The 112,252-nt window shown below is 34.1% G+C and overlaps 7 protein-coding genes and 2 long non-coding RNA genes across 21 annotated transcripts in view; 7 read left to right on the forward strand and 2 right to left on the reverse strand.

Annotated features, from left to right (window-relative positions):
- Positions 1–1,359: 1,359 nt before the first annotated feature.
- LOC113705565 (uncharacterized) lies at positions 1,360–3,964 on the reverse strand. The gene is made up of 4 exons (XR_003451906.2): positions 3,733–3,964; positions 3,402–3,428; positions 3,164–3,200; positions 1,360–2,401 (listed from the first exon to the last, which is right to left on the reverse strand). It is a non-coding gene; the product is annotated as an uncharacterized lncRNA (long non-coding RNA).
- Positions 3,965–17,221: 13,257 nt separating this feature from the next.
- On the forward strand, positions 17,222–18,085 carry LOC140013349 (uncharacterized). The gene has a single exon (XM_072062609.1). It carries the CDS (start codon positions 17,222–17,224, stop codon positions 18,083–18,085), a length of 864 nt encoding a protein of 287 aa, XP_071918710.1.
- A 3,619-nt stretch (positions 18,086–21,704) lies between these two features.
- Positions 21,705–22,807, forward strand: LOC113705729 (uncharacterized mitochondrial protein AtMg00310-like). Its single transcript, XM_027227646.1, has 2 exons — positions 21,705–22,193; positions 22,703–22,807. The coding sequence occupies exons 1-2, from the start codon at positions 21,705–21,707 to the stop codon at positions 22,805–22,807; spliced, it is 594 nt and encodes a 197-aa protein (XP_027083447.1).
- A 3,163-nt stretch (positions 22,808–25,970) lies between these two features.
- LOC113705663 (uncharacterized) lies at positions 25,971–34,687 on the forward strand. 8 transcript variants are annotated; one of them, XR_011820594.1, is made up of 10 exons: positions 25,971–26,341; positions 26,622–26,742; positions 26,866–29,463; positions 30,083–30,181; positions 30,275–30,322; positions 31,317–31,364; positions 32,971–33,092; positions 33,756–33,933; positions 34,039–34,120; positions 34,230–34,687. It is a non-coding gene; the product is annotated as an uncharacterized lncRNA (long non-coding RNA). The 8 variants fall into 8 exon arrangements; XR_011820591.1 differs by having other exon boundaries at positions 34,235–34,687; XR_011820593.1 differs by having other exon boundaries at positions 33,756–33,857.
- Positions 34,688–36,247: 1,560 nt separating this feature from the next.
- Positions 36,248–38,727, forward strand: LOC140003804 (probable LRR receptor-like serine/threonine-protein kinase At2g16250). Its single transcript, XM_027227582.2, has 4 exons — positions 36,248–36,999; positions 37,202–37,312; positions 38,000–38,022; positions 38,125–38,727. Exons 1-4 carry the CDS (start codon positions 36,401–36,403, stop codon positions 38,493–38,495), a joined length of 1,104 nt encoding a protein of 367 aa, XP_027083383.2. The 5' UTR covers positions 36,248–36,400; the 3' UTR covers positions 38,496–38,727.
- A 2,054-nt stretch (positions 38,728–40,781) lies between these two features.
- On the forward strand, positions 40,782–52,950 carry LOC113706624 (replication protein A 70 kDa DNA-binding subunit B-like). 2 transcript variants are annotated; one of them, XM_027228551.2, is made up of 12 exons: positions 40,782–41,474; positions 41,618–41,689; positions 41,788–41,855; positions 43,606–43,694; positions 49,405–49,560; positions 50,617–50,890; positions 50,985–51,072; positions 51,158–51,282; positions 51,374–51,585; positions 51,690–51,847; positions 51,935–52,055; positions 52,150–52,950. In XM_027228551.2, exons 5-9 carry the CDS (start codon positions 49,411–49,413, stop codon positions 51,580–51,582), a joined length of 846 nt encoding a protein of 281 aa, XP_027084352.1. In that variant the 5' UTR covers positions 40,782–41,474; positions 41,618–41,689; positions 41,788–41,855; positions 43,606–43,694; positions 49,405–49,410; the 3' UTR covers positions 51,583–51,585; positions 51,690–51,847; positions 51,935–52,055; positions 52,150–52,950. The 2 variants fall into 2 exon arrangements, 1 of the variants encoding a protein (XP_027084352.1); XR_011820542.1 differs by lacking the exons at positions 40,782–41,474; positions 50,617–50,890 and having other exon boundaries at positions 41,515–41,689.
- A 32,773-nt stretch (positions 52,951–85,723) lies between these two features.
- On the forward strand, positions 85,724–91,428 carry LOC113707297 (probable LRR receptor-like serine/threonine-protein kinase At2g16250). Of its 4 annotated transcripts, XR_011820540.1 has the most exons (6): positions 85,724–86,407; positions 86,519–86,647; positions 87,407–87,429; positions 88,040–88,303; positions 90,498–90,535; positions 90,857–91,063. XR_011820540.1 is itself a non-coding variant. In XM_027229563.2 (5 exons), the coding sequence occupies exons 1-4, from the start codon at positions 85,821–85,823 to the stop codon at positions 90,503–90,505; spliced, it is 747 nt and encodes a 248-aa protein (XP_027085364.1). In that variant the 5' UTR covers positions 85,725–85,820; the 3' UTR covers positions 90,506–90,535; positions 90,857–91,063. The 4 variants fall into 4 exon arrangements, 2 of the variants coding, with proteins under 2 accessions (XP_027085364.1, XP_027085363.1); XR_003452191.2 differs by lacking the exon at positions 90,498–90,535; XM_027229563.2 differs by lacking the exon at positions 88,040–88,303 and having other exon boundaries at positions 85,725–86,407.
- A 13,248-nt stretch (positions 91,429–104,676) lies between these two features.
- Positions 104,677–108,134, forward strand: LOC113705581 (uncharacterized). Of its 2 annotated transcripts, none has more exons than XM_027227486.2 (4): positions 104,677–105,603; positions 106,853–106,908; positions 107,007–107,199; positions 107,713–108,134. In XM_027227486.2, the coding sequence occupies exons 1-4, from the start codon at positions 104,884–104,886 to the stop codon at positions 108,064–108,066; spliced, it is 1,323 nt and encodes a 440-aa protein (XP_027083287.1). In that variant the 5' UTR covers positions 104,677–104,883; the 3' UTR covers positions 108,067–108,134. The 2 variants fall into 2 exon arrangements, with proteins under 2 accessions (XP_027083287.1, XP_027083288.1); XM_027227487.2 differs by having other exon boundaries at positions 107,007–107,204; positions 107,713–108,033.
- A 2,531-nt stretch (positions 108,135–110,665) lies between these two features.
- LOC113707359 (acyl-CoA-binding domain-containing protein 1) overlaps positions 110,666–112,252 on the reverse strand; it is a 2,730-nt gene continuing 1,143 nt past the window's right edge. Inside the window, exons 2-4 of the mRNA XM_027229647.2 lie at positions 111,308–111,425; positions 111,128–111,190; positions 110,666–111,012 (exon numbers count right to left, since the gene is read on the reverse strand). Coding sequence (XP_027085448.1) covers positions 110,942–111,012; positions 111,128–111,190; positions 111,308–111,425 — 252 coding nt within the window. The 3' untranslated portion in view covers positions 110,666–110,941. The remainder of the gene's footprint in view (positions 111,013–111,127; positions 111,191–111,307; positions 111,426–112,252) is intronic.

The raw sequence follows: 112,252 nt of genomic DNA on the forward strand, positions 1-112,252 counted from the left end.
GTGTGTTGAATAGGTGCATAACGGATCAAATGCAAGTGCACGATTGTACCAAATGAAATGGTATAGAAAACATTTGGGCACCAGTTAACTTTTACAAAATCAAATTTTCTCCATCACGGGAAGAGCTTAAAAATAAAATCAAACTTTGCAAGTTCACATACTATGAAAAGTTTTGGCAATGTTCTTGTTCTAAGGCTAGTCGAATTTAGAGGTGGCAAATCAACCCATTTAACTAGATTTACCCATACCTGCCTATGAATAGATGGATATGGGTATCTTAAATTTTTATATATGAGTATAAATGGGTTACCCAATAATACCCATTTAATAAATGGGTATTATTGGGTAACCCATCAAACCCAATTAACCCATTTAAAATTCTCTTCCCCCCAAGTCTCTTCTTTTCCCTTACCTTTTTTTTTTCAAATTTTTCATTTTGTCATGATGTTAACATTATTATTATTATTATTATTATTTGTTGGTTTTATCTTATTATTTTATTTTTTCTTAGTTTGTTAACTTGCTCATTTTTTAGCATTACCAATTTATGATAAATTTTAGCCTATTTTCTTATCTTTATAAAATGAAATTTTAAATTTATATATGAAAAAAATGTTAGGGGTTCAAAATTTTTGGATTAAGTTTTTATATTAATTTTTATAGTACTTAATTCAAATTTTTATATTCGTATTATTCAATTATTAAATAATAGGTAATTTTGTGACATAGAGTATAAATGAAAAAAATTGGTAATTAAGTTTATTGAACATTATAAGTAAATATTTAAAACTAATCATGGGTACAAAGAGTGGTATAAATTGATAACTTAGTTTGCAAAAATGAATTTAAATGAGTTTGCAAAAAGTTAAAATAAATGAGTTATAAATGGATAATTGGGTTACCCAATTCATTTTTTGACTTACCCATTTATACCCATCTAATTAAATGGGTTAAATGAGTTGACTCACTTATACGCATTACCTATTTTACCCAACCCAAACCCGCCCAAATCACCCATTTTGACACCTCTAGTCGAATTGCTGCTCAGATGACCAAAATTTGCTATGTTCCAGGGTAGAAGTGATTGAATTAATTGAGTGCCAAGATATTATAAGGCTCAGCTATTCGTTCTGTCCATCAATTCTTGAAATGGTAGTTTCATATTATACAGTCTGTGAGTTTTGTGTACATTATAGAAAACTAGGAGAGGATCACCGCGCTATGCGCGGTGTTTAATTGTAGAGTCTGCTCGATGATGCCCAGTAGTGTATAATGAAAGATAAATAACAAAATAAATAACAGAAAAGTCACATTGAAATTGGCTCTATGAATGTAAATTTCAATCTTGTCCAAAGGAAATAAGACATAGAACTAAAGTTATATTGATCCAAAAGTACATTAGTAATGTAAATTTCAATCATGTTTGAAGGAAACAAGATATACAATAAAAGTTACATTGATCCAAAAGTACTCTATTACCTATACTTTGAACAGCTAACTATACTCTTGTTTCGTAGTGCTTTTTGGACACCTCAAATTCTCAAATAACTTCTTCTGCCAGAAGATTTTCGCCACAAAATACTCCAATATCAACATGCAATCAACAATACTCCAATGAAACTAAGAGACTAAACTTCGCCTGTAATCCTTAGTTCTGATCAAGTCAGATACAAGAAGAAAAAGAACTTCCAGAGAACATTGTGCAAGTTTCTAGTCTGGGGAATTGAAAAGTTAAAACATATATGAAATAAATGTAGAAAGCAATTACGGAGAACCAGAAAAAAAAAATCCCAGGGGAAAAAGGAACAGTTAAAATTCATTAAAAAAAAAAAAACAGCTGACAAAACCAGAAAAAAGGGAAAGGGAAAAGAATTTAGATTTTCATCAAAGCAAAATTATTATCAGAATCTGCTGATGGCAGTCGAGCATTATCCTACATCCCATGATAATCCCATCAAATGAGAACTTATTAAAACAAACCACTATGATTGCATACTCTATCCAAACAAATTGCCATTTAGGCATTTTATTTGTCTCCAACAATTTCAGCCACATGGTTAATAATCTTCTATGCCATGTATGCCTTGAATATCAAGAAATTGACTGGCAAAGCGTGAGACAACGAATTCAGAAAATGTGAAAGAAAAGAAAAAAATGAACTACATGAAGAAGATTTTTCACATTTAGCTATTTATGAATGTGCTTGAAAGAAAGGAAAAATCTGCTTTCACTGTGTATGTTGACAAAATTATATATCTTAGATTAAACAATCAAATCTAAACATGTTACCTCTTGCTGTTCGATTCGAACCCATTTTGAGTGGCGTAAATAAATCTTAAAGCTTCTAGCAGAATTACCATCACCAATGCTTCAAGCTTCATCACGGTCCACTTCAATTAACCTAAAAAAGAATAATATTAAATAGGTTAGTCGAGCAAAAACACAACTTGAAAACAAAAACAAAACCATTTCTTATACAGATGCAGAAATATAAAAGGTTATTTAAGGTTTTTAAGCAAAATGACAATTCACTTCCCCAATTCTAAAATGTGCTCAGAATCTAGTAGCTGAGACGTCTTATTCTTGGGCAAGCGTCTTTTTACCTAGAAAAACTAAAACCATTTAAATTAAGGACCATTATGTAACGTTCATGTTCGAAACACTTGTTCTATTTTTTCGTTATGAAAGAAACAGAAATGATACATGGATATAGCTTTAAGAATAATTAAACATAAACATTTTTTATTGCATAAGACATTTTGCTCTTGTTTAAAAAAAAAAATTCTTCCATCCCACCTCCCAAATTAACATTCTTCGCTCTCTCCTACCTTCCTTGAAGAAAAACTCAATTAACTGAATGCTTATCAGTGAATTACCACAATAAACATAACACATCAGCACTACTACCACTCATTATATCCACCTACTATCAATATCACCAATTTATTAAAAATTTCTCTAGACTGAGCACTGAAAATAATGCAATTAATCGAATAATTAACCAGAACCTCAGCTACTCTATCTACCAAATTTAAACATTTCAACGGGTGAAAAATAATAACTTCTATCAATAGAGATAGACAGAAAACTGCAAGCATTCTAAATATAAGGACTGTAACCTAATGGAGTATAGCATTTTGAAACCAAAAGGATAAGAAGATACCTTAGAAGAAACAACACAACCAATATAATAGAATCTCCTGCAAAGCAAGTTCATGCATCAAACATCCAAAAAAAAAAATAAAAAATCAAAGAACCGTTAGAAGCAACCCAAAATAAGGATCCATAGTAACTGCGAATAAGAGGCCGGGGAAAATATCATCAACTTAACATAAAAACTTAAAAGGACTCGGAAAGAAATATAGACATTAACATTTGAAAAAGAACCAAAGAATCCATACCTTTACATTTCGTTGAAACTCTCAACTCTGGAATCCAAGGCAGAATAATCCAAAAAAATGAGCAAAATTAAATCAAATAGATAAAAACACCAAGGGTGTAACACTCGAAAAGGAAAACTAACAAAGAACGGTATAAGAAAAATATAGTCAATATTTTAGGCACAAAGTTTTGTACAATTGTAAAATCCGAATGTTTGGTTATTGGTTTTGCGGGAAAAGAGATATACAAAGGACAAATTATTGCTGATGATGACAAGAAAATAAGGAGCTGAACAAGGGGAAAAAAAAACCCACAATAATAAACTGAAAAATAAACATTTGAAAAAAATACCATGATAGCATCTACGGAAGTGCATAATTGAGCTTTCTCTTCATCATTTTACTTTATTCACCTCTTCTTCTTGGTTCTAACGAGAAGAGTTTTGAGAGAATTATCGGTGGAGAATGGAAGAGGAGCAGTTCTGACCAGAGAAGAAAAAAGAAAGGAAGTGGTCATAGCCTCATAGGACTCCTCGAGCCACTCGATTGATAAGAGTAGATAGGTGAGCTGTCGATTTCTAATGGAAGCAGCAGGACAACAGATGGCATAAGCAGCAGCAACTCTCGTATTACTTTCCAAATAGTCCCCGAGTAATGAGGTTGGGGGCCAAAAAAAACCAAAAGAAACAAAGCAAAGCCAACCAAAGCCACGTGGGACCAGAATTTAGCTGCAGACTTCCAAGCAAAACAAAGAAAAAAAGAAACAATCGGCTGGGCGACCAATTCACGCGAGCGAATTCACACGAAGCAGACGACCATCAATCCGCCAATGGAAGCCCGCCACATCAGCAATCAGAACCCAATTGAAAACCTCCCCATTCCTGCATAGACTAGGGCTCCGTTTGGATTAGCTGTTTTTTGGGTTGTTTTTCAAAAACACCACTGTAGCATTTCGAATTTGAAAAACAAGTCCGTTTGGATTAGTTGTTTTTGGGGTTGTTTTTCAAAAACTATATGAAAAACTTTTACTGTAGATTTTTTTGGATTATTTTTAGAGGTATTTTTGAAACATATTTTTGAGTATTTTTAGAATATTATAATTTTTATATTTTTATATAAATATACATTTATGCATTTATAATACATTTATAGACATTTATAAATAAATATATTTATATATTCATATAAAAATATATAAATGTATTATATTCTATATAATACATAATATATATATATTTATAAATGTATAAGTGTATATTATTAATTATTATAAATGTATAAATTATAAATGAATATTATAAATATATTATAAATTATAAGTGTATATTATTATAAATGTATAAATTAATATATTATAAATATATATTAATATTATGTAGAAATGTATTTATATAATTAATATAAATGTATATATGTATTAATATTATGTATAAATGTAAAATTAATATTATGTATATTAATATAAATGTATAAATGTATTATATTATATATAATACATAATATAAATGTATATTTAAATGTATAAGTGTATATTATTAAAAATGTATAAATTATAAATGAATATTATATAAATGTATACATTAATATATTATAAATATGTTTTAATATTATGTTGAAATGTATTAATATAATTAATATAAATGTATACATGTATTAATATTATGTATAAATGTAAAATTAATATTATGTATATTAATATAAATGTATAAATGTATTATAAATGTGTTATATTATATATAATATATAATATAAATGTATATTATAAATATACATAAATATTTATATATTATGTATAAATGTACATTTATATAAATGTATAATATATTATATATTATATTATATATAACATATAATATTTATGTAAATATATTATAAATATATAAAAATATATTTTAAATAAAATAAAATATTTATGATATGTATGTATAAATATATAATATTAGAAATGTATAATATATATAATATACATTAATATTAATATAATTTATATATAATATACATAATTGAAATATACATATTAATATATATTATAAAACAAAATTGCATAAATATATTTATAAATTTATATATAAATAAATGTATTTATATAAATATATAATATTTATTTCAATTGACATAATATATATAATATTATACATAATTGAAATAAATATATTTATATTAATATAATATATATATAATATACATAATTGAATATACATATTAAAATACATAATTGAAATATACATATTAAAATATATAATTAAAATATATTAAAATATAATTGAAATATACGTATTAAAATACATAATTAAAATATACAAATTGAAATATACTTATTAAAATATACAAGTTAAATATGCATAATTGAAATATATTTGGAGTTGTTTTTGATATATTGTTTGGATATGGTGTTTTTGAAGTTGTTTTTGAAATACACATTTACTGTAGCATTTGGAATGTGAAAAACAGTTTTTCAAAAACAGGCTCAAAAACACCAATCCAAATGGACCCGTTGTTTACTTCGTGTTGGGGGAAAAAGCTTTGAAGGTTTGTACTTTGGCATTACAGGAGTTGTACCTTTGCAAGAGTTGGGAAATTATCAGTAACATATTGTACTTTAATTGCTCTCAGGCCTCTTTAACATTTTGAACCATCTATTGTTAGACTAATATCTATAACACAAAAGGGTTATCTATTTTTTTTTTTTTTTTCCAGTAAGGAAAGAGTGAGATTTAAGGGAGGGGTAAGATTTAAGAAGTGGGGAAGGAATAGGGGTTATCTATAGGGCTAGCAAAAATGCCCAAAATCCAACAACCCGCTCAACCTATCTATTAATTTCAAATGACGGATTGGGTCAGTTGGGTTATGGGTTTTGTTGGATTGGGTTAGAATAACCTAACTTATTTATTGGGCGGGTTGGGTTTTTTATTTAGACACTCAATACCCAACTTATTCAAAAATAATTCAAAACAATAAGTACAAGATTTAATACACATATACCCAACCACTTGCATTTTAACATGTGTTAACAATTCATTGATCAATTTGTATTCAAAATTCTCATATATATATATATATATATATATATGTTTTCAATCAATTTTTTTAAATTTTTATTTAAAAGAAAAAAGAAACTTGAAATAAAAATTCATACTTATTTTACTTTTACAACAGTAATTAAACTTGCTCAATATCTATAATAACTAGTTTTGTACCCGTTCATTGAACGGGAATCTTAAAAAATAATAAACTATTTAGTCAATTTTATAAAAATGCTGATATGAAATACAAACTTAATGTATATTTTATTATAACCTTTCTTAAGTATATTACTATGTGCGCATCATAACATAAAGTATTCTTATCATATAAATGTGAAAATCTAATTCAGTGAATAATAATTCAAAAATGGAAAAAATAACATTCGACAATACCATAACATTCAAAAACTTGAAAGAAATAAAAAGTGCAGTAAATAGTATTAAATAATATTCTATTCTTCAGAAACTTTTTTTCATTTTTCTTCTGTTTGTCTTCTGTTTGAACATTCTCCTCCATTTATCCGTGCAAATCAATATTTATTGATTTTCCATTATCACTACATGATAGCAAAGCAAGACAACTTAGTATAAAAACATAAATGATTTATCACATTCAAAGTTGTGTAAGACAATACATAAAGATTATAGATTAAGAAAGTAAAATAGTATATTAAATCTACCTCCTCATACTAAAATAAAATATTGTACATTTAATTAGCCAGACTATTTATGGTATTTGATGTATTAAAATAGGTAATACTTTTATATTAAATTGTATTTGTAAACTTAGTTGATTATATATTATGCCCACGAAAATCTTGTTGCGTTGACCCTTGAACACCAGCATACATAAATTTCGCAAAAGGAACCAAAATAAATTTTCCCATTTCAGTTCATGATCACTGAAGAGCCGTAGGTCAAATGCTTATAATATGAATATTTTACAACAATGGAAGACATAGAAAACATAGTTCAATTTCTGAAGAAATATCTTCGTCAATTGATTATTAAAAATTTAAGAACAACATGGGACATAATCAACAATAGCATTTACTTCAATAAAATTGAACAATTCAAGATGAAACTATTCCAGATTGTAATTACAAATTTTATTTACAATTCTGGACAACAAAACCCATGATCATTCACAATTCAAGATAAAAATTTAGTAGACATTTTGTCTTTGCAAAAGGAACGAAAATAAATTTGCTCCTCTCAGTTCATGATCACTCAAGAGGCATAAGCTAAATACTTATAATATGAATGTTTAACAGTAGTGAAAAATATAGAATAGATAGTTCAACTAAAGTAACTAACAGACTTACATGTGGTTGGGAAAAAAAGGCTGAAGAAAATAACAAATTCAACTCTTGGAGTATGCGTTGAGCAAGGATCCCACAGCACCAGCTACAAGCCTAGTACCTTGGACAAACGAAACAAAGGCAAATTAACAAATATCTAACATGCATCGTATAGCATATGAATGTTGTCAAATTCGGTGGAAGCATCTAACATGTTTCTATATGAAAACTTACGATGAAAATATTATTACTAATAGAAAACAAAATTCAAGATAGAAAATAAATAGAAAATAAAAGCAAAACATACAAAATTCAAGATATATTACTAAATTCTTACAATTGAAGATGAATATGTCGTTTTAAAAAAGAAAAATATGTATCAAAAGAAAATTTACCCGATAATCAAGAAGAGTGGAAGCCCAAAATCGATGCTTTAATGTGCCAATCGCTTGCACTGGAAATACCTAACCATATAAAGAAGCTATATGTAGGCATAAGAATTGGTAAGCATATAAAGAGATATTGATAAGAATATTAAAAGTAGTTTTATCTTAATTTAAGTTGCTAAAAGTACGTAACTTTGGGAAGGAACTAAGAATTGATAAGGATATAAAAAGATATTGATAAGAATATTAAAAATAGTTTTATCTTAATTTAAATTGCTTAAAGTACATAACTTTGGGTAGGAAATAAGTATTGATAAGGATATAAAGAGATATTAATAAGAATATAAAAAGATGTTAATAAAAAATAATTTTACTAAAAGCGTGCATGCTAAAGAAATTATACGGGTCATACCTTGTTGTTATACCTAGAAGTTCACAAACCAAAAGAGGAGCATGCGGCCGCAAATATATGATTATGATAGAATGATAATTGGCCGTGAATATAGAATAGAATGCTAAAGACGGTTTTATAAGTCATACATGGATGATAAGGACGGTTTTATATTTGAAATTTAATTTAGATAGATATTGATAATTGATTTCGTGCTTGTAAAAAGAGAGAGATAAGCTCCATATGGAGCACAGGTTTTTTTTTTTTTTTTTTTTGAAAAAATGTGGAAATCATGGAATAAATGAACAAAGGCAAAAGAAGAGATAGATGGAAAAGCGTAGGTTATTTTATAGAACGTGTTGAAACCACTTGCCCTGTTGTTAAGCCACATAGGAAAGAGAAAGCATAAAGCGATAAGAATGAGAATACGACTTTATTATATATATATGATTTATTATGCCTTTTAAGAGTATACTGTTTTCCTCCCTTTTTTTCTTTTTCTTTTTTTTTTTTGTCGTTGTTCTCCGATTGTTACTTGCTTCTGTTTATCAATATTTTGTGTACTTAAAATAGAGTTTTAAATTTGTTCTGATTGCATTCTTTTGCTTTTTTCTAACTTGTTTTATTTCATTTTTAATAATTCCTAATAAATTTCATGCAATTCAATAAAGTTTAAGATAAACTCCCTCTTTGCATATTTGCTAGATGTTCGGCAAAGAATGAATTTAATAGTGAGACTTTTTTATTTGAAAATTAAAATGCTCAGGAATAGAAAGAAATAATGGAATGATTATAATAGATAAAATTTGTAGGCTTTTGTAGGTTCATTGATCAAGATTTGCTAGAATAACATATTATAAGTTTCCAGAAATTGAAGATACATATCAAACCGATACCACTTAGGATAACCATTGATAAACGAAGGAGTTGTGTTGTACATGTATGAAATTATGAAGCTTCTATTTACTTTTTCCATAATTGCTTAACTTCAAATGTAGTAATATGCTGATTATTCCACCGTCGTCCACAAAGGTGTCCCTTTTTTGCCTCTTACGTTAACAGCCAGCAGCTACCCCTCACCTTTACCAAATTCGGCAAATATCTACCATTTTTTATGGAAATTTTATTGAATTGCTCAACATCCTAATTGGTATTCATGTACATAGAATATTACAACTTACAATAAAGTATATATGAATAGTAAAAATGTTAAATAAGTTGTGGTAAAAATAAGTTTCAATCAATTAGTAGTATTAATAAGTATAAAGTAAACAAATTTTTTAGCTAATCTATTTAAGTGTACAATTTATTATCTAAAATTCACAATACAAGCAATATAAAATATTATTCTATTTATGATGTGTTTCCAAGGAGATTAAGAAGTGAGTGTGTGAAAATATATATATTTATGTGAAAATGTGTTTATGTACGAGAAAAAAATATTTTTGTATGTACAAATATATAAGAGAGAGTCTATATATCACAATGTATTAATTAATATGTTGGATCATATTTGGATCATGGGTTTGAGATGACCCAATATAACCGAACCAAAAGTCAATCCAATCTAAAGTTGGGTGGATTGGATATAACCCCTTTAAGTGAAAATCCAATATCAACTCGCCCAATCCGTCCAATTGCTAGGTATAGTTATCTATTATGTGAATGGGTTAAAATACTCATCTATTTATGTTCTTGTACTTTCATGTAATTAGAAAAGTCATGTGGTGTGCTAATGTTAAAATGCATTTGGGATTAGTCCAAATGTTCATATATTAATGTCAAAATAATTTTGATTTGTTTTAATTATAGAAAATTGATAAATTGACTCTTATAGTAGCCATTTTGTAACCAAGTAATGAAAAATTGATTGAGTGAAACTGGAATTTGGAATTAACACATGAATTGTTTATAAGAAAATTCTTAAGTTCAAAACTGGTATATGGTAAAAAATACCCATTCTTACTCTTTATAATATTTATCCAAATTTCCCCCATACTCATTATTAGAATTATGTTTGAAAGACAGTAAAATATTATTAGCTGTTCTTGGAATTGTAGCATTACTAGATAGAAGTCAAAAGATGACTATAAAAGATATCTCTATACGTTATTAAGCAAATGCCAAATTGACGTTTCCAATGAATTCTTGTTCATAACGTTATGTAGTAATTTTCAGCTGGGTCTCAATTCTAGACCCAATATACTTGAAGTGGCCATAACATTAAACCGGAAAGGGTTGAAAATGTAGTTTTATTGGGTTAATTGCAATGTGCATTTTGAACTGCCACTGATTTGCATTTCGTGTAACATATTGTTAATTTGACCACATCAATACTGTATGCTACAATATGTTGCGACGCATTATTCAACTCAATTGAAGACCAATAACATTTTACTTTTGTTAAAAAGATTTTAGTAGGATTAATATTATATGCACCGTCAATGTAAAGATTTTTTACACTAATAGGAATAAATATATGATACATGAACAAAAAGTGAATTTAAAATTTGAATGATAATGATATGACATTCATCTAAATCTGCTTGCATAAAAAAAATTTACACTAATCGTGTATAAAAATTAATCCCATTTTAGTAACCATGATTTGCATCTATTTATCATAATACTCGTGCTTACTTCGGACCAATAAAGTATCTTCAAGAACAAAAGCTAAAACATGCCTCTCCTGTGTGAGAGTTCACATTTTCTCTCTCTTGGGAAGTGTGCAAATCTCCCTCATTGGGAGGTTTCCGAAATACTGTGTCTGAAACAAGGAAACTCACCAAACCTCAATCTCACCTGGAAGACAACAAAGGACATTACATTAACTTTAAAGCTTTCCGACAGCTTTAAGAGGAGGCATTAAAGATAGAGACAAGATCTTACCCTCAGTTTTGGATTGGTGGAGCCAAAAAACAAAGTACAGGGAATGGAGCACCACTCTCACCTGCTCGTGAACCCCAGACAGGTAACTTTAAAGCTTTTTAAGACAGATCTAGCCAGGTCATGCATGTAATTTTGAGAGGAACTTTTACTATGGCCCTTTGGGTTCTCTTGTTATTCGTTTAGTCCTACTACTTTCAACAAAAAGGAAAAACTGCATTTTGGTGAAGGAAAAAAGGGATCTCCTGGACATCAGGAAGCACTCTATTTTCATATCTTTCAAAATGCAGGAAAAAAGGAAAATATAAAAAAGGTAAAGAAATTTTGTTTTCTCTTTTACTTTCCAGAGGTTTCAAAGCTTGATGCAGTAGTAGGTTAGTCAACTTCTGTTAGCCGTGCCTTTGAGCTGCTTCTTCTTAGTGGTAGTTTTCTTACCTCGAGTGTGAGAGATTTGAGTAGCTCACCCCTGTTCGGTAGAGCTAACCCTTGGCCATCACTTGGTGGTGCGTTGGTCAGTGATATTCTTTCTCTCGTACCATAACCGAAGCCCTATGGCTGAGGAAATAGCGGAGATCCTGCAAAAGTTTGTGCTATCAACAAAAGAGTTGGGAGGAGCATAAATTGATCTGGGAGATGTAGGACCAAGTGTTAAGGAATGTGAAGAAAGTCTGGTGGGGAAGATAAGTGGAGAAAAAATCATAAATTTTGTGGGAGTAAAAAACTTTGTCACTCTAGCATGGGGATACCCTAAAGGCTTGAGGGTGGTGGAGGTGGGAGTCAATACTTTCCAGTTCTTCATTCCCAGTGCAAAGGATCGAGATAGGATCTCAAATGGAGGGCCATGGATAATTGATAGTCAACTGCTAGTGGTCAGGCCATGGTTTGCAGGTTTTTAAGAGGAGAAGGCTGACTTCAACATCGCCCCATTATGGATACAAATCTGGAACCTCCCAGTGCATTGGCTTTCGAAGGAGGTGGGGAGGAAGATAGCCTCAGTATTTCAGGAAACAAAGGAGGTCATTAAACCTCAAGGGGAAGGTAAGAAGGGAAGGCATATCAAGGTGTTGGTAATGGCAGATATATCACAACCTCTAATGAGAGGTACCACGATCAAATTGGATGGAAATGTGAAATGGGTAAGCTTTAGGTATGAACGATGCCCAGATTTCTGCTACGCCTGTGGCAAAATAAGGCATGGGGAAAGGAATTGTACAGCCAGCATGCAAGTGGAGAGAGGCAATCTGGATAATCAATTTGGGCCATGGCTTAAAGCTGGTGGGGGAAAGTTGTCACCTCAGAAAGAAAGGGGAGGTAGACAACCAGTAAACATATCTCCCAACAAACAGCGATGGGGTTTTAAAGATGGGAATTTGGTTCCAATGCCAGGAGGAGGAACACTGATGGAAAAAAAGCAACCTGTTACCAATGACTAAGAGGAAAAGGAGAATGGAACTAATAAGACCAGTAACATGGAGGAAACCATCTGATAGGTAGCGAAAAAGAAAAAGAAAAGGTCACAGGAATGGAGGAGAATATAAGCGTTAGGAAAGGGAGAGATGAACAAGCAAAAGAAGCTGGTGAAGGGTCGACTCATATAGGACATCTGAATATTTTGTTGGAGAGACCTGTGGAACAACCATTGAATGACTTGGAAACTGAGAATATGCAGGTAGAGGAACAAGTGCATGTTCTGGAGAAGGCAAGTAATCAGAAAAATATTAGAAGGACTAGGAAACAGTTAAAGACTCCTGTTGTGAGGAAAAAGCCTTTGAAAGACACACAAAACCTCCTGACGATCGAAGAAAACACAAGGAAGAGGAAATTTCAGTTAGTAGATGAAGATATGGTGGATGTTGATGTGGTTGAGGTAGTTGGAAAGAAGGGGAAGTTGGAGATAGGTCAAGAAAGCTGTGTAAACCATGGAAAGAGGGAGGTGACCAGCCCATCATGGTCACCAATGGATAAATAAAAATCATGGTGTGGAATTGTCAAGGTGCTGGGAGCCCCTTGACAATTCCCCAGTTGAGGGAGGCTTGCAACCTCCTCTCGCCAAATATGGTTTTTTGTGCGAAACCAAAAACAGAAAACATTTCATGGAAAAGCTACAAAAATAGTTGAGGTTTGAGGAAAGTGTGGTAGTGGAACCTATGAACAAATCAGGAGGGATGACAGTAATGTGGACCAATGAGGTGAAGGTGTTAGATGTTTTAACTACTGTTTTTACTATGGAAGTTCACATTATGGACACTGAGACTAATGTGGACTGGTGGTTCATAGGAATTTATGCTAGTACTGATGATCAGATTAGGAGGAATCAATGGAAGGTAATCGAGAGAAGGAAAGTGCTATGGAAACAAAGGTGGCTAATTTCAGGAGACTTCAATGATATCACTTCCAATGAGGAGAAGTGAGGGGCAGAAGAAGGGAGGAATGCTCTTTCAAGGACTTTTGGCATTTCATTAATCAAAATGGACTCATAGATTTGGGATTTGAAGGTAACCCCTGGACATTGAGTAATCATTGGACTCGAGAAGGGGAAATTAAACAAAGGCTTGATCGAGCTCTAGGGAGCAGTGATTGGAGCCAACAGTTTGATAGAGCTAGTGTTAAGCATATTGAAAATTTTTGATCAGATCATAGCATGCTCCTACTGGACTCCAGCCCTCTAAGAGAAAAAAGAAAAAAAAGGTTCTTATTCGACAGGAGATGGTTGAAAAAAGAGGGGCTGGAACATGTGATTAAGAAGGCTTGGGAAGAGGATCAAACAGGCTCAAGACTGTATAGAGTACATAGGAAAATTGCGACTTGCAGAATAGCAATCCTCAAGTGGAGAAACAATTTTCAAGGAAATGCTAGGAAGAACATTGAAAAGGTGAAGAAGCAATTGGAGGAACTCAAAAACAGTGACTGCCAAGACAAAATGGGGAGAAACAAAATGCTGAAAATGCAATTGAATGAGGCTTATGAAGAAGAAGAGACATTCTAGAACCAAAAATCTAGAGTTCAGTGGCTCAAGGAGGGGGATAGGAACACTCATTTTTTCCACTCAAGTGTGAAAGGGCGAAGGAAGAGAAATAGGGCAAAAAACAAAAAAGCCCCCTGTGGTAAGCCTAATACACAGAAAAGCCCCCTATGGTTTCAAAATATACAACGTGACACCTCGTGTTTTGAACTAAATTGTAACACTGACGAAAATCGGTAAAATTAACGGGAACTGATGAAAGGACCAAAATGCCCTTGTATAATACCCAAAATGCAATTGAGCGGACTCATTTCTTCCCTTCAAACCCTACGAAGAGAGAGAGAGAGAGAGAGGAAGTAAAGCCCAACCAAACGGAATCAAGTAAGAAGATAGAAGGAGACGAAAATTTATTCCAGAAAATCGAAGGCAAATGGGTATGCATGTTATACTTCGTTCATGTTATAATTAATTAAAATCAGTTCATGCATGTTATAATTAGTTTACAATTTAGGATTACCCATCTCAGATTTTGAGGGCTGATGATGTTATTTACACCCAAATATGCAATATTTGGGTGTTTACCTTAGAAAATTCCTGATTTTGTGAGTTTTGAGACTGGTATTTTGGATTTTAAATGAAGATTTTTGCTGTTTTGGGACTACGACTTTGGTTTTGAAGTCGAGATTTTTTTTTAAAATTTTGGGTGTTGCAATTAGGAGTCATGCAAATAATTTCTGAAACGTCCATTTCTGATGGGAGATTTTTGCTGATTTGGGACTGCAAGTTTGGATTTAAAGTTGAGATTTTTTGTTGATATTTGGGTGTTGACTAGGTGACGCTAATAATTTCTGAAATTTCTATTTGTGATGGGAAATTTTTGCTGATTAGGGGTGTTGAGTAGGATCTGTTTGTGTGTGTTTGTGTATGTTTGTGTGTTTGAGTACAACTCAGTCACTTGTTATTACAACAAGATATTTAACAAAGAATTATAAGTAAATTTTCTATAATTGTTACTGTCTTCTCTGGTTTAGTGGTCCAGAATGCTATTAAAATTGGTTTTCTGTTTGTGCTTTTATGTTTATTTGATTTTCTGTATATCAATGATGGAGACATAGTAGTTGGGAGACTAAAGCATATTTATTATATTCCTTGAAACATTCAACAGAAGAAGACAAGTCAGAGGAGATAGTAGATATACATATGTATTTTGATGAAAAATTTAGAGAATATCCTGCCCTCCACTACATAGGAACCCGTATGGCTATCTTTAAAAATAGACTTGAGAACCACATCTGCATAGTTAGCCTTTGCAGAATGTTTAAAAAAGTGGATGAGGATGCAACTAGAGTGACTTTCTGGTTTTGTGCTCTAGGAGTAGACTTAGATGGTGGTCTACATCCAATTAGGGACCATGATGATGTTAAATTGATGAATAAAGCACATTGGGGTTTGGCAACAAGGATAATATATGCCTGTAGTGGGGATGATCCTTTTGAAAAGCCACTAGAACATGGTAGGGACAATGTGTTGGAGCCAAATTCGACAATGGATGCATCAACAACAAATAAAAATGCAGATGAGGTACATAACACCAAAATAGACAGCAGAGATGGTGGGGTACAAAAAAAAGAAGATGGGGTTAGTAATTGCAATCCAAATAAGCCAAATAACACTAATGATGATGATGATGATGAGCCTGAATGGTTGAAGGAGGGGTTGGAAAAAAAAGAGGATGAGGACATTTTCGCAAGTAAAAAAAGATGTGAACAGAAGTAGTAAACCAGGGGGTGGGTCCATACTACATTCCACTCACTTTAAGCCTTATCACGTGTTCTCTTTCCCTGAGAAGGTGGCTATCAAGAGCCTTGCCAAAAGTGAAACTAGTAAGGAAAAAAAGTTCAGTAAAAATAAGAAGCAGTCTGCAGGGTCAGATAGCATTAGAGAAATTTCACCTCATATCTCATTTCAGATTTCATCTCAAGCTGCATCTCAAGCTACTGACCAACACCCATCTCAGATCCCATCACAAGCTGAAGCAGGGAACAGTAAAAAGGCTGAGGAAAGATCAACAGAAGAAGGAGCACCACATACACCAGAAGAGGATTGGCAAGAACCAGTAATTTCTGATGAAGAGTTGCTGGACAAGTGCAGATCTGATGATGAAGGCCATGAAGAATGTCATGACTTTAACCCTGAAGTGGAGTTTCTCAAACCATATTTTGAGTTGAAGGTTGGGCAAAAGTTTTCCAATTTCAGAGTTTTTAGATATGTATTGGTCGAATGGTTGGTAAGAGAGGGATATGAGGTTGATTGGGTAAAAATTTACTCGAAAAAAATTATTGCGACGTGTGCAAAGGGTTGTTCTTGGAGGATTCGTGCAACACCAGTCCAAGGTGAAACTACTTTTCAAATTAAATCATTGAAGGGCCAGCATGTTTGTGCTAGAGATTACAACAACAAGCATGCAACAGCCAAGTATTTGAACGTGAAGTACCAAGACAAGATAAGAGGTGACCCGCAGTGTGCCGTGAATAGATTTCAGAATGATATTAGAAGAGATCTAATGATTAACGTGTCCGTTGCCAAGATACGCAGAGCAAAGAGAAAGGCAAAATATGAGATGCTTGGCACGGATATAGAGCAATATCACTACCTTTGGAGTTATGCAGCTACAATTAGAGAGACAAATCCTGGTAGCACTGTCAATATTAAGCTTGATACAGCAGAAGAAGGTTCATAAGGGACATTTCAAAGACTGTATTACTGTCTTTATGCTTGCAAACAGGGGTTCCTCGATGGCTGTCGACCAATAATTGGTCTTGATGGGTATTTTTTGAAATCTGCATTTGGTGGTCAGTTGTTGTCAGCAATTAGTAGAGATGGCATGACAATATGGTTCCAATAGCTGTAGCAGTGGTAGAGGTAGAGAGGTATGACTCATGGAAGTGGTTTCTGGAACTACTAATGGCTGATCTGGGACTTGGTATGGAAAACATACCCTGGACATTCATCTCAGATCAACAAAAAGGACTGGTCCATGCAGTGAATGAGTTATTTCCAAATTCTGAACACAGGTTTTGCTTGAGGCATATGTACCAAAATTTCAAACAGAAGTTCAAAGGAAAAGAGTTGAAGGACTTGTTCTGGGCAGCAGCAAGTGCTGGGAATGAAGTGGACTGGAAATTATCAATGAATTCCCTTGAAAAAGCTTCAAAGGATGCAGCTGAATGGCTACAAAAAGTGCCAAGTGTTTTATGGAGCAGGTCACATTTTAGACAAAGTAGCAAATGTGATATTTTTGTGAACAATCTTTGTGAGTCATTTAATAACTATATCTTAGAAGCTAGAGAGCTTCCTGTCATCGGGATGATTGAGTGGATTCGAAGAAGGCTCATGCAAAGGATTCAAGTGAAGAGGACTGGTATGCAGAAATTTCAAGGAAAAATATGTCCTAACATTGCAGAGAAGATTGATAGGAATCTGAAATTCAGTAAGCTGTGTATTCCCACATGGGATGACAAGAACAAATATGAAATTGATTGTGGGCCCAGAAAATCTGTTGTGGTGGATCTGAAGGAAAAGACTTGCACATGTGGCTATTTCCAGCTTACAGGTTATCCTTGTGCTCATGCATGTGCTGCAATAGGAGCACGTAGATTGCCTTTGCTTGATTATGTGCATGCCTGCTACAGTAGAGAAAATTACTTGAAAACACATGAGCACACTATCACACCTGTCCCAAGTAATAAGTACTAGGTGAGATGTGAAAAACAACCCCCAAAACCTTCTGCAGTTCGAAGAATGCCTGGCAGACCCAAAAAGATCGAGCAAAAGGCAGCTGACGAGCCTAAAAAGGGTCAAGTCTCAACCAGAAAGGGTCTTGTGGTAACTTGCAAGAGATGTTTTCAGCCAAGACACAATTCAAGGACCTGCAAGAATGCCATTCATCCCAACTCTAAATTCTACAAGGTAACACAGCTTACAGATTTCATAGGCTAAGACTAATTGCTGTCCCAAATCATTTTAATTGAACATTAAAATGAACTTGTTTTTTTATAGGCACCTGACACTAATGTAGCTGAATCAAGTTCAGAACTTCATTCATCAGCTCCTTCACCAATGGTACCCCCGCAACCAGTCCCAAATCAAGAACAAGCTGCACCTGTTCAAAAAAAAAAGCTGCAGGCTCGGGAAGCAGTATACGCAGCCAACAATTGCGAGTGTAGCAAAAAAGGTGCCTGCTAGACAATCATGTTCTCAGGTTGGATTTCATGTAATGCAAAAGTGATTTAATGAAGCATTTTTCCATCAAACATTCATATTTTCTACTTCAATTGCAGCCTGTGAGTGGAACAACTTCACCAACAAAAGGACCCCTTCGTCCTACTGTTGCTGATGTTCTATACAACCTAAGATCCAAGAAAGTAAGAATATGTTGAAGTTGATTTTTGAAGTGGACTGTATGTTTGTTGATTGCATTTTTGTGTAGTTTTAAGGAATTAGTGGTTGCCGTTAGAGTTGGTGGCAAACAACTGGAATGTATGTTTCTGATGTATTTTGTCTACTCTGTTTGGAATTGTTATCAATTATTGCAAACTGGAAACTTTGATGTATTTTGATTGGATGCTGTTGGCTTCAGCAATTTGGAGGATTCTTGTCAGGTGTTCTTGTCAGGTGTTGGACACTTTAATGTACTTATTGACTGTTTTAATGGAGTATTATGATTATGGGCTGCAATGGTATTTCTCAATTGCAGAAGAAGCTATTTCTGGGCAATTTTTATGGGCTGGAATATTTCATGTACTGTTTGTCTAGACAGTTTTTGTTTGGTGGGATGTATTTTGTCTACTCTATTTGAAATTGTTATCAAAACTGGAATGTATAGTGGGATATATTTCTGGAATGTAGTGTGGGATGTTTTGTGGGATATATTTCTGGAATAGTTTATGGATTGAAAATTTTAATGTACTTTGGTGTACTTATTACTCAAAACTGGAATGCAGAAGACGTTATTGTGTGTGCTTATTGCTCAAAACTATTTTTAATGCACAAATATGATTACAAGTGTATATAATAGTTAGATGTTTGTTTCATTGTTTTAGGTAGGACATCTTTCAGAAAAATAGAAGAATAAAGTGCACATTTCCATGAGCAAAACAAACTACCTGATTTTCTTCATTTCCATTCATAAGCTTCTTCATTGTCTTATTTTACAGACATTTTCATCAACAGAAGCAAAAGTGAAAAAATAGATACCATTAGACAATAACTAACTAGTACTTTCAAGTTCTTCACTTCATCATTCAAGTTCAAGCACGACAAATGTTCTTCAACCATTGGCCTCTCAAAAAAGTTTCCTCTGCCGGTTTCATCTCTGTAGATGGGATTACACCATGAGAAAAATCTGCATTCATCCCTTTCACAAACAAAGTACAGCATCCCTTTGGATGGCTTTTCGGACTCAACAATCTTCACCTTTGCCTTTCTTCGACAGTCGCACAGCTTATATTGGTACCGTAGATTCCTAGCTCCACTATCCCCTCGAGAGCTTGAGGAAGACATGAGCAAATTTTTTAGCCAGTCATTTCCCTTCATCAGTAGATAAATCCCAATTTAGTTACCAACATTCTTACTTTAAACCCTAATAACAACAATTTGTTAGCCAAAACCCAAAATCAAATGCTTTTACCTTAGCCAAGATTGTGTAGTAGTTCCTCGCAAGTTGACTTCGTATCTAGAGGATGGCTTTACCTTTCAAACCTCCTGTGTGGTAATTTGATTTCTCCCAAAGGCTAGTTCAATTTCTCTCCATCAAGTAGAAATCGATTCTATACACAAGTATCGCTGGGAGGGAGTTTTATTGGGGGTTAAGGGGTACAATAGGAATATTTACTAAAAATTAAGTATAAAGAATTTGTTTTTAACTTACAGTACATCAGTTCCGTTAATTTTACCGATTTCCGTCAATGTTACAACTTAGTTCAAAGCACGAGGTGTTGCGTTGTATATTTTGAAATCATAGGGGGTTTTTCTGTGTATTAGACTTACCACAGGAGGTTTTTTTATTTTTAACCCAGAGAAATAAGATAAATAGAATACAAAGAGGGTATAAGTCCTGGACAAACACTGAAGAAGAGATAGGAGAAGAAGTGGTGAAGCATTATACAGATCTCTTCTGTAGTAAGGGGGCCAATAATACAGACATGGTTCTAGAGGGAATATCACTGACCATCACTGACCAAATGAACATAGGACTTATCGCACTTGTGAGGGAGAAAGAAATTAAAGAAGCTTTATTTTCCATGAACCCAACAAAATCTCTTGGCCCGGATAGTATGACACCAATCTTCTTTCAAAAATTTTGGCACATCCTCAAAACAGACATCATTCAGGCCATCCAAAGTTTCTTCCACTCTGGACATATGCTAAAAGCAGTCAACCATACCATCATATCCCTGATACTAAAGGTAGAAAATCCCATTGAGATCAAGCAGTTCAGGCCTATAAGTCTTTGCAATGTTTTTTATAAAATCATTTCCAAAATTCTTGCAAATAGATTGAAAAAAATTTTTAATAATTGCATCAGTAAAAACCAAGCAGCCTTTGTGCCTGGAAGACAAATTTTGGACAATGTTATTATCTCTCATGAGTACTTGCACTACATTAAAAATAAAAGACAAGGATCTCAAGGCTTCATGGCTTTAAAGTTAGACATGTCAAAGGCTTACGATAGGGTGGAGTAGGGCTATTTGAAGGCAATGATCACCAAAATGGGATTCAGCGAGATATGGATCAACTGGATTATGGAATGCATCACCACGGCTACATTCTCTTTCAACATAAATGAGGAGTCAAAAGGATATATAACATCTTCAAGGGGAATTAGACAAGGTGATCCTCTATCACCTTATCTTTTCTTGTTAGTATCAGAAGGTTTTTCCAATTTGCTGACTCAAGCTGAGAGCAACCATAAGCTGGTAGGATTGAAGATAAGTAGATATGGACCATCAATCAACCACTTTTTCTTTGTAGATGACTCTCTGATTTTTTGCAAAGCTGAAAAGGTTTAAGCTGATGAGGTGATGAAGATTTTGGAGACGTATGAACAAGGCTCAGGACAAATGATGAACATGAAAAAGTCATTAGTCTTCTTTAGTAAGAATGTGGACCGGAAGGAACAAAAGGAGATCTGCAGTAGCCTAGGAAATATACAGGTAGTACATCAAGGAAAGTATTTGGGGTTGCCAATCGTCATACCAGAACTAAGGACCAGATCTTTGGTTTTGTCAGAGACAAGTGTCAGAAAACAGTCTCTAATTGGTGCAACAAGAAGCTCTTCCAAGCAGGCAAAGAGGTTTTACTAAAAGCTATAACTATGGCAATGCCAACCTATGCAATGTCATGTTTCAAGCTTCCAGTGAAACTCTGCAAAGATATACACACTCTAATGGCAAGATTTTGGTGGGGAGAGGATAATGGAAAAAGGAAAGTGCATTGGTGTTCATGGAAAAGGATGGCAACTGGAAAGCACAATGGTGGCTTAGGATTTAATGACCTACAAGGCTTTAATAAAGCTTTGTTGGGGAAACAAATCTGGAGGCCCCTCACGTGCCCAAACCTGCTGATGAGCAAGGTGATCAAAGCCAAGTATTATCAGAAGGAGTCACCTTTAAGTTGTGAAGCAAAAGGCAATTCCTCCTGGATATGGAAAAGCATGATGGGAGCAAGAGAGGAGGTAAGGAGAGGAACAAGGAAGAGAATAGGTAATGGCAAAGGTACCAGAATTTGGGAGGATGCCTGGATCCAGGAGGGTAAAGAAGGCAAAGTTGAGTCCCCAAAACCCCCAGATTGCAAGATTAGCAAAGTGAGTGAACTGATTTCCAACTTTCAATAGAACTCACCACTAATTTTCAGGACCTTTAATGCAAGAGATGCGGTACAAATACTCAAAATCCCTATAAGCCTAACTGGTAGACCTGGCTGCTATTTCTGGTGCCATAGTGAGAATGGTCAATACACAGTTAGCTCAGCATATGAAGTGATAACAAAAGAGAACAAACAGCCGGGACTAAACAAAAGAGTTAAGGGAGAGACAAGTTGGGAAGGAGGAAGTAGGAAGGTTTGGAAACAGCTATGGAGAATGAAGATAAAGCACAAACAAAAGCTGTTTGTTTGGAGAAGCGTGAACCAAGCCTTGCCATGTAGGGAAGCAATACATAAACGAACAGGTAAAGGTGATATAATCTGCAAGCTATGTGGGGAAAATAGTGAAACAGTGGAACACATTTTCTTTCATTGCAAACAAGCACAAATGATTTGGCTGATGGCACCCCTCTAGTGGGATGGACTGAAGGAGTACACTGCTGACTTCAGGAGATGGTGGAGTATGTTAATGGAAGCTCAGACGCGAAAGGATGGATGGGAACACATAGCCTTAATAACGGAAATACTTTGGCAGATTTGGAAAGCCAGGAATGAAGCTGAATCGAAGAGAAGGATAGGCATTCAATGGAAGTCATCAGGAAAGCAATCAAGGATTGGGAGGAGTATCACCAATTACAGCAGACCGAACACCAGATGAGCATCTCAGAAACAGAAACAACACAAAATGAGGAAGAAAGGGTGGGGGAGGATGAAAATTTGTTGAACATTAGTGTTGAGGTAAGACAACATGTAGAAGGACAAAACATGGGAATTGGAGCTACAGCAGAAAACACCTTCGGCCAGAAATCCGAAGCTTGGATACTGAACGAGAGAAGCACTGGATCAGTAGTACTGGACAATCTTTTGGCCATTAAACTGGCGCTTTGCAAGCTAAAGAGAAAGGGTGGCAGTATATCAAGATCCAAACGCCATGTACTCAGGTCCTAAATATGATAAGGTATCAATCTTCTAGCAACATACGGCTGGCTACTCACCTGGAGGATATAAAAGATCTTTGCTCAATTTTAGGAAATGCTCATTTGATAGATTGCCTGTTAAAATGAATAGACTCAATGCAAAACTGAGTAGATTAGCTATGCATATACTTTGATGAGGAACTTAAAGCTCCTTAGTGGCCTTGTCCACTTTTGTAAAGTCAAATATTGATCCCTTGCTTACACAATGTAGTGTTACTTTCTTATTATAAGAAATAAAATTTCTACCATTTCTGAAAAAAAAGAACAAAAGCTAAAAATATTTGATTCAAGGTTCATTGCTTTTCAACTCACCTAAGCAATTTGCTACAATTTTGGTAGCGTAACATACTTAATTAAAAAAACTAGTTTAAAATGAAAATCACCAATTATTGATAGTTTAAGGTTATATATTGCAATTATCATCTAGTTAATTTTTTTTATCATAATTGCCTTTTTCATTTCTGCTTACTTCCATCGTCTCCTATTTTTTGCACGATATTCATGGAATCTGTAATTGAATAGTTTGACAAATTTTCATTTTAATGATGTGTAGTCTAGCCTTTTTTTCCCCTTTTCTATCAAATAAGAGTAATACTCATAATTCTTCCTGATTCATCATTTCAGATTTAAGAGATCATTATACATCTATATGATTATAAAAAAAATTAATACGAGTTGACTAATAAATCTTCAAATTTTTTATGCATTAAATTATAGATTATCTACTGGAAACTCTTATGTAAGTTTTTCTGCATATTTTTCTTAATTAAAAATTGATGACAGCAATCTCGAATGTGGTCTTTTTAATAAGACGTGTGGTTGGTCAGCTTATTTGATGCTCATAGCAGTTTTTTTTTCAAAAAATTTATATTATTCATTCAATCTAGTTTACTTGTACAGTAATGCAGTTGACTAATTTTTGTTGTAAGGTTAGTTTATTAGTAAGACTTTTTCCGAAATTGAAATGCAGAACTTGGGCCGTGATTTTCTTAAAGATTAAGATCAATCAATCTTTCCACCAAACAAAATTTAGTAGATTAATCAAATCAAGATGTCCAGAATTTACGACAACTGGGAAAGGCTGGTCGGTGCTACACTCCTCAGGGAGGAGCTCCGGCTCATTGCTCAAAGAACTCCCAGCGATCTTTCTTTAGCATCATCACTACCATCACCATCACCATCATCGCTGGCAAGGAGTTCATTTACATACGATCAAATTCTTCAAGCGACCGATAACTTCAGCGGCTCCAACTTGATCATGTATGCCCGCACAGGGCTTCTGTTTAGGGGTGCTTTAGAAGCTGGAATTCGGGTAGTAGTGAAGAAAGTTGACTTGTTCTTGATCAATAGAACTTCCTTAATGCGAGAACTGGAATTTTACAACAAAAAGTTTCTCATCCTAGATTTGTCCCTCTTTTGGGGCATTGCTTGGAGAATGAAAATCACAAGTTTCTTGTTTACAAATATATGCCTCATATGGACTTGCACAGCTTTTGGTCCAGGAATGTTGTTCCATTTTACCGCGGTAAGAATTTAGATTGGTTAAAGTGGGAAACGAGATTGAAGATAGCAAGAGGAATTGCAGAGGGTCTGTGCTATTTAACATATGTATAAAAGGGGGAATGCCATGCCTCAAGAGTGTGTATTATTGGTGATGTGGCGAAATGTGATTGGTTGGAGGGTGTTCGTCCAAAATTTTTTAATTCCATGGTTTTGTTTATCATCACGTGTTCTGCAGGTGACCTTTTTTTAAAGGGATAATTTCAGAAACCTCCCCTGAGGTTTCTGACATTTACACTTACCTCCCCTGTGGTTTGAACAATTACACTGACCTCCCCTGAGGTTACTAATCATTTACAAATTCAGTCCAAATGATTAAAATATTATTTTAGAGAGTGAAATTAGAATTTTGTACCTGATTTGTCCTTTGTGCCACATGTCCAATGAATGGCAAAGTATTACAAATTAATTAACAATTAATAAACTTTAACGAGCGTAATTTATAGGCAAATACGTATTGCCTATTTAAAGTATCAGTTCTTTTATGACTTTCATCCATTACATAAGTAAAATATTAGTTCTTTATGAGTATTTTATTCTGAATCATTTAATTTATGTTAAATACATAAATATTTGTAACTGAAATTGAAAAAATGTTATATTAATATTTCTACGGAAGAAAAACTGGTAGCTTTTGTATTTAACAAAAATTAAATATTTGAGAGTAAATACAAATCTGTATTTGAGAATAAATATTTGTGATAAAGTAAATGTTTGAAAATAAAATTCATGTAAAGAGCTGGTACTTTAAATAGGCAATACGTTTTTGCCTATAAACTACGCTCGTTAAAGTTTATTAATTATTAATTAATTTGTAATACTTTGTCATTCATTGGACATGTGGCACAAAGGACAAATCATGTACAAAATTCTAATTTCACTCTCTAAAATAATATTTTAATCATTTAGACTGAATTTGTAAAGGATTAGTAATCTCAGGGAAGGTCAGTGTAATTGTTCAAACCACAAGGGAGGTAAGTGTAAATATCAGAAACCTCAGGGGAGGTTTATGAAATTATCCCTTTTTTAAATCACAGATTCAATTGATTTGATTGGACAAATTAGGTTACTTTTTTTTTTTGTCGGCAACGGTAAATGTCCTATAATTTAATCTAGTCTAATCTAGGAGGAAGGGTTGTGGCAAATTTAAGGGAGGTAGAGGTAGAATTCTGACCTCCAGTATCACCAAAAAGGATGATGACCACCGGATCAAATGTCCAGCTGCGCGGCAAATTAGGTCACTTGCTCCCGACTTTTTCAGTGAGACGTTGCGTGTTTCCGACTTTTTCAGTGACAATCACAGTGGGAATGGGCTCGAGATACTTGTGACAGACGTCAAAAATTTTTCTCCTCTTTCTCCAACAATTTCTTCCAGACTTCTACGCTTCCATCTCCCCGAGTCCTTCTACCTCTCCTTCCCTGCCAGTCTCATCATCTCATTCTCGGGTAAATTGGGTTACCCACGATCATAAAAGGAAAAAAATGAAGATTGCTTCTCCTTTTAAACTCCATGTACTCCTCTTCTCAGAAATTCTCAGCATCATCATCATCGGTGAGTTTTTTTTTTTTAAATTACCTGATTGTACTTCTCAAAACCCCATCTACTTATATAAACCCTCCTATTCTCTCCGGCCTTTTCTCCTTCATTTCTCTCATCAAAGCTGATATTACCATCTCTCTCCCTATCTCTCTGCCATTTCAAAATTTTTGTGCTTTTTTTTTAATATGTTTCCCAAATTATAACGTTCAAATTGGGCCCTATTTTACTTTTTTCCAAGATTTTTAGAGTTTTCTTTGAACAAGTTCTTGTTTTCCACAAATTATTTGTGTAGCATTTGTTTCCAGAAGAGGAGATGGGGATTGGGTGTGTGTTTCTGTGTGTGAAAATGGCGGAGAAAGAAAGATGCAAATTCAGGGCTTTTGGATTTGTACATATGCCAATTGAAGATTCAGGTAAACTAAAGCTATTCGTTTCACTAATTTTTTGTTTTCCTTATTGAAATTCAATTCATTCTTTCTAATAAATATTTCATCAGAAATACTTGATACATGGTTGTTCTTGTATGTTTTATACAGATTTTTGGGGTTTTTACTGTATTCAGATGGGGGATCGGCTGTGCGTTTGGGCCTTTCAAAAGTACAGCAAAAGGAAGGCGTAAATTAATGTTCTTTCACTTGTTAAAATGTTAGTTGAACATTCAGGTGAATGATATCTACTGATATCTTTAATTCTTTTATTTTTCTTTTCTAAATGGTGTTTGAATTTTATCAATTTATTTTCTCAGTATTGCTAATCTTTTCTGACTAAATGATCTTTTTTCTTGCTTTTTTCCAGAGCTGAAACGGGTAACTTTTTTATTTGTTTTGTTACAGATTTATGGACTTCAGAATTTTGGGAGATGGGAATTTAGTTTATTGGCATAGAATTGTTTTAGAGTAAATTTGAATTTATGAAAATTTGGGTTTAAGATTGCTATATTACAGAAAGTGATTCAGGGTTAAATCTCGATTATGGTGTTCCAGGATCTGTAACTTTGCTTGGCAGATTAGGTTTTTCGGCATAAATCTTGATTAGGTTTCCTAGGATATGTAACTTTACTTGGTGGATCATGGTTTTAGGATTTTTATGATTTTCAGTAGCTTCAAACCCGAGATTTTTAATGTGCCTCTGATCACTTGATTTGTTTGATAATTTCGAAAACAGATCATATAGAAGGGGAAGTTATGTGCAAAATCTTTTGTTTTTAATTTTTTAATTTTTATGGTTTGTCAGTTTTGGTCATGTACTATTACATTGGAGGAGTTAGTTTTAGATTTTGACACTTTTTAGTAGCTACTGTTGTAGTGATATCTCACTTTTGCATGATTTATTAGTAAAATGAATACTTTAAGTTGCTTGCTGTTTGTGCTCATAGTTTGAGAGTGACTAGACATTAAGCTATGCTATTTAATGACTTTAGTAGATTGTGAATTTGTGATGCTTGTGCTTTTTACATTGGCGCAATAGATCAAGTGATGAATTTCAGGCTGCTTTTCTTTTGTGGTCATCATTGGAGAGTGATTTTATCTTTCAAACTTCTGCTATTTAATCATCTGGGAAGACTTGTAACTTTGCAGGGGTACTGTCTTTTTACTTGATTGTGATCTTTTAACCATGTTGATTATTGATCAATCACTGTCAAGAATGTTTTAGATTGCTCGCTTGTTGTGGTCATAGATTGGAAGCGTTTTTGCCTTGCATCAACGTTTTTCTTGCATCATGTCCTTTTCTATTGCTATATGGCTGTTTTCTTTTCATAGTCCTTATTTAAGTCTGATGGTTCCTGGCTATTCATTCATATTGTTCCAGAGTCCTAGATGGTAGTTGTGGTTGGTAAAAAGCGCAAATCTGTTCCATTTGTAATTTGACAAATTGGAATTTAGTTTTCCGGATAAGTTGACTTATACTCTCATGTTAGTTTAATTGTGCCACATAATAATGTCCGGAGCAGTATTTCATTTCTCTATATACATGAGTCATTGTTGGATTTAGTATCCTGATTTTAGTTAATAGATGAATGCTGAGTAGCTTTGCTGCATACTCATGAATTATTGCTGGATGTATACGCTTCAAGGAAGATGGATTCTTCCTTGTCTAACTTCTATTACATCCATCTACTTTTTTAAGTTAAACTCTGTTTTTATTAAATGTCTAATTATACGCCTTTTTTGTATTTGTTTATAGTTTTGTGAAGACTTGTGCTTTTAATTTTCGCTAACTAATGCCTATCAGTGTACATAGTTAAGGGTGTTGACTATCGTGCTTTCTAGGGCCCATTAATTGGCTGGTTTGTTTGTCTCAAGTGATTAGCAATCTAGCATCCGAGGACTAACTGATTGTGATTTTCAAAATGTATACACTGTTGCAGTTCTGTCGATTCTTTCAAATTGCTTGCATTCGTTTAGGTCTCAATTTGAGAGTGCTTCTTGCTTTGAGTTTTTTTTCATGGGGATACTTGTTTTTTTTGTCATCTTGTTTATGTCTCATGGGCTATAGTCATTTTGTTTTCACAATTCTAGAATTAACAGTGGTTCTAAAAATGCAGAGCTGTTTGTTTTTCATGTGAAAAGCTCTGGTTGGGTTTTATTGGTGCTTAAATTGGGATGCTTTTAGATACAACTCTTCTATCAGTAGTTTTTCAAATTTGTACTTGTGCCAATGTCTTAGGACAGTTTTGGTCTGTCATGTAGAAGAAGAAGTTATTATTGAAAAGTTTACTGACTTTAGGTACTAAGTATAGAACAGAATAGACAGATGGACGAACACACTCCAGCCAATAACGATTGGCCACATCAGCAACACAATCATCCCTTTTGAGCCATGGCATTTGTCCTTTTACATATATGTTAAAGAAATTGAAGAGAGAAAAAGCTTCTGAAATTGAAGAGAGAAAAAGTGCAGTTTTCTTTGTGAGGATGAGGAAGAAGACGAGAAGAAAGAGAAAGTAAAGGGTTAGAGAGAGGGAGTCGGATGGTTAATGAAAGGAGTGGAGAAAAGGGAACCCGCTACCATCACTGAAAAGTTGGGAGCAGGCAACCTTCTCCCATCAATCACATCTGCATTTGTTTGTTTGAAAAAGAAGGTGGAAGGTTGTATGTTTCTCTAATGCTTCTCAAAGATGACTCCGGATCAGAGTGAGTGTTTTCCATGATTTTCCCCATCTTTGAGACTCTTAATTCTTTTTCTCACCTGCCTTTGCATTTTTTATTTGTTTAATTCATGTTCCCAATTTCCTTTTTATCTGTTTTTTTTTGTCTCGTGTTTTTTTCTGTCTGAAACATATTTGTTTTTGTACGTCTTTCTGAAACTTTTTTTTAGGGGAAAAGAAGTAGTAAAAAGACTTGTTTGTGTGTTAGGGGGTTAAAAAGTAAATAAACTTTTGAAGTAAAATAAAAATCATAGGTAATTTGTTAAATTGATTGGTGTAGAACGCGACAAAATAAACTTCTGAAATTGATTGGTGCACTTTCTTTCTGTCGAGGTCGAGAATCTTTTTTCTTCGTTGTTTCTTTTTCCAATGCGATATCTACGATGAGTGGTCAACTGACGAACTAATTTTTTATCTTTGATTTCTCAATTTATTCCAATTCCAATTTGCTGAGAGCCTAATCATAGCATTATTCTGGATAAGTTCTATGTGAAGAATTGTTTAAATTCACAGCTTGTTTCTTTTCGATTTTTGTCAATCTGATGCCTTTAAATGATTTTTCCCCTCGATTCTGTTGTCTAATGTATAATTTTTTGATATTGCAGGTCCAAAATTTGGAAATTTTCTTCTGTCCTTTCCAAGAACTACTCCAGAATATAGCAGCACGACTCAATACCGTATCCAGCCTACTTTGTGTAAAATTAGTGAGTAGTTTGATTGTACCTTCTTCTGTTCATGTGTATTTTATTGCAGTTTGTACTCTAAATGTTATACCCCTTTTCCTTTGCTCTTTGCAGAAGAGGTTACATCGGACTTTATAACTTGTTGCTTTTCCGTTATTACAGGTTTTTTGCTTTCCTTTTTACCATAATTTCAATTGTTATTCCTTAAATTGTTCATTTGTGGTGACTAAAGTTAGAGTTTCAGTGAGGAGAGTGCTACTTGTTTTCCTGAAATTATGGAATTTGAAAAAAATTTAATATTTTTACGTACTGTATTTATAGTATATGGTCATCGAGACAAATCGTATTTACTCATTAGGGGTATTGGTATCTTATTGATTTTCAATATGAGTGAATATAGTGTAGTTTGATGATTTCTTGACAATGAATACTGAATTTTTTTCAGCTCCTGTTCAGTTGTTTGAGCTCCTATTTTGTTCCCTTTATGTTTCAGTTAGTTCTGAAATGATCAACCCTCTTGATTCTTGATCTAGCTTTCACTTGTTAAGCTATTGTGTGATCCATTTTTCTTTCAACCTTTTTGATCATTCTTCCCATATGATGGCTTTTAAAGCACTTACGAGTGAAGCAGTTTTTCTGACAGAAAAGAAAACGGATATGACTAAGTTGTGCATGTTAGCAATTCTACCCCGCATTGTCATGTAGTTATTTGATCAAATGTATACAAGGGATCCACATGTTATTAACCTTCATAACTGATATGTAAAAGTTAGTACTAGAAATTTGGAATTTATACTCCTTTATTTCCTTACTAAACAATTAGTAATAGTAAGTTTTCTTGCATGTATCATATAACTTGTGCTTGGTGGGTTTTCTTGCTGAGTTGTATTGCTGTGACTGTTTAATTCTAAATATGTTATCAAGTTAGACAAAAAACGTAGAATGGAACTTAATTGGCCAATAGAGTGAGATGAATCTTAACATGGGAAAGAACATGCATATAAGGTATGTTGATGATTGCAAATTGATAGAGCAACTTTGTATCTTCAACTAGATGTCACCAAAGGTACCTTTAATTTGGTAATATAACACTGTATTTTCCTAGCATTTGTCTGGTTTGTAAGACTTATTTTGGCTTTCTTGGTTCTCATTGTAGGATCCAAGTAACTAACTCTACATCAATTCTTTGGAAGTTGATGCTAAGGTATAATATGTTTATTACCTTTCATTTACCAATCACCAAATCGCTTGAGACATTGGACCTTTCCAATCAGTCAATGTAAATATGGCAGGTCTTGTGGTCTTTGGAGTTATTCGCTTTATCTTATTTTAATTGGCTTTATTCCATATTGGTGTAAAACCTTTCTGGTAGTGAAAATATATTGAAATTATAAGGTTGCTTGCACAAAAGACAAAAAGTTTTGGGAATGAATATTGATTTATTTCAAGGAAGGCAGCTTGTCAAAATTTTATGCCTCTATTCATCTTCAAAGAAATGGTTGGCCTTGCTTTAGCTGAAAAAGAGATTGTCCGTTATAATTTTGTTGCAAGATCACAATCTAAAATATTCTTCAAAAAAGGTGTTTTTATAGTGATGTTGGATTGCATAAGCCCTTGCAAAAAATGGAAAAGTTAAGAAGGTTATTTTGAAGATGATGTTACTATTATTTGGGACATTTGAGAGGACTGGTCATCCTTTGAGAGAAATTTTATTGCTATGTTCTGGTCTTTAGCAACATTTTTCTCTCTGTACTATGAAAACACTACCATCTCATTCACTTATATTTTCATGGAAGATTTATGTCGTTCTTGACCTTTTGAGGACAGAAAAGGATGAAAGATGTTTAATCATGTCTTTCTATATAAGAAAGGTATATTCTTCTAATTACCATGTTTCTTTTTATTTTTATTTTATGGTGATGTATTTTTTCAAATGAAATCCACTTTTCTCCCCTATTGTGTACTTGACTCGGCAAAAAAAAAAAAAAAAGATATCAAATTCTGATTTAATTTGCACTATATGCCAGGCAAAGCTTCTTTGCTTGCTATCCTTACAGTCAGATACAATATTGCATGTCACAGAAGAGCTATTTCTATTCCCAAGGAGGTTGCTATGTCTGCTGTGCATTTTATTTTTCATTTTTCTACTATGAACAGAAACAAGTTATATGTTTCAAACTGATTTTGGCTTTTCATACTTGATTTATGTTTTCCAAAAGTTGGTAGTAATTATCATATTCATGTTATATACAACACAATTATGGGTATAATTATAATTAACTTTCAACTAATTATCTTATGAATGCTTAGATACACTTATTCATACAGCACCCCAACGGAAAAGGAAAAAAAAGGCTTTGTGCAAGATATTTTTATTTCACTGTCTCATAGGTCTTGTTTATCAATTTTTTAAAAAGTGCCCCCTCTAAGGTCATCTTAAAAACTGTCTCAATGGTTCTTATTCTTGGAACCTTGAACCCTGATTTTAAAAGGGTTGTTGATGATGATTGATCATATATATAACTAGATGATTTTTTTTTATTTTAACAAACTTTCATGATGACAAAGCAAAACGAAAAACATAGGCGTTCTATTTATCCCTAGCCATCAATGTTCATGTATGAACCATATTGTAGTTTTAATTGAAACTATAAGTTCTATGCTAAATGCAATAGCTATGGCTAAAGAACTCTATTTTAACCATAATAGTTCAGCGTTGGAGAAGCTTCTGGTTTACATCTATTACTTATTTCTTGTATAATATTTTTAAGTGGTGAATGATTAGTAAAGTTTTCTTGTTAATTGTGCAGGCATGTGTAGACTTCGTGGCAAAAGTAGTTGGAGTAACTTCGGGACCAAAAGGAAGAATTTTGGTGTTGCAGATTAAATTGCATCCCAAGATTGTTAAAGATACTGAAAGTGTTTTAAACAGGTAACAAGTCTTACATGGTATATCAGTGTATTTGATATGTACAAGCAATATTAGTGCTGAAATTGCTAGCAAGTTTGTTGTTTTTTTACTAAGAAACAATCATAGCGTTTGCATCAGTTCAAGCAATCTACTTATTTCACTTTGAGGTGACCTTATGGTAGATTCCACAACATGATGTCTTAAAAATTTTCTTCTTCTTATATTTGGCTATGTCAGTTATTCTCATACTTTTAATGGAAGAAGGTGCTATTTGCTTCTTGTTTTCTCTTCTAAATCTTTTAGATTTATTTACTATGATTAAGTGTACTACATTTGGAAAGCCATCAAATAATGATTAAGAGAAGGGGGAATAATGGATAAAAAATGCTCCAGGTATTAGAAATAATTTTGATAAATAATTTGGAGCTTTTTAATGAAGATTTGAGCCTAAAGTCCAACATCTGTATCTGTACTTTCTGTCATTCTGCATTAGAGTGTATTTTTTTGGCATACTAATGCAACAAAATGCATATTTTCGTATGTGGTGTAGTTTATTGGGGCTTAAGAGAGCTTGCAAATTTACAATCTATCATCTCAAAGAAAAGCAAAATGTTTATAGGAATATTATCTTATTCTTAGTTTAGTTATTATTTGCACTTCATGTAATTTACTTGCGCAGAACAGATTGATTGGAGGATGCTTTGGAGTATGTGGGAGTTAAATTAGCGAGGCAGGACGGTGCAAATGTTGCTGAATTTGTTCTCATCTTCGCTCCAATTTATTTTTGTCCGATCTCTAATTTGACCTATTTTTTTATTGTTGTCTACATTGCTCTCTTTAATTAAAGTTATCAAGGTTAAAGGTGACTTTGCTGCCGCTATCAATTGCTTTTGAAATTGCCATTATTGTGTCAAAGCAATTTAAAATGTTCCATTTTCACTTTTCATTGTGTGTGTTTTTTTTTCAGGATGAAACATATTCAGCTCTCATATGGGATTTGATAAAACTACCAAAATGCTTGTTTCAGAACTCAAATTGGCATCAGGGAGGTAATTTGCCATCTTTGTACCATTGCAAGAAGAAAAATCATTTTAAGTTTTAAATTTCTGATGATTGTAGGTTTGCCGGTCATGATTTTGCAAATATTGCTATTGTTAGCGCAGGAAATGATTATGCAGTAGGAAACAGGACTTCCGACTCTTTTCAAAAGTAGGAAGAGAATTAATAAGAAGTGAGACATGGAGCTATGGTAAAAATAGCCTGCACATTGTAGAGGGGATGGAATTTGATCGCGGATATTTTTCTCCTTGACATGATTGGAGTTTTGGATCTCATATTTCTATCTGTTGGTGTATGGTATTTAAGAGGGGAAACTTCTGTATTCGCAATTGCTTTTGGTTGCCTAAAACATCGCATGGATATTTTGAAACGATACTAGGAAGTCTCCAATCGTGATAGTTGCATACAACATTGAGGAGGAAGATCAGGCTCCGTCATTAATAGGTAGTTGCTATTAGAGGCCTTGCCTTCACTGAGTGCTACTATCTCTTGATAGGAAATAATGAGACAAGAATGCTTGAATATGGAATTTATCACATTCTTTCATTCCGAAGGCATTTTTTTATTGCAATTTCAATTAGTTAAATCTACCAAAGGACAGATATTGGGGGGGGGGGGGGAAGATAGATTACAACCTTGAATTCACATTCTAGCACCAATTCTTCTTGGATTTTGAATTGTATTTCCAGTTTAAGAATTTGTCTTGTTTAATCGTAGTTATCTAATTCCAAGATGTTGTACATTATATCACTTATAAAAATTTTCCTAATATATAAACAATCAAGACAAATGTAATAAGTTATAACAATTGTTATTGATATTGAAGTAGGCATGTACCTGCTACTTGCTTTAATATCATATTATTTAGCTTTCTCTAAGTATTTTCCTCCTTTTATTTTGTACTAGAATAATCTCATTCGATGGGCCATGCCAATCTCGTATAACCTCACCGCGCGCTGCGCGGTGCTTACCCTCCTAGTTACACCACAACTGTGATCCACCACTTGTTCATAGGTAGCCCACTGGCAGAGGGTCTCCGGTGGCCAGCCCGTGGAAAGGATAAAAATGCCCGACGAACCAAACAGACTGGTCAACCAAAGAGCGTTCAACCGAAATGATTGTTTGAAGAACCTTCTGAGTCATAATTGCACTTGTCTGGTGGTCCCTTGCTCCAGGACACCAAGTTTGACTGACAAATTAATAACTGGATCTTGGTCCAGTGGTTGGTTAGGAAGAGTCCCTAAATCTCTTCTATGCATTAGATCGGGAGATTTTTTTTTTTTTTTTTTGTCAAAAAGATCGGGAGATTCAAATCTCACCCAATGCATCACACAAGATGCATAATACTTCTTGTTCTTATATAATGAAGTAGTGCACTTATTTGGTCTTATAGTTCATTCCGCAGGCTTTCCTTTCCTTCATAGAATAGGCGTAAAAGTAAGTTAGATAGTTATCATTATCGACAAAGAGAGAGAGAGAGAGAGAGAGAGAGAAATTAACACTTGATATTTTATACTTGTGCAGCAAATTACTCCCTTTTCTTTTATCATCAAGATTCACATACTGATTTTTCCCTTTCTTCTTCATGTTAACTTTATCTTTTTTTGTTGTTCATTTTAGCTTCCAAATTCCTTTGCATAATTGATACTCATAGTCAAGTTACCAAAGATAAAACCCTAAAAGTCAGTATTAATAGTCAAGTTACCAAAGATAAAAACCTAAAAGTCAATATTAATTTTAATGAATATCCTATGTTTTTAATAAAATGTTGCTAATATATTGACGTTTACAATTTTTTGACTTTAGATTATAGTCAATTACTCTCAAACTTTGTCCTATGGATTTGAAATACTCGTGTGTTTTTATTAATGATAGATTCACTCCTAGGGTTTCCTAGTGAGAGATTTTTCTCTTTTAAAATCTGCTATTAAAAGTTTCTTCTCTTCTATATTATTCTGGTGAGAGTTTTATTCTATCCTAAATTTTTTCTTATGATAGCATTTTCAGTTCTTATCTTTTTGTGAAATTTGAGATTTTATAAATTTAGAATCTAATTTCTTAAATTTAAAATTTCTTCATTATTGTCAATCTAAATTTCTCTTTGAACTTGAACAAGTTTTAATCAGGGTCAACTTGTAGAAAAGGAGTGGAGCACATCACGAGTAACTTTTAGACAGACTGAAGTTTTACCAACCTATCAAAACGCAAAAACCACCGCTAGATTAATCAATCTTTCCACCAAACAGGATCTATTAGATTAATCATTCAAGATGTCCAGAATTTACGACAACTGGGAAAGGCTGGTCGGAGCTACACTCCTCAGGGAGGAGCTCCGGCTCATTGCTCAAAGAACTCCAAGCGATCTTTCTTTAGCATCATCAATACCATCACCACCTCCATCACCATCACCATCGCCATCATCTCTAGCCAGGAGTTCATTTACATACGATCAAATTCTCCAAGCCACCAATAACTTCAGCAGGTTCAACTTGATCATGTGTGCCCGCACAGGGGATCTGTTTAGGGGTGCTTTAGAAGCTGGAATTCGGGTAGTGGTGAAGAAAGTTGACTTGTACTTTGTCGATAGAACTTTCTTCATGCAAGAACTGGAATTTTACAACAAAGTTTCTCATCCTAGATTTGTCCCTCTTTTGGGGCATTGCTTGGAGAATGAAAATCACAAGTTTCTTGTTTACAAATATATGCGTCATATGGACTTGCGCAGCTTTTGGTTCAGGAATGTTGTTCCATTTTACGGCGGTAAGAATTTAGATTGGTTGAAGTGGGAAACGAGATTGAAGATAGCAAGAGGAATTGCAGAGGGTCTGTGCTATTTACACCATAAATGTGATCCACCACTTGTTCATAGGTAGCCCATATTCGAATTTGTTAGATTTATTTTTGTTCATTCATCTATTTATTTATTTATTGCATGTATAATATTAAAAAAAAATCTCTTACGACTTGTGTAGGAAGGTTAATCTTACATATGATTTTTTTTTTTATTTTGGAAGGTTTGAATAAATTCTTTTGGTTTTTTTTTTTTTTTTTTTTTTTTTTTGGGGGGGAAGAAACATCGATGCTAGTAGCATACTTCTTGATGATGATTTTGAAGTGCGGCTGGGGAGACTCCATGAGGTCTGTACTCAAGCGAAAGAGACGAATGGGAGTAGGTTTTCCAGGTACGTGTTTGATCAAGTATGCATTTTGGCTAATTTTTGTGTGCTTTCCTTTTAGGATTTTTTTAAAAAGATTCTTCATAGACATTGATTAATATATTTTTCCACGCATGTTCCATTTTCAAGAAAGTACTAAGGAAATAATTTTTTAAAAATGATGTATGTTTTTTTCGATCTTTATTTCAAGGGTCATATTTTTGGAAATGCAAGATTAATTAGGAACAATAAGCAAATACAAGGAAGAGTAGATAAAATTAAATAGGAAAAGTATATAAATGAAGGAAGGGTAATAATTGTTAATATATGTATACATGGCAAATTATGTGAGTTTTAGATGTGCTAACGGATACCAAATGGAAAAATGGTGAAATCTTGTTTAAAGTAAAAAATTCGAAATTATTCAAAGCTACCCATTTGCTGCCTTTCGAATTTCTAATTTCTTGTTTAAGGCAAATTCTTAAGTGCAGAAAAGAACTTCCTTTTTTGGCATTGCCATAAACTAATGAGATATGAGGATTCATTGTCCAAAAGGGCAAAAAATCAACATGAACGGTGAATTTTTATTTATGTTACGAGTGCTAAACTGCTGATTGATTTTCAGCAGCATCCAAATCAGTACTATAGTATGTCTCCTGTACTAATACTGTAGCTTAGCTAAGTTTTGTGACATTCTCTCTTCATTTTGAACAGGGGTTTTGAGAGAAGTATTTCTGGTACGCGGAATCTACATGTAGCTTATATTTTGAGCTGTCCTTTAATGTATAACTGTAAAACTTTCAAAATATGTTTGTCTAAAGCATGAATTGAATGGCCAGGTACATTTGATGCAACGTGTGCCTATGATGTTTACTGCTTTGGAATGGTCTTGCTTGAGCTGGTCACAGGCAGGATGAAATTTAGCCTTGCCAATTATCGTATGACAAAGGATAGCATGGCAAACACCTTGTCCAATGTTAGTTCGCAGGATAAGAAACTTATTCTAAACATCGTAGATGGGTCTTTAACCATAGATGAGGTTCTTTTGAAGGAAATCTGGGCTGTAGCTTTTGTTGCCAAGGCATGCCTGGATCCCAAGCCTTCTAAGCGGCCACAAATGTCAAATGTACTCGAGGCTTTACACAATCCTTCAACTGTTACAAATGGCTCGTGGAAAGGAAAAAGAATCGGATTGATCCAGTTTAATTAGTAGGGATATTGATCTGGTGATTATGAGATCGTTGGTCAGCATTAATCTCGATTCCAGAATTGAAACCTCGTTTCATTTTCTGGGCATGCATGAAAATACTTGTTCTTTCAATGGATAATTGTAAGATCTCGTACTTTTTGTTTCATGTCTTCCATTCTAGAGGGCCTACACACCCTTGGCCACACGAATTAATATGGCTGGTTTCCTATTATATAATCAGCCAATTTTGATAGGGATTGTGCAAAGTTTGGTTGCTACTTTGATTGTTTGCATGTTTGGTATGATAGGAGTAAAAAGAACTTGTAGATCATTTATAACAAAGCCATTCATAAAGTACACTTTGATACAGCAATGGAGGGGGTTGCAAAAAATTAACATTTATGCCTTGAATCATATGTACTAAGCTGGTAACTGTGTTGGATCAACCTTCCATTGCCATGTTGAATTCCATCTGGTATCTTTGGGCTGTAGGCTGTAGAGCCAGATTTGGGCTGTTGGATTAACTAGCGGCCTTTTGAACTGTTGGCCATCATCAACAACTTAACTATATATATATATAGGGATTATGCACTCTTTAAAATCTTATCAACAATAGTATGAGTATCTATATATAATGATTAGAAAATAATTTGTTCATCTAGCATGCACTTTATTTTGGAGTTGAATGTATCGAATACTCCCAAAATTATGCATTAAGTTTTCTAATTAAATATATTGAATAATTACAAAATATTTGAAATAATAGGAATTAAAGGTAAAGATATTATTTGTGTAAGTGACTTTTAAAGAGGCAAACACATTAAAAAAAAGATGCACAAAATATACAGTTTGATTTTGAAAAGAATTTTCTAAAATATTTAATCTATACTATATACAAAGGAAGAGATGGTTTATGGTGCAAGCAAATCTGGTCACTTTATACATTCTTTCTAAAGTTCCCTTTATAAATCTACCCACAATCTCATTTATGAATTTGTAATGGGTATGCGTTGCAGCAAAATGTAGGTTAGTTTTATTTTCTTGAAATTTAAATTCTATATACATATTCTAGATAGAATAGACATTGTAGCTGCAAGCTTTGGGGCAGAACGGACAGGATGTAGCAAAACATGGAGTTGGCCAAAACTTGGCACAATATAAACTATTTCTCCGTTTGGATTAGCTGTTTTTGGGGTGTTTTTGAAATATTTTATTATAACAGTGTATATGAAAAAATTTTACTGTAAATATTTTTTGTGATATTTTTTGGAGGGGTTTTTGGAATATATTTTGGGGTACCTTTTAAAATTAAAATATTTCTAAAATGCTTTTTAAAAATTAATACTACCACCCACAACCACCACGGCCACCACCCCCACCTACCACCTCCACCACCGCCTCCCTCCTCTTTTCTCCTCTCCTTACTCTTCCTCCTCCTTCTCCTCCTTCTTCCTCCTCCCCTTCCCTTCCTACCCCATCCCCCAACTCTCCCCTCCCCCTCTCGATCTAGCTGTGACCAGATTGCGGGAGGAAAGGGAAGCAAGGGAAAGGGAGGAGAAAGAGGGAAGGGGAAGAGAGGAGGAGGGAGATGGAGGAGAGGGAGGATGAAGGGGGAGGGGGAGGAGGAAGGGAGGGGGTGGGTGGAAAATATTGTAGAATTTATTTTTAAATTTTTTTGTATATTTGTGAGTTATTTTTGATATATTGTATGGATGAAATATTTTTTGAATTATTTTTATTTGTATATTACTGTAGTATTGTATTTAAAAAATTAATTTTTGAAAAATAGACCAATCCAAACGAAGCTTAATTTTTGAAAATTGGATCTACCCAAGTGTAAGCCAAATCTTGAAGATAATTGAACCCGTGTGCTATCATCCGGTTTGTGACACATTTGGGCTTTTTACTCACACTTCTAGTTGTCATGGGCTTGAATCAGAATATTTTTCTCCCTTGAGACCGTAATCTCTCCCTAGTAACCCCCTAAGAAAAAAAGAAATTTACATTCTATTGTATCTTACATATATAGAAAAAGCTAAGACTTCTTCTCCCACATTGATCCACCTGGCGGCATTAGAGGATGGAGAAAATTTTTCTTCCTTTTATGTCCTGGGAATGTTTACTACTTCTGCTAATAGTATATCACTGTTGAGGGCATTTTGGCCTTTTTACATGAAATTACTATCTTGCCCAAAGAAAAATAACTAGCCACAAAACAGTAACAAACTATTGAGGGTTATGTCTGACTTTTTGCGCATATTCTTTTGCTTTACTTCTGAGTCTTTCATGTCTCTTCCGCGCATATTCTTTTGCTTTTACTTCTCAGTCTTTCATGTCTCTTGCCCTCTTTCCTTAGACCAAAGAAACCGGTAGTTGGCATTAGCTCTGTTCTCCACTTATTCTTTGTCTCCATTATGAAAGACAAGAAGCCAAAAAGTCAAACAACTTTAGCACCGATGGCAGGGAAGGAATTCATGTTCATTTGCACTTCATTTTACAACTTTAGCCCATCATCTTTGTTTTCTTCTTCGTTTCTTTCTCTCTGTTTCCCGTTTCTTTATTTCTCCTTTTTTTTCTTGCTGGTTCAACGAAGAAAAGTACAACTTCAATTCTTCCATCAATAGCCAATTGTTTAGAAGTGTTTTTGACTTTTTCCCTAGCATTCTTGCCCTCTCTTTCCCGTTTTTTCCGTTTCGTTTTCTTTTTGCTTCAGAAGAAGCATATTTGCAGATTTCATTTTCTTTTCATGTTGAGCTCTACCTTTTCTCCTTCGTCCCTCCCTCTCTGTTTCCATTCCTTTGTTTCTCTTTTGTTTTCTTCCTGGATCAGACAAACAAAAGTACCAACTTATCTGCTCCAACACCTGGTCAATAATTTGACCATCTTTTCCCCCAAAATATGGCCGCTCATCCATATCCCAATCGAGCTATTGTTCCAGAAAGAGTCAATTGTGGCTGCTCATCCATATCCCAACTATGCGATTATTCCACAAAGAGTCAGGTATGAGCTATGATTTCCACCTATTACTAGAGATATAGGGTTTGTCCTTTTGCCTTCCTTTTCATTTGCCAGTTCACAAATTATCGAAAATGAGAAGAAAAATCTCTAACAACTCATCAATTTTGTGTCTTTATATACATTAGGAACACAAACACTGCTCACAAAAAAAATCAACGCTTCTTCCTCCTTTTGCTCTGTAACATCTCCGAGTAAAGGTAACTACTCATATTCTGTGCCTAATATTTTTCCCCACCAGTCTTGAAGAGATTGGATAATCTATATACTTTCTATTTTTGTTGCCAAATTTCTTCAGGGGTTTAATTGCACTTTGAAAGAATTGGTGCAGAAGAGCTTCTGATTTAGCGTTCACAGATTTCAGCTGTAAGTTCGTTTGCTTTCAGTTATTACTTGTCGACTGAATTTTTTTTCCCTTACTTTTTTTGTTATCACTTTTAAGTTCCCTTGCGAGTATCAAGTCCATAGATTGTAAGTTCTCCTATTTTTTTCCTCCAATTCAACGAATATGGTATTTTTGAGTGGTGGATAGGATGGGATAGAAGGTTGTGTAGGTGAAATAGATTTTGGTTGTTGATAGAGCAAAGGAATGGTCTGATACTTGGTAATTACTTGTATCCATGTTTTTGGGGTCTAAAGTCGTGGATTTGCAAGTTGGACACGGCAGTGACTGAGACGGATAAACTATAGCTGTTTTTAAAGAAAAAGTTACTAATAAATTACAAATTTTTATTACAAAAAGGATTCCAACAACAAAAAGGATTCTTGGTGGTCAAAAACAAACGGAAACACCTATACTATACGGGGACAAAAATTGGATTAGATTCATTGTATCAGGTTTATTACAAAAATTAATAGTTAGTGTGTCTATCATTCCTCTAATTAGCTTTTATTTTTCTTACATGATCAGTTAATAAGTGCAAAAATTTTTGGTTTGTGCAAAAAGCTTCATGGAATATATTCTGGTAGTATATGAAATGAGAAGGAACCCTGCTGGCAATCAGTCACTCTCACCTGTACAAAAGAAGATTCGGACTATCAACCCCAAATTTAAGTAATTTATTTAGGGGATTAAAAAATTCAGTACAGTTGTCTTATTTGTCCATATTTTATAGTACAAGAGGCAAAAAAGTAGATCCGACTCTAAATATCATCGATTACTCACTGTTGACCACATTAAGTGTCACAGTCAAAAACAAAATATATATGAGAGTGTTGAATGAGAGTGTTGGTATCTATTATACTGTAGATCACGGCATATATATATATATATATATATATATATATATATATATATATATGTAGGAGAAAGAAAGAGTTATTTTGTTTGTGTTAAATAGAATACGTGTAATAATAGGCGCAGCAATTGGTACAAGACATTTTTCGATAACGCCGACGACTCGGTTCCGCATGTAATTATATATATATATATATCCCAAATGAGTCGACTGCATGAATAATCAACGACCGACAAAACCACAAATGGAGACCCAAATCCACAAGACTCCTTACCCTGGAGTAAAAAAATTCCAACCTGCAACAGAAAATTAATTCAAGATGTACAGAGTATTGATCTAGAAGATTGACATGAGTCACGAGTGCCCCAAAAAAGTGGGGATTGGATGGATGGATGGACCGACCGAGAAGAAGAAGAAGGATGATGATAACTAAAAACACACTAATAAAACATTGCAAGTAGGCAAAGAAATCGGTAGGTGTACTCATGGACGCTCTTTAAAGTTGATTTTTCCAACTTAAAAAAGAGGCATAAACCAAAAAGGGGATTTTTTTTTGTTTCTTTTCTTTTGGGGGAAGGCCATTGTGTGTACAACAGATTGAGTTCATCTCTTGTGCTTGTTGTTGTTCAGCTTCTAATATAATATTGGAAATCCTCAGATACAAGCTTGAGGGTAGGTGTAGGTGGGTGGTATTTCTTAATATTTCAGCTACTTTTCTCCTTAACAGATTCACATTCATTTAAAGTGTGCCTAATTATATTTTCGCCTCTTTCTAATTTTTTCTCATCTGAGTATAGTTTAAACATATTGGATAATTTGTATAGTTTTACATTGATGCCTTTCTTGTACAATTTATTTTGGTTGCCAACCTTTTTCAGGGGTTTAGTTACGATTTAAAAGAGTCGGTGCTAAAGAAGCTTTGGTTTGGGGTTGGCAGATTCATATTAAGGAATTGCTTCAATTCAAGGTTATTCCTTCTATTCCTTCACTACATCTTACAATTTTCGTGCTTAAGTTTTGTTCTGCTTGACTACACCCTGGAGAATATCATAACTGAATCTCTATGCTGATATGATTTTTCTTTCTCAGATTTTGCCTCTTACTATTTAATCACTCTAATTCGTTGAATATGACGGTCTCAAACAATTAATCTCATGTTTGTATCTCTTGGTCAGCTGCTTGTATCTAACAGTTTGGATTTCATATGTATAGAAGTTAGCTTTACTCTCTTCATTAGCTATCATTAGTGACATTTCATTACTCCTACTTTCATTAAAATGAAAAGAAAAAGGAATGTAAATAAACCCTTTAGTTTAGTAGATGAGTGGTTCGATGAATGTTACAATGCTGAGGTTTCATTAAAAAGGAACGCAAATAGCTCTCATACAATAGAACAATCTGAAGAGCTATCAACAAACCTCCCATTTTCTCAGGCTCATCCTGCTAATCCAATCCATATGCATTCTGATACTACATATGTCAATATTCAGACCTCAGGAAATAATGCTCATCTAATTCGTCCCACCTTCCACTTTATGACAGACCCAAATAGTAACATCATTAGGAAGGATCATGAGAATTATACTAATGAAGTTGTCCCTGTTTCTAAACATTTATCCTCTTCCAATGTCGCATCTATGCATGGATTAGATAGTTCTCATTTAAGGACCTTAAATCAATCAAATCATAACCGGCTCCTATTAACCTCTAATATTGACGAGGTTTATGCTCACTCTCACAGTTCGCCTTCCATCAATTTTACATGTATCCCTGAAATCCATACTTCTCATATCAAGAGCTGCCCTCAACCTAATGATATTGATCTTAGATCAAGCTCAAATAGAACATCTTCTTATCAAGACAGCTTTAATGAGAACTATAATCTCACAGTCACTCGACTTCGTGGTATAAGTGGAACAGCAAATGTTTCCACTTCTCAACCAACTTCCTCAGTACTACCTCTCTCTGCTATTCTTTCTCATCCTTCTGCATATGATCTTGAAGAAAAACGCTTCGAGAAAAAGAATTATAGAAGACAAGCATACATAAAGTGGAAATCTAAGAAATTACGTAGACATGGTTGCACTAAAATCCAACATGTACCACCTCTGAGATTGGAAAGGATTGAGAATTGCACAGCTGCTACCAACTCTGCATTACAATCCGATGTACAATCACTAACCCAAAAAATGATAAGACGCATTACAGGTAAGACGCATCCGAGTGGAAGAGATTTGCTAAGGTTCATACCTGATTACCCTGATAGGTTACCATTGGAGCCGCAGTGTCAGCATTGCGGAGCAAAGAAATTCTATTCTGAGACAATGAATTTCTGTTGTTCCAGCGGTGAAGTAGTTCTCTCTCAAAATAAACTCCCTAATGTTCTAAAAGAGCTCTTAACTTCAACTTCAGAAGAAGCAAAAACCTTTAGAACTATGATTAGAACTTATAACAACCACTTTGGTGTCACCTCTTTTGGTGTTAAATATGACAAGAAACTTTGTAGAAGAAATAAAGGAATCTATACATTTAGAATTCAAGGGCAAATTTATCATTTTTTAAACAACTTAAACTCAGCCAATGATCATGGCGAAAACCTTCAATTATATTTTCATGATCCTGAAATTGAGTTAGCCAATCGAATAGCATCTTGCCCCAGGTTATCAGAAACTTTAGTTAAGAAACTCATGTCCGTGTTGGAAAACAATCCATACGCTAAATTTTTTCGAACTTTAAGTGGAGTGCCTAATCTTGATCATTATCACATTGTCCTAAAGAGCATTCCTGGTCTAGACCAGAGAGTCTATAATAAACCTACAAGCTCACAAGTAGCAGCTTTGTGGATTGAAGGTGAAGACAATAGTCAAACAGGAAAGCGAGACATTAGAGTGCACACTCATAGTGGGACCTCAAAAAATATTCAATATTATTATGGATGTTATGATCCACTTCAATACCCACTAATGTTTCCTTTTGGTGATCTAGGATGGCACCAAGGCATTCCGAAAAAGGGAATAAAGGCACAAACTAAGAGATTGAGAAAAAAAAAACTTACAACCGAATCTATTTGCCCCATCAATGTCTCTAATGTAGATGAATTACTTGAGAATGAAGAGGCTGGTAAGTAAATACAAGTTTATTAATCAGCACTCTTTAATGTAAAATTTCACAAAAATATCAACTAATAAAAAATTTTCTTCTCATTTTACACAGTAATGAGTAGCTTTCAAGAAGATCCAGATTTCGTTTCCGTGCGAGAGTATTATGCTTATAAGCTCCAAATAAGGGATAACGATGAATCATTCATCCTCCACTTTGCAAGACTACTACAACAATACGTAGTAGATCAATATGTCAAATTAGAAAGCCAAAGACTTGACTTCTTTAGAAATCAACAAGAGGAAATACGAAAGGAATTTTTACAAGGAATCATTGATGCTGTGACTACAGGTGAAACAGAAGCATCAAAAGTTGGTCAGCGAATCATATTACCACCCTCCTTCATTGGAGGACCAAGGAATATGAGACGCAAATATATGGATGCAATGACTTTGGTCCAAAAATTTGGAAAGCCAGATATCTTTCTGACTATGACATGTAATCCTAATTGGCCAGAAATAAAAGAATATTTAATTCATGGAGAAGAAGCACAAAATAGACCAGATTTGCTTGCTAGAGTATTCCACTCAAAACTTGAAGTCTTAAAAGACGAATTACTGAAAAAATGTGTTTTTGGTGAGGTGGCTGCCTATACTTATGTAATTGAATACCAAAAACGAGGAATGCCACATGCTCATTTCTTATTAATATTAAAGTCCAAATATAAATTATATAACGCAGAAGAATACGATAGAATTGTGTGTGCAGAAATTCCACGTAAAAAAATTTATCCTCATCTATATGAGATGGTAGTCAAACACATGCTCCATGGCCCTTGTGGTCCTGCTAATCCATCTAATGCTTGCATGACCAAGAATGGCGTCTGTCGAAATAATTATCCAAAAGATTTTTGTGAAGAGACCATTCAAACAGTAGACGCATATCCTCAATATAGAAGAACAAATAATGGTGTCCAAGTAACAATTAGAGGTGCTGTTTTAGACAATAGATGGGTTGTTCCATATAACTCATATCTATTAGCCAAATTTGATTGTCATTTGAATGTTGAAATATGTTCAACAATCAAAGCAGTCAAATATATATACAAATATATATGTAAAGGTCACGATAAAACAAGCTTTTGTCTTTCAGCATCTACTTTTGACAATGTCGTAGATGAAATCGAACAATATGTATCAGCAAGATGGATTTCTCCACCTGAAGCTGTATGGAGAATTTTCAGATTTTGCACAAGTGAAATCAAACCTGCAATTATCCATTTACAGTTACATCTTGAGAACTATCAACCGGTAATCTTCAAGAAGCGAGCTAACCTTCAAAGTGTCGCAAAAAATCCTCATTTCAAGAAAACAATGTTAACAGAATTTTTTCATATGAATAAGACAAATGAAGATGCACAAAGATTAAATTGTACATACTCAGAGTTTCCAGACCACTTTGTTTGGAAACCAAGCCAAAGATATTGGAAACTCAGAGAAAGAGGAGACTCTGTTGGACGAATAATGACCGCACATCCAACAGAAGGTGAGAGATACTACCTTAGACTCCTCCTTTCAAAAGTTCGATGTCCCACTTCATTCAAGGACTTGCGAACTTACAATGGCGTTACAGTAGATACATTTAGGGAAGCAGCATTAATTCGAAATTTATTGCAAGATGATAATAGTCAAGAAATCTGTTTACAAGAAGCCTCACATTTTAAGATGCCTTATGAAATGAGAAGGCTTTTCGCTACACTCTTAGTTTACTCTTGCCCAAATAATCCAAAACAACTATGGGAAAAATTCAAAGTGTCCATGTTGGAGGATCTTGTCCGATGCTCAACATTAACATTTAAAGAAATTGAACATAAAGCTCTACAACAAATAGACGGTTTTCTACAAACAATGGGCAAGAGCATACGTTCTTACAACTTAGTCCCACCTGATTTGTCATATAACAACGTAGAAGACCTGACTAGAGAATTACGAGCAGAAAAAAGCATTCTTGTTACAGCTCATGATTTGAATGGAATCGACATGCTTAATGAAAAACAAAAACAAGCATTCAAAGTTATTACTGAGAGAATTTATTCAGGAAAAAGCGGCGCTTTCTTTATAGATGGTCCTGGAGGAACAGGGAAAACATTTCTCTATAGGACTTTATTGGCAGATGTGAGGAGCAAAGGCTTTCTTGCACTCGCAACTGCCACTTCAGGAATTGCAGCTTCTATTTTACCGGGTGGTAGGACTGCACATTCTCGATTTAAGATCCCAATTGATATTTCTGAGGGTACAACATGTAGAATTAGCAAACAAACTTCTCTGGCAACAATGATTAGACAAGCAAAGTTAATAATTTGGGATGAAGCACCAATGTCCAAAAAAACAGCAATTGAAGCATTGGATGATTTGTTAAAAGACCTCATGGATTCAACTCAAATTTTTGGGGGAAAAATTGTTGTCCTCGGAGGAGATTTTAGACAAACACTTCCAGTAGTTCGAAAGGGAGCAAAAAGTCAAATGATAAATGCCTGTCTAATCAATTCTCCAATATGGGACAAACTTGAGAAACTAAACTTAAGTGAAAATATGAGAGCAAGATTAGACCCCACATTTACAGAGTTCCTATTAAAGATTGGAGATGGGACAATTCACACAGAAGCTAATGATTTAGTGAAAATTCCACCTTCTATCTTAGTTCCTTATACTAATGAATCTGATGCACTGCAAAAACTGATCCAAATGGTCTATCCTGAAATCACCAATGGATCACAAATCTCATCTCCTTTCTTAAACAAGGCAATACTAACAACAAAAAATCCATTTGTTGATGAGATAAATAATGCTCTCATAGATAGATACCCCGGAGAACCAGTTGAATACTTGAGTTATGATGAGACATTAAATGAAAATCATCAGGCCGAATATATCGACTTGCTGAATACATTGACTCCCAGTGGTTTACCGCCACACAGATTAGTTTTGAAACCAAATGCACCAATAATTCTCTTAAGAAATCTCGATCCAACTGAGGGATTATGCAATGGCACAAGGCTTACAATCAAACTCCTCAGTAAAAACATCATTCATGCTACCATATCATTTGGTGAATTCTCTGGAAAAGATGTATTTATTCATAGAATTCCAATGCAACCACCAGCCGACGACCAATATCCAGTCCCATACAAAAGGATCCAATTTCCAGTTCGCTTGTGCTTTGCAATGACTATCAACAAAGCACAAGGACAGACCTTAGACTTTGTGGGTATATATTTGAAAGAACCTGTGTTTTCCCATGGTCAATTATACGTTGCTCTCTCAAGAGCAAAAACAGCCTCAGCAGTTAGAATACTAATAAAACCAGCCTATTTTTCCCCTCATCAGATGGACAAAACAAAAAATATAGTGTATAAAGAAGTATTTCAGCATACAGAACCACTACAAACAAGTACATTCATGACTCATCTCTCTTACTATTTTTATAGTGTTTTCCTATATATGCAACCCTTTACCAGTTATAATTACTATTTCTCATTCGAAATAATAGAATTCTTACTATACTTCATTCTAATGCAGGTCAAAATGCCTAGACATATCTCAACTGTGCTGGACATTGACAAAGAATCAGACAAATGGACAGTTCTTATTCAAGTAGTTGAGAGGAATCACATTCAGTACACTCGGAAAGCACCACCTAGAAGGATCCAACGATTCATGCTCACTGATGCCCAAGTACTTTACTAACTACTATGTACATTCATCACCTAATATAAATAACTATAGATTAATTCCATTCTTACAATGACTTATTCAATGTTTTTTCTCCTAGCCTATCCAAGACAAAAATGACTGCATAGCTATATTTACACTTTACTACAAAATAATATTTGATTTCTAATTTACTCATACCCTATCCTTTAGAAATTCTTGCACTTTAAAATTTTATGTATTCTATATATTTGAAGATCTGCTTGCATAGGATTACTTAGCAAAAATAGCCTAAATATGATATTTCCAAATTTCAGTTTAGTTGCAAGTTCACTTTTATCTGGACTATTAATTTACACAACACATTCTGGATGTATACATAAATATACAATCAGTACTAACCACTAACAACCACCTATATTAACAAGACTTAATAAATTTATATTTCTAACTTTTAAAAATTTGTATATCTTCAAACTGATCCAAATCAATGTTTAACACCTTCTGAAAATTCAGTCTCAATAGTAGTAAAACAAAAACAAAACATAAACAACAGCTTTCCTTTTTCTCTTCTAACCTGAGATTCATGAAAACAGAAAAATTTAGCATTCAAAGTTCAATATACAATGCTATGCTAATAAATCAGACTTTCCTATAACACTCTCACTATGTAGCAGAAAATTCATACAAATTGCTTCCTCTTGCTGTCTTTTTTAATTCACCAGAATATTGAACACATTTAAATAACTTTAACCACTTTGAATCATCTTCTTGCTGCTCATAATAATTACAAATTCATTTACTTTTATCTCATACATGATCATCAATCATAATCACCAATAAAACATGAACAACAGTTTCTTCCTATTCCCCTCAATTTACAATCCATAAACGTAAGCTTCCACTATACATAGAGGGTCAAAAAAATGTTAATTGTTTATGATTTACTTTAAAAAAATCACAAGTCGTACTTGATTGCTCCTTCCTGATTGCATACTCATTCATCCAGATATCCATATACAAGATACACAATAATGTTACCTTATAGTATACTAACTCAACTACAAACATTACAAACAGGGAACAAAAGTCTCTGCAGCAGCCTATGAAAATTGCATCCGACTGTTCAGAAATCTGTTAGTTCCATACCAGCGATACTACATCTCTGGTGCAACTATTATCAATGCTGTTCCTACATACAAAGTTAGCGAATATCCGTACTCTTGGGTCATTCATTACTCAACTTTGATTGAGCGCTACCTCGAACCAATTCCTCCAATGCTTCCATGTCCTTTCACCTTTGACAACTTTTCTGATGCACATAAACATGCAGAATCTGATATTACTCTGATAAGTAAGTGTTATATAAAAAACATATCTCTGCAGAATTTTATCCAATTTTACATTCTTAGATACTTTCAAATCTGACTAACTACTTCAAACTATAGGTGTCAAAGCATTGGTCATATATGCCTTCCCTCAAAAAGAAACAACTCCAGATTCAGTCACAAGGGATTTTCTCATTATAAATGAAGAGTAAGAAATCTCACTTCCCTCTATTATTTGACACATACATTATTATTTAACATCATCCTTTTTATTGAGTCTTTATTGTTTAAAGGAAAAAATTGATGCTTCTCACTTTATGGAATGAGTTCCAAGAGTATGAAGGCAATATCCTTGCAAACACCATTGCAACTGCTCCTATGATCTTTGCTATGAGAGTGAAAGTCTCTACTTTCAACAGTGAGTCCCTTACTCTAAAATTTCTGTATACATTCATTACATATCACTCATATTTCTCACACATAAAAATCTTAATTCTCTGCTTAAACAGGTTTGTCATTAACAACAATAGGACTATCATGCATTCTCATCAATCCACCAGTCCATGACGAATTGCCACTTCGTGAATGGTATAGCATCCATAAAGATGAAGTTAAGATTTTATTGGAAGCAAAAGCATATAAAGATCCAGAATTTCTGCTTCCACCACCAAACCAAGAGCACATCAAGACCATTCATGATGCATTAATCTCATTCTGAACAGTAAGAATGCCTAACTTTTTCCCTAACCAATCAGTTTTATCATTTTACACTTCAACTTCGAAGAAAATGAAATAGTAATACACTAGAGTTCAATTCATTTGCAGCAAAAAACAGCATGGATAGGCGGTACAGTGCAATTATCATTTGGCCAAACTCGCTTTTGGTACACTGCATGCTCAAATTGTTTGAAAACTGTTGAAGCAGATACAGATTGGATCATAAAATGTTCATCATGCAGACAAGAAGCTGAAGTGGAACTAAGGTATTGTTTCTCATCTAGCCTGTTTAAAATTAACTCTTTTATACTATACATTGTACAATAAACTAAAACTCGGACATTGCACATAAGGTGTCGCATTGGAATAACAGTGACCGATCCAACTGCAAGCATTCAATGCTTAATATCTGGAAAAGAAGCTGAAAGACTGATACAATTGACTGCTGCGCAGCTTAAGGATGCAGAGGCACATGTACATCAGCACATCTAACTTTCAAGTTTTTGTTCAACATTTATATACAGAAATACTAATATATAAACACTCACATTGATGCTTATCATTTCAGGGAATAACAATGAACCAAGAACTCTCTGCCATCATGAAAAAGGACAGGTTGATCTGTTTTATCAAAACATATGAGACAACTTTTCAAGGACAACTTCAAAGAAGAAATGCAATCATCAAAGCCTACCCAACAGCTGAAGTCCCCAACATATCATTGGCTCTATTAGATTCACCACCAACTCTCCAAGCTTCAGAAACTGGAACAACATCAAACACCAAGCAAAAACAAGTCATAGAACAACAAACGTTCACACCAACAGCCAAGTTGCTCCTTCAAGAAATAGCCGAATCCACTGCTACTAAAAAAAGCTTCATCACTAAATCAACAACTGCTGCAACAACTAGCCACAAACTGCTTGAAGACACTGCTACCTCAGCTTCACCAAATACCACCCCAATCGACGAAACTGCTGCCAGCCCAACAAAGAAACCAAAACAGGAAGGAAAAGGGAATTGAACACTCCCCAACCCTTACTAAAACCTTTTGATATTGCTAGAGAAGAACTTAGCAGGTCTATCATGCCTAAATTGTAGTTTTAGAATCCATTGCTCCAATATTTTTTGATAGAGCAATGCATTCTAATACTTAGAATTAATACCTCCTCCCTCACCTGCTAACAACTCCTATTACCAGAACCATAAACCTGTAAAGCCTAGGTTCATGACTTTGTCAAGCTGAAAATGCAGTATTAGAATCCATTGCTCCAATATCTTTTGATAGAGTAGTGCATTCTAATACTCATATGTCATATAAGCTTCTCTAGCAATCAATAATATGTGCAGTACTTCTATACGTTCCAAATGAGTGGTTTACTTTTCATATAAGTTAAAAATTTACATATGTTTCTCCATATATCTACTTTATTGCACTCATTTAATTACAAGTTGAAAGTGTTGGTGCAGAAAAGCCTTTTATTTGGGGTTCACAGATTTGCACTAAGGAATTGCTTCAATTTCAGGTCACTTTCTCCTCTTCCTTGACTACACGCTATAATGTTTGTGCTTAAGTTTTGTTATATTTCATCTATTATTCATAATTTTTTCAGTTGTAGGTTCGTTTGATCTCACTTATTAATTGAACGTATGCTTTATACGATTATGGTGAGGTTGGCTAATCAATAGATTTATATGTACTAGAAGCAAACGAGTATGATCAAGGAAGATCACCTACTTGCTGCAATCAAAGTTGCTGCTTCTATCAGGGGACACAACCTATCAGTAAGCTTTTCTTCACATAATTGGCCTTAAGGTCAACGAAAAGACTGCAGCATCATAGCATTATCTCATCTTACTTCACTTTACCTTAACTTTGTTGGTAAATCCAGGGATCAGGAATTTGATAAAATGAAATTCAATGAGTGAAAATTGAGATGTCCCTTTTTGTGCTATATAAATTCTTATGTTCTAAATTATTGAATTTCACATATACTGATTATCTATGGTTTACATTTCTAGCTGCATGGTTTTGTAAAGAAAGGGAAATTGCAGGATGCCCTCACTAGCATCGGCCTTCTAATCATTCCTGTTGGAATTCATAGGAAACTAGCAATGACTAAATATGACCTTTTTAATATCAATCCTCACATTGTTAGGACTCTATGAACGAATTTCAAAGTGCTGTGCGAAAGCTATTATTCGCATGGTGCCATTTGGGGCTGCAATGAACGTCACATCTTGCCATCAAACATTTGGGCTGCAAGGAATTTCAAAGTGTTTGTAAAGTTACGCACTATTGTTCTACGATTCAGTTAATTTTGTTTTGGCGTTGTCTAGATATCTTTATTATCAATATTTGGTAATTCAAAGTCCAACATGCTTGAATTAGCCAAAGATTTGAATTTTTTTTGGTCATAATTCTTCTTCAAGCTGTACAAATTATTGTAAAACTGTGGAATTGTATGTGATCGAGCTGTACAAATTATTGTAAAAATCTGGAATCATACGTGAGTGTGTATCTTTCTGCATGAAAGAAACATTGTGTGCTGTGAGTTAATTAACTTGAGTTTATTGTCTTCTTCATTCATGTTTATTTTTCATATTGCATATGCGCTCATTTCTCCGAGTTACGCATTTGCATAGACACTACATAAAACTTGCCAAGAATTTACATGTCATTCTTTAAAGAAATGAGAATACCAGCAAATTTTTCAATATTTTTGACACTATATATTGGGCATTGGCTGTGCCTTGCACAGCCAGAAAATCTCTAGTATACAAAAAAATAACGCTGGCACTAAAGATAGCCTTAAAAATAGTGACACGTTAATAACAATAATAAACAAAGGCAACAAATTTTAAAAAACAAAAGAAACCTTTCTAAGGTTAATTTGCAGTTTGCCTCTTTGGACTTTCCAATGATTTGCACTTGACACCCTCAACTTTAATATGGGATACTTTACACCCTAAGTTCATTAGTATACCCTATTTAGGGGTATTCAAACTTGGTACAAAATGTAAAACCAACAAAACTATTCCAGATCGAATATTGCCTTTTGATAAAGTAGAAAATTGATGTATATCCAATCCCTAATAATTTCTAACACAATTTGCAAATAGATTCTAAAATTAAATTTCTAATTTTTAATTACCAACTGCACTTCTAAATTATTTGCAATAATATTATAGTAATATACTATTACTTTTACTACAATATACTAAATGAATACATAGTGTTAACCTACTAATGTGTTATACAAATATGAATATGACACTGTGGTGTGTGTTGGGTCTGTTAGGATGATTTTTGGTAGTAATTAGCATTAGCTATTGAAACTTCGGAATTTCCCAAAGGTTCCAAGGAAATGAACCTATCTTTGGCTGGTTTCGCCCAGTAGTCTCTAGAAGCTAAATCTTTTTATAAGTTATGGAGAATGGCAATAGACGGTGGAAGTGATTATGGGCTTGTTCTCAGTTGATTATTTTATTGATTACGGATTCTAATTTTGAATGATCAATTCGTAATGTCCTCATTTATTTTTATATTCAGATTATAAATTTTTTTAGTAATTAAAAAGAGGTAAAATTTATAATCAATTAAAGAGTAGTTTTTACTAATTATAATTATTCTTTATAATCACTTTTTATAATCAGATTTTGCAAAATCTAAAACAAGCGAGAACAAGGCTGTTGTGCTATTGATCTCATGTGTAAGTAACTAAGAAAACAATGAGCAATAGCAAAATATCATTTGTTTCCTAAAAATATTTGCTTCACTTTACCTAATAAAACTTGACCCTAAAGGCCCCTCACCATTGAAAAATATGCATACTAAAACTAGTCCCTATATTTTAGTCAAAACAAATGTAATTCCTAAAGTATTCAAAATTAGCCAAACTGGTCCTTTGTTTTTGGTGTCAATTAGTTCAGATGGCAAATTATTGCCTAGCATCTGGTCTCAACATTTTACGTATTTGGTTCCTGTTTTTTCAATTGGTGTTGTTCTTGCATGAGTAATAGGATTTTTTTTTTTCTACAAGAGAACATGCATGAATGTCCCTTCAGAAATTATGCACCAAGCATCAGACCTAATTCCAAAAAAACTTCCCAAACCAGCTCTAGTTGGGCAAATATTTTTTAAAACATCTCTGTTTTAAGATATTGGTCGAAAAATGTTGTACTAACAAAATATAGCACTTTAAACATCTCTATTATAATCATGCACCTCTGTTTACATAAACCGTCACAAGTATTACACCCCACAAATAACTGAATAGCCAACTTAAAAACAGCAAATAGAAACAATCCACAACTTCTTATCTTTTTTTTTTTAATGGGGACAAAATTCTGAATGGAGACTGAAATGAAAGAATCTTGCTCATAATTCCAATCGCTTGCTATATTGCACAGAAAAACTGAAGCCTTAAACGCCACTTTATATTGAGTTTCATATTCTTCCTAATCCTAAGCTCTAATTTCCTCCCAAATCAAAAACAACATAAACCCATGAAGCATTGACCCATAAATCTTGACTTTCACTTAGAGGGCCAAGACATAGAGGTAAATAAACACCTCTCCAAACTATCTTCCACCATATTGACACAAAATTCTGAAAAAGAAAAGAAGAGAGAGATTTGAAACCCAAAACACGAAGACAAGAAATCTTTGCAAAAATGTAATAGTGGAGACTGGACAGATAGTTTATAATGGTTTGAAAGTACTATTCTGACTTGCACTGGAAGCCAATTGTCTAGTAAGGAGTTCAGCCAATCTAACCGCGAATTGTATTACTTCACAAAATGGCATGGGATCTTTTTTTTTTTTGTTTTTGTGCCCCGCCAGAGAGGTTTATAAAAGACCAATTTGATGATGTGTTTTCAACATCCCTCAAAGCTCAAACCATATCAAATTCTCCTCATCAACTCTTCTTTAACCCATCACCTTCCCCTTATCCTTATTTCATTTGAAACACTTCTATTTCCAATTATCTCTTCTTTTTCTCCCTGAAAAGTCAAGAAGAAAGATTCATGAAGAAGATTTATCGAGAATATTTGCTGCTGCAAGAACTTGGTAGCCCATCTTCATGATGATGGTTGTTGAACCCAACCAACATGGAACTCTCATTCCCGACGTAGTCAAGGTACTGCTGTCCCAAGGTTTGCTAATAAATTGACATGTATATCTTTCTTTCATGGAGACTAGCATGATAATTGCAATGATCTGGAAGATGAGGTATATCAGTACAAGAAAATGGGTCATTAGTGACAATATTCCTTAGTGATGATTTCAAAGTTGTCACATAATGGGGTTCATTAACCACAACATCGCAAGTTGTCACAAACTCGTCACAGAAGCCAACTCCAAGGACAATGTTGTCACAAACAAATTCCGGTTAGGAAACATGGAGAGTGCTAGAACAATTTTAAAAAAAAAAAACAAATTTCCATTCCTTTTCTTTGAGAACTTTACCTTATTGTCAATGTATTTGTGTACATTTTGTATTGTAATTGAAAAGTAAAACTAAAGAATGTTATTAATTAACTTCAAATCAATGTAAATAGAAGTTTCTAATTGGACCAATTGGTAAATTAGAAAAATCCTAAACTCCTTAATTAGCTAACTAAAGTAATTTACTAATTTACTATATGAATTTGGTGGACTTCAATTAAATAAATTCTTTTGAGGAATAATTATTTTTCCTTATGTAATAGATCTATTGCTATTAGAATGTTAAAAAAAAAGTTGATTCTACTATCAAGTACTTGTTGCATATATTATGAATATCTTGTCCACTTATTATGAAACTATAATTAGTTGAATCATAAAAGTTGATTAAGTAAATTAATACTTCTAGTTGAGATTCATGGAAAATTAGTATTAAATTCCTATAGATTCATGGTAATGCATGTTATCCATGTAAATTAGTACTAATACTACAACTTCATGCAAGATTAACAATTAAGATATAGGGATCATCATCCGTATATATATATAAATTAACTGAAGCATATATTATCATTAGGCATGGAATAGTAGATTTTTTTTCTTTTATCCAAATTAATCAAATATGAAAGAGTTAACTGAAGCATCTATTATCATTAGGCATGGAATAGTAGATTTTTTTTCTTTTATCCAAATTAATCAAATATGAAAGAGTTAACTGAAGCATCTATTATCATTAGGCGTGGAATAGTAGATTTTTTTCTTTTATCCAAAATTAATCAAATATGAAAGAGATATAAGATGTAATACTCCAAATTTACAATTCTACAAAACTGATAGAGTGTCAACACTTGTCTAACTATTAGAAGCTAATACAAATTTTGCCATCCGTTATGAAATATTTTACACAAATATTGAAAATAATAGTAATTACTAATATTTAATGGATTACACTTCAAATCAATATTAAAGGTTTTTTTGGTAGGATTAAATATTAAAGTAATACCTTGAGATAAATGTTTAAAGGACAAGCAAAAGTGGTGCCACTCGATCAGGATTTTTTCTTTTTCTTTTTGCATAAAATAAAAAATAAAACTAAAACATCAGCTCCTTAACTCTATGACCTCGTTTAACAAATGAGTTTGTTGGGTATTTGTCTAAAATTTTACTATAACTCACTGTAGATTTTTGAATTGTGTAAAAAATTTCTCTTTAACAAAAAAAAAAAAAAGAAAAGCAAATTATCCGGTTGGCCATTAAACTTTTGCAATCGTCGAGTTTTGGTCACTCAACTATTAAAAGTTTAGTTTTGACCACTAAAATGTATAAAGTTAAGACGCGAGGCCATTCTATTAGATTTAGCCTTTAAGTTCGCCGATCTGTCTGTCCACGCGATTTCCAAGACAAAAGGCAGGGTTAATTTAGGAAGTTCAACATGCATCTTCTTCTTCTTATTGTATAAACCTAAAGAAGGCAGAGTACCCGAGAAACTACAAGAGAGAAGGAAATGGAAGAAGCCCAACTTGGATTAGAGGAAGTAGGACCAAGGTCAACGCCACCAAGAGCCGTGCCAACAAGATCCATGCCGCCTGCCTCATGCCACATCCGCCTACTTGTGTTTGTGGGATGAAGACAGTAATGATAGCTTCATGGACTGCACAAAATCTGGGAAGAAGATTTGCCAAATGCGCATTGGGAGAGCCTATTCATCACTTTTTAATTGATTATTGTGAGATCCAGTAAAAGAGGCCTGCTTTTGGCTGGAATCTCTGCAGTATATATGAATTTTAAGAAGTAGATGCTTATAATTAATAGTTGAAGGGCTAGATAAAAATTAATAATCTTCTATTCAAAAATGATTAGATTGTCCTAAAATTGAATGAATCGACAAAATGGATTGGATGAAATTGATGGTTTGTTCAGAAGTCGATTGAATTATCTACCCATTGGTAGTTTCAAAAAATCATTGCAATGCATTAGTCTATGAGCCTCCTAAAATCAAGATTCGGCCTCAATATATTTATCGTCTCAACAATGAGGAATCATTTGTGATTTTTTTTCAAATTATTGTCCTTTACGCAAGGGAATTTTACCAGCTATGTTAAAAATGGCCAAAAGATGATTGTTAGATGCTCATATACCAAAGATCGTTCTATGAAAATGATCAGATCCTACCTTACCTCGTGCACTACCACTTCGGACAGTACAGGAAATATAAACGTGCAAGTCTCATTGGATTAAGTATCCGAGACATGAGGTGGTTTATTCCTAATACGGCATCCCCTAAATGGCATTCCCTTTCTAGGGTTTATGCATGATGTCATTTTATCAAAGCGCGTAAATATGCAGTACACCAATGAAGCATGACCTAAAGGAACCTCTTTTTGTATGTCGGGGTGAACCCAAAATGAAATGTGTTCATGCTGCAAATGCGAAACATTGAATTTAAACGTGTCACATTAAATAGGGTAGGCTCCTAGAGAGTACCATGCCAGGACTCTTATTTTCTAGGGCTTATGAATGCAATGAAGACAAAAATCAAGAAAAGTTAGTTTAATCAGATAAATACAAATAACACATTGTAGCAAAGCAGTACAAAAAGATAAAGCAATTAACAATCTTCTATCAAGTCTACATTGCTTACTTTGTTCACACTACTCGTACAACTTCAGCCTGTTGGAGAAAATTCTGGCAAAATCTTACACTCTGGTTTGTGGCAGGGGGTTCCTCGAGAGTCAAGAGGTACAATTACGGATACTACATTTTGATGTGATGGCATCTATATATTTGCAAGCCTTGAAGATGGAAGTATATCTGTTTTGACTAGTGTAGAGCTGGAGCCATGGTGCCAGATCAATCCTACAGCATATCTCCCTTCTAATCCAAGGTACATATCAGCTACATTTACTCTAAATAGATGATAGTAACTCCAGTCTCGCTTGTGCTTTATGTACAACAGCAGCACAAGGCTTCACCCACTTGCTATTGATGCTCATCCATCAAAATCCAATCAGTTTGCAGTAGGACTAACTGATGGAGGAGTTTGCATCGTCGAGCCACCGTACGTACCCGTGTTGTGGATGTGGCATGATGCTTTTAAACAATGATCCGGGGTAGCATTCAATTTCATGAGCTTTCTGTTTGTGGTTTTAGACACCTTAGGTTCTATAAATTCCTGACATTGAGGTGTACATTCTAGTTCTCCTAGCTCTAGGATATTAGACAGATGGTTCCTTGGTTCAAGTTTTGATTCTATAGTCTCAGTACATATTCTATACAACTATACAAAAGTCAAAAGTTTTTAAATTATGAATAGGCTCATCCGGGAAGTACTATATTGAGCTTCCTAAATTGACCCTTATCTTTTGTCTTGAAAATCGCATGGACAGACAGATCAACGAATTTAACGGTTAAATTTAATAAAATGGCCTCGCGTCTTAACTTTATACATTTTAGTGAACAAAATCAGACTTTTAATCATTTGCTCAAAAAAGAACCTTTCCTTTTTTCCATTTCTTTCTCTTTCTCTTTCTTTTTCCTTTTCTTTCTTCTCCTCTTCTTCTCCCCCACCTCACTGTTATTCTTCCCCTGCGCCGGCGACCAACACTGTCAGCCTTCTCTTCTCTCTCTCTCTCTCTCTCTCTCCCCCTCCCCTTCTCCTCCTCCCTCATTCTATTTCTTTCCTTTCCCCCTCTCTCCCTTCTTCTCCGTCACCTCCTTCCCTTCTTCTCCCCTCCCCTTTCCCCCTTTCTTCATTCTCCCCGCCATCTCCTGACAAATAAGTACTTAGTGATCTATATCACCAAATAGCATATTTAAAAGCACTTAACCACTTAATAAATATTTTTATTAAAAATTCTATTGGAGAAGTACTTTTTCAATAAACTACCGTAATCCCAAATGAAAATATAAGTTGTATATATAGGTTCTGTTTGGATTAGCTATTTTTGGAGATTTTTGTTGAAATATTTTACTGCAACAATGTAGGTGAAACATTTTTATTGTAGATGCTTTTAATGATGCTTTTGAAAATATATTTTGAAATATTTTTAAAATTTAAAATTTTAGTGAAATATGTTTAAAATTTTATAAAATCTTACAACCACTCACTACTACCCACAGCCATTCTCTCATCCCGCTCCTTCTTCCTCCTCTTCTTCCCCTCCCCTTTCTCCTCTCTTTTTTCCTCCCTCTTTTTCATCCTCCTCCGTTCTATTCCTTCCTATCCTTTCCCACCACCTCCTTCATCTCCCCCTTCTCCGCAACCAGATCAAATTTGGTCACCATAGCTGGCGACCAGAAAGAGGCAGCGAGGCAATAGGAGAGGGGTAGGAATAAAAGAGGAGGGGAGAAGAGGAAAAGAAAGGATGCAGAAAGAGAGAAGAAATGGGAAGGGAAGAGGGAGGAGAGAGGGGGAAGGGGCGAAGGGTGGCAGTGTGTTTTTGATGGTTGGTGGTGGTACTGAGTGATGGGTGAAGAAGAAAGAGGTTTTTTTTTGTATATTTTAAATGTATTGTGTTTTTGAGTTGTTTTTAGGATTTATTACTATAAACTTGATAGACAAAAATAGTTTTTTAAAAAACTCCTCAAACCAAATGGAGCAATGATATTTTAAAAATTACAGCATTTGTGATAACACTGGGATTCATATGTAAACTACTGTAAATTCACTAAATTGAGTGTGAGCAATGCTCTACATTACTTCCACAACTTTTTTTAGGTAATTTAATGTACAGGTATAATTAATTTTTTTAAACAATTATTTCTCACCCTCAATTTTTGGACACCTAGTCATATTGAGAATAGCTGAGAAATCTCACATTCAGCAAATCCTTCTTGGTTCAAGCAACGATTCTAGTGTTTAAATGTGTTTTTGCAAGCCAGACTAGAGTGATTAACTTGACTCTAATCTAGCTTCTATGGAGGTTGTTTAACAAGTTGAAGGACATTTAGTTTTGGGAAAAAAATTTTGTTTTAATTATAAATATTTGACATAAATTTGGGGCCTCACAACTTGCCACAGTTATGAATATTTTTGGTGATTTTTGACTAAAATTGAATGTAGACATTATTTTTTGGTAGCATTAGACTTGTAATTTAGTAACTATAATTTTATGTTTTAGCGACTATTTATTGATGAATGAATTATGTACTAAATTTGGTGACTAATGTAATCATTCCTCATAATTGTTATTGAATATTTTAATTTAGGGGCATTGTGTATTGTATCATTGTCTTAGAATGTCTGTAATACTAGTCAAATAGTGCCAAATTTTAAAAGAATTTGTCCCATCAAAATTTTCTTCTTTTTAATGATTTTAATGACTAGAACATGGGCTTCCATTTTTACCCCTCTATCTACTAGCAAAATTTTCCATTATTGATGGCTTAGCTTTTAAAGGACTAGATTGGCTAGGCATATATAATTGAAGAACTAAATTGGTCATAATAAAAGTGTCGCGCCCCATTTTTTAATAAGAAAAAAATAAAAGACGAGTTTAGAAAAATGGCTTTTGATTCAATTTTTGATTTAAAAGAAAATGAAAAAACATGGGTCTAAATGGGACTTGAAAATGCGACGATTTGACCCAAAATATAGTTTAAAAAGGGTTTTTTGAATGAAAAATGGGGTCGCCACTTAGTATAGAATTAAGGTGTACCAAGTCACCTAAAAATGAATTTTTAAAGGAAAAAAGTAGAAAACCCTTTTTAAACGACTCCAAGTCTACGAAAATCAGAGAAAAAGATTCGGGAGTCACATTTGAAGAAAGGGAAGGCAAGGATAAGAATCCAAGGCACCCTTTCAACCTAGCCAAGGCTAGTTGCACGATTTAGTCAAAGATTTTTTTATTTTTTAATCTAAAGATTTTTCATATTTGGATGTACTATATGAATGCAAACCCTAGACCTAAGAGGGTATCGAGGAATCGAAATTTCTTTTCAAAGCTTAATTGATGCCAATCACATTAATTATGATGCTCAATGTAGACTCTTTGGAGAGGTCATGAATAATGCAGAAAAATGAGGCTCTAAGAAAAGAAAAGGAGAATAAAAGTAATTAGACAAATATACGTGGCCCAAAAGGAATGTATCATGTCGGGTACGGAGAATTAATGTTCGTGACTCAATTTTCCCTTTAATAGAGGGAATACGAGCGTGCTAAGGCTAGAAAGCCAAATTCGTCCATATCCCATATCCAAGGGATTTCCCCTAATCTAATCAAACAGATGACCCTAATGACTAGAATGAAATGCAAAATCCTAAAATTGTATTTCAATTGTGGGAAAGGGGGTGAAGGTTCATGTAAAAATGTAAAACTAAAAAGGAAAAATGAATGAAGATGTAATGAAGGCATACAAGTATGTGCTAGCGCGGGAGACGGCCCTATTGGGTCTAGCATTGGACTAGCCCTTTACTAATGTTCTCCCACAAGCATTGGACTTGTAAGGGCTCGAGAGGAAATCCATGACTAGCATTGGATTAGCCACGGTAACGTGCATTCCATCCACATAATCATATATAATAATAAAAGCAAATAAACATGCAAAAGCACATAGTTTCACCTAGCACGTAGCACATAATCATGCTCATCTAGATGCAAAAACCTAGGGAAAGCAATTAAATACATAGGCAGGCAAACACGCAAGCAAAATGATGCAAGCAAACAAATAAGCCCTAACTATTACATTGGGAAACCCTACTACAATCTAAAAGGGGAAATAAATAAATAAATGATTAAAGAAATACCTAACTATTACAATTGTGGCATTTAATTGCTTTCTCCAAATAATTACAAATTAAATTAAAATAAATATATAAAATTAAAGCCAATTAAGAAAAATAAATAAATGAATGAAATGAATAATAAATAAAAATATTCAAGAGACATGCAATTAAACACGTAAAGTCACATAAGGCACGTAGGGTCAAATAAAATAAGAAATGAGAGATAGGGTGTACCTCCTTTGAGTTAGGTCCCTAATGAAGTGAAATCACTTATTTACCCTCCAAAATAAAAGAAAGGGTCAAAGCATCGCTTTAATTGACAAATAATTATGGAATTGAAAATAAACATGAAATTGAATCAATTAATTCATGTAAACAACCTACATTGAAGAAATTAAAACAAGTAGGACTTGATTGCAAAAATTAACAAATTTTTGGGGTCAAAATTAAAGAAAAATACAGTTTAGGGATCCATTTGCAATTAGACTTGGGACCCAATTGAAAGAAGTTAAAAGTTTTTAGGGCCATAGTGAAATAAAGAGAAAATTGAGGGATCAAACTACAATTTTAGAAAGTTTTTCATGCATGCCACGAGGCTTTCTTTGTTCTTATTTCTGCAAATGAAGCTATCCTTTTGCAATTTTTATCCGCAAGCTCTCAGCAGCTCTCAAACACACTTAAATTCAATATGAACTAAAACAACGAGACAACCATCTAATCCTCTCACTTTGCAGCATAAAACGTTAGATGTAAACACTAAAAGTCGGACAAAAGGGTATGCAAATCTGGACAACTCATGATTTTTCTGCTACTTTGAGATTTCAGTAATCACATATGGCAAATTTTAATACAATAACCTCAAACCAGAAACAATTCCAAGTTCTACATAAGCTTATCATCCAAAAACTTAGTAAACATGCAAGAGAAAAACAATAGGGATGAACAAAACACACACAACAGCAAGAGATGCAGTAGACTACAAACATCAGCGACAAGACTACAAACATCGGCAGCTCCATGCTCCAACATGCGATTGAATGGAAATATACATTAAAGACCCAAGGAGAAAAACTTGCAGCAAATATGCACACCACCTACCAAACCGAACACTACAGAACTCACAAACTTCAAACAAGCCTAAACTTTATCAAACAAAGGGAAGAAACAGGATCTGTCCATGCTGCTGCAATTTTCATTCCGACCAAAACGCATTGACGTGGAACAACTCAAACCAAACCGAACACAAATACAATGACCTCAAGACCATGTGGTTAACATCAACCCAAATGCCATTGTCTACCCCACAGAAATCAAATAGGGAGCTGGTCATGAAATCAGCAAAAGAAAATGAACTTGGAGCATCGAAGGTTTCAATCGTTAGCAAAACAATGTATACCTATATTGCTGCAACAAGCTAGGAAACTCCCCTTCCAAGATTTGACTAAAACTTTCGTTTTATTAACTCAAAGAAAAGGAAAATTTATTTGCAGCCAAAGGAAAGTGAAGGTATGAAACAACACTATTGAACGACCATAACAACAGCAAGTGAACAAAGATGAAAAAAAAAAAGAAACAGCGAGTTCTTCATGTACTCGGAGAAATGAAAACCGACATAATGAAATATTCATCAACCCAATGATAAACCTCAATGCAAATCCATGCAATCTAGGGGAACAAGAAAGACAGACAGGGGGACATGCAAATAATCGAAAAGAAATGGGGACAACCATCTAATGCCAATGTAAACCAGCAAACTTTTGCCGCATGGATTTTGGGCATGACTTATAGTCATTCAAAGAGGATCTCAACATTCAATGGGTTAGTCAAAGAAAGATGTTGAACGAAAGGAACCCATAAAGCAACAGGGACAGGCAAAGCAAAACAGTGGGTAAAAACTGGTGAATGATTTGCTATCTATTCGTACTCAGATTCTTAGGCCAATCTGGCAACTTGGAGAAGTGATACTTTTCTAGTTCAAAACATTACTCAGTGAATCAGCAAACAGGGTAAACATTTTTGCAGCTTTTAATTGTCTTCAAGAAAGGTAGTTCCACGGCAAACTATATCAGCAATTTTTTTTTGCACACCACATACATACTAAACCATTATCTGATACAAAAAACAGCAAGAACCGAATCCAAAAATCCTTGTTTCTTTTCCTCTCTCCAACTAACAAACACAAGCTAGCCAAAATCCACCTCACACGTATACAGAAAGATGCACGAAATCTCATTTTTTTATTCAAGACTTTGTTTAGGCATTTTATCAAACACTAAATGGGCATGGAAATTTCAGCAATTCCCTACTCAAATGAGGTCTCGGTTGGCCCAAAATTGCTCATTCAACAAGAGATTTCGGTCCAATTCAGCATATAAGACACATACAATCCAAAATTGTGAGCAATCAACATAATTGCACGGCAGACATGCTTTGAGATTTTCCAAGGTTTATATTACAATGGAACTGAAATTCAAAGAGGGAAGACAGCTTACAATGCTTTCTTGGTGAAATTCGCAGGCGGCAATGGCAAGTTGCGGTGGCAGTGGTGAATTCCGGTAGCAGCGGCGGCGATAGCAACTCTTTGTCGATTAGACGATGCTTGGTCTTTCCTTTGCTCTGAAGCTTTTCGCAGCCTTGCTCCTCCGCTCTTCTCCGCCGTCGCGGCTTCCTCCCTGAACAGGTTCCCCATCTGGGCTAGTGACATCGATAGCCTTGGTATGGCCATCACCATTTTGCTCCGCCTCAAACCCGACGGCTTCCCTTTTGCTTGTCCGCCGTCTCCTTTCTTTATCCTCTGTTTTGCTCAGCCCCCCAAACCTCTCCCCATCGATTATTCTTTTTCTTTCTTCCCCAATTCACCGAAGCCCTCCGTTTCTTTTTGTTTTCTTTTCTTTCGTTGCTTTTGTTCCCGATCAAAACCCTAGCCGCCATAGCTCCCTATTTTCTTCCTCCATTTTTTTTTCTTCATCCCCTTTTCACTAGCCCCCTCTTCCAGATTTTTCTTTCTTTTTTTTCCGCCCTCCTCTTTCTCTTCTGTTTTCTCTTTTTCAGCCGCCCCGGCCCCTTAAACGAACACTCTGATCCTTTTTTCCGTTCCCCCGTAGCCCCCAAGTGTCAAGACACCTAATCCCTTAGGTGTTGTGTTGTCCAAAATACAAAGGGACACTTGTCCCAATGCATGCCACCCACTTGCCTTTTTTTTGCTAATTTTTCTTTTTTCTTCTTTTCTTCTTTTTTCTCTTTTCTTCTTTTTTTCTTTTTTTCCTGAAATTTAGTATGAAGGCAAAATAAATAATAAAATAAAATAAAATAAACCTAAAATTGAATCAAATAAAGTTTGAAAATAAAAAATTTTGTGTCTACAAAAAGTTTAAAAGACTAATTCATCTTTTGATAAATAGTTTTGGAACTATTTTTGCCTTTTGCTTTTACTCCTATCTAAAAGATTTTCAACCACAAAAAGAAGTGAAGTACAAGATGAGTCAGCTTTCAACCTAGACATGATCAAGTCTTCTTAGATTAGTCAATAGTCTCATGGATCGTTCTATGGTAGGCACGCTTTGACCGTGCCTACCATAGGAACATGCTCAGAGATGGACACATGTAGTGATCATTAATGCAGTGGACCTGGGAAGGAAAATTGTCATTAGAAGTCACACACGCATGAATTGAGTACAGGAACCAATGGATTTCGAGGACAGTTAATTGCAATAAAACATGTCCGCTGATAGGGAGGATGTACCCTTTTTTTTTGCTACAAAAACGGAGGGGTTCATCCTCTAAACGGTTACCAAATGTAGGGTAGCAACCCCTAATATGTTAGCTCCAAGTAATTCTCCGCATTCAATTGGAGGTTCCCTAACCACCTTCAATCCTGGTTCATTGCTAATGCTGCTCTTAGTCAAATAGTCAGTGCTTTGATTTCCTTCACGCCAAACATGCTGCAGCTTGCATTCCCAATCCTTGCTCATGTACTCTCTGATCAGGTTGATCAAGTTGTAGTAGGGGTAATAAACTTCCACATTCTGAATGAGATCCATGCTTGCTCTGGAGTCTGACTCTAGCAACACCTTTCGCTCTCCTTGTTTCCATGCCAGCTCTAACCCTTTCCAGATCCCCCAGAGTTTTGCAACTATATTATTTGCTAATCTAATATTGATCATGAAATCAACCTGCCATCTCCCTGAACAATCCCTTAACAGACCACCTGTTCTAGCTTTTCCCATTCTTTTTCATGCCACACCATCTGCATTCACATCGTACCAACCTTCCGAAGGTCTCTCTCACCTAATGAATTTTTCCTCCCTTCCTACACTTGACTATTCCCTCATTATTGCATCTTTGACATATTGCACTTGCATGTGAATAGATTCTGGTCTTGTCAATAGCCATTGCTTACTTCGTGATACGAACTCACATAGAAAGGCTTGAACTCATATCCCCCGTCTTCCTACACTTGACTATTCCCTCATTATTGATTCTTTGACATATTGCACTTGCATGTGAATAGACTCTGGTCTTGTCACTTTGTGATACGAACCCACATAGAAAAGCTTGAACTCATATCCCACGTAGCCCCAGATCTAGACGAAGAACCAAGTTGGAGTTGCAGACACGCTTGACCCCACTAACCCGCGTAGTTGTGAACCTTTGAACTTAATTTCAACCCATAACTAAACAAGAAAGCGAACCAAGGTTGTTGGTAGAAGACACCACATCCAATTGTGATTTATTGGTTGATAAGTCGATGAACACTCATGAACAAATCTCAAGTATTCAAATGAAGATCTCTTGGACAAGAGAGTTGCAAAAACACAAGTTTTTGGCTAAAAATTTCGTTATCAATAATCTAGAAAATAGTGTGGTTTTAAGGCTATTTTTATAGCCTTTACATGACTCAAGAAACCTACTTAAATTTGGAAACAATTAACTTATTTTCCTAAACTCTAACCTGACTAAATTAGGTAACTAACTAACTTAAATGGGCTCAATAATAGTCCACATGACTTGGCCTTTATTGCCTAATTCAAATGACTAAATTAACTCTTAAACTAACTCTAATTAACAACTAATAATGCTGGAAATTTTCTAAACAAAATGACAATACGAATTAAGCTTAATAGTTTTGAATCTTTAATGAACTTGATCACTTGCTTCACATGAAACTTTGAGCATGCGAAATCTTCATGGACTAGAATGGGGGATCCAGATCATATCATTTCCCTCCTCTTGAAAGCGATTTGTCCATGAATCGATGATGCGCTTATAGGACAGCAATTTTGAAAATAAATGAATGACTACGAGTCATGCTGCATGTCGTTTGGCTAGCCTCATGATGCTTTCAAACAAAGACATTCTCCAAGACAAGAAACATCTTGTATAAATCTTGTAAAAATTCTATATTCCACTCCAAAACTCTCTAATCAGGTCTTTGCCATGGAATGTTAAAGGTGGACCTACACAATAAATCACACAATTAGAAAGCGTAGATAGAAAACTACTCACACTATTTGCATTCACTAGGTAAGGATCTTCATAATGATACTCAATCAGCTTAGAAAAGTCCCGAATTTGATTGTACAAAGTTACAAAATTCACTACAAGTTGTTGTTGGTATGGCCTATCTTGCGTGGATGGAACAAGACCGAGATAGGCAGCTTGAATACCTTCAATTTGAACAACAAAATCAGAATGTAATGAATCAAAAAAATGACTAAGAAAGGTCGGATCATCATTATCGAAATAATAAGGATGGTAAGAACAAGTACCAAATGTAGAAACTCCCCTTGAAACTTTATTATTCCTCCTAACAAGCAAATTAGTCTCATGGTTGAAGCTGAACATCAATGGATAGCAAAGAGATACAATACTTAAGATGCAAATTCCATGAATAGTTTGATATTCATCAATGGATATAGGAATAGAACATGCTATGATCAATTCAATTTCTCCTTGCTTAACCTGCATAAAAGTAGAAACACTAAACACGATAAGGTTAAGTTTGTTAATACAACCATAAACTCTCATAACATCATTGGCTTTGGCAATAAGTGCTGGTTTTCCTTTAATGGTTGAATCATTCAAGGCAACTTTTTCGTAATGTTTAACTTCGGCCTCAACATTTTCCTTTCCTCTCGAGTTTTTCCCTTTCTCATTCTCACTTAATTCTAGCTCGAGTTCACTCAACTCTTTTAATTGTTCAGTCTCATTTTGTATTTCACACTTCTCAACTTGCTCTCCCTTCTGACCATTTTGCTCGAATTGATGTTTCAGATGTGCTAGATCAACACAAAATTGCTCAGAAGTAAGCGACACAAGCCTGGTATAACAGCAATTAAATATGAATGAATACTTGTTAATATGTCCATCATATTTGACTTTTCAATTAAACATCCACCATTGTCCCAACAGTATGTGCATCACTTGAATGGGAACTACATCATACAACACCTCATCCATATATTGACCAATATAAAAAGAAACAAGTGTGTGCTTAGTAACCCAAATATCACCACTAGCACTTTGCAACTTGTAAAGTCGAAGATGATCAATGGTTGGACGATTCAATTTCTTAACCAAGACAGTACTTGTGAGATTGATTTCACAACCCTTATCAATGGCTAAGTTGCAAACTCTATCCTTGATGTGGCAACGAGTATATAATCAGTCATTTTTTTTAGCTTTGATGATTTTTAATTGCTCAATTATATCACGCAATGCCACAACATTTGCTCCTTTAGGCACAAGATGGTGAAGCTCCAGATGAGCATTCGTTTGTTTCATACTTATATTACTTACAGAGAATGAAAGTTAATGGTAGAATACCTCACTTCACTCCCTTACGTGTTTCACTCACTCTCATGTTTCACTCAAGTGTTTAAACAATCTAATGATCTCACCAAGCAACTCTCTAAATTTTTGATCTCCTCAATTGAAGAAATCAGAAATTTCTCAAGTGATTTAATGACTTATGCCCAACAATTCATAAGGAAGTAATATGTATAAATCTGGTTTGCTTTGAATTGAGATTTGAACACAAATTTGGACTGATTTAATGACTCAAAAGTTCAGAAAATATGCTGAAAATTCGCAGATCTATGAGTGAAAGAATGAACCTAATGTGACTCGTTGAAACCCCAAGCACTTTGATCAACGCCTGAACTGATTTTGGTATTGATTGGGTGAATTTTTGGCACACTTGGACACCTAAATTCTTGCTGGAAATTGACACTAAAAATCTGGTTTGATTTGGAGAAGAATGACACAAAATTTGGAAAGTACTTGACTTGGACAAGGAAGACTCAAATTAGGAAACTTATGGACTCTTGGACTTCAAGACTGATTTAAACTATTTGGAGTTGTTTAAAATTGGAAATAAAGACCAAAAAATGGAATAAAGATGACTAGGCACACAAACAACGAAACAACAAGACTTGGCAGAAAGTTTTGGAACCTAGAAACACACTACCCAACCAAGATGTGGCTGGAATTTGGAAGCTTGTTTGGGATTAATTCTTGGCTCACTTTTGGAAAGTAATATGTGGTTTTCAATAGCTTTCCTAAGAGTGTGGTTGGCGACTAAACACAAACCAGGTTGATCAAGGAGTTACGTGACTATATTTGGCAACACTCCAAGTCCAACTAGGATTCCTATTTGCGAGCTATTCTTGATTCTTGATCCGTTTCCTTTTTTTTCTTTCTTGTTTCTATTTTTCTTATATGGACCAAATTTCTTTCTTCCTTTCTTTTTTTTCTAAGCTCGCTAAATCAAGAACACAATGGCTGATAGGGTGTCAAATTGTCATTCAATTTATGATTATTTTCCCCTTGATGGTAGCCAAATATTGTTTTAATTAATAGATTCTACTTATATTTGGTTAATGGTACTAATTGTAGAAAAAGGAGCAAAACGTGATTAGAAGTGACAATTTTCCAGTTAATTTGATGGTGGCACATTCGGGGCTGGTTTCCAAGTCCGAGTCAAATTCAAGGCAATTTTTGAAGGAAGATTTTGAAAACTTTAATCTTCATTATTAGTTCTAGTGTTGGATTAGGAAACTTGGAATATTTTCTTTTATGGTTTCTTTTTCTATTTAGGAGACAAGTTTTTTATTTAGTAGTAGACATCAATTAAGAAACTAGGAGAAAACGAAGGACAAACCCGCGTGATTAGGAGTTCGGCAGCAACAATCTCGCGAGGGGATTCTTTGGAACATAAGACAGCCGTCATTGGTTTCTCCTTGGCGAATTCAACTTGCTCTTCGTTAGTTTTAGAGAGAAAAACCAATTGCAAGCAGATTCAATGGAATCTTGCGGAATTTCTTCTAGGATGTGTAGCTAAATCTCCAGTTTTCTAGTCGAAGATCAACTTGAGGATGTAGTGCCAAATATCTGTGAGATCGAATTAATTTTATTTATTTCTTTTATTCATTGGTATTCGTACGTTTTTTGGTTTAACTTCTTATTATTTTTTTGTTATTTGAATGTCAAGGACCTGATATTCGAATTAACCTAATAATCTACCACCAAATTAACCGATTAAATCCGTAATTGTTTGATTAGTTAATAACAGTGCCGACTAGCGTGATTGGTCCCATGTTAGGAAAATGTATGATCTGATTTAAACAAACCCTCATAGCGTATTTGTTAGTTAGGGTTGGACTTTTCTAATTCTTAATGTAATTGAGGAATTGAATCCTACGATCATATTTAAGGTTATTTCTTAGTTAAGAAAATAGTCAATGGTCGTAACTTGATTATTGAAAAAGTAAGGAAATGTTGGTTGTTTATCGCGTGTATGACAACTATAACCAATCTATTAATGAGTAATTGAATTATCATTGCATCGATGATCAATTAATGGGCCGCGTCTGAAAAGTTGCACCTTTGACTAGAGTCGTATTTGCTATTGATTAATTTCTATTTATTTTCGTTAGTTATTTCATTAGTTGGTTAATTAGTTGTTTTCATATTTTCATAAAATCCCCCATACTCTGAATTCTAGAAGAAACAAATTATCCTCAGTCTCTTTGGATTCGACCCTACTTGCCACTGTATACAAAATATATACTTTATTTGAGCAGATATTTATTATTATACAGGCTCGACACCTGTCAATAGCCACAAGTTTCAACTTCCAAAAGATGAACTAGGGTTCAAGATTTGGAAAGTTGGTTTCAAAATTTTCAAGAACCCAAGAATTTCAAGGTTTATTGCTAGAATTTAGTTCAAGAACTCAAGAAATTCAAAATTTTGTCCAAAATTCAAGAGTGTCAAATGTTTTTCCCAATAAAACAACAAGGTCAGCCACGATTTTCAATAAAAAAAAAACCCTAGTAAACTAGCCACGGATTTGTCTAATAGGTAATAACTAGATTTGTTTTTACTCTAGTGGGCATAAGATTTCAAGACTAACAAGACACAAACACAAGGTTAAAAAAAATTCGGATGAACAATAATGATGAACAGTATGCTACAGTACGATGAACAATACTCGTGAATAGTAATGATGAACAGTGCCGATGAACAGTATCGATTTTTTTTGTAGACACACAAGAAGGAACATGACACAATAATTGGAGACACAACAAAAAAAACACGGACAGATTGGACAAAAGGAAAACTAATGAAGGAACGAGAACACAAAAATACAAAAAGGGATATACTTGATGCTATCAACTAACTCTAATACTAAGTTGATATGAACCCATCTAGAAAGGTTTGAACTCGTATCCCATGCGGCCCCAGATCTAGACAAAGAACCAAGTTAGAGTTGCAGACGCGCTTGACCCCTCTAACCCGCGTAGTTACGAACCTATTGAATTTAATTTCAACCTACAACTAAACAAGAAAGCGAACCAAGGTTGTTGGTGGAAGACGCCACAACCAATTGTGGTTTATTAGTTGATAAGTCGATAAGCACTCAAGAACAAATCTCAAGTATTCAAGTGAAGATCTTTTGGACAAGAGAGTTGCAAAAACACAAGTTTTTGGCTGAAAATTTCATTATCAATAATCTAAAAAATAATGTGATTTTAAATCTATTTTTATAGCCTTTACATGACTTAAGAAACCTACTCAAACTTGAAAATAATTAACTTACTTTTCTAAACTCTAACTTGACTAAATTACGTAACTAACTTAAATGGGCTCAATAATGGTCCACATGACCTGGCCTTTATTGCCTAATTCAAATGACTAAATTAACTCTTAAACTAACTCTAATTAACAACTAATAATGCTGGAAATTATCTAAACAAAATGACAATAAGAATTAAGCTTAATAGTTTGGAATTTTCAATGATCTTGATCACTTGCTTCAAGTGAAACTTGAGCATGTGAAATCTTTATGGACTAGAGTGGGGGATACAGATCATATTATTTCGCGTTGCACAATAAGCATTCCTTGTTGTCCCATGCAAAATAAACCACATATTGAAACAGTAGTTGCCATTCAGCTTTCCCTATGGTCCCTATGTTTTCCTTTTCAGATTCCAATCTAGCTAGTCCGTTAGGCTCTTGCTTGAGAATTCTTCCCACAAATTGAGCTTTACAAAGAATTTTCAAATTCGTCTTACCTAATTGCAGTCTCTGATTGCAGGTATAGTTGTTTCTCTTGTTATTTTACAGATTGGGCAGGTTGTCTTAATGCTCAAGCTTCTTCTGAACTTTTCTTCTTGCGTTAGGAGCCTACCATGTCTTATCATCCACAATAAGAACTGCCATTTCCCTGGGCCTTTAAGCTTCCAAATTTTCTCCCATTCAGTCCCTTTCGCCCTTAATTCTTCTTGTTCCCAGTCCAAGTCATAAGCAGATTTTGTAGTGAGGTGGCCTCTTGCTTCTGGCTCTCAATAAAGAATATCTGAATTTTCTGCCCTTGGCTTAACACAATAATTGTATAATCTCAGCAACTGTTCATAGGACAGCAAATTTTGGAGTTGCTTAAAATTTAACCTAGATTCATTCCAATAGTCCCTGACTTTCTTTCTTAACTCTTCCTCCAGAATATCTTGTTCAGTTTTATCTAAGAGAGCCGCTTCTCCCATCCATCTATCTCTCCAAAAGGAAACTCTTTCTCCATTCGCAATTCGCTATTTAACACCTTTCTCTAGTAGTTCACTTCCTTCAGATATACTTTTCCAAACATGAGAGTCACCTGCTTTTGATATTAATTTCAACCCTATCTGACCTCCGCTGTATTTGCTACATACTACTTCTCTCCACAACGAACTCCCTCCCCTTCTTTGCTATCATCCAACTGTATTTGGCCAAAATCGCTATATTAACTTTTCATAGCCTCCTGATACCTAAACCTTCTCTATGTTTGTCATGTGTTATCGTATCCCAATTGATGTGGTGTATTTGTCTCCATTCTTCGCTATCTCTCTATAGGAAGTCTCTTGCATACCTTTTTAACTTCTCTAGGATTGATTGTGGTACCATGGAAGTCTGCATGGAGTATATTGGTAGTGCTGATGGTACTAACTTCACTAAAGTTGCTCTTCCTACAAATGAAAGGTTCTTTCTCTTCCAACCTACTAGTTTTGCTCTAACCATGTCCAGTAATGGTTGGTAACTACCTCGGCTGACTCGTTCATGGAGGAATGGAATCCTGAAGTACTTGCCCAAATTTCTTGTCTCTGTTACTTTGATGACTCTACTAATCTCTCTTGTTACCGCCCTTGGTACATTTGGTAAGTAGAAAAACTTGGTCTTTGCCATATTAACTTTTTGTCTCGAGTTCTCACAAAATCCTCCAAGATACTTTGAATAATGTGGGCTTGCTCTAAAGTAGCCTCCATACATAAGAGTAGATCATCAGCGAACATTAGGTGAGTTATCTCTGAGCCATGTCTTGACGCCTTGATACTTTCCATCTCTTCTCCTTTATTGCTAGTGATATCATATGGCCCAACCTCTCCATACAAAGGACAAAAAGATACGGGAAGAGGGGGTCCCTTTGTCTCAGACCTCGAGATGGTTCAAAGGCTTCTGATTTTTCACCATTCCACAGAATCGATGTTTCTTCCACTCTAACATAGTTCATTATTAGGTCAATAAGTTCTTGTGGTAGGCCAGCCAATTGTAAAGTTTGCTCCAAAATATCCCAAAAAATCCTATCATATGCTTTCTCCAAGTCTACCTTAATTATCATCGCTCATTTTTTCCCTTTCATTTTGTACATGGTGTGCAGCATCTCCTGTATGATTATAACATTATCACAAGTTTGCCTACTAGGAATAAAGCTTGCTTGTTCTGGACCCACCAGATTCTCCAACAGAGGTTGCAGCTGATTCACTATAATTTTTGTCACTACTTTATAATTTACGTTGCACAAAGATATTAGTCTCAGATGAGTAACAACTTCCAGGTTCTGCACCTTAGGTATTAGAGAAATTAGCGTTCCATGACTCCCTTTTGGCAAGCTCTTTTTTTTGAAAATATCATGTATTCATTTCACTAGGGAGGCTCCTACTTGACTCCAACACTTTTGATAGAAACCTGCATGGATCCCATCTGGACCAGGTGACTTATTACCCTTCATGTTAAACAAAACACGTTTTACCTCCTGTTCACCAACTGGTTGTAGCAAGAATCTCATCTGCCTCCTGGAAATCTCCTTAAAGCATTTGATTTTGCTGCTCTTAAGTGGGTTGTTGAGTTCTCCCTGTAAAGTTTCTTGAAATAATTAACCACTATATCCTTTACCATCCATTTGCCAAATTTCATTACTATCTTTCAAACTACACACCATATTCCTTTTTTCTTTTTATGATCGTGGATAAGTGAAAGAACTTTGTATTTCTATCCCCATAATTTAACCACGACACTTTGGATTTTTTATACCAGAATAATTCTTCTTGCTCCAACACTTTATTATACTCCTCTACAAGCTGCTTTTCTAACTTCTCCAAATAATTGCAAGAAAGTGTTTTTTGTATTCCATTGAGCCTTGCCAAACATCTCTTTTCCTGTGAAAGATATTTCCAAAGGTTTCTCTATTCCATTTCTGTATATTCTTAGAAAAGTTCACTATAATGTCTATCAAGTCTTCTTCCTTACGCCAGTTCATCTCCACTTCCTTAGTAAAGTCAGGATAGGTCATCTAGGCTAATTCAAATCTGAATGGTACATTCATCTGATTCTTCTCCCTTTGTGATCCAAGTCAAGCAGTAAAGGATGATGGTCCGAAAGGGCCCTAGTGAGGTGGAGAACGGATGCTTCAGAAAATTTTATTCTCCACTCTCCATTACAAAGAGCTTTGTCTAGATGATTTTTAACTTTGGCACCCCCCTTCTCTGAAGTTGCTCCATGTTAGAGCTGGCCCACTGAATCCCAAGTCAATCAACTCACAATTCCTGATGCATCCCATTGGACTTTCATCATTCTTTCCCTTGAAATTCCTTCCACCTCTTTTCTCTTCTGATGCTACTACCTCATTCAAATCACCCATAATCAACCACGGGTTGTTAATAGCCATCCCCAATTCCTGGAGATATTTCCATAACTACTTGCAGAGAGCTACCTCAGGAGAAGCACAAACTGCTGAGAATAATCATTTTGGTTCTGAACGCCCCTTAACGATGGTGTTGATAAATTACCAATTGGTGTTTATCAGCTCTACCTCTATTTCTAAAGAGTTCTGAAACATTCAAATACCCCAAGAGGATCCCATTGCTTCTACATACATTTTCCTATCATAATTAAAAGTTGTAAGAATTCTTTCTGCATTATCGCTTGTTGTTCGAGTCTCCATCAGCATTAGTATCCCAGGCTCATGTTCCCTCTACAACTCCTTTAAATTCCTCCAGAATCTTTGATTTCCTGCACCATGGCAATTCCATATTAGTACTCTTGTCATCACCATCTTAACAGAGTATTTTGACTTGATCATTTGCTCCTGAGGTGTCTTGTCCATCATAGTTTCTTGTACTGTTATTTCCTGTGTTGGGTCTCCTAAATTCACAGCCCCTTCCAACATAGTTCTGAAATTGCCAAGGTCTCCCTCCTTTTGTCCATCCCCAACTTCCTATGCAAGAGAAATTGACTTATCTCCAGGATCAAGGTCTTCTGCTTTCTTCCCATTTGCCGGAGTTAATATCAAATTTCCATTACCTCTATCCAAAACCATCCGCTCTCTAAGAGTGATATTATTGTACACATGTGGTGTATTTGTCTTTCCTTCATTCTAATCTGCCTTATGACTGGTAAGGTTGTCTCCCTGTGTAGAATCGAAATTCCTTGTTCTATGGGGGTTTTTGGATGGCCCAAAGCCTTGATTCTAACAATTCCTTGAGCTCTCTTCTGTTCTCTCCGCCTACTTCTAATAATTTGATTTCCTTTCCCTTTTGCAGATCTAGCTGATTTCTTTAATCCTTTAACACTACTCTATATAGTGGACAAAGGATCAAACTAATGATCTCCTTAAGCACTGCCCTGGAATCCTTCCCTTTATGTTCCACTTCTTCCTCTACTAACCAATTCAAAATTTCATATCTCGAACCCTAAGCCTCTGAGCCTATCTTCTTCACTCCCTGCTCCTAGTACATTTTCTTCTTGTCTTTAGAGTTACTGGTGTTGCTAGGTCCTGCCACAAACTCAGCACTTGGGCCACAAACTCAAAGCAAGAAGAGGACATCCTGCGAAGAGGCCAGAAGAAATTTAAGCGACGTTTTAAAGGGGAAATCATGGTAAATCAAAACCCTAAGATTACTGCAGGAAAGCCATTCTCAGAGGCAAGAATTTGGGGCAAAAATTCCTTCCTTCAAATGTTGAAAGGAGTTAAATTGCCATGAAGCTTTTATGATGGGTCGAAGGAGGACATGGATATTGAAGATGTCTTAGTTCCCGGATGTCGATCTAACTAGGGTTGCAAACGAGTCGAGTCGATTCGAGTTTTGGCCTAATCGAGTCGAGCCTTGACATAATTTCATATTGATTGAGCTCGAGTCGAGCTTGACTCTAGCCACTCGCGAGCGGCTCGATTCGTTTGCAGCCCTAGATCAAATTAGAGATGTGGAAATTCAAGCATCAAAGTTTCCACGGGTCGACGCAAGACAAGAGAAGATTCAGCGCTTCTGGAAGCCATAGAGAAGGAGTCTTTTAATGAAAGTCCTAGGTAAAAAAGTTGGGTTTCGGGTGTTGGAGAGTAGACTTAGAGAAAAATGGAACCTGCACGAGGGGTTTAAGCTCTTAGACCTGGAGAATGGATTTTTTCTTTCCAGAATTTTGGAGGAGGGGCCCTGGACCATCCACGGACACTACATCACAATTAGCAAGTGGAAGCCTGGTTTTAGACCTACAAATGCAGATATCAAAACTACGCTAGTTTGGGCATGATTGCCATGCCTTCTTGTTGAGTATTATGATGAAGAGTTCTTGTTGAGGATTGGAAATGTGCTTGGAAAAGCCCTAAAGATTAATAATCAGACTCTATCTGCAACAAGGGGAAAATATGTGTGATTGTGTGTGTGGAAGTAGACTTGAAAAAACCACTCATCCCCTGTGTGTGGGTAGATCGAGATGTACCGCTTTAAGTACAATAAAATACAACAAAATACAATGAAATATGGGGGCCACATCATAATCTTAAAAACCAATTTATTTCCCGTGCATTTGCACAAACACTTTTTTAAATTCTATAATTTTTATTTTTAATTAAACATATTAAAATTGGTTAATTTATAACAACTTAATAATTAGTTCTAATTAAATATTATCCCATAATTAAATTATGTTTACTCTAATTAATGGTGGCAAGTCAACATATGAGTAAAGAAGATATATTAGGAAATAAGTACAATTAAATATTTGATTCTTTCATGACTAAAAAAAACTAGAAGCAAACTAATAGATGATGAAATTATTATTTGTTCAAATTATTTAAATCTCAGAAAAAGTAATTTGGGAGAACTTTTACAACCCAGTGTTTATATGAATATACTACTTTCACCTAAATCGAATTTGAATAGAGAGAGTATAAAAATTAATAGAATATTGTAGGAAAGAATGACTATTTATACAATTTAAATGGACTTGTTTTTAATTTAAATGGACTTGTATGAGTTATGCTAAAATTGTATAATATGGATTCACTAAAAAATGAAAGTTGTCAAATCTTTAGGATTACAAATAAATAATCAAGTATAATAATAGAGTGAATGTAATTATAGAAAAATAAGAAAAGAAAAATTATATGTTGATTGATAAAAAAAAATCAAGAAAGATACAGTCAATGTAAACATATATAAAGTAGGGAATTAATAAATTGAGATTTATGACAAATAAAAAAATATTTTATAATATAGAATAATAGGAAAAATGAATATGTTTTCCAAATTTTAGTAATGATAAAAAATATAGCTAATTCAATAACTTACCAGAATGGAAAGTGAATAGCGAAGTCATATATATATATATATATATATATATATATATATATGTATGTATGTATGTATGTATGTATGTGTATGTATATGAATTTTCTAGAAATGAAGATGTAGGTAAAGGATAGTGATATTACTAGAGCAATATTTATCCAAATACCAATATTACCCTCATTTTGTCAACCCCATATATACTCATTGATTTGTTGGGCCCATTATCAAGTAATTACTCCTTTTATTCTCTCTCTAATTAATTGAATAGCTTGCTTACATCTTTTATCTCTTTAATTTATTTATCTATTATTTCCATAACTCATTGATTTGGTTTTGAGTTTTTTACCATATTTTTTTCTTATATTGTAATTCTTTTACTTTAAACCACTCTTATTTTTAATGTTTGAAATTATTTTTAAAAGTTATTTTTTTGCAAATAAATTATGATTTAACTCAAACTACTAACAATCTAAAATGAAAATAATCCAAAAAAATGCAGACACACTTTTCTTCAATATTCATGGGATACAGTACATAATTCAATTTAAAATAAATTTAATCTAATTATTAGAAAATATGGATATATGTTGAAGTCAAGATTTATATAATAATTAGAAAAGTGGGAAAGATAGTGAAGTTTATAAGAAGATCAATTGCACATTTGTACAATAAACAAGCAAAATTCAAAAAAATAAAACATGTTGCATATATCACAAGATCAAGTTTGAATGACATGATAATAGCAATTACACAGTTTCCCGTGGTCATTAATAAAAAATAAGAATTAAAAAACATAGTAGACTCTCGAGATTCTAATTTTATAATATGGAAAAAATGACTTTGGTATGGAGGATTAGATATGGCCTAATGACCCCCCTCTTCTCTTGCTAATGAATACAAGCTTGTCTACTAAAGCAGCTATTGCACCGTAAAGATTTAAAATTCAGCTAAAATTGATGAAGCCGTCAAAGATTAGGTAAAGCACTTATAACAAGAAGCACCTGAAAAATAGAGGGGTCATAAGCAAATTGATGAAAATATATAATAATGTACTAATAGTGATAAAAAACATAATGGAATAAAAACAAAAAGATTGCAAGTAGGATTATTTAATAGAAAACATAATGGAATAAAAGCAAAAACGAAAAAAAAAAACTTACTAATAGTGCTGGAAAAATAGCAAGAGTGAAGTAGAGAAGAATATTATTAATGTCAACCTTTGAGGGGGAGGGATGTGTTAGGTGATTTGGAATGAGGGAGTGTAAGTGAAAGGTCCCGGGTTCGATTCCTCCCGCTTACAAAAAAAAAAAAGAGTAGAGAAGAATATTATGCAAAAGATCTTGAACCATATACTACAAAAGTCTCAACAAAATGAAAAGAAATTATAAAATAGGAAAGATGGAGAGAGAATGGAAACCAGGAATTGGAGGGGAAGTGAGAGAAACAAACAAAACCTGGTTGTGTCAATGAGAAAGAGAAAGAAAAGGAGTAATTGGCAGATAATGGGTCCAACAAAATCAATAAGAATATATGGGATTGACTAGTTGAGACTAATATTAGTATTTCGATAAATATTGCTTTGACAAAAAAAATTATGACTCTAGCAATTTTGCTAGCCGTAGGAAAAACAATCTATATAGGTATTAATTTGGCATACTTTGTTCAAATTTTAGTAAAGATTTTTCTAATGGGTGCCCATTAGATATGCATTAATACATTTAAAATTTACCTAACTTATCATGTATATACACATACGAATAATTATTACCTTCCTTGCTATTTATATACTTTTTCTATTTAATCTTACCTACCCTCCCATATATTTATTTACTTTCTCTAATTAATCTTATATTTTTAAAAGTATTACACTTAAAATATATTTTAATGAGTGCCCAATAGTCACCCGTGACCCTTTTAGTAATAGTAATAAATAATCAAACCAATATTGGCTATTGGGTATAAAGAACATGGTTGAAGATGATTAGAAAAGGAAAAATATAAGTTGATTGACAAAAAAAATGAAGAATCTACAATTAATACAAATTTATATAAGGTAGGTCATTAATAGATTTATTGAAATTGACTATAAATAAGAAACCATGCTATAAATAAGGAAGTGAAAAAGGAAGAGAATTAATTGCTACAAAAAAATAGAAAAGAATAAAAAAATAAAAACATAAACATTAAAGATGTCCATGTGGCTACCAAAATCGGAAGTGAACATTATTTTATTATATATTAGCATTATGTCTCGTGCTATGCATGGGAACTATAAATTGTTAAAAAAATTTAAATTTTAGCATAAAGTATTTAACAATTTTATTATTATAGAAAACTATTTAAAATTGTTATAATTACATGCAATTCAATGATTATTTTTTGTTTGTTAAATTTGAAAGCAATTTAAATTTGATTGCATTTCGTAGAACTCTTTGTAATCTATAAAGATAAGGGCTTGTAGCGTGATTAGTGTAATATATAGAGAAGAAATTGATAGACTTTTTTTTTTTTGAAAAATTGATAGACTTTTATTTATTTTTTTTTTGAATTCTAAAGTGGTAATGAATGTGGTAGAACTCTTGGACAATTGAAACTATTATAGATTTTTATAGAATTCTTTATAATTTGAAAAAATAACTTATACGGTGTATACTGAATTTTAAAAGGAATTAAAAATAATTGTAAACTCTTCTCTTAATAGTGAAACTGATTGTTTTTATATAGTTTAAAAACATTATATCCTTACTTAAACTCTTTATAATTAGACAATAAGTAAAACTCTTTATTTGTATAACAGAATTGAGGGAAAAATTTATTATTTTTACACTTTTAAGGTAGTCATTCATTGATGTTTATGAGCTTGTTATACCATTTATTTAAATTCATAATATCCAATATACAACAACATTTTACAAATAACAATATATACAATTTGCATCTAAAGGGAACATTGAAGTAGCAAATTTTACTTAGAGAGGCTTATTGATACGTCAATTAAATTAAACTTTTTTCGCCTAAAGAAAATGTTAAAATAAAGACAGATTTTTTGATAAGTTAGTTAAATGAAATATTTTGCTGTCTAAGGGATTTAAATATTTGAATTAAACAAACTAATAATCAATAGATAACATTAATTGAATTAGTTAAATAATAAAATAATGTAAAATCCTTAAGAAAACGCACATATCAAAAAATATATATGTGTGTGTGTATTTGTCATTTGCAGCTAAGGGAAACATTGAACGAGTCAATGACAAAGGAAAACATTATGGAAAATGGCCTACTGTGCAAGCTTAGTAAAATGAAACTAAGCAATAACAACTTACTAAGTAGTGACAAGAAGGGAAAAATAAAGATTAATGAGAAAAGCAGAAAAGGGGAAAAAAAATGGGTTAACTAGAGTTTGCCCCCCTAAACTTGACCAATTATAACATTTAGCCTCCCCGAACTTTAAATATATACACTTTGCCCTTTCATTAAGGGTGTTCATTGGCCGGTAATAGGGAATTGGGCAAAAATAATTGGTTTAAATCAAGAATCAATTTTTTTAGACCAATATTGGATTACTGTCTACACTTTGGTTCTGGTAAATTGGATTGAAAAAATAGTAATTCAGTAATATCCAAAATTAGAAATGTCAATAGTAAGTTAAAATACTTTAATTTTTTCAAAAAATTGTTGTAGAAAAATAATATCCTGTATGTCTTTCCAACAAAATTCAATCAATCTAACTCAAAGAATGACATGAAAAAAAGTTGGGTTCATAACTCCAAGTCATAACTTATAATCACAATTCTTAAACAACGTTGAAATAAATAAGAACTCCAAAATAAACTGTGAAACTAAACCTGAACATCTTAACTTTCCAGCATAATTATAGTTAAGTTACCTAATTAGTATTTAATAATTAGTTTTTAGTAATAGGATTAACATTTACTGTTATATTCAATAATGTCTATACAACTAGTGTGTGTATATATGTGTGTGTGTGTCACCCTATTATGAAAATTTCAAAATTTTGGCTGGTAATCAATAATTGGGTAATGTAATTTTGATATTCGTTCCTAAACCGTTTTACCAAACATTATATTTCAATTTTTCTGAATTTCGTATTACCAAAATTCGAAATCCATTCTAGATTGGGTTGGTCGATTTTTCAATTTTTTTGAAATGTGGACACTCCTACCCTTTATTGATTAGTCAAACGTTAATGATAAATTCTCCATCTAAAATTATAATATAATGACATTAATGCTTGTTTGGACTAAACATTGGCGCCAGTCTCCGGCAACAGCGCCAAAAATTGACAAGTGTCGAGCCTGTGCAATAATAATAAAAATCGAACTACCACGAAAAGCAGCCAATAATCAATTTCAGGTACTGGAGCAGAAACTCTAGATATGCAATAGATTATTTGATTCACCCTAGTTCCGAAGAGCGTACTTAATCCGATATACTAGAATTGACTAATTGATAGAATTACTAACTGGTAAACAGTAAAAAGTAGGGTCGTCTCCTCAGGGACTAGGGAAAAGTTCGTTTCTTTTTAAGTCAACGATAAAGGGGGGTTTTGAGAATTGAGTGCTAATGAATTGCTAACTAGATAAATTAACTGTGAAAAATAATGGGTAAAAAATAAAAAAAAAATCCTATGGTAAAGCTAATACACAGAAAAGCCCCTCATGATTTTAAAATATACAACACGACCCCTCATGCTTCTTCACATTTTGCTTTTCTTTGGAGTGACCCCACTAATTTTTCGATTTGTAGCCAGCCACTTCACTCAGTTTTGGAAGCTGTTGGACCTGCAAATCATCCCGCTAATCCGGACTTGAAGGTTGGAGTTAGGAGTGGGCACGCCTAACTGTCAGGAAGTCTTCTGGAATGTTGATTTTCAGCACTTTTTCTTCACCACTTCCTGCAATTAATACCAAACACAAAACCTGAGTACAATCCATCAAATAGTGGAATATTTAGTGCAAACAACTATGAAATATTAGTTAAATAACCCACTAAAATGCACCCTATCAACTCCATATAATGGTTTTGAAATGGTGCTATAATTTTAATCGAAACATGAAATATCTTACCAGAAAAAACACAAAGTCAGATGATTTAAAAAATTAAAAAATAAATGATGGTATAATACCAAAGAATTGAAAAATTGTATCATGGAAAAAAAAGAAATTAAAAATTCCTAAAACATCTGCACAAGTCTTCCATGCTTATATTTCTTCCTTTAAATTGGAAACATATTGGTGTTGGTAATTTTGATTAGTCTTGCAACCTTCACAAAATGCTATTTTGTAATTTTATAGCGCATTTATACCTTGTTTTTTATTTTGTTTGAATTGTACACTTTTTCTAAAATAAAAAAAGCTGAAAATTTTCTATATATACAGCTCTGAATTCATTTTTGTTTATAATAATGTTTCATCACACACAAAACACATTAAAAAGTGGTAAAAAAATATAAGCAAATAATTAATATTCCTCCCCTCCACCCGTCACTTGACAATAGATTGGACAGCTTGTTTCGTGGCGTAATATGACACCTTACCTACCTACTGTAGCCAGGGTCAAAGCGTGCCTACCATCTATAAGAACTACTAGAACGATCCTAGCAACCAACCAAGATATGAACTGAACTATAGTATCATATTATTATTTACTAGATCAATCAGTCAAGATGACCAGAGTTTACGACAACTGGGACAGGCTTGTCGGAGCTACGTTGCTTAGGGAGGAGCTCCGGCTCATTGCTCAAAGAACTCCCAGCGATATTTCTTCAGCATCACCATCACCTTCTTCAACATCATCATCATCATCAGCCAGGAAGTCATTTACATATGAACAAATCCTCCAAGCCACCCACAACTTGAGCAGCTCCAACTTGATCACGGCTGGCCTCACGGGGGATCTGTATACAGGTGTTTTAGAGGGCAGAATACGGGTAGTAGTCAAGAAAGTCCACTCGTCCTTCACGAAAGAGGACTTTTACCTGAAACAGGAATTGTTATTTTATTCCAAAGTTACTCATCCTAGATTTGTCCCTCTTTTGGGGCATTGCTTGGAGAATGAGATGCACAAGTTTCTTGTTTACAAATTTATGCCTCGTATGGACTTGTACAGCTTTTGGTTCAAGAAAGCTGTTCAATCTCACAATGATGACTGTTTAGATTGGTTGAGCTGGGACAAGAGATTAAAGATAGCAAGAGGAGTTGCTGAGGGTCTGGATTATTTACACCATAAATGTGATCCACCACTTGTTCATAGGTAGCCCGATGGGATCTTGGTTATCTAATTTGCGTTGCATAGACTAACATTTTTTTGGTATTATTTTTCACATCTTGACTCAATTATGCTTTTCTTTTGGTTTTCTGGAAGAAATATTGATGCTGGCGGCATACTTCTTGATGATAATTTTGAAGCGCGGCTAGGGAGGCTTAATCAGGTCTGTACTGAGGTGAAAGAGACAAATCGGAACAAGGTGGCTAGGTTCCTGCAGTTGACAAAGTAAACGCTACGTTTAAATTGCTTTTTTTATGGAATTTTATAATTAATTAATTTAACGCCTTTTTAAGCAATTTTTTTTAATCCTACAGTACTGATATTTCTATGATATGATGCTTTTTCTTTTTCTTTTTTATCAGAAAGTAATTGACATTTGAGAATTTCATTGGACCTCTCTTACGTCAATGAGGAAAATAATTTCGAGATTAATTAGAACTTGCATGCATTGAAGCTTATCAATTACTATTACTATAGAGAAGCTTTGTCCGTTTGGATTGTTCCTTTTTTTTATATAGATTTCATGTTTTTTCAGGGGAAAATACATTAATGGAATCCTTTCTTGGGCTGGTTTTTAGAAAAAGTATTTTGGATTTATAAACGAATTTTACGAACTAAATCTCTAAATTCATTTTCATTTTATTGGAACTAGATTCCGCCTTGCATGATACCCCTAAATTGTTAGAGAAATAGTAGTCTTTTTTGTTTTAAATCCCTTTTGAAAACCTAACCTCTAGGTGGCATGACTTGACCACTTGAAATTAAAAGTGTGAGATAAAAGAGATAATAAGGGCCCTTACCAAATGTCTCTTTGCATCTTGGCTGAGATTGGTTCACGTCTCGATCCAATCTAGACCGTTGGGTTCAACCATAATTGAAAATCAAGACTATTGCAAAGGCAGCCCTTTCCTGCTTTCCAGTTTTCTAATTTCATTTCATATTTTAGCTAAGTTGTTTGACATTCTCTCTTCTTTTTGGACACAGGGATTCTGAAAAAAGAAATCCTGGTACGTGGAATTGATTAATTTATACTGACATTTATACTTGTATCCTCTGTTGGATTAATCTATAATTATGCATCTTTGCATGAGGCAGCTTATACAGATTAATAGGGTAGATTTTAGAAAGCAAGAGCAATGTAAAAGTAGAGCAGCTGGTCTTTTAGATCATCTTTGGCTGCAGAAACCAACTAAGTTGGGTAGGGCTCCTTTCCAATGCAAATTTTGCCAACCTACAACCAACGAAGTTCCTATGCCTTCTATATTATAATGCAAGAAGAATAGCATTTACAGTTACAAAACCAAGACTAGGATGGGATTTTGTCACTCAGCTTTACAATATGAATGGATTTCCATATATCTCCATTTTGGTTCCTTTTCTTTGACAAGTTCCATGCAGATAGCCGTTGCTTCCTGTTTAGGGTCCCTACATCTGGTCTTTGGAATTGGCCATGATTTATAACTTTGCCTTCATTGCCACGGACTACTATTCCGGCAACCAACTTTGTTATGTCTTGCTTCCTTACTCAACAGTGTTCCGGGCCTCCTTTTCAACATGTTGGAATTCTCTTCACTCATTGAGAGGTCATTTGATTGGTATCCACGGGCTATCCTGCAGGTCTTGTACAGGATATAAATCCTAGCTTTCCATACTTGCACTAAAGGAGATTGGCAGTTAGGAGGAATTGTTCCTTCCCTTCTTCCGTTTCGGCAGCTCCTAACAGTTCTTCCCACCAGAGCCAAAAACTATTCATGTGGCTATTCAATCCATACCACCATTCTGGTGAAGCTTTGCAGATAATTTCAGCATGCACTAGAAAAGCAGTTCCCGTGTCTCAGTCCAATCACCACATATTAACATACAGGATCACCTGATTGACAGGTAGAATCTGCTGGAGACACTTTCAAATGAAGATTTTTATGTTGTGCTTCATGTTAAACAGCCATGAGGTCTCCTCCCAAAACTTTGCTTCATGTTCATCTCTGCTGCAAATTATTCATCCCTTGATCCGGTTCCTCTTTTCCCCTCGCATTATTTGGACATTGAATTAACTCATCAGCGATAAGGACACTGGCTAGAATTTGACTACCGAAGGACAAAAACAGATTGATTAAGAGGACTACAATGACCAAGAGTAGGTTTTGAGTCTGTTAATCAAAATTTTTAAAACGATTTTGTAGACAACATTGCAAAGGGTGATTGGTCTAAAATTAGAAACGTAAGTAGGTGCATTCACAAGAAAAGTAATGTTGGTTTCATGGATACATTTCAACAGATTACAAAAAATGTAAAAAACTTCAGATTGCCTCTGCTACCTCCTTCTCGATGATATGCCAAACTTTTTGGAAAATTACTAGACGTACCAGCTGGTCCAGTAACTCTGTTAGGATGCATTAAGAAGTCTGCCTTTCTAAAATCACAATCTGTGACAGGTTCGGTAAGTTTGGAGTTCATCTGGCTAGTAACAGTCTGTCAGATCCCCTCCAAAATATCCTGAAAGTATCCACAATACGTGGATGTGGATATCATCTCAAAGTAGCCTGCAATCTCCTATTGCATGACACCTTATGCACTATTGTGTATCCTCCCTTTCCAAAGCTGAAATGTAGTTCTTCTTTCTCCTGCTTGTAAGACTGGCATGAAAAAAGGCAGTATTCTTATCTCCCTCTTGGAACCATTTTACATCACTTTCTGACTCCTATAAATCTCCTCTCTCTCCTTGGCTTCAGCTGGTTGTTTTTGAAATCCTGCCATTGGGGTCTGTTTCCCAGGCATATCAAGCTTCCTAACTTTCTAAATCTCTTCTTTAAGGTGCTTAATCATTTTCCTTGTATTGCAGTTCATCTTCTTATTCTACTTGAGTATTTGACATTGACGCCATTCTGCATTCTTTTAATTATCCTTTGTTTGATCCTATGGTATCTAGATTTAAATTGCTTCTTCTCCGAAAATTTTGAGCATATTCCGAGATCATGATGAATTTGAAAATTGCTCTGCAAAAGGACAGTATGTGGCAGCATCCAACAAGGGTCCTCACATTGCGACATGAGCTTGCATTCTACAAATGCAAAGATAGCTAACCATTCTGTTCTTTTATGTTATATGCAAGCAAGAAAATGCATATCTTTCTCCTTTCCCTGACTCAATTTTTACTTGTATCTACTGACTAATTCAAGCATTTCTGTACCAAAAGTTTGCTAGTTTTCTGTATTGAAGTCAGCAAGCACAAACAACACATCGTCCTTGTTTTAGAAGCATCAGTTAGAACTCAATGCATTCATCTATTCCTTACATTCTGGAACGAGTTCATTGAGCTCGAAAAAGACCCATCCGCTGGAAGCAGGCAGCAAATCTACCCTTTTGTAGAATGATTTTCAAGTCCATCATAATTTTGGAATTTTTTCCAAGATAGTTTAATTACCTCACCCACCACCTTATATTGCTGCCCTGCACCTACTATGAGATTGGAACCTCTTCTTCCATTTCATAGTAGATGGATGAAGCGTACAATGGTCTAATGCCTAACTGACAATATGAGTACAATTTGACTTCGCATTTTCCTCTCTCCGTTTACTACTTTAGAGAATCCTATGCAGTTCTTTAACTTCAGCACCCATTTTCCCTTCGGTTGCACCAAGTCCATGGTACACCTTCAAAGCCCAGATCAACCAACTGGTTTGGTCTGATGTAGTTGAAATATCTTAGGCTCCTTTTTGTTCTCCTAATACCACCCCATTTGTCGTCATCCAACACATTATTGTTTTTCATGTCTCCCATTACCATCCATGTTTCCCCCATAACTGTTTCCATTGTGAAAACCTGACCCACTGTCTACTCCTAACTAGATCATCAAAATTTGCACAAGTGCAAACACACCACCACTTGTTATTGGCATTCATATCATCGACAAATCATTCAGTAGTACAGTCAGTAAACTGGATTTTGACAGCATTAATTTCCTTGCATGAGAGCTAAACCATCTGCTTTGCCAATAGGGTCTGTTACAAAAAGGTTATCATACTTGCTCTTTAGCTTCACTTTATTCTTTAACATTTTTGTGTTTTTGTTCTGACAGAAAACTAAACTAGCCATTGGCACCACTCAGATTTTCATGTATAGTTCGATCTCTTATTTTATATTTGTTGCTTTTTGTCTAGGGATATTAGCTGCAAGTTAAATATAATTAAGAAACTTATTTGGAATTAAAGCAGAAGGCAAAAACTACTGTTTAAATTTGAGAAGCAGCCCTTAAGTTGCTCTGGGTAATTGCATCTGGAAATAACCTTGGATCTTTTAAATCATTAGAAAGAACGTTTTTCATTTTTTATTTTGACATAATCAGCTTATGCCTTGTTTGAACAAGCCCTTGATGAGTCGATGACTGATCGTAGAAAATCTGCAATGACATGTTTGTCTGAATTATTGAATGGCCAGGTACATCTGAAGCAACATGTGCCTTCGATGTTTTTTGCTTTGGGAAACTTTTGCTCGAGCTAGTCACAGGCAAGCTGAATTTCAGACCTCCCAATTTTCCCATAATGAAGGATGATAAGATGGCAAACACCTTGTCTTACATCACTTCACTTGCTAAGAAGCTTATTGGAAACATTGTGGACCGGTCTTTAATCATTGATGAGGAAATTTTGATGGAGGTATGGGCTATAGCTTTTGTTGCCAAGGCCTGTCTCGACCCCAAGCCCTCTAAGCGACCAGAACTGTCATTCATACTTGAGGCTTTACACAATCCTATGACTGTTGTAACCGGTAAGGCAAAAATACCCAAAAGACTGAAGGCAGGTAGTGTGGCATTGGTCTAGATTCCAGAGTTGAAGTCCTTGTTTCATTTTCTGGGCATGGCTAAACATGCATGCTTGTTCTTCAATGGCAAAACAAGGTTCTATATTTAGAGGGGCGTATTCTTGTCCACATGCATGAATGATGTAGTGGCTTGTTTGTCCACTACAATGAGCAAATTTTTATAGGGATTGTGCAAAGCTTTGCTGTTACTTCGATTGTATACATATCTGGTACTATAGGAATATTTCGAAAATAATCTGCACAAAGGTAACTTTGTTAGATAAAATCTTATAGTGCCAGTGGAACTCAATCTCAACTGTTAGGATGGTGTCAGTCGGACGCAAGCGTGCAAAACAAAGCAAGGTGCACAATCTTAAACTGTCTGTGTAAGCCTTATTTTAATTCCATTTTTTCTTTGGACTGCTACTACATTCCAAAGTTCTGATGCAAAGCTATAATATCTAAGGGGCTTAAAAGGTGTCAAGAAGATTTGGTCTAGTTGCTAAAATTGAGACATTAAGATTTAGAGTACTTAGATTTAAATCGTCCCTTCTCTCTTCCTACTTTTTAAATCCCTATCCTGTTAAAATACGAAAATAAACTATTTAACTTTTTATGAGGCAAAAGCTAGGCAAAGGGAGCTAAGATTTTAGTGAAACTTGCAGCTTGGACCAAAAAGAGCTCGAGCGGATGTTTTTAGAAAATTTTACTATAGAAATATATGTGAAAAATAACTACTGTAAATGGTCCGGGTTAGGTGTTTTTCAATATATATTTTTAATGTTTTTAAATTTTTAAATTTTATTGGAATATTTTTAAATTTTTAAAAAATTTTCACCACCCACCACCATCCCTTCCATCTTTCGTCACCACCATTGCTCTCCCATTCCTCTCTCCTCCCTCCTCTTCCCCTTCCCTTTCTCCTCCCCCTTCCTCTCCTCTCTCCTCCCTCTCCGTCCCCTCCTTCTTTTCTCCCTCCTCTCCCTGCCTCGCAACCTCCCTCACCTCCTACCCCTCTATGGTCACGATCAGGGTGAGGGAGGAAGGGGAGGAGAGGGGAAGGAGGAGAGAGGGAGGGAGAAGGGGAGAGAAGAGAGGTAGGGGTGAAAGAGGGAGGGAAAGAGAGAAGGAAAAAAAATTATGGGAGGATGGTGGCCAGCACTGCAGGAGTGGCCAATAGTACGGCAGTGTGCAGGATAAGAGAGAAATTTAAGGTTTATTTTTATTTTCTTGATGTATTTGAGTGTGTTTTTGAACTTATACTTGGAATTTGTTACTGTTGACTCCACAAACAAAAATTGTTTATAGAAAAACTTTCAATTCAAGCGGAGAGTAAAGTTAAGTATATTGTAAATTTGAAAATTTAGGATGTCTCTTGAGTATTGACTGTATTCTACTATTAAAAGAATCTTATTAACTACCCATAGACCTGGCAATTATACCCAAAACTCAATAACCCACCCACTAATTTGAGAGATTGGGTTGGGTAAGTTGGGTATTGGGTCAATTTTGGGTTGGATAATAAAAATTCACATATATTTTGGGCGGTTTGGGTATTTGTGTTGAGCACCCATTACCCAACTTATGCTAATTGAATCAAGTGAATAATCAACATAATCTTAAAAGGGTGAATAGTTACTCAAAAGCATCAACTGTAGGCTTTTTTTTATTATTTTGTGCTATAAACATCTTTTGTGATTATAACATAATTCGCCAAGCAAGTTAATTTTTTTTTACTTGGCCTATTTTTAATTCCTTGGTTACATACTTAATAGGGTATTACCCTAGATATGGAAAATGCCAGATGTTGCCAGATTCATCGTGACAATGTGAGTTCGAATGTGACTTTTTTTTCATTTATATTATCGTCATCAAAATGTGCAGTATGAAGAATTTGAACATTATTAAATTCGAAATTAATTTTGAGACGTTAATGTCAACTTACAATTACTCGTGCCCTCGGTGCTTAATAACTACCACATAACTCATTCATGCTAAAAGATTTTGTTTTTATAAACTGTATTCTCAATATGTAAAAACTACATAAATCCAAAATTACCATACTTTCTTTGTGAAAATATTATCATAAAATCTTGTTTTGGGCGATTTGAGTATTTGTGTTGGGCATCCACTTAAAAAAAAAATTTTTTGTACATGAAAATATATTTGAGAGAATTTATGTATCAAAATCTATTAATTAATATATTGGGTCATATTTGGATCACGGGTTTGAGATGACCCAACCCAAAATTAACCAAATCTAAAGTTGAACGGGTTAGGTGTAACCCATTTAAATGAAAACCCAATATTAACCTGCCCAAAATCCGTCCAACTCGCCCAATTGCCAGGTATAACTTCCCAACTTAATTATCCTTGTTCCTTTATATTTAAACTCTAAGTATTTTCACCCCCATAAAATTGAAACTCACGGGATAATTAAGATCTCATGCGATAAACAGTAGTGAGTTTGAATATAAGTTGTATATGAGATTTTAAAAATTACAACATTTGTGATGTCACTGGGATTCATACGTAAATTGCTGCAATTTTACTTAATTGAATGTGAGCAATGCTCAACACGACTTGCACAACTTTTTTTTTAAATAATTTAATGTACAGGCATAATTAATTTTTCAAACAATTATTTCTCACCCTCAATTTTGTGGACCCATTTTCGCGTTGAGAATAGCATAGCCTTTTTTTTTTTTGATAAAAAAACTAGAGAAATTCATTGAGGTGAGGATAAATCCGCCGAAATTGCGGAAGAAAGAAAAGGCGGTGGAGAAGAATAGCATAGCCTGTTCAGCTGAGAAATCTCACATTCAGCAACTACTTACTTGGTTCGAGCAACGATTCTATTGTCTAGATGCTTTTTGCAGGCTACCTTCATGGACGTGGGGCAGGACGGTTGTCAGATCAACCCTTCCTGAATAATATGTAATATTTTTTTAATATTTTATAATTTTAAGTAAACTGTTTGTATATTTTTACAACAGACATGTGATATTTTATTATTATTTATATGATTCTCATGAAAAATATTTGCATATCTGTTGTAAAATTTTATAAATTATTCATGTAAAATCACAACTCATTCACAAAATGTTACACCGTATCCCTGATCCCACCATCTCTTATTCTAAGCATAAAGCTCATGGAGGTGTTCCCTCTTTTCTAGTAGTTTTCTGTCTTGAGTCCCTTACAAAAATATCAAAGAAACAAAGCAACAAAAGTTGAAGAACAGGAAAAAGTTGTCTAATCATTTCTTTCGAACAAAAGTACACCAAAGCGCAATCTCTCTCGTTTCTTTTCTTTGGCTGTAGTATGTATGTAGTGGCTGATCGTATAATACCAATAATATGGACCATTCATTGATCAATTTATGAACTGAAATGTAGCACTTTGCTATTAATTTCTCTGATAAATCATGGATCGTACGTAAACTTGTGCGGAAGATTTATACTTCACAATAGATTCGAAAGATACAAAGGTTCTCCTAAGAAAAATACTAATTAAGACATTTACTTTTAGAAGCTATTGAATATGATATTGTGTCGAGCTCTGTCCAGCCTGGGGGATTAGTCCGGGTGATTTCAGAATATCCCTCCAGACCGGTAAAAAAAAAAGAATATGATAATGTGGCGTGCTGCATCATTGTTAATGGGAGATATTTCTCTTCTTTTTTCCTTTTGTAATTTCAAGCCCTTTTTAAGAGTTAAACTTGTGATTTCAATTTCTGGTTGCTCTAAGTGTTTTCAAGCATCAACATTTAGATATTAATTATCTCAAATGTTTTTTTATAGCCTCTTCAACTTGCCATACACGATTTTTTGTTATTAAATTTTTTTTCATTTATTTGATTCAATTCAAGCCATTTTTTTAGTTAAATTTGTTATATAAATTTTTTATCAGCCATGGAAGGGTATTTTTGGAAATAAAAATAATTTTCAAAATAATAATAATTCTCAAGTATTAATCTTATTCTAATATAACTAAATAATTTCATTAAATTCCCAATATCTTATCCATAAACGTAAATAATTAGGTGTTTTTACCCTTGTAAAATAAAGACTCAAGCAGATACTTTATATCTCAAAGTGTTAGAGACATAATTGAATTTACCTGTCACAATGTGACTATTAAAGTTACAGCACCTATAATATTATTGTAATTCATGTATAAAATACTACTTCAATAAACTTCTAAATTGAATGCGAGCTATGATGCTCAACAATTGGATAGTGAATTATTTGTTAAATTTTATTTATTTGCATCATTAATACATTTTTCAATCACTTTTTTACCTGATATGCATCACATTAAAAAGGTGCTATGATATTTTTATTCAAAAAAGTAGTCTAAATAATCTACCCACCAAACACAATTTTTTAAGTTAATTTTATATGCACATATGGTTAATTTTTCAATCAATTAATTCTCACCTTCAATTTTTTGGACCCCCATCTAGGGATACAAACAAGTTGAGTTGAATCGAAGTTTGGGTTAATCCAATGTTTTAAAACCCGGACCGTTAATTGAACCGGTGAGGTGAAAGGGTCGAGGTTCAACCGGTCGGACCGGTTCAACCTCGGTTCAATGAATTTTTTTAAAAATAATTTATATAAATATATATATGCACAAAATAAGACATGCAATGGACTAATTTAAAACTTTATATGATGAAAAGTTCACTATTTTTGAATAATTTGGATTTTCAAAAATAAATTATTTAAATTATAAGTTAAAACAAATAAATTTCATCTCAATTTCAATTATATCTACCAAAAAAATCTTAAATCCAACCCAAAAATATCACAATATTTTGAAATTATACAAATTCACGTCTATGAGAATTTGATATTGTGAATTTAAATTTTAATTTACGTCTTTGAGATTTAAAGATTGTAATTTAAAAAAGAAAGTTTGAAATTCGAAAGAAGTTAAGAGAATTGAAAATAGAAATGCAAACTTGATAAGAAACAAAAAATGAGATAAAAGTGAGTGGTTGTGGCATTAAATAATTTGGGTTAAAGAAAAATAATTCTTTTTTAACTTTTTCCAATTTAATGGGCAAAAACAAAATTGAAAGATAGAAGAAAACATCAATAAATTAAAACTAATGAGGTTTGATTAAAAATGGAGTGACAAAAGAAAAGATGAGAGAGAAAAGAAAGAGTTGAAGATTAAAAAGAAAGAGTCATGAGAGGATGAGATTTTGTAAGAAAAATGAAAAATTAAAATATAGATGTTTGTTTTATATAAATAAATTATCAAAAAAAACAAATAAGATGTGATGGTGCAATGGTTACTACATTGGTCTTCTATTACAAAGGTTTTGAGTTCGAATCTTGATAGAAGCATTTTACAAAAAGTAAAAAAAAAACAAAAAACAAAAAAACTCAAAAACCGGTTCAATCCGATTCAAAACGGTTCACCGGTTTTCCCGGTTTTTACCGGGTTTGACCGGTTCTCTAGCAAAGTCAACCAGAGCATAGAACCAGACCGGTGCCATGGCTGGTTCGCGGTTCAACCGGTCGAACCGGCCGGTCCGGTTCGGTTTTCAAAACATTGGGTTAATCGGGCTGAATCTCAATTTAGCTTTATGAAACTTGAATTCGAACTCGAGATCGACGAATTTCCAATGTAAAGTTCGAGTCTGAGCTCGAGTTTAAAAAAAAATAATTATTTTATTTTAAAAAAATGAATGAAATAATTAATTTTCTTAACAAATAATAAAATATTTATAATATATATAATTTTACTATTAAAGATATCTTTATACTATATAAGAATGAGTTAAGGGCAAAGATTTCAACCGCAAGGGTGGGACTATTTTGGGAATATGAGAGTATTTGAAGTGCAATTGGAGTATTGAATATGAATCATTATAACTAATTTGGTTTTTTTTATAATTACTTAAATGTCCTGTCAGACATTTAAAGCTATGGGTAAGTTTAACATGTGACAATATTCGATATCTGATTAAACATTTGGTACAATTGAATTCAGTTTGTGTTTTAGTGGAATTGCATAAAAATCCTTTTAATCATTTAATTGGATTAACATCCAAGTCTATTAATTTCTTAAAGCCATTCTTATCAGTTATTTGCAAACTTATGATATATAGATGTTAAGACACAATTAATACTGATTAGTAGAGAAGTTTGGTTTCTTGGCTGTTACTATAGTAACCCCTCATCTATTCAAATTCATTTCATTTACTTATAACTTTGTTCCACTACAATTATGTAGTCTATTGAATTCAGATGTTGCTATATTAGTTACTCATCTTTCCCATTTTGCAACATCTTTTTCAATAGGTATGTTTTCTTTAGCTAATCTACTTTTTTTGTTGTAAGAAATCTGTAATCTTGCAAGTTGCATGTGCAATACTTTTTTTAGTGTTTTAATTCAATTGCCTATATTAGATAGGCTTGATAGGGAGGAGATCACATTTGTTAATTGTTATTTGTGGTTTAGAATAAGTTTATCATCATAAATTTTTTCATATATAGATTGCATTTACTTCTTTTGTTGTTTTAACAATTAGTTATGATAATTTTCAAATTATTTGCTACTTTATTGATGATTCCATTTAGGCAATTTTTCACTTCATTTGATTTGCCAATATGTTTAACTATCTACTTAAAACTATTTGGCTGCAAATCTAAAGTATGTACTTCATTACTTTTAATTGTTTTCTTGAATTGAGTGGATCAAGATGTTTTAGTACTTTTTTGAGGTAATTATTCATCTAGATTAGCATGTTAGTTATTGTATATATTTGCAACTAGGTCAAAAACTGATGTTTTGTGATTGTAACCCCTACCGAGAAGGAGATGCTTTGCTATATGTCCTAAATTATACAATAAATCATAATTGATTGATTGGTCAATGTGGATGTTTCATAATGATATATCCTTGGAATCAATATAAATCAAAGAATTTGGCTTGCAATAACTGAAATTCCACTAGCAATGATTTCTTCAAGTATGCTAATTGTTCAAATCTCACTTATATGACAAGATAATGAGGTGGATTGCCCTCGTATCAAAATCAAACTCAAACTAAACAACAAATTTTAATATCTCTAAAGTGCATGAGTAGATATAAGTAAATCTTTTATTCTATTAGATTAGACGCAAAGTGGTTAATCGTATTTTATAATTATATTTCATTGCATATTATATATTTTTACTCAATATGTAATTTATAATTTTTCCATTTAATATCACATAATAAAATTGTCATACTTCAATTCTTATACTACAAAATATTAAATAATAATTATTAACTATCTTTAATTATAGATATTAAACTCCCGTGCATGGCGCGGGCTTTTTCTCCTTATATATATATATATATATATATATATATATATATATATATATATATATATAATCAAGTCGACTCATGAGTTAACGAGTTAAATATTTTTGAATTTAAATTTAACTTAATTAACTCGAACTCGACATTGACCAAGCTCAATTCGAATTCGATATTGCCCGAGCTCATATTTGAGCTATTGGACAGTCAAGGCAAGCAATAGCATAAGCTGTTCATCTCAGAAATCCTACAATCAGCAACGACTTCTTGGAAATTGTGCAACAATTCTAGTGTTTAGACATTTTTTGCAGGCAGCATCTCCTTCTCTCACTCGTATATTCTTCCATAAAGCTCGTGGATCATGGATGTGCTCTCTCTTCTCCAGTTTTCTGTCCTTTACGAACGATGTGAAACCAGAAACAAGCAAAGCAACAAAAGTTGTAAGAGCAGCAAAAAAGTTGACTAATCATTTCACTAGAAAAAAAAAGTACCATAAAGTGCAATCTCTATGTAATTTATGTTGTTTTCTTTGGTTCTTATGTACAAGCACATGTAATATCAACTACATGAAACACGGACGAGGGACACAGCCGTTAACAGTCCTGAATGGCGTAAAATTTTTTGGAACGAAACATAAATTTCAATTTATAAAACTTCACAATAGTGATATAATTATTATACATGAGATATATAAAAAATAATAATAAAATATTATATTTTTATTGTAAAGATGCACAAGTAATTTTATTAGAATTATAAAATATTTAAAAAAATATTACACTGTTTAAGAACGAACGATTGATTTGACAACCGTCCTTGCCTGCATACACGAAACACTGATCGATCTATCTATAAGCTGAAGATTCATGTAGCACATTGGATTCTAACGGACGATACAGTGGAGAAAAATGAAGGAAGGAATGGTGGGAGTCTAGGACCTCTAGGCATGTGTTTCCCATGTTTCGGTAATGGGATAAAACGAAAGAAAAAGTAAAACAGGAGAATCAGAGAATTCAGTGCAGCTCACCAGTTCAACGTTTTTATTCTTCCTCCAAGAAAGAAATTACGAAAGGCCTGTGAGAACCATTTCAACACATGAACAGGGGATACATTGCCCTGTGAGAACCTTTTTCCATTCAGTAAAATACATGAACAGGGGATATAGTGGCTTGGTTGCCCCATCATTCTCTTTTGCTAGTCTGATCAATGATGTAAAGGCCTGTGAGAACCTTTTTCATACAGTTCATCAGCAGTCACATATGGTTTTCCTCAAAGTTCCACAACAGCAACTTTTTCAGGAAGTCTAATTGTATCCTTACTCAAGTAAACTCTTATCAGATTTTTTTTTTATAAAAAAATTGCCTACTTTTCAGCTAGAAAGGAAAAATGTAAGGTAAAGTACTGTTCCAACTATCCAATTTACCCTTTCCAACAGGGAAATATGGATCTCTAGACAAAGAGTAAACAGTGAGCATTTTTCAGTAACATGAAGGATATTTGCAATTTTAATTGGAATATTAGTAGCTATCTATTTTATATGTCTGCATTTGCTTCAACTTTCAAATTTCTTTCTTAAGGATTTTATTCTGCAAAAATTTTACTTCCATTTCTATTAGGGCACGATCTCCTTCTTTTTTTTTTTTTTAAAAAAAAAGGAGATTCAAATCTTACAAGGGGGAATAGAAAAATGGAAGGATTTAAAAATCGAGCCAATAGTCTTTCAGTGACTTGATTAGTATCTCTACAAGTTAAGTTGGTTAATGTTTCCTCAATCAACAAGGATTATATTGTCAATGAAATGGTAAGTTACCAAATTACACCTAGCTCTTAAGAAATTGTCCTAAATGGAAGTAACAAACATGCATGATTGATGAATAAAATGTGAGGTCAATCCAACGATCTTGACATGGCCAAAGTTTATTTCAACCACTAATTGTTCTGCAGTTACACATGTAGGTAAAAGCTGTACAGAACTTTCTCCTAGAGACTTCTATCTGAAGTTGTAGGACATCAAAATTCACACCCTCGAAACTTGTTATCTATGATCCATCTTAACCTTTTATTCATTTGAAATGAAAAAAAAAAAAAAAAGTCCCTCTTGTCCATCCCTAAGGCTTAGTTTGGGAGTTTAGGATAGAAAAGAAAAGAAGGGAAAGCTTAAGTTATGAAAGAAGAGAAGAGAAGGGAAGAGATTGTTATGTTGTTTGGGAGTTTTGAGAATTAGTGGAATGATTTTGGACATAGAAGTCATTAAATATTTGTTCAAAACCTTTTTAAGGACAAAATAGGCATTTTAAAAAAAATATCAAGCTTTCTCTAAACTTTCTTCCCATTTCTTTCCGATTTGGGAGGAAGCTTTTTTTTAACTATTCATCTTTCCATTTCTTTTCTTTTCTTTCCAACTTGAAACTAACAAATGAAGCAAAAGTAAACTTTCTCTTCTTTTCCTTTCTTTTCTATCCAAATCTTTCACTCCCAAACGAACCCTAAGGCAGCCCTTGCTGCGCTGATTTTCTTGCCCGTAATGGCCAGTGCACCACTTAATTGAGAATTGGAGAGTGGTGGTGGTAAAAGGGAATTGACTAATGCTGATCAACAAGAGCGGCGGGAGACAAATGCGGTGGGGTGAGATCCTGGAGGGAAGCAAGAGCAAGGGGTGTCCTAGGCTTGCTAGAGTCCCTCGGGACAAGGGTGAGAATGGGATCTAGGTGTAGAGTGTGTACGGCTGTAGGCCATGGGGGGAGTAGGCTAGTGGGGTGAGTTGAGGTTGAGTGATGGGGAAAGGATAGTACATTGACAAAATGGGGGTGGGATAGGTGGAATTTAGAGATATTTTAGGTCCATTTAGACTGTTATTTTTTAAGGTTTTGCAGAAAAATATATATTTTCGTGATCTATCTAATGCATATGAAGTAATGATGATTGAAAAATATATTTATAAAAAATTTTTCAAAAAAATTTTTCAAAAAATCGCAATGTAAACAACTCCTAAACAAAATGTTAACTAATAAGAGAGTTAAATTCACACTTCAACCAAAAAATTTTCTAGATGAGTAGAAAAATAAATTCATTTGCCCATCACTTGTACTAGCAAAGGGCCTCTTAGAAAAAAAATTTTAAAAAAATGCTCTTGTAAATCTTCTACGAATTTGTAGAAAACTTTTTTTTTTTCAACTGCAATCCATGACGTGAGGAAGGAAAGGAAAATTTGAATCCAAAATCTCTAATTTTTAGGATTCAAGTTTATCCACTAGATTAAGATCTTTTTTTTTATAGAGAGGCAAATTTTATTAATAGCATACTAAATCTGGTTCAAGAGTAGAAATAACAAAACAAAGTGGAGATTCATTCCACATATAAGGGTCTAGGGTATATGTATTTAGCCTCATTTTAAATACAACATAAAAGTGAGCTATAAATTATGTTTTACAAGTTTGGTATTCAAGGTTAATTATGAGATACATGTACACAGAGTGGCAATAACATTGGTTATAAATATCTTAAAGCCATATAGATTACCTTGTAAAATAGTAGATATTACATAAAACTTTGGAAAAGAGACTTTATTTGGATTGATTTTTTTGGAAAAGTATTATCATAATTTTTAACTGAGAATGTGTACCCATGATAAAAGAGTGATTGACTTGAATCTTTAAAAAAAAAAATTCTTTTCCAAAAAGGTTAACCATGTGAATACCCCAAAAAACCACATATTTCTCCACTTGCCCTTTATTGTCCAATTAGATCAATTTACTCCACAAACATTTTTCAAAATGTTTCCCAATTTAATAAAATCATCGTAGAATTGTACAATTGGATTAGTCAACTCCCTAACATTATAAAACTTTTCCAATATGGTATAATATTGATCCTACTAAAGCCAAAATGAATCCAACTTAGTCATTTTAGGTGTGCATATTGCATGCAAATGACAATACAAAGGCTCCACTATTAACCTCTTTTCACAATTGCAAACCAAATAATTATTGAATCCGTTTGGTCACCATAATTTAAAAAATTAAATATTATTTTACTTGCATCATACTTATATTTTTTAAATATATATCAAATTATAAAAAATATTACAGTATTATTTTAAATAATCTCCTATCGAAACATACTAGTGAGTTTGTTCAGATAGTGCATTATTTAGCAAAATTTATTTATTTATATTATCAAATTATTCTCTTACTATTTTTCATCATTTCATGTAAATCACATCAAAAATCGCTATTGTATTATTTTTAAAATAAAAAAAAATTATCCTAAATAATCTATCTCTTCAAACACACTACTCATATCTAAAGTTAATAGTGACAGTAGTGATTCAATTTGACAGGACAGGTAGTTTTCGTTCTACAGAGCCACTGGACCTACTTTTCCACAAATTGGGCTAGACAAGACAAGGGTGGCTTAGAATGTTAACCAAAAGGAAAATAAAATAAAATCAGAAAATCACAGTAAAGTCCCGTATAATAAATGTTAGCACCAGGCTTACGTCAACTACTTGACAGGAAAGTATTAAAATCCTGTTAAGATCTGCTGAGAGCTTTTATTAATCTGCAAAAACCCTGTCATGAATCTGTCAATCCTGTTTACCCAGGAGAAACCAGAAGCACTAAATTTATTAACGAAAAAAGTAACCGTTGCCTCCTGTAAATGAAAAAAAAAAAAAACTATAAAACTTCCCTTCAAAAGGCTATTGAAAAAATTTATTTGGAAAACTACTGTATTACTTCTGAAAATGTGATACATGTGAGATAAAAAATAATTAAATATTATTTAAATTTTTTTTTGTGAATCAAGCTAACCAAATGGAAAAATAGTCTGAATTGTGAAAAATAAAATTATATATGTGTGCGTTGTTTTGTCTTTTGAATCGAGACGAGTAAATGTAGGCATTTTTACGAGTAAATCAAATTAATAGAATTAGTAAAAGATGAGATTTGAGCTTCTATTACTCCACTAGAAGGGTAAATATTTGCACCGTGAACACTGGCCTTTTTGGATTTTAAGCTTTTGTTAAAATAAATTTAGAGTGTTCTCTTAGCACATTCTTAACTATCTTTTTATTTAAGATCATTGTAATTTTAAGAAAAATGCTATAATAGTTTTTTTTTAAAAAAAAAGAACTCCAACAACCCAAAATTAGATATGGAGTATTGAATGAGAAAACTTGGCAATGCTTTTGGCTTGACCTATAAGTCCTCAATAGGTATTAATTGACCATTAATTTGGGGCCCCAGGTTGGTTTCCAGCATCATCCCTCCCTCCTCCGGTTGAGGCAAATCATTAGAGTATGAAACCATACAAACATTCCTTTTTTTCGGATTGTGATTTTTCGCAAATTTTTTTTAAACATTTTTTTAAACATATTTTCCGATCACTTTTGTATCTCAGATACGTTAAATTTTTACAATACATATTTCTACAAAAATTCTTAAAAATAGTAATCCAGACAGGTTTTCAACATTAAATGGACAAGCTGCCTCCTAACTTCAGAAATGTTGTTAATTGTTGATCAAATGACAGGTAAAACTAAAAAAGTATGAAGCAATCATTTAAACTAGATGCGTGCAAGCGGTTGGGCACTATAACTTTATTGCTTCTTTTACTTTTTTTAGTAGTAAAAAAAAAAAAAAAAGGAAGAGAGACTATGATAACAATAAAACAACACCAAACCAAACCAACACAAGAACAATTTTGAGTTTTTTTTTTTCGGGGATAGAAACGAGAATTCATTGCCTAATAGTTAATTGTCATTTAGAAAACGAGGCAGTCAAAGGCCCTTACATAGTTGATAAAAGATTATTTGAAATTTTTTAAAAAAGAATATTATTATAACACTTATGGGATGAAGAGATTATTAGAAAATGTGTTCATGATATAATTAAAAATATTTTTTTAAAAAAAATTAATTACTAATCCAAACAAACCATGAATTGTATACCAAGACCTGTTAACAGATACATCAAAATGGCAAAACTACATCAATTACACCTCTACTGTGTTCCATCCCCAGATTCCTTTTTAAAATACTTAAAATATATAAACAATAAAGAAAACTGCCAAAGCAAAGGATAATACTGACAAAATCAAAAAGACTACAAAACTTCAAAAAGCAGCCACAAAGCACAGCACCCCACAGACAAGACACATTGAGAGACATGAACGCAGTACTCATATCAAGGCTATCCCAGTAAACTACCAACCAACACCACCTACAACAACAAAATAATCAAATCCCCTCAAAAAGGCCTCTACAAAAAGGACTCCAAAACCCACAACTCACAGAAAAGAACACAAGTTCCAAACACAGACAACAAGAAGTCCCAGTAATGGCAGCAGCACAAGAACAGGAACAAGAAAATGCCCACCAAAAACAAGAACAAGAGAGTTTTGAGAACCTGCTATCCTCATATTTAGGCCTCAGTTTCATAACTTTTCTTGGGTTTTTACCAAAAAATTCAGTATCACTAGTCTCAACTCTAAAATCCCACAATAAAGATCTCAGCTTTAAACTAAGGAAAGCAGAGGAACAGCTAAGACAGCTTCATTCACGTAGAAAGGAAGATTCCAAGGCCAATGCAAGAGTTGTGGAGATCTTCGCGAGCCACAGACACGCTTGGCAGCAAGAAGAGAAGAGGCTTTTGCAGCAGATCGATGAGAGTGCTGAGGAGACAGCCCATTTGAGAGGTAAAGTTGAAGACTTTGAGAAATTAGAGGCTGAGATGAGGGCTAATATTGAGGAGCTGAAAAGGGATGTTAGTGAAAGAGATGAAATGTTGAATTTTATGAATATGAATAGTTATAGTGGTGGTGGAGGTGATGGTGGTGGTCGGGAGTTTTATGCTGAGATGGGATTGAGGTATGGTGGTGCGAAAGGCGGGGGGCTGTCAGAAGGGGTGGATTTGGGGGTGGAGGAGTGTTATTTGGCTAGTGGGATTCATGGTATGGAGGAGATGGAAAGTCTTTATGGACAGAATAATGGGATCAATGCAGAGGTCTTGAGTTCTGCTTCTAAATTCTGGGCTGAAAGAGGAAGACTTTGGCAGCAGGTAGGGTCATCAATGGACTTTTTGCCTCCTTGTTTGTATTGCCTTTTCTTTTTGGTTTGTGATTTCGAAATATATTTATTTTTTGCTTCTTGGTTTGGAAAATTTCCGTAATTATTTGATAATAGTAATATTAAAAGGTTAAAGAAAAGTATCATAAATTTTTAAAGATATTCATATGTTTGGTTAAAGATGATGCAAGAAACCTTTGAGAAAGATTTATGTTGTTTGTTAGGGATTGTCTTTTGATTGCTTTTTGGTTAGGTTCTTGTATTGGGCAAAGTTGTTTACCTTTACCCTTTTGTGGTTTAACTAGAGCTTTTAATTCAATAAGAATAGGTGGAAATGAAATTAGGCTGAAGATAAGTATATACTTTATACTAATTCTGCTTCAGGCAAGTCTAAGTGTCAGCGTTTTGAAGCAGACTAGAGCATATGATAGTTGAATCTCCACTTCTCCAAGCATTTTGCTAGCCAACATACTTGGGAAATTATTTCTGAAGACTATATTACACTTCATTCTAGGGGTGTCGAGGTCAAGTCATGAAGAGTAGTTCGCGGGGAAATTCATTTTGAATTTGCATATTGATTAATGGTCTGAGTGCAGTTAAGAGATTTGTTTTGTAGTGCTCAGTTTAAGTTACCCCTGTTTGTCTTCTACTTTGTCTTGCATCTTTGGATCTTGTCTTTATTTACTCATTTCAAGGTAAATACTACTTTGGTATTCTTGGTGGCTGTACAAGAGATGGTTCTGTCCTTTTGCATAATTACCTGTTCAGTGTTTTGTTGCTTTTCCGGCAGACCACTAAGTTTTAGAAGTTCAAAAGCTTCGGCATTATCCTTGTTGCTTATCTTTCATCCAACTAAAATTCTGCGCTTAGCAGCCTAAACTATTATGGTGATGGGATTGAGAGTCTCAAGAAGATGTTTAAATAGGAAGTAAGAAAAAATGGAAGATAAGTTTCATCTTCGCCTTGCTACTGAAATCTGAATTTCCTGCAAGCTAGGGCATTAATGAAGTGATGGATTTGTCTGATACTTTGGAACCAAATGTTGCCTGGTTACTTGATAGGTACTTGTATGCAATGGTGATCTGCAGTCATTTGTCAGCTTCTAGCTGATTGGTGATGTCAACTGATATTACGGGTTTCCTTTTAGTTGGATAAATGATATTTCCTTTCCTTTTTTGTCTATTCTGTTGGCGGAATGGCGTGTTTTGAATTTATACTGATTTCTGAGATTTATGATGTAGGATGTGCAATACGAGTCCATTGAACCAGTATACAATTTGAAGCACTTTGTGGCTAGGTAAGCTTTCACTATTTGGGTAGAGATTGCTAGTTGGAAGTATGCACACTGAATATGCTGTGGCTCATGCAAATGAAAAAAAAAACTGTTTTCTTCAGAAGGGAGTCCCCTTGGAAAGTAGATGGTGAATCAACAGGAGTTTCCTCCAAACTAAAGTTTCTTGAGCAAGAGCTACTTAATCTGGAAAAAATTGGCAAGACAGATCTATCAAAGATGCCATCACTACTGAGAAAGCAGGCAAAGAGATACCAGACCCTTGCTGGGAAGATTGATGATCTGTGCAGGAGAATGGTGAGGCAAGATTACTGTTTCAGTAAACTTGCATTCGTTAGATCATTAGTTGGAAATCTGATAAACCTACTTTACGAATTCCACAGCACTTCAAATTTACGCAGATCAATCAATTATTACACAATAAACAAATTTACTGGTTGATGTCAAAGCTGTCAAATGTTTGGCTCCATTTGCAACTTGTCATTGTGTACGAACCTAACTATCAGTTTGATTCCTTCGTTCACCAACAAAATTCAAGAAAGCTTAACACTTGGTTTATGCTGTAATACACTTTGATCAATAATTTGTTTACCTACCCATCATAAAAATGCATAGAAAATTTACAGCTATTATAATGATGCCTAATTAGTAGTGGTTACTAGCTCTCTCTCTCTCTCTCTCTCTCAAATGTAGTGTTGGATACATAGTTATGTCTCTGCTGTTTGTTTGAGGTGTGCCAGTTCATTGTATACTTTTCTACGATAGTTCAATAGGTATGTTGGGTTGATAAGAAAATGAATTTTGTTGCAGCAAGCTAGTGATCCATCTGAACCCACCCCCAGTTCAGAGTTTCGTACACAGAGGCAAACAGAGTTTCTGCTTGAAGCATTTCGACTCCAGCAGCGTGCATCCGAAACTTCTCAGAAGCTGATTGCACTGCAAACAGAGGCGGGAAAGACTTACCAAGGGAATGAACTTGAAGGTCAAGCCAAATTAGGAACAAAACGGTCACTTGACTCCATAAAAAACAACTTCAAAGAAATTCAGAGAAATTTAGAGATATGGCTGGCCAGAATTATTGGGGATCTTGAAGGAATTCTGGCAAGAGATGGTGCATCTCGTGTAAGGGAATATTATATCTCTAGATACCCTTTTGTTCAATAGCTATCTGCTGTACCTGGATTTGGTACTGTTGATTGATAACCATGCAAATATATAGTTTCTCTTAGCAATTCCTGCTTCATTCCTTTGAGGTGGTGTGAGCTTTCTTTTCTGGGCAGAGTTAACCAAAACTCAAAATGTCAGCATGAGAAAGTAACCTTGATTGTCAAGGGGAAAGTCAAGGCAGCTGATCGCCACTACAACCATGCTGAATTTAACATCTGTATGCGTACAGGAGAAATTCTGGGATGCTTCCTTTTTCTCTGCTCCAGTTTTTTCATCTCAAAAAATTATGGGTCAATTACAAAAACTCTCCCTAAGGTTTACTAGTTTTGTACTTCGTTCTTTAAGGTTTTTTTTCTTAGTTTACCCCTTTAAACCCCTTTTTTTTTAACCCTTAACGTTGTGCAATGTTAATGTCAAAAAGACATTGATACTCCTAAGGGTAAGTTATAGTAAATCCCCTCAAGGTATATTGCATTTTGAATTTTATCCGCTAGTATAATTTTTCTCTTAATTTGATTGGCTGTCACATCATCACTAATTTCTTTAACTCTTTTTTTTTGTGTTTTGTGGACTTGGGTGTAGCAATTTCTTTAAAGATTATTCTAATACAAATTGACTAGATAAAAAGAATATGTTGAGCTCAAAAGAATATGGCTATGTTGGCTGTGAGGCTGTCACATAATCAATAATTTCTTTAACTTTTTTTTTTGGTGTTTTGTGAACTTGGGTGTAGCAATTTCTTTAAAGATTGTTTTGATACAAATTTTATCCTTGTCTGCGTCGCATTGAAGAACATGCTAGCGAATATGTTGAGCTCAAAAGAATGATGTTAATGGATAAAGCGCAAAACAAGTTACACTTTAAGAGGATTTATCGTAGTTAACTCTCAGACATATAAATATTTTTTTTTTTGATATTTCCATTACACAATGTTAGAATCGACTAACGGTTTAAAAGATAAAGCGAGGAAACAATAAAGTCAGGGTATAATGTACAAAAAAAGGGCTATACCTTAGGGGCTTTTTTTGTGATTAACCCTCAAATTATTGCCAATAAGGCTTTGGGGGCGTCAATATGTTTGACGTTTCAGGACTTCCAAATTGTCTATAGATCTTTAAGGCCATACCACCAAGTTTGGTGGTCCTAAATTTTCAGTGCTTTCCTCTAACAAGAAATCAAAAGATGATGGTCCAGCCTTGGCCTGGGGATAAATGTTTTGTGGTATCTATCACTTGTACTATTAAATGCTCAGGGACCAGAAGAGAGCAGCTCTGTGAACAGAGCATTGCTTCATTAGTCCTATGCAGATATCAAGTTAACAGATTGGTAGCCTTCATTTCAGTGTACAGTAGTACCATATCTTGAAGACTAGACGAAGTGCTGAAACCCAACCTGTCATTAGTTTCATCACATGGATGTACTGCATAAACATGGCAGCACATGCAGTTGTCTAGCCTGGAAATACACCCATATTGACTTGGAACTTGATTCCATGTTACCCCAAAACCTGAGGATTGGCACTATCCTACACTTGAAAGTACAAGAATTCTGTTTGTTTTGTTAGACAAAAAAAAAAAAAAAAGCACAGAGATAATGCACTTTTTGTTTCTCTCCAAGGCCTAAAGATTGCTACATGTACAAAAAAAAAATCTAGTTAATTACCAAAAAAATGCGAATTATGTGGTTTACAAATCATTTTTTTTTAATTAAAAATAAAGAAAAACCCATAACGTTGAGACGTGCATGGAAATGAAGATGATGAGGCAGTGACAATGATAATCAAGCTTTACATCATGAGCTAAAAAACAAGATCGTTTGAGCAAAATTTGACAGAGAACATGAAAAAAGGGGTAATGGAAATGGCGCTTCCATTTGAAGCCAAGAAACAAGATTCTTTAAGCAAAATTGGTCATCCAGTTCAGCAACAAAGGATGAAGTAAGATTCAAGCATTATGAAGCTTAGGTATAGAATGTTCACCTGTAATTAGCTAGAGAAAAAAGTAGTCTTCATTTGGTCAAAGGCGAGAGCAGTTAACAAGCTACCCATTGCCTTCTACTAGTACAAGAAGCTGGGAATTGGGTCATCAGACATCAGTAGCTTCAGACTTTACTCCACTTAAAGTGTCATCATTATAATTAGGGCAAAAAAACTGAACGACCACAAAATTATCGGTCTGGATCAAGTTTTGATTATCAAATAATTTTTTATCACAAATTAACCACTAAACTAACTAATCAGTACACCCATCACCATTGCATCGATTAACGCGCTCAATCTATGGAGAGGAGTAGAACACATGGCAAAGTGCAAGAACAATTTTGTCCACCACTTAACAACAAAACTATGCCACGTATTCTGCTTAGTTCATAAATTAATAGCACTGATTGACACAATGGTCTTGAGCGCATTGATTAGTTAGTTTAGTAGCGAACTTGTGACGAAAAATTATTTGATAGCTAATACTTGACTCAATCAATGTTTTAGTGACCACCGAGATTTTTTGCCCTTATAATTATATAGATTTACAAAAGGTAAACATTCTTCTTCATTTTTCCCCTCATAGCATCTCTTTTTGGTTCTTTAGTAAATTCATCATTTTCATAGATTTCCTTCATTTCAAGGATAACGCAGCAGACAGCTAAGAAGTTACATGAAGTGGGCAGTCCATAGTCAAGAACTCCTACATGGAGTGGTTTAAAACTACAGTACCAGATAAACGTCACATTATTTACTTCGTAGTGATTCCAAGTAACAGAATCACTACAAGAAGTTTATGTTCGGACAATAAGTAATAATGAAAGCACGAAATCAGAAAGCTACTGGACCATATAGCTTTCTGCAGCAGCATCTAGAAGCTTGAAATTTTCAGGATCAAGCAGCTTCTTCCTGCAACTGCTTCACCTTGGTGATGTAATCATTCATTGCTTCCTCCTTCGACTTTCCTGGAATGGCAAGATTAAAGTAAGTAGCAAGATATACCTGTGAATAAGAGCTGACTACTGCCAACAACAGATTCGTTAACTGCCCAACAATAGAAATGTAAACTTATTTTAGTACCTCCAACTGCCTTCCATGCATCCCACTTTGCCCTGTCCCTCTGGTAGAACACGCCAGGGCGAGCTGCCATCAGAATCACAAAGGAAACGAAACACAATCAGAATTAGGCCGAAGCCATATATGCAGAACGAAAATGATATCACTATTGACCAAAGGGCTTCGAGGAAGAAGAGTACTAACGTGTGTTCACAGGCCCAACTATGGCCTGTTTGTAGAGTCCATATAAAATAAGCTTGCTTGCATTGGTAGTATTCTCAGGAAGGGTCTTAGCTTTCTCAGCGTGTGCCTCAAAGTCCTCCTGACACAACAGAATACTGAGTTTAGCATTTGAGCAACAAATTTGATTTTACTTGATTAGATAATGGAACATTTGATCAGAACATGATCCTAGAATGCAATCATTACGAACAAAAGAAATAGGTAAGGCTACAAAACAATGCTTGTCAACCAAAGGAAACTCAGCAACTAACTACTTTGCTCTTCAGTAAAACCAGATGGTTAAAATATCAGAGTACCTTTGCTAGAGAAATACAAGCCAGAAGCAACTTCACCTATCACAATTAACCTATACAGCTTCTTTCCCGTAAAAAAAAATGTGGTTCACCAAATGTATATCCTGTCTATGAGAATAAACATTCAAATACAGTATCTCACAAAGAAAGCGGCTAAAGTATCATCAAACTAGTGATCACAATCAAGATAGACCAAAAGCACATTGCAGCTCATTCATTTCCTTTTTTCAAACAAAGTGAGCTAACTGTCATGCAATGTACCTACTGGAAAATATCTGCTAAATGAAAGACGATAATTGGACAAAACTTGGACACAGCACAGCTGTGGACATTCAAATAACAAACAGAAAACAAGCAGTAGTAAATGAACAGAGTAACAGAGACAGCAACAAGGATATTGTGTCCCAGTTGGTCAACTACAAGAGCTAAGGCTGTCTTATATGCAAACTATGTACCTTTTGAGGAATAGATGTAACGAATTTTGATGAACAAAAATAGGCGTCATACCATAACTTTGAAAAACCCCTCTGAATAGTAACGTAATTAATGTGGCACACACAGGTCTATCGCAACAAGATCTATTCAAATCCATTGTTTACTAGCGGAAGGTTGA

Source organism: Coffea arabica, chromosome 8c (genome assembly GCF_036785885.1).
Source record: "Coffea arabica cultivar ET-39 chromosome 8c, Coffea Arabica ET-39 HiFi, whole genome shotgun sequence".
In the NCBI taxonomy this organism is placed as follows: domain Eukaryota; kingdom Viridiplantae; phylum Streptophyta; class Magnoliopsida; order Gentianales; family Rubiaceae; genus Coffea; species Coffea arabica.

Coding starts and splice junctions, on each gene's coding strand:
- LOC113706624 (XM_027228551.2), top strand. CDS start 49,411: ATGCCTAGACATATCTCAACTGTGCTGGACATTGACAAAGAATCAGAC. Junction 50,891..50,984: donor ATCTGATATTACTCTGATAA/GTAAGTGTTATA, acceptor TTCAAACTATAG/GTGTCAAAGCATTGGTCATA. Junction 51,283..51,373: donor GAAAGTCTCTACTTTCAACA/GTGAGTCCCTTA, acceptor CTGCTTAAACAG/GTTTGTCATTAACAACAATA.
- LOC113705729 (XM_027227646.1), top strand. CDS start 21,705: ATGGCAATGCCAACCTATGCAATGTCATGTTTCAAGCTTCCAGTGAAA. Junction 22,194..22,702: donor CAGATTGCAAGATTAGCAAA/GTGAGTGAACTG, acceptor TGCTGACTTCAG/GAGATGGTGGAGTATGTTAA.
- LOC140013349 (XM_072062609.1), top strand. CDS start 17,222: ATGGTTCCAATAGCTGTAGCAGTGGTAGAGGTAGAGAGGTATGACTCA.
- LOC140003804 (XM_027227582.2), top strand. CDS start 36,401: ATGTCCAGAATTTACGACAACTGGGAAAGGCTGGTCGGAGCTACACTC. Junction 37,313..37,999: donor AATGGGAGTAGGTTTTCCAG/GTACGTGTTTGA, acceptor CATTTTGAACAG/GGGTTTTGAGAGAAGTATTT. Junction 38,023..38,124: donor TTTTGAGAGAAGTATTTCTG/GTACGCGGAATC, acceptor TTGAATGGCCAG/GTACATTTGATGCAACGTGT.
- LOC113705581 (XM_027227486.2), top strand. CDS start 104,884: ATGGCAGCAGCACAAGAACAGGAACAAGAAAATGCCCACCAAAAACAA. Junction 106,909..107,006: donor TTGAAGCACTTTGTGGCTAG/GTAAGCTTTCAC, acceptor TGTTTTCTTCAG/AAGGGAGTCCCCTTGGAAAG. Junction 107,200..107,712: donor ATGATCTGTGCAGGAGAATG/GTGAGGCAAGAT, acceptor ATTTTGTTGCAG/CAAGCTAGTGATCCATCTGA.
- LOC113707297 (XM_027229562.2), top strand. CDS start 85,821: ATGACCAGAGTTTACGACAACTGGGACAGGCTTGTCGGAGCTACGTTG. Junction 86,648..87,406: donor AGGTTCCTGCAGTTGACAAA/GTAAACGCTACG, acceptor TTTTGGACACAG/GGATTCTGAAAAAAGAAATC. Junction 87,430..90,856: donor TTCTGAAAAAAGAAATCCTG/GTACGTGGAATT, acceptor TTGAATGGCCAG/GTACATCTGAAGCAACATGT.